The sequence below is a fragment of the Tachyglossus aculeatus genome, chromosome 14 (assembly GCF_015852505.1).
Source record: "Tachyglossus aculeatus isolate mTacAcu1 chromosome 14, mTacAcu1.pri, whole genome shotgun sequence".
Taxonomy (NCBI): Eukaryota; Metazoa; Chordata; class Mammalia; order Monotremata; family Tachyglossidae; genus Tachyglossus; species Tachyglossus aculeatus.
Genome location: NC_052079.1, coordinates 11,587,679 through 11,709,574, shown reverse-complemented (window position 1 = coordinate 11,709,574; position 121,896 = coordinate 11,587,679). Strand labels below are relative to the sequence as shown.

Here is a 121,896-nt window from a genome sequence, read left to right as displayed (position 1 = left end):
CATTTACACCCTGAAGCAGCGGGACAAGGTAACAAGGGCAAACGCCTAAGGAGTACGAAGGAAGTGGCTTGCTGAGGGAAAAAGAGCAAGCACCAATGCACTCACGCTAAAGATGTGTCTACGTCGGAAGTCTCTGTAAGTAGCCAGGATCAAAAAGCATGGGAAGACGAGATTCTTTTCAAACAGAGGAGGGAGTCTGTTTGTAACATTTGTCCAAGCCTCTGCTGTGCTTGATGCCAACATATGCTACATGTGTTTCACAAAAAAAAAAGAATCATTCTTTCCCCCAATTTTCAGCCAGAAATGGTGTCAGGGGCGGAGAAGAATCCCTCTCAATGTAGAGCTGCGTCCTCTTGTTAACCCAGAGGCTGAGATCTTTGTTTGAATCATTCATGTATTTTTACTTAGATCACTAAAGCTGTATTTCAGTTCAAGCATTACCTCTAGGAGTAGAAGATACACAAATCAAGATTAAACAAATTTCAAAGATTCACAGTGTGTTTTACAGCCAGAGAGCATTTAGAAATTCCATGTTCTCCAAATACACCAAATTCTTGTCTGAGTTCCCATAGGAAGACAGCTTATGGAGACAAAAATTTGTTTCATTATCTTTCAAACCTGCTTCCTGCCACAGCTAAGTTGGAGTGATTGTTCCATTGGGACACAGTGAATCAAGAAGGCCAGTATGTGTTTTTGGAAGGTAGACTGTGGAGGCAATAGGGCATTGGGCTTCACACCACACTGAAAAACTACAAAGCTGTCCAACCACCTCTAGGGCTAGGAGACTGGGCAGACATCATGTCCAACTTCTCGAGCAGTTCCAGCATCATCATTACCAAATGACTTATACGCAGCATTGAACGGCAAACCAGGATTCCCCAAAATGAGGCTGGAACCAAGGTCAACCCCATCTTTGGGGGACTCAAAAAGAGTGTGTTTTTGGCATTAGGTTCCATATCCAATTAAAGACCAACAAAGCTGTAGTGCTCTGCTACTCTTTTTTTACAGCTAAGGGAACTGGATTCTCCACAAATGCCACATCTCACTCATTCAATCGTATTCATTGAGTGCTTACTGTGTGCAGAGCACTGTACTAAGCGCTTGGGAAGTACAAGTTGGCAACATATAGAGACGGTCCCTACCCAACAATGGGCTCACACTCCTTCAGCAGTTCCACTGGTGTCATTTATGGGCTATAGTCAACATTAAATGGCACAGCAGGATCTCAGTCTCCCAACTTTGAAGCTATGCTTACCTCAACACAGCTGCTCTGGATGGGACTCGTGAGGAGAATGGATGACAGTAGGATACCCAAGTAGTTGCTGTAAGGTGAGCTGAAATTAGGAAACCAAAAGTAAGGAAGTCAAAAGAAATGTTTTAAGGATACTGTAAAACAAAGCCTCAGGCTAGGCTGCATCGTGTTTGGACATTGGGAGTCAGCTAGACCAGCACGGTGTACTGAAATTAAGAAAGGAGGACTCAAGAAATTGAGGCCAAAGCTTTGAAGAATTAGAAGACAAAGTGGACCAGCAAAAAAGAAATATGCCAGCACAAGAGAGTTTTAATGTGTGCACAGTGTGGTCAAGGCTCTGTGTTTACCTTTTTAGTTGCAAGCATGCCTGCAGATCAACTTTGCCTCTAGTAGAGTCTTCTTTTATGTAGGTCAACTGTATATATAGTAAGGTCCTCCACACAAAGGTGCTATAAATGTTAGGAGTAAATAATAAACATCATGGTAATGCAGACTGTGAGAGCTGTCATCAGCATCATTCCCCCATCTGTGTTCAAGTGTTCCAGCAGATACTTGGTTTGGAGGAAAAAAAAAAGGCAATGGTGGAGACCAACTGTGATCCAACTTTTCACTGAGGGTCTGCTGCAGCAGCAGCTGTTCTGAAGCCAGTGCTGGAGGTGAGGTTGCTGGGCAAGATTATTTGCCACCTGATGCTCACTCAGCTAAGTCTGTGTAATTAAGAATGACCACACGGCTGGATCCATCTTTTCTGCCCCAGTCTTAATCCCACCCAGGCCTCGGGTTCTGGACCTGAGGGCTGGATTCACAAAGGAAGACCAATAGACATTATATGAAACGACTCTGCCAGAGAACACAGACTCGGGCCTATAACTGACATGTTTTCCCACTTTCCCACTCTCCTGAATCCTCATGCCTCTGGTCAGGATAGAAGGGGGCAGCCAACATTCACAAATTAACACTGGAATGGGGCTGTAATGTAGCAAAGAAGAAACAGTGCCAACACAAACATTACAGAGTTGCCTGTGGGCGATTAGACGTTATACCAATTTAACCAATATATGAGTCAATTAGTAGAAAATTGGGGTGAATTCTGGTGTGCTTTCTCAGGACCTCAGATCCTTTTTTTTGGCAACACCTAGGGGGAATGGAAGGGGAAGGGAGAGTGGGGACAGGAAGTCCAGTACTTTGCTCCATGATTCAAACTCCTAGGAAAAGGAGATTCCTGCCCAAGGCCAATTCAATGATTGCAGCAAGAGATCCACAACCTGAAAGGGGCAGCTGTGAATCTGGGTCTTGACCAAAGCTTGCACAGCTACATTGGGGATAAAAAAAAATAATTTCATCCTTTTCAGAATTCTAGCAGTAGGCGGTTGGCAACAGCTTTGACAGTCATTGGACCATTTGTATAACTAAATCATATATGTTTAGACAGAGAGAACTGAGGTTTAGAGAACTTACAGTGGATTTAGGAGCAAATTAGTTCTGTAATACACAGTGGATTTAGTCCATCAGCTTTCCTTTCTCCCCTAAGTCTCCTCCTTGAAATTTTGTTGATTTAAGAGTCAGTTGTGAGTCCACTGGATGGTGGACTCCTTGAGGACAGGGATCTAAGTCTTGGTTCGGTTGTACTCTCTCAAGGGCTTAGTATATGCTGTCTTCAGGAGGAGCTCAGAACACCAATTAACTGATATCTGAAATGAATGGACAAGAAGATGAACAAGCTAGATTTATTTTCCTGGGGACTTCCCCAGGACTAAATTCCTGGGGAATTTTAGAGCCCTAATACTCTAAAATTTGGAGGAACATAAGAACTATTCCATTTCTTTTAAATAACCCCATGGTTTAGTGTGCACAAGGTTTAGTAGAGAGGCACTCATGTCTCAGTCCTGGGACTATTATCACAAGTAAATTTGAGGGTGCTATTTAAGAAACTTTCACTGAGGGAGACCCAACAGATGACTTAGTGTTTCTTAAATGCTTTCCACTGAAATTTGAAGAAAACCTTAAGGGCCTGATGGGCTTAGGTCTTGGTGACTTAGGGAATGGATCACAATTTACGCTAAATTAAAGTCTTTCCAATAAACATTCATCGGATTTAAAGGATAAATGATCCGGGACCCCCTGCCTACTCGAAATCCTAGAAACTTACTTGTGAATAAATGTAAAGGGTCCGGTTTCATTTCTGTATCTGCCGCCCTGATGTCCAGCCATGAGTTTTGAAGCACATGATGTAATGCTTTAAAGTTCCGGTTACCGAATGTACTATGAAGTGGAAAACAGACAAAGTGAATGGTTGGCTGGGAAAGGATTGGTTTGACACTAGGCCTCCTCCTTAGCAGTCATGATGGAACTAATGAAGGACATAGGGATGGAAGGGGGAAAAGGGCATGAAGGAAACTCTAAACTCAGCAGAGGAGATACAAAGGTCAAGGCAATCTTGGTCAATCCTAGGAAGAGAGGTGGGGGCACATGGAGGCTCTCAGACTGGGTGGCACCTGGTCAAACCCACTCACCTGCTGCTGGGATTGATGAATCCTATACTGTAAGGTAACTACATCTGAATATACACTTCAGTCATCATCACCAATACCAGTCATCACCACCAATACCACCACCACCACCTGTGTTTCCGTAGCACCTTTCTTCCAAAGTGCTTTCTTTTCAACTATACTTAAAATAGAGAATTAACTGCAGCCATTGAAGTTCATTTTTCTGAAATGTTTTATTTTTTTCTTGTATGCATTATATTAAGTACAGGAATTCCTTAAAAATTATCAAATTAATGGAACGGCATAAGTTTAAGGAATAGGACATGTTATAGGGAGAGAGTCATCTGGTTGTTCTGATTTTTTTTTTTTTTTTTTTTACATTTGTCCAAGTTCCAGGGGGATTCAGGAACTGAAGCTCTTTTGTGCTATTTTTGTCCAAGCTGAGATAGCTAAACGAAAAAGAAATACAAAAAGCAAATTAGACTTGTTCATACTTCTATCATGGATGCTGGGTTAATAACGAACGGTGTTCTTCCCACCTAGGACTACTTTAGCCGTTACATTTCCTGAACACTGCAATTTTTTTGTACTTACCTAGGAGAATTATAAATCACAGCTCAGACTCTTAAATATTTACTAGTGTTTATTTGTACTGCTACTGAAATGTTAAATTGCTGCACTGGGTAAAATGTTATAAGTGGCCATGGGAGCAATACAAATGAGCTAATTCAACTCAAGCAAATGATCCCCTACAACCCTCAGACATTAAATCAGAAGAACTCTTAGGAAGAAAATGTATAGGTATTTTTCAAACAGGAACAACTCTGATAGGGCTCCATTATTCTTGACAGTGATAGGAAGTGTTGATTTTATGGACTGTCATTAAAGTGAATTGAATGAATTTGCCCAGATGATGTAGAAAGAAGTGTAATTAAATGGGGCAGTGCAGAGAATACAAAGTGGGGAGTACTTTAGCAAAGGAACCAAAGCTAAAATATCTACTGGGTATACACTGCTGGTCAGGTAGATGGTGCCCAGTTAGGGTCTTAGGGAGTTCAGTCCCCAACACCAGCTGGAAAAGTAGATTGTTTGCCCAAGGCTCTGTAGGCTGGAGTCCTAACATGGAGTCCCGTCCCAGCTCCCTGGTCTCATTTCTCTCCCAGATCAAAGATGATGCTGGAGCAATGTGCATGACAACATTCCAAGGGACAGGAAACCTAGAGCCCAGAAAGCAAGGGGGTGTTGCATCTTGGAATAATTCAACCAGAAATGCAGAGTTAGAATACAAAATGCTGAAAATCTCCCTTTAAGAAGTGCTCCCAGTACGCAATGCTCAATTAAAATAACCCACACTAAGCCATAATATTTATCAAGGAGCTGATCATCTGTAATACGCTTACCTGTTTTACAAATTGTGCCGCATTAAAAAGTTCACTGCAGCCATATAAAACATGTTTGCCTTGTTTGCTCTGTGAAAATGAGAATAAGGGGGAGTAAGACGGGGTTCAGGCAATTCTGGGGAAGCCTTTTTTTTTCAACAGATAGAACAAAACGATAGAGAGGACTATCAAAGTAGGAGCTAAACTCTCTACGCAGGGAATTGGCCTCACTCCCTTGAGAAGGGAGTGAAAGGGAAATTCCTTTAATCATTTTAAAAAGATCCCCTGGTAAATTTATTTTATTTATTTAAAATAATTTATATATAGCTCACACCATTTCATTTGACTTGCATTACATTAGGGGCATTTTCCATGGCTTGTTTGGGAAGTTTGACTCTCACGACAACCTATGGCCATGCATCTAACATCTCTCCTGTAGCATTACAACACCTGAAATAATCATCACGAATGTAAATTGAGGGGTTGGTATCTCTTAGAGGAGAGGCAGGTTGACAAGTGATGGAATTTTTTGGTGGCAAGGGAGATTTTTTTCTTCCCCCACCCTTTCAGAAACTCTTCTATGATTTTACTCATCTTGTCAAACACTCCTCAGCACCACAAAACGCAAAAATTCACCACTTCCTAATCGTGAATTTTTCTTCTGTTATAACTTTGAAAACTGACTAGTTTACTTCCCTCAGTGGGTGAAAATGCCTTGAGTGGCTCATGGTCTTATTTGTATTTAACCAAGAAATAGACAGTGTGATGGCCTGGAGCATGGTGAAAGGGCATTCCTCTGATTCACTGAACTTTCAAACATGGTAACAATGCAGTGCTAAGCTAAATGAGCATAATGATATCCAGGAGCCCAGGCATATTACTCTTGGAGAAAAAAATTATGAATTTTAAGGCTCTGTTTGATTATTCTATATCAGACCATGAGAAATGCTAGGACAGGATCCGATCAGTGGTCCACCCCACCCAGAATTCTGTCTGTGACAGTGGCAACAGGATGCTTGGAGGCATTGGGTGATAGGTGCCCTGACCACAGATCCTTGCCAGTCGTTAGACTTGGACAAACTAACACCTCTCATAAATTCTTCAGAAATAGCCAGTCAAAGGAAAGGCTTTGGTTCTTAGGGGAGTCACAATACACAGAGTCAGGAGCTAGAATTTTTTTTACAACCAATTTGCACAGGGGCAAGCACATTTCGCCACACACAAAAAACACAAGCGATATGCACCCATAACAGAAGACAAAAAAGTAAACAATAGTGCTACTTACCTTCCAGAATAATGGTTACACCAATAAAGAAAAGGATCTATAATTCTTATAAAAGCCAACTGAGACTGGTAGTTATTCAACAATTAGCAGCCCAAGTCCCAATTCTCATTTAACAGCTACATGGAAAAATTTTAATTTGATTACTTGATGTAGCAATTATCATGCAGAAAATTTACAATCCCTATTAACCACTTCTAGAGTACCTATTGATTACAGAAAAAAGTAACTAAAGTGTACCTTTATGTAGTCAACAAGATTTTGGTATTCAATGTAGTTGCCTCCGCCCACCACAAACACAATAGCCTGAAATGCAACAATCACAAATAAGTATACAGACCGAAAGGGTGAAATGACAATTGTTTTCTAAGTAACATGAAGAAAAGCCCTCAAGCCACTTAGTTTTCATCAATGACTGTTCAAAGATTAAGCTCAGAAAACACTGAACAAAAATTGGAGCTTTCACATCTAATACAGAAGAAAATAACTACACTTTGCAAATAAGAGCAACTTTTGAGCTCCTTGCACTCAGCACTTTTCTTTAAGAAGATATTTTACATTCAAAAAAATCTTTCTTGGATTCAAAAAAGGAAATCTGGCATTTACACAATTTCATGTGTCATTTATTCTTCCTTAGATTAGGCTTTTTGTATTTAACTAAAACAGTGGCTTCGAATATCTCTGAAAATGTTTAAAAAAATTTTATAAATAAAATTTCAGAAAAAACTCTTTCCAAAGTAATATTTTTAGGCCATGACTTCTGTCTCCACTTCATTTCACCACAATAAAATAAAGCTCACAATTTACAACAAACATGTTCACCTTTTTGTGTAAGAAAATACAGGAAATGAACCTAAATGAACCTATGTGAAGTTTTCTCACATTGCCAGACACATCTAGCTAACCAGGAGTGAAATAAAGCTGAGGTTCCATAATGACCTGTCTTCTGGGTTTGGGATGGAGGAAATAGTTTCTACTTGACTTACCTCCTGGAATGGATTTTTGTTTCTTGGGACTGAACTGAAAAGAAAAGAAAACTGCATTGTGAAATTATAGATATGGGCACATTGGCATATTTTTAGTTCCAACAATACATAATTTTTGATCTCGAATAAATTGCTGGTCCTGGGAAACCCAGGAGTTTGAAAGTCTTTTCCTGGCATTTTAGCTCTGCCTTTCTTTCTGGCATTTCTTTAATCTGTTCTGAATACTTCTGGATTAGCGTGCTGAGGATTTCAAGTTTGTCTTGAAAATTAGTTTCCTCAGCCCAGACAGGAATACATGCTTTACTGCAAATGTTCTAAGTCTTTACCACTGGCATTTCATTTTCAAAACTTCAAGTTGTGATGCTATCTTATCTTTAGAATTTGTTTTCAGTGAACTTTTCTAATGGAAGGGCACAGGCTGGGGGAGCAGGAGAGGGATAACTGCCAATTAACCTGAATATTCTGGGGCTAGTTTTACATAAAGATTGAGAATGAATTTCAGTATCTTTTCTATTAGCAAACATAAAATTTCAAGATGCTGATTTTAAAATAACTTTCTCAAAATCTGAAAGAAGGGGAACAAAGAGAAAAGCAGCTTACCTGTCACTGCCCCGTAGCATTTTAGGATCAAAATACCGGTAGTCATCTGTCTCCTATTAAAAAGAAATTACAATTTGACTAAAGTTGTCTTTGTCTTAGGTTACCATTTGTCAATCTATATGCACTTCCATTTCATATTAAAAGTGATTCAGGAACACAGCCTGAGCAATGAGGCAATGAAGTTCTTGGTATTATAAATGTGTTTATGCCTATGTACTGATGCTGGAAGCACAGTTACAGGTTAAGTAACCATGAATTGAACACAAGCTAAAAGACCACGAAAGTGAATCATGTTGCTTTACTATCCAGAGTCCCTTATTAAGGGAACGATGTTGGAGTTTCACAAATTTTCTTCACTCTGCCTCATATAAAGTTCATTGCTATTAAGGTCTGAGGTTTTCACCTGGTTTTTAGTAATTATTTCAGATGACTAGAGAGCCGTTTAGTGCACAATGCAGACAGCAGTGAGTAACTAACCAGTTCCTTGGTGGTCTGAAGAGTTACTACTCTCCAAAAGGCCTATTTGAAAAATGAGACAAAAGGAGATAACACTGCAAGCGCCAATCTTGGTCTTTTCATATACTACTGAAATGCAACAGAGGGTTAATTTGAAATATGGAGCTATTCCCTGACTGACGCTGAAGACTTCCGAATTTTGATCTTAAAATGGAAAGGTGCTAACTGCAAAAGTCCACTGAGTGGAAGCTAGATCTTTAAGGTGGGCCAAATCAAGTATATATTTTCCAAGTAGCTTTTGAGTCAGCTTGGATATTATCCATGACCACAAAAGAAAAAAAAATGTGAAAGATTCTCAATTACTGTGTTTTTAAGACTGGTCTATTATTCTTTATGCTAAAAGAATGAGGAGTTTAAAGTTTCTCACTTAGTTTTTTCTCTTTTTGATGGGACCTTTACTTGCGAGTCTAACTTCCTTGCCCTAGTATTCAAACTGACACACTGTCAGCAGTAAGATCTGTAGTTCTTTTTCTTGGGAGTCAATACAATGTTTCCATCTTCTCCCTATGAACACTGCTTTCTTGGCCTTAGGGGACAAGTGACATGCCATTCCCAGAAATGATTTTAATACGTTATGACTGAACAAACCAAGAAATTATCACTTTAAAAAGGTGTACATTTTTCAAACCATTAGCTTCAGCTCATTCTATATATGACTTCCCCGCCCCCAATACTGAAATACTAGACAAAAGAACATGCTAAATTTCAGTTCCTTCAATAACATATGATTATTATTAATACTAATACTTGTTAAATCCTTACTTTTGCAAAGCTCTGAACTTAGCCTTAGCCCAAGGTAACTACAAGAGCAAATGAAGACTTAGTCCCTCTCCCACTGAGGGCTCACAATCTAAATGGGGGAGAAGAGACATATAGAACAACAGGAATACAAATCAATCTAAAATAAATTCAGCTTAAAATGCTACAGTTCAAAAGTACCAACAGTAAATATTACTTGAAGGGAGCAGTCTTCGAGTACCTCAAAGCTCAAGGCAAACAAATTAAAATACATACATTGTATCTGCTTTTACTGAGACACTGTCTGATAATGTCTCACAATATCACCAAAATATAGATAGTGGTCAGATAAACCCCACTCTCCCATGGTCACTTGTTCAGTAAGCTCAAAGCAAATCCTGGACTGAAAACTATTACAACTGTGGGGTCCTACCCTCTAGCTCACCCGGCTCCCAAGATGTTTACAAAACCTTGCAGATCGCTGCAAACTTTTTTCTTTACAAGTCGTTACTACACTTCCTAATGTTAACACTGTATCTAAAACCATTCAAAACCAGTATGCCATATTTTCAGCTTTGATAAAAAATTCCTTCTGGTTGCTTCAGTCATCACTGCCCTTTTAAAATACATTTCAATTATAGTTTTCTATTCGATGACACTACCTGGGTGTAAATAAACTACTCTCCAATTCCAGAGAAAGTTTTGATAACGTGAGGAGTAGGCATAGTATACATAATATATAGTACTGAATTCTTGAAAGATCTGTTCTGCATCAGCTCTCAGGAAACAATATTTAAATTTGGGATGAGTTACATTTGCTGAGATACTTGCAAACTTAAGCTAACAAGCTTGTCATAGGAATTTATCACATGTTCACAGAGTCCACAGCCCTATAACCACATCCTTGAAAGGTTTAAGGCACAGCTACCTGTTCTCGTCCTGTGGGGCAGTGCTTAATGTGGCTATTTTTTACTACACACCCTTAGCAGATTGAGTCTTCCTGCTATTTAGGCTTGTCCCTAAATCCTGAATTGGTATTATTCTTGACTCCTGTCTTTCAACTCTCACATTCAGGCTGTCATTAAATTTTGCTGTTTTCCTCTCCTTATTTCCAGTTCCCACACCTCTCTCTACATCCAAATGGCCACCAACCCGGTCCAAGCACTCATCATATCCCAGCTAGGGTACTGTATCAGTCTCCTTTCTCAAATCCATTCTTCGCACCATTTTTCTAAAATGTTTTCCTGTATGTTCCTGGACTCATCAAACATTATCAATGGTTACTCTTTCTTATGTGCATCAACTCCTGACCTATGGCCTTAATGGAACTCCTTCTCCCGCTGACCCGCAGTTTACGATCTTCATTTCTCCTAAGCAAATCACCTCACTGCACGTGATTCCCAACTCTCTTGTCTTTTGACCTTTTGCTCATATAGTAATAATAACGATAACAGAATTTGTTAAGAACTTACTATGTGTCAAGCACTGTTCTAAGTGCTGGGGTAGATACAAGCTGATCAGGTTGGACACAATCCCTGTTTCACAAGGGGCTCACAGTCTTAATCCTCATTTTACAGATGAGGTAACAGGCACAGAGAAGTGAAGTGACTTGCCCAAAGTCACACAACAGAAAAGTGGTGGAGCCAGCATTAGAACTCAGGTCCCTCTGACTCCCAGGGTCATGCTCTATCCATCAGGCCATGAAGCTTCTCCATCCTTCCTCTTGCTTGGAACACCACCCCTGCTTCAACTCTCCCTATCTTTAAAGTCCCCCTGAAAACCCACCTCCTCCAGGAGACTTTCCATGACTACACTCCTCCTTTCTAAATTGTGTCAATCCAACAACTGCCCTTAGAGTTTATATTTCTTCATCTTGGCAATTAGTCATACTTTTGGTCATTATTAACAAACTCTACTGTACTGTATTCTCCCAAAAGCTTAGTACCGTGCTCTACCTGGGAGTCAGAGGACCCGGGTTCTAATTCTGGCTCTCCCAATTGCTTGCTGTGTGACCTTGGGCAATTCACTTAACTTATCTGTGTCTCAGGTTTCCTCAACTGTAAAATGGGGATTCAATTCTACTTAGCGTATAAGCCCCATCTGGGACAGGGACTGTGTCCAACCTGATAAAACTTTTATCTACCTCTGTACTTCGAACAGTTCCTGGCACATGGTAAACGATTAACACCATGAAAAAATAAATACCATTCACAGTCTTCTGTCAGTCTTCTCCATTAGACTGTAAGCTCCTAGGGGGCAAGGATTGTTTCTTATTCAACTGTACTCTCATAAGTGCTTAGTACAGGGCTCTGCACATAGCAGATAGTCAATAAATACTACTATCATTTCTTCATGTGTCTAACCTTAGAAGCAGTTATCAAAGTTTTCAATGTTTCTTAACCCATTTTCAACCACTAAGGACACTTTTATGCCTTCAACCTGAACACCTCAAAAAATAATCAGAAATTTTACTTTGATGTTTAAAAACATTTAGAGTACAATGCGTTACTTGATTTGTTCACGGTAGAAAAGGACCATACTCACGGGATTTGACTTCATCTCCATGAGGTTGTCTAGGATACGAGTAACTGGTAGATTCTGTGAAAGAGAATTGCTTAGTTAGGCTTGCAGTGTTGTCATTAGAACAAAGAAAAAAAAACCCAAGTATTTAATGATGAATGAAACAATACTTTTACAGATATGACTTTTGTGCTCAAAAATTATATGCAATTATACTCAAGTCATACCAGTGACATGTCCGAGAAACAAAAAAAAATGTGAAATCATCATCATCATCAATCGTATTTATTGAGCGCTTACTATGTGCAGAGCACTGTACTAAGCGCTTGGGAAGTACAAACTGGCAACATATAGAGACAGTCCCTACCCAACAGTGGGCTCACAGTCTAAAAGTGGGAGACAGAGAACAAAACCAAATCAATCAATCAATCAATCGTATTTATTGAGCGCTTACTGTGTGCAGAGCACTGTACTAAGCGCTTGGGAAGTACAAGTTGGCAACATATAGAGACGGTCCCTACCCAACAGTGGGCTCACAGTCTAGAAGGGGGAGACAGAGAACAAAACCAAACATATTAACAAAATAAAATGAATAGAAATGGAGAGAGAGAAACAGAGAGGGGGCAGAGAAACAGAGAGACAGAAAAAGAGAGGAAGAAATAGAGAAATGGAGAGAGAGAGAGAGAAAAAGAGAGGAGGCAGAGAAACAGAGGCAGAGAAAGAGAGGAAGAAATAGAGAAATGGAGAGAGAGAGGGCAGAGAAGCAGACAGAGAGAGAGACAAACAGGCAGAGACAGAAAGAAACAGAGACAAACAGGGAAACAGAGACAGAGAAACAGAGAGAGAGAGGCAGAGAGAGAGAGAGTTAATACAAGTTAATCAGGTTGGACACAGTCCCATAATCCCCATTTTACAGATGAGGTAACCGGGTCACGGAGAAGTTAAGGGACTTGCCCAAGGTCACATAAGAGACAGGATCTGTTCAGGCTCAGATCCTTCTGATTTCCAGGCCCATGTTCTTTCCAGTAATTCAATCAATCGTATTTATTGAGCGCAGAGCACTGTACTAAGAGTTTAGTAATTCTAATTTATAGATCATCTGTAGATCGTCACTTGTCTCCCTCTTCCAGATTTACCCTCCCTCCGGCAGTTAGCACCTCTTCATCTGTTAAATTGCCCACAGATAGCTCCTTGGCCTCAGGGATCCAACAGCAGGGGAATATTATCCACTGCATAATGAGACTTTGGTGGCATCTTCGGGTTCAAATGGCAGCAAACCTTGTGACTCCCAGGCCCCTACCCTGTCCCCATGCAGCAGACAAATGGCAGCAAACCTTGTGACTCCCAGGCCCCTACCCTGTCATTATCAGTCGTATTTATTGAGCGCTTACTGTGTGCAGAGCACTGTACTAAGCGCTTGGGAAGGACAAGTTCGCAACATATAGAGACAGTCCCTACCCAACAGTGGGCTCACAGTCTAAAGCACTGTTCTAAGTGCTGGGGGAGATACGAGGTAATCAGGTTGTCCCACATGGGGCTCACAGTCTTAATCCCAGATGAGCGCTTGGGAAGTACAAATTGGCAACATATACAGACAGTCGCTACCCAACAGTGGGCTCCCAGTCTAAAAGGGGGAGACAGAGAACAAAACCAAATGGCAGCAAACCTTGTGGACTCCCAGGCCCCTATCCAGTCCCCATGCAGCAGATAAATGGCAGCAAACCTGGTGACTCCCAGGCCCGTACCCTGATATCATCAATCACATTTATTGAGCGCTTACTATGTGCAGAGCACTGTACTAAGCGCTTGGGAAGTGCAAGTTGGCAACATACAGAGACAGTCCCTACCCAACAGTGGGCTCACAGTCTAAAAGGGGGAGAAAGAGAACAAAACCAAATGGCAGCAAACCTTGTGACTCCCAGGCCCCTACCCTGTCCCCATGCAGCAGACAAACGGCAGCAATCCTTGTGACTCCCAGGCCCCTACCCTGTCATCATCAATCGTATTTATTGAGCGCTTACTATGTGCAGAGCACTGTACTAAGCGCTTGGGAAGTACAAATTGGCAACATATACAGACAGTCGCTACCCAACAGTGGGCTCCCGGTCTAAAAGGGGGAGACAGAGAACAAAACCAAATGGCAGCAAACCTTGTGGACTCCCAGGCCCCTATCCAGTCCCCATGCAGCAGATAAATGGCAGCAAACCTGGTGACTCCCAGGCCCGTACCCTGATATCATCAATCACATTTATTGAGCGCTTACTATGTGCAGAGCACTGTACTAAGCGCTTGGACAGTACAAATTGGCAACATATAGAGACAGTCCCTACTCAACAGAGGGCTCACAGTCTAAAAGGCGGAGACAGAGAACAAAACCAAATGGCAGCAAACCTTGTGACTCCCAGGCCCCTACGCTGTCCCCATGCAGCAGACAAATGGCAGCAAACCTCGTGATTCCCAGGCCCCTACCCTGTCATCATCAATCGTATTTATTGAGCGCTTACTATGTGCAGAGCACTGTACTAAGCGCTTGGGAAGTACAAATTGGCAACATATAGAGACAGTCCCTACCCAACAGTGGGCTCACAGTCTAAAAGGGAGAGACAGAGAACAAAATCAAATGGCAGCAAACCTTGTGACTCCCAGGCCCCTACCCTGTCCCTACGCAGCAGACAAATGGCAGCAAACCTTGTGACTCCCAGGCCCCTACCCTGTCATCATCAATCGTATTTATTGAGCGCTTAGTATGTGCAGAGCACTGTACTAAGCGCTTGGGAAGTACAAATTGGCAACATATAGAGACAGTCCCTACCCAACAGTGGGCTCACAGTCTAAAAGGGGGAGACAGAGAACAAAACCAAATGGCAGCAAACCTTGTGACTCCCAGGCCCCTACCCTGTCCCCATGCAGCAGACAAGCGGCAGCAAACCTTGTGACTCCCAGGCCCCTACCCTGTCCCCATGCAGCAGACAAATGGCAGCAAACCTTGTGACTCCCAGGCCCCTACCCTGTCATTATCAGTCGTATTTATTGAGCGCTTACTATGTGCAGAGCACTGTACCAAGCGTTTGGGAAGGACAAGTTCGCAACATATAGAGACAGTCCCTACCCAACAGTGGGCTCACAGTCTAAAGCACTGTTCTAAGTGCTGGGGGAGATACAAGGTAATCAGGTTGTCCCCCATTGGGCTCAAAGTCTTAATCCCCATTTTCCAGATGAGGCCACTGAGGCACAGAGAAGTTAAGTGGTTTGCCCAAAGTCACACAGCTGATCATCATCATCATCAATCGTATTTATTGAGCGCTTACTATGTGCAGAGCACTGTACTAAGCGCTTGGGAAGTGCAAGTTGGCAACATATAGAGACAGTCCCTACCCAACAGTGGGCTCACAGTCTAAAAGGGGGAGAAAGAGAACAAAACCAAATGGCAGCAAACCTTGTGACTCCCAGGCCCCTACCCTGTCCCCATGCAGCAGACAAACGGCAGCAATCCTTGTCACTCCCAGGCCCCGACCCTGTCATCATCAATCGTATTTATTGAGCGCTTACTATGCGCAGAGCACTGTACTAAGCGCTTGGGAAGTACAAATTGGCAACATATACATACAGTCGCTACCCAACAGTGGGCTCACAGTCTAAAAGGGGGAGACAGAGAACAAAACCAAATGGCAGCAAACCTTGTGGACTCCCAGGCCCCTATCCAGTCCCCATGCAGCAGATAAATGGCAGCAAACCTGGTGACTCCCAGGCCCGTACCCTGACATCATCAATCGCATTTATTGAGCGCTTACTATGTGCAGAGCACTGTACTAAGCGCTTGGAAAGTACAAATTGGCAACATATAGAGACAGTCCCTACTCAACAGAGGGCTCACAGTCTAAAAGGCGGAGACAGAGAACAAAACCAAATGGCAGCAAACCTTGTGACTCCCAGGCCCCTACCCTGTCCCCATGCAGCAGACAAATGGCAGCAAACCTCGTGATTCCCAGGCCCCTACCCTGTCATCAATCGTATTTATTGAGCGCTTACTATGTGCAGAGTGCTGTACTAAGCGCTTGGGAAGTACAAATTGGCAACATATAGAGACAGTCCCTACCCAACAGTGGGCTCGCAGTCTAAAAGGGAGAGACAGAGAACAAAATCAAATGGCAGCAAACCTTGTGACTCCCAGGCCCCTACCCTGTCCCTGCGCAGCAGACAAATGGCAGCAAACCTTGTGACTCCCAGGCCCCTACCCTGTCATCATCAATCGTATTTATTGAGCGCTTAGTATGTGCAGAGCACTGTACTAAGCGCTTGGGAAGTACAAATTGGCAACATATACAGACAGTCGCTACCCAACAGTGGGCTCACAGTCTAAAAGGGGGAGACAGAGAACAAAACCAAATGGCAGCAAACCTTGTGACTCCCAGGCCCCTACCCTGTCCCCATGCAGCAGACAAGCGGCAGCAAACCTTGTGACTCCCAGGCCCCTACCCTGTCCCCATGCAGCAGACAAATGGCAGCAAACCTTGTGACTCCCAGGCCCCTACCCTGTCATTATCAGTCGTATTTATTGAGCGCTTACTATGTGCAGAGCACTGTACTAAGCGCTTGGGAAAGACAAGTTCGCAACATATAGAGACAGTCCCTACCCAACAGTGGGCTCACAGTCTAAAGCACTGTTCTAAGTGCTGGGGGAGATACAAGGTAATCAGGTTGTCCCACACGGGGCTCACAGTCTTAATCCCCATTTTCCAGATGAGGCCACTGAGGCACAGAGAAGTTAAGTGGTTTGCCCAAAGTCACACAGCTGATCATCATCATCATCATCAATCGTATTTATTGAGCGCTTCCTATGTGCAGAGCACTGTACTAAGCGCTTGGGAAGTGCAAGTTGGCAACATATAGAGACAGTCCCTACCCAACAGTGGGCTCACAGTCTAAAAGGGGGAGAAAGAGAACAAAACCAAATGGCAGCAAACCTTTGGACTCCCAGGCCCCTACCCTGTCCCCATGCAGCAGACAAACGGCAGCAATCCTTGTGACTCCCAGGCCCCGACCCTGTCATCATCAATCGTATTTATTGAGCGCTTACTATGCGCAGAGCACTGTACTAAGCGCTTGGGAAGTACAAATTGGCAACATATACAGACAGTCGCTACCCAACAGTGGGCTCACAGTCTAAAAGGGGGAGACAGAGAACAAAACCAAATGGCAGCAAACCTTGTGGACTCCCAGGCCCCTATCCAGTCCCCATGCAGCAGATAAATGGCAGCAAACCTGGTGACTCCCAGGCCCGTACCCTGACATCATCAATCGCATTTATTGAGCGCTTACTATGTGCAGAGCACTGTACTAAGCGCTTGGAAAGTACAAATTGGCAACATATAGAGACAGTCCCTACTCAACAGAGGGCTCACAGTCTAAAAGGCGGAGACAGAGAACAAAACCAAATGGCAGCAAACCTTGTGACTCCCAGGCCCCTACCCTGTCCCCATGCAGCAGACAAATGGCAGCAAACCTCGTGATTCCCAGGCCCCTACCCTGTCATCATCAATCGTATTTATTGAGCGCTTACTATGTGCAGAGCGCTGTACTAAGCGCTTGGGAAGTACAAATTGGCAACATATAGAGACAGTCCCTACCCAACAGTGGGCTCGCAGTCTAAAAGGGAGAGACAGAGAACAAAATCAAATGGCAGCAAATCTTGTGACTCCCAGGCCCCTACCCTGTCCCTACGCAGCAGACAAATGGCAGCAAACCTTGTGACTCCCAGGCCCCTACCCTGTCATCATCAATCGTATTTATTGAGCGCTTAGTATGTGCAGAGCAGTGTACTAAGCGCTTGGGAAGTACAAATTGGCAACATATAGAGACAGTCGCTACCCAACAGTGGGCTCACAGTCTAAAAGGGGGAGACAGAGAACAAAACCAAATGGCAGCAAACCTTGTGACTCCCAGGCCCCTACCCTGTCCCCATGCAGCAGACAAGCGGCAGCAAACCTTGTGACTCCCAGGCCCCTACCCTGTCCCCATGCAGCAGACAAATGGCAGCAAACCTTGTGACTCCCAGGCCCCTACCCTGTCATTATCAGTCGTATTTATTGAGCGCTTACTATGTGCAGAGCACTGTACCAAGCGCTTGGGAAGGACCAGTTCGCAACATATAGAGATAGTCCCTACCCAACAGTGGGCTCACAGTCTAAAGCACTGTTCTAAGTGCTGGGGGAGATACAAGGCAATCAGGTTGTCCCACATGGGGCTCACAGTCTTAATCCCCATTTTCCAGATGAGGCCACTGAGGCACAGAGAAGTTAAGTGGTTTGCCCAAAGTCACACAGCTGATCATCATCATCATCAATCGTATTTATTGAGCGCTTACTATGTGCAGAGCACTGTACTAAGCGCTTGGGAAGTGCAAGTTGGCAACATATAGAGACAGTCCCTACCCAACAGTGGGCTCACAGTCTAAAAGGGGGAGAAAGAGAACAAAACCAAATGGCAGCAAACCTTGTGACTCCCAGGCCCCTACCCTGTCCCCATGCAGCAGACAAACGGCAGCAATCCTTGTCACTCCCAGGCCCCGACCCTGTCATCATCAATCGTATTTATTGAGCGCTTACTATGTGCAGAGCACTATACTAAGCGCTTGGGAAGTACAAATTGGCAATGTATACAGACAGTCGCTACCCAACAGTGGGCTCACAGTCTAAAAGGGGGAGACAGAGAACAAAACCAAATGGCAGCAAACCTTGTGGACTCCCAGGCCCCTATCCAGTCCCCATGCAGCAGATAAATGGCAGCAAACCTGGTGACTCCCAGGCCCGTACCCTGACATCATCAATCGCATTTATTGAGCGCTTACTATGTGCAGAGCACTGTACTAAGCGCTTGGAAAGTACAAATTGGCAACATATAGAGACAGTCCCTACTCAACAGAGGGCTCACAGTCTAAAAGGCGGAGACAGAGAACAAAACCAAATGGCAGCAAACCTTGTGACTCCCAGGCCCCTATCCTGTCCCCATGCAGCAGACAAATGGCAGCAAACCTCGTGATTCCCAGGCCCCTACCCTGTCATCATCAATCGTATATTTCATTTTAAAAGATTTATTTTTAAACCGAATCCACTCTGTTTTAGCATACTGGTATTTTCTAAAGAATTTAAAGAATTTCATACCATGCAGTTTTCATGAAAGAAACATTAAAAGTTCTAAGTCAAAGACCTCATTATTGTGTAATTGAATACGGATGAAAAGAAATTACATTTATTTTTCATCTGGGATTTGAAGCTTCAAAGTATTTTCAGTTTGTCCAATAAACTAACTCTTCTGCTTTATCATTTCGAATGACTATAGTAAAAGGACCAAAGATTTTATTGAATAACAGACGTTAAGAGTTCAAGCTCAATGAGATGATAATTCCGGCAGCTTTGAACTGGCACTTCCTTTGAGTAAACTGAACAGGACATTCTGGACAGAACGGTTTTCTGAGGTGACTTGGAGCCTTTGAAAAGCAAAGGCAACATTACTCATTTTCTCTGAATGGTGAGGTTTGATAATCCTTACTGCCATTTTACAAAAGGGTGAATAAGAGACTATTTGTCTTCTCAGGTCAAATATATTCACTAGGAATGAAAAGGAAACGGGAATTACATGCTGCTCTCTCCAGACAAGATAATGTTTTTATTTCTTCCCCCAGCTAAATTAAAAAAAAAACCCTCCGAGATCATCCTGGGTAAGATGAGGGAAAACTGCTGTTTACTGATATTTATGTTGGCCATAAGAAATAATTTTTCTAAGTAAATAAACTTGAATATCCAACCTTCAAACCGATTAAATCTGTCCTTCTGAATTCAGCTGGTTACACAAACAACTCAACAGCAACATGTATTTTAATGACTGAAAGGCTAATATCTCTAATTATTTTGCAAAGTTATTTTTCTGAGGAAAATTTCATTTGGTCCCTAAGACTGGAACTCATGAAAAGCATCTGTATTAAAATATGCCCAACTATGAGGGATGGATGAGGTGCTGAATTAAATGTTAAATGCTATTCAAATAAACACACATTTATCCACCCCATGTCCTCTGGGGATACTATATAATAAGGTTGATTAAGGTGAAGCATTATTAAAATCCTATGAGAAGCAAACAAGTCCAGTTTCAATATGCAATAATTCAAGCAAAATGATGCTAACTTTTTAACAGCAATTACATTTTAAGCTGAATCATTCAAAGGACATCACTTACCTGCCCCTGGCATTATCCCGTTACAGTGTATGCCCAGTGTAGTGTGTGTATGATGTCCCAATTTTCACCTGTCTTCAACTCAACAACTTCAAATAATGGCATTTGAAGCACTTCACTTAAAATCTTTAAATATATCCCTTGGCTTCAACTTTATGCTGAATTTTACATGGAGGACCCTGCACACAATTTTGGAGACTATAGATAAACACTAATAGAGGAAGTTACCCGTAAAAGAGTTCTCATGGTCACATAACTTTTCCTGGAACGTCACAAAAGGTCTCTTGTGTCACAGCCAAAAGATGGGAGAAGGCAAAAAATCAGAGAAAAGGATCTCAAAATTGAAAATGAAGGGGAAGGTGCTGTCCTAGGGAATTCACTAACTTTTCCCCTCTAGAGTTCTGGGAGCAATTTAGGTTTAGATTCCAAGTGAAAATGAGTTTGGTTATCTCAGATTAGTTCTGACATTTTTCTAAACATATGACTGGACACAAATTTGATGAGATGTCTCTGCCCCAGTTTAAAACAGGACCGGTATCATTTGGGAGGGCAAAGTAACACTGATAAAAGGTGCTTGACAATAGGGAAATATGATTGAATGAATTCAGCAGAAACTGAGTGTAGAAACATAATCTTCAGTATAATACAGTCCTATTTAAAGCCCTGTCACCTTGGTATAATAAACCCAAGATTCTGAAGGGTCCTCAGAGACCACAAAATCCTAACGGCCAATTTCCTAACACTGGTTGAATTGAATTCACTGATAGCTCTTTCACAGCAATATAAACTACTTTCAGAGTGATAATGGTCAGAAAGGCAGAAAAAACAGAAAATAAGGTTTTAGAGAGTGCTAACCTACACACTGGTAATGCTTTTGACAAGAACCATATGGGCAAAGAAATCTAGCAGCCTCTAGATTCGAATCTCTCATCCCTTACAGTCAAAATGATGCTTCTTTTCACTCGGATTCATCAATTTGACCTTGATCGGCACAAATAACTTTAAACGTAACATGGCATTGTGATTCCCAGGGTCAGTCATAATCTTCAAATCGACCCTGTCCTAGTTAAAGTTTTCCTTAAATAGTTCAGTCTTTCAGAAGAGTACTAAAAAGTACCAGGCCGTAATACTATTTTGCCAGTTCGTCTTCTCTCCAGACTACGCAGTCTGAGTTAAAGTAAAATCAGTTGGCTCTGTAACTGGTCTGCTCACACTATATGCTAAACTAGAATAAGTACTCATTTTTCACACAAATAGAAAATGCTTTAAAGAAGTGAGGTTGAAAGTTTTTGAAAATACTCTGATAAAGAGTTAGCTATGTAGCACTAGGATGTAAATCCAAGTCTCTGGTATCTGGGTAGGAGGGGAAAAAAAAGCCAAAGTGGCTTGCAGTAGCAAGCAAAAAACAGGTCTGGAGAAACATCTGAAGAGTATATTTTCCTTGATTAGCCTACAGTCCACTGCCTCAGGTGACTTTATAATGCAGAGCCAATTTACTTCAGCAAGATAACACAACTACAATGGAGATTTAATAGAACTGGAAAACATGAGTTTTAACATTAAATACCTTCACAATTACTTTTTCCCCCCTCTACTCACCAAGTTGGTAAAAAATGAATTTGTTCCCCAACTGCTTTCCAAAACACCCACTACCCTTTTTAATTTGAACAACTGTGCTCCAAATTATGGTGGAAAAGGTTCCAACATTTTTACCTATTACCTACTTCCACAAGAGAGACAATTCTTCAATAAGGGAAAGTTAAAGCTGAGTTCTGAACAGTGAAATTCAAATTCAGTAAAAAAAAAAAAAGTACTATTTCTCTTATAAAAGAGAAACAACTCTTTTGAACATAGGAATTGACAAAGTTTTCACAATAACAATCATCAGTTTGCTTATGCTGGGACTTCAAAAACGAATAAAGGTAACTGCTCTGATTACAGAGTTGGAGGAACATTTCCCCTCAGGAAATAAGCCAATGAAAAATGGCTCTTTTCTCTTGCATAGCAGGGGTTGGAAACCTTTGGTTTCCAGAACCCCACACCTGGCTCTTCTTGCAACCAAAAACGGCTCCTGAGCTTAGGCATTCTCTTCAGAATCAGCATTATGAAGGCGATGGCAATGGATTACCTTCCCTTGCACAAAATTAGTCAGGAAGTAGCTGGGCAGCCCTGCCCCTCTGAAGTGGGAAGGAGCTGAAGGGGAGCAAGGATGGCAGGTTGAGCTCAAGATGCTCTCTTCCCCTTCAGCACACTTGCTGCCGGCCTGCAACAGTGAAACTATGGCATATCAGCCAAGCCAGGCAGCAGGAAGGGAGACTGCTCACCCTCCACATTTGCAGGGGCCTAGAGTGGACCCTTTGCTAAATGCTGTGTTCACTAACAGCAGTGATAAATGGGGAGGCTAAATGCCAGTGCTCGGGGGTGAGTTAAGTCACCCATGCCGGGTTCTACTATTCACATGCTTCAGGAAGCAGCATGGCCTACTGGATAAAGCAGGGGCCTGGGAGTTAAGAGAACCTAGTAGCTATTCCTGGCTCTGCCATTCGCTTGCTGAGTGACCCTGGGCAAGTCACAACTTCTCTGTGCCTGTTTCTTCAACTGTAAAATGGGGATTCAACACCCTCCTACTTAGACTGAGCCCCACATGGGACAGGGACTGTTTTTGGCCTGATTAACTTTTATCTACCCCAGCACTTAGAACAGTGCTTTGACACACAGTAAGCGCTTAATACTGTAAAAAAAAAAAAGAAAAGAAAAGAAAAGAAAAGAAGAAAAGAGACAAAAGCCAGTTTTATCAAACCCCCTGCCCCCTCCTCACCCAGTTTACATTGTTGGTGCTAAAGCAGATGCTGAATCAGGCCCGAGGGCCAGGCAGCACCTGAAACAGGGTTGGGGCAGTGTTGGGGACTGGAACATTCCCTCCACCTTCCTCTTTTCTTCCTGGTTCAGCAGCTTTTCAGAGCTGGAGGGGTGGGGTAAAGGGGGAAATCAGGGGCTGCGGAAAGGAGCTGGAAGAGAAGTCTGGACAAGGGTGGGCCAAAAAACTGCTTGAGTGCGTGGGCACAACCAAGCCTCTGTGAAGATGGGGACGATTAGCCTGGGAAGTGACTCCCCTGTTATAATTCAAAGCGTGACATGATAACCTCTGGAGTCCTTTTGTGTCCCTACGTTATATGGCTCTTGTTAGATCAACTGGCTAATTTATTCACACTCAATTCAGGAAGACCCTCTTTTTGGAGACATGCATTTAAAAATCATCCACATACATATATATTCTACAGAGATAAATGATAGGATTTGATGTAAGAGATACCTGTTTTGCCCAAAACTTAATTAATGCACAAAGCAATATGAACAGCTCAAATTTCTCCCTATTGATTCTCCAAAATTAAATGCTGGTGATTCAAATGGAACCAAGTCAAATCAGCATGATTTTTTAGTTCAAGTAAACAATTTCAGGACACAAAATAGGATGAGTGCCATAGTTGAAGACTTCGCTACTGAGAACATTCTAACTTGCAAGTCCATGAGGCTGCCTTTTCCTTTATCTCATTATGGTTTACTACATTCCTAGAATGTCTCAAAACTTGAAAAATTAGCTTTCATACAATATTTCATTGGATGGACATACAATACTGTACTTACTTGCTGTTTCAGAACCAAGTTTTTCACTCCTTCCATCACAAACTGTGACCCCGTATTCATGACCCGTGATAAGAGGCTGAGAGGAAAAAGCCAAAAAATATCACATATTGTACAAATTACTCGGTCAAATAAGAAAAAAGAAGTACTGTACCCCACTCCAAAAACAACACACTGACTGTTCCCTGAATCATCTTTGGTGAATCTTGGCTCTCAGATTTGACACTGCTGCAGTTTTGTTTGCCATCAGAAATGTTACCAAATCCCATTTTTAGCTTATAATCAGTTACAAGATGTCTGCTGCGACAGAAGAGCCCTTCTCAGTCAAAAGAAGTGATAACTTCAAAAATGGAACTGCCACTGTTTGTTGCTTTTATATTTGAGGGGATTTCAGAGCCTCTCTTTTGTTTTTAATATCTAAAATCACATTGAAACTGACAATAAACACTGAGGTACACTTGTAACAGGTGATCTGATTCACTTTAGATTTGGAAAACACTACAGATCAGCCATGTGAGGGTGGAAGCTCATCTGCATCTAACAGTTCACAGACTCCTCTACATTCTATAAATCATCGGCCAAGAATTACATTGAATTATACTGAACTGTGAAACTTTTGAGCAGAAAAGATTCTACTAAAATCTATTTTAGAACTTTATATAGATGTCTTTAAAGTGCCAAATATTAAGGAAGGTAAAACTGTGTAACTAAATAGAGCCTTGCAGGCACTTTTGGGAAATCCACGTATTACCTCTATAGAACCTTCCCTATTAGCCTGACCCAGGATAATTCTCTTTCCTGAACAGAATTTGGGGGAATAGAGGGAGTAAAGAGGAAAGGAGGGAAGACAGGAGGACTTTGGATACCTACTGACAGCCCCACCAGGGCCTCTTTGGCTTCTTATACAACTGACATTACCTTACTTAAGGCTGGAATGAGGAAGCCCAGCCTGGGAAACCCCACTCACCCTTTCAGATACTGGCCTAGCAACTAATTTTAAAGCACCACTACAATTATTTAAAATGGACCCAATGCCACATTTTCGGCATTGTGCTTTGTCCGTTTAGAAAGAGTTACCCCATTGGTTTAGCAGCAGTGTTCCCGTAGCTGGTTGGAGCTGACGCCATCTTGGCAAAAGCCCTGTAAAAATGAGAAAGACATTTTATTTTCATTTTCTGATTTTCACAATTGGTTTTGGAAATGTTAGTGTGAGAATCTCTCCCTCTCTCTGCCGAGTCTGAATGCTTTGCTTCCACACGAGCCAATGCAGGCAGTTCTGTTGGGAGGGCAAATGGTCATACAGACCTAAAGGTGGGACTAGAACTTAGTTCTTTGGCCCCAAGAGAAGATGGACTGAATAACTGAACAGTGCCACGTGAGATCACACTCATACATGACAACAGTTTGTAAAAAATTGTTTTTACTGTTATGGAGGCTTCTTATATTTAGACATACCAATCCAGATTTAAAAACAGCAGCCACAAACATTTTCCCCCATCTTCATGGCCACTCACAGTTAAGAGATTGAGATCTTGGGACAGTCTAAAACTCACAGCATAGTGCTGTGCCCGGCGCTTCATATATGCACACAACCGTCTCTTTCCACATTGCATCGTGCTGTATCCAAAAACAGGATCGTTTTTGGAACTCGTTAAATTTGTAGCAGGTTTCTAGCCAAGATATCTACATGTTTTCACTACTGTGGCGGACTTGAACACCATGATTTTTTTTGAGCAGTTGGCCTCAATTTGCTTCCCTAAATAATAATGCTAGTATTTGTTAAGTGCTATGTGCCAAGCACTGTAAATTCATTCAGTAGTATTTATCATTGAGCGCTTACTGTGTGCAGAGCACTTTACTAAGCACTTGGGAAGTACAAGTTGGCAACATATAAATGACAAATGTTTGAGGGCAGAAATAAAAAAAGACTTACTTCCACTGCTTGATATACTGCAAAGGAGTGAGGTTGCATCCTGCATCAGTCAGAGCTTTTTTATATTGTTCTAAGTCAGCCTGAAATCAGAAAACTGTATCATTACAAATGGTTGAAATTCTGCTCTCCATCTTCTTCCACTGTTGGTGCCACTTTTGATTATTACACTTTGACAATGGTGCCAAGGAAATCAGTTAATGACCTGCGATTTTGCCTTCAACATGCTTTCTATTTTAAAATTGATGAGTTTGAAGCACCTGAAAACCATAAGGCTTTAAACAGGTACTTAAAAAATTAAACAATACTGTACTTTGAACTATAAGCAAGAAAAAAATTAAAATTAAGAAAAAATAAGTATTAACTCTTAGATAGATTACATTTATAAATTTACGGCCTATATTTTTACATGCTTCTGTCCAATTTCAGAAGTGAAAAAGTATGTGAAAAACACCTATACTGAAACACTTGAACTTCGGTATTAGATGCAATCAAAGGAAAATTCGTGGAGTACTGTGCAAATGCCACTTTTAAAGCTGGCAATAAAGTTCCTGCCTTTACAAACTATTGGTTTAGTTACAAAATAAATCATTGAGCACATAACCATAAATGCGACAAAATGCATGTGGCGTTTTCCCATGACTGTCCTTTTGAAACCATGCAAAATATGGAGAACTGGATAGGTTTATTTCTTATACTGCAAAAAATTGAATACTCCTACTTTGAATATTTTATGAACATATTCAGATATGTTTATCCACTAAACATATAATAATAATGATGGTATTTGTTAAGCACCTACTATGCACCAAGCACTGGGGGAGATACAAAGTAATCAGGTTGGACAGTCCATGTCCCACATGGGGCTCACAGTCTCAATTCCCACTTTACAGATGAGGTAACCAAGGCACAGAGAAGTGAAGTGACTTGCTCAAAGTCACACAGCAGACAAGTGGTAGAGTCAGGATTGGAACCCAGGACCTCTGATTCCCAAGCCCATGCACTTACCATTAGGCATACTGCTTCTCGTCCCACCCGCCTTCCTACTTTCTTTCATATATATCACTTATAAATACATTTTCAGCCCACAAACCATTATTAAAGATATACAAGTTGGTAAAAACTCAAGCTAAATCATTTTTATGATTGATTTGTCCTACCCATGATACATATTTTTCCAGGTTCAAAATTCCTATTATTTCAAAAACCAGGAAAACTTTCCATTATCAGCTCCACCTCCAGCTCAGGTAAACGAGAAAACTGAAAAGCACAGATAATTGAAATGCATGGCTGGGCTACTGGGAGATCAGAAAGGACTCATTCTCAGCAAAGAGTGTTTATAAGGTTTTTATGCCCGGCTGTTGAGGTTAAGGATGGAGGGTTCTCACGTTGGGCATTTCTCCGTATCTGCCCTTTGGGTGGTGGCAGTTTTAACTTTTGATTGGTCGTACAGTCACCGTTCGATAAGCAGCCAGACGTGGGAGTGAGGGCCCCTAAACGGAAAAACTTCCAACTTCCAACTGCAAGAGTCATGGCACTGAGGAGAACCTGGAATGTCCATCCAGCTCCCAGGCATGATTCTTGAAAAAGAACCTAAAATAGGTCAACCTGGGGGCACCAGCACACCCACTTCCCACAGATAGCAAGAATTCCTTCCTCTCCTGACTCACCACAGATTCATCATAGGCTGAGTCCCTTTAGACCCTTCAGCATCCCCTTTCCCACCCCTTGGTCCTCAGAACAGCAAGGTCTCTGCCCGCCGGTATAGTCAGGCAAATGACTGCAAGTGCCTCTGAATATTCCCTTATGACACAGCCAAGAAAATCTGTAGTAATTGAGAGTTTACGGATGATATTTATTTTCGTGTTCATAAAATTTTCCCTATTCTTTGCTTCTCAGGAGACATCTCCCCTTGTTCGCGTGCTACTTTAAAATACGTTCAATTGAGGGCTGCTTCTTTAAGGGCAATTTTCATTAGAAAGAAGCATTTCTTTTTAAAGGAATTATAAATGGGTTACTCAGAGAAATGGGCCTCAGAGTGGAATCTACTATGGGAACTGGTAATGAGGAGGGAAGATAAAATGGAAAAACCACAGTAAGATTTTATCACAAGCTGGGAACTGGCTATTTATCTAAACTGAAAAATTAAGTTCATGTTCTATTAATCTAGGAGGTCAGTCAGTTCTCCCAAGGACAATAACTACTGCTATAGAATTGAGTGGTAAATATACCCAGTACATAAACCAAACTGTTTTTCTTTCACAGCAAAGAAATAAAGATTATTTAACCAGATCGACTTTTACTCTCTCATGTTTTTATGGTATTTGTTAAGCACTTACTATGTGCCAGACATTGTACTAAGAGCTGGGGTAGATATAAACAAATCAGTTAAGACACAATCTATATCCCACATGGGATACACAGTCTTAATCCCCATTTTACAGATGAGGAAACTGAGGCTCAAAAAGGTGAAGTGACTTGCCCAAGGTCACGCAGCAGACAAATGGCAGAGCCGGGATTAAAACCCAGGTCCTCCTGATTCCCGGGCCCATGTTCTATCCACTAGGCCAATGCTGCTTCTACTATGAAATTCCCACTGGCAGCAATCACTCGGTAAATAGGATTATAAAAATAAAAATAATAATAATTTAAAAAAACATACCTCAGAGGGTGCCTGCTGTGCACTAATGTAATAGATAAGAAACAGTCTCATTTTATCTTCTGGAGTTCCTGCTACAAAGAGAAAAATTTATTTTTGTTTTAATAAAATAAACCATGGTATAATTACCAACACTATACAACTAGAGAGAAAAAGTCACAGAACAGGTAACAGAATAGACTGTGACTCCAGTTATAAGTGATTTAATTATATATTCTGCAGCCATTCAACTTGAAATTAAGGAATTGTTGACTAGCATTAGTGTTCCACCCAAAAGTTCCACTATTCAATGCCTGGCCAAATTTTCTGCACCCATTCCTGATATTCATTAAAGTGTGCACTCAGCAAGAATAAACTATGGGGTAAAGACTCATTTGTTTTTCCATAAAATGACGACTAAGGAACTACCTGATTAGAACATCAGATTCTAGCCACACTTTACTACCTTAAATTGAAAATAGTACAATAAACTAGAGGTAGGCAAAGACGGACAATTTAATCAGAAACAAAATGAACAATTAAATCCTAGACAATTCCTCTCTACTAACAAGACAAATATAAAATCATGTGGTCTTGTGTTTTAGGTGTACATTTCTAAGAGAAGCAGCATGGCTCAGTGGAAAGAGCACAGGCTTTGGAGTCAAGAGATCAGGGGCTCAAATCCTGGCTCTACCAATTGTCAGCTGTGTGACTTTGGACAAGTCACTTAACTCCTCTGTGCCTCAGTTACCTCACCTGTAAAATGGGGATTAAGACTGTGAGCCCCCCGCTGGACAACCTGATCACCTCGTAGCCTCCCCAGTGCATAGAACAGTGCTTTGCACGTAGTAAGCACTTAATAAATGCCATCCAAAAAAAAGACTGAAAGCATTTTCTGAGAACTCACCGATGATTCCCAAATCTACATCTCCAGCTCTGATCCTTGTCCTTCCCCGCAATCTTGTATTTCCTCCTACCTTCAAGACACATCCACTTGGATGTCTTGCCGACACATCAAAATTAAACATGTCCAAAACTGAACTCATCTTTCCACCCAAACCCTGTCCTCCCTGTCTTTCCCATCACTGTAGACAACATCACTAACCAACCTATCTCACAAGCCCATCAACCTGGCTCTCTCCTCATCTCTCTCACTCCACCCACATACTCAATCTGTCACCAAATCCTGTCAATTCTACCATTCGCAATTTTGCTAAAATCTGCCCTTTCTTCTCCATTCAAACTGCTACCATGCTGATCCAAGCCCTTATCCTATCCCACCTTGACTTCTGCATCTGCCTCCTTGCTGACCTCCTGGCTTCCTGTCTCTCCCCACTCCAATCCATATTTCACTCTGCTGCATGGATCATTTATCAACAAAAACATTCATGTCTCCCCACTCCTCAAGAACCTCCAAAGGCTGCCCATCCACCTCTGCATCAAAAAGAAACTCCTTACCATCGGTTTTAAAACACTCAATCAGCTCTCTCCAACCCACCTCACCTCACCGGTCTCCTATTACAGCCCAGACGACACATTCTTTTCCTCTAGCGCCAGGCTACTCACTGTGCCCCAATCTCATCTATCTTGCAGACGAACCCTTTCCCACACTCTCCCACTAGCCTGGAGCTCCCTCCCCCTCCATATACACCACACTCTCTCTACCTTTAAAGCATTATTAAGGTCACATCATCTCCAAGAGGCCTATCCCGACTAAGCCCTCTTTTCCCCGGCTCGCTGTTCCTTCTGCATCGTCTATGGACCTGGAACTGCGACCTTTGGGCATTTGATAATCACCCCGCCCCAACCCCACAGCACTTTTAAATTATATATTATAAATGACCAATTTATTCATATTAATGTCTGTCTTCCCCTCTAGACTGTAAGCTCATTATGGCAGGGAACTTTTTTGATAATTCTGTTGTACTGTACTCTCCCAAGCACTTAGTACAGTGCTCTACACATCGTAAGTGCTCAATAAATATCACTGATTCACTGACTGACACTCCTTTGAGCTGGTTGTGGAACTTAGTCTAATACTGTACTGCAGTAATATAATTATTTTTCAAGGCTCAGACTTCCACTTTGAACTTCATGACCTGTAGTAGCACTAATTTGCCCACTAAGACTCTCCCCAAAATGAATGCTGCATATTATTTACAAATTGTAAGTCTGTTGTGAGTAGGGAACTTGTTTGCCAACTCTGTTGTACTGTATTCTCCCAAGCACTTTTTACAGTGCTCTGCATATAGTAAGCACTCAGTAAATACCACTGATCGATACCCTCTCTATAAAAGAAAGTCAGTCTTTATAAAAGACCTCTTTAAAATGAATAAAGCACTGATTCTATGGCACAAAATTCAAGTTAAGCCAAGACTGTTTGAGGCAATATTTTTCACAAATTTTTAATGATGATCTATGAAACCAAATTAACCTGGAGGAAACTGAAGGAAAAGGGAAATGTACCCCTATCAACTACTTATTTTAGTAGATTAACTATAAGACAAAGCATAACTAAAGGCTTTTACTACTATGAATACTGAGAATCACAATCAACTTGAAAATAAGTCTGGACTGCCAAAACCTCTCCTATTGGATCTTATGAACATATCAAGAAGCAATGAGTATGTTTTGCAAAATTTCATCATCTATTTTACATCTATCTATTTTTCATATGGATTAGAAAATTGATGGTTTGATAAAGGAAAAGTGCAGAGAACACAGTTGTCTTTACAAGTATTATTTGGACATTCCAGGAGAAAAGTACTAAACTTAAAATGGCTTTCTTCCAGGATTTCATAATTAACTGCTCTTATTGCTTAAGTTCTTTCAACAAATTGCTGCAGAACCATTCCTAAAGAAGTCGGCACTTCTTGAAGCACCATCTATTACTACAACAAAAAGCTTTCTGTATCAATGTAGTAGTTTTTATTAGAAACTGAAAATGCTACACAGTAACCTAAAGATTTAAAGCAGTACATGATTTAACTACAAAGCCAAGTCCACTCAAAACAACCAGGAAATGAAGCAATTCCCTGGAAGATCCTGAAGGGAGGATTTTAGGGAAAAAAAGGAAAGAAAAGAAAAAAGAAAAGCTCGGCCCAGATCCCTACTCTGAAAATAGCCCAGGAACAATTTTCTTCCTGTTTTTTAAGGTCACCTTTCCGGGAACAATATTTTTTTCTCTATGCTTCCCAGGATTCAAGGTCAAAATAATCCCATTTCATCTTGACCACACTCTGATGAACAAGTTTCCAACACAACCTTAATGGCTTCCAAAGTCAAGCTGAGATGGAATGAAAAACAAAGCTTCTCTCAAAATGAGTCCCACCTTCCCCAACGCAAAACTGCCACAGGACATTCTGGGCCCTGCCTCCTACTGTTCCACTGGCAATTCCCCTGATATATCTGGTTAGAACATGCCAGGACTGTAGTTTCCAATTTCACCACGATTACAAAATAAGCATGTTCAACAGCAAGATCAAAAACCACTTGGACACCAAAGAAAAATTTGGCCTGACGATCTCAGCAGGTGACCGGAAAATAAAGTTATCTTAGGACCTCACAGTTTGAATGAAACCTAATAATCCAAGGCCTCATTGCTCATATTAATTCGGCTTCTTTGTAGTACAAAAATTAATAATTGGAAAAAACATTTGGGTAGCCTAATAGGACCTTTTGATATTTTTCATTCTATCCTGAGAGCAAAAGAATTCTTTATTTATGAGGGACCTATTATTTACACAATCAGGAACAAGGTGAACTTATTTTTGCTCCTTCATTCAGAATTTTTGGGTGACACGACTGAGGACAGCACATGGGTTAGGAAAAAGATCCTAAAAAGACTCTTTCCCTATTTTTTTTTAGAAGTTAGCAGTCTCACTACAAATGGCAGAAAAAGCAAACGTGGAAAGGTCCAAGCTGAGGTGACCAGCTAATGCCAAATGAAGTCTTAGGCTGGGTTTGCACAGGGCAGGTACCTAAAGTTTTGCTTTTAGCCAATACCTATAAGGGGCATATAGCAGGGAGGAAGCTAAGCAGCCATGACCAATAGCTGGAGTTAAACATGGTTGAAGGAAGATAGGAAGGAGTCAGGGGAATGAGAGGTTGAAGACATCAGTGATAGGAGGGAAAGGTGGATTTTAGAGGGAGCAAATTTGATGCAAAGGTGGAAGTGTTGGCCTTCTACACAGAGATACCAGGGAAGAAGGTCAGCGTCTAGGGAGGGGGATAAGATTGAGGAAGGGGAGGCCCTACTCTGGGGGCTTCTATTTAGAGCAAACATCCTCAATTAAGGATCTCCCCAAAGTAACTGAAACAGACATGGGCACTCAATTTTGGCTACTGGGGGTGACTTTTTGAGGAGACACTAGATATTCTGGGGAGACCGCTTTCCCCCAACATACATCTGGGAGTCTTTGGAAGTGACCTCAAGGACTGGGGAGAGAAGGGATGGACGGTGGGGGAAAGGATAGAAGGTGGGGAAGGGCTAGATGGTGGGAGAAAGGACATGACACACACTTAGTAGCCCAAGGGAGTCACATGCCCTAGAGGACCTCTCCAATATTTAAATCTCTCTATTCCGGACCCCTGTCAGAGGTCCCATTGCGAGGGTGCTCGTGGTCCTAGGGTGGGTGGTTGGGTGTGCTGAGGAAAAATGGAGGAGATACTAACCAGTGCCCTGCCTGCACAGGACCAAGCTTGTGGGGATGGTTTCAATTTCTCCAGTTGTTGCTGGAGAGCAACATTTTCATAATGATCAGGCCAAGTACCATATAAAAAAATGTTTGCCCTAGATAACTTTAAAGCCTGCTATACCACTTATGTATACAGTATAGTGTAAAGACTACAGGAAAATGTAAAATGTCAGAGGGCTCAGGACCAGAATTCTAGATTACTTTAGCTTGAGTAGTGACTCCTTGTTTTCGTACCCGGAATATCTGAATGTTTGAGAACTATGTCTGTCTCTCCCCCTCGCCCCCTCTCCATCCCCCCCATTTTACCTCCTTCCCTTCCCCACAGCACCTGTATATATGTATATATGTTTGTACATATTTATTACTCTATTTATTTATTTTACATGTACATATCTATTCTATTTATTTTATTTTGTTAGTATGTTTGGTTTTGTTCTCTGTCTCCCCCTTTTAGACTGTGAGCCCACTGTTGGGTAGGGACTGTCTCTATATGTTGCCAACTTGTTCTTCCCAAGTGCTTAGTACAGTGCTCTGCACACAGTAAGTGCTCAATAAATACGATTGATGATGATGATGATGATTTATTCCACTATTCCCTTCCATTTTAGAGAGTAAAAATAAAACAAAAGCAACATTTAATATCAGAATACAAAAATTTGCCTTAGGAATGGATAGACTTAAGATTTATATTCCATTTATAAAAAAACCTCACTCCCTTCAAAGTATCTGAATTAAATTCTAAATGATAATACTCTGCAACCTTTCACAGATGTGGCAAACAACTAACTAAAACCAGTAATAATTAAAAAGAAATTTGCAGTGTGGTCAAATTGCACTTGCATAGATGCTTTAGCTTAGAATTTGGTTTTAGAAAATTTAAATGGCAATCATTAATCTAAAGTGTTACCAAGAAATGTTTGATTAAAAAAATACAGGATGCACACTTTGATGCATCAAAAAATAACGCTGTTTCAGTAATTCAGCAGCATATGTCTTACCTAATTATATTAGCGATCAATATGCCTTATCTAATTATATCTGTATTCCCATGACAGTGCTCCAATTCAGGATCAAAAGTGGGAAAATGGTAGATTCATCCCATCTGATGTTTACTGCAACCTCAGATTAGTGGTACTTACCATCCGGGTCAGATATCATGTCCAGAAGAGATTTATCCAGAGTGGTTTTGCTCATTATTTTTTCTTCATACTCGAAATATACATCTAGTTTTCGTGTCTGTTTTAAAATAACCGTGAAAAAAATTATCAATTTATGTAGGAAAATACTGACCAGATTGTCCATCTAGCCTTAAATTCATTTATTTTCTAAAAGAAAACTACACAGCATAAAATTAGTAGTGACAGGGAAGATATAGCCTAAGTGACTGAATTCATTTTAACTGATGTAAGTTAGCAAAATTTTAATTAGAGACCAGGAAGCAGTGATGTGTGTCAAACCCACTGACTCAGACAGCTGAGATCAAACAAATATCGGAGTGAACTTAACTGTTGGCAATATAAGGAAAAAGAAATTCTTTGCCATATCCATGCTGAAATGGAAACTCTAATTAGAGATTTCACTCTGTATTTTCAAGCAACGAATGCTAAGGCATTTTTAAACAGCCCAGTAAGCCAAAAAGCTCTAAATCCAATATGTTTCAATGGAATCTTTCTCTACAAATTTCCCAGGTTATGATTTTGAATCTTTGCCTTGTCGGTGAATTCATCAATCCACACTTGCCCAAAATGTTACTGGTTTTCAAATCCCTTCAATTACCCAAAATAAGACTGCTAGGCATGAAACAAAAATTCCCGTAGTTACAGATAATTAGCCCTTCGCTCTACAATGCACTACTACCTGAAAGAGTCACTGTTGCCTGCATATATCCCACACGGATGCCCTTGCCATTTTCCAGTCCTGGGCCGTATAGTTGTGCGACGGACAACAGCGAACTACCATACAAATGAAATAAATACATATTGCTGCTCTTGGATTCTTATTTTTTAATTTTCCAAGGAAGTGGAAGAGTTTTCCCCAACACTTACTACACCTGCTGCTGCTGATGTCTCAGGAATATTCTGTTCTGTTACCAGTCTGTTGAACCACTATCACTGCCCAGCTATCTCACAATGTGTCCTGCTGGGAGAGGGGAGACTGGGCAAGAGAGTGTGGACGTCTCCTCACAGGTCACCACAACTACTATTAAAACAATTCAAGTGCACATCTTGGGCAGTAGAATACACTTCTCTCTTAACCACTAGTGCCTGAGAAATGCTCACCCAAATGGGAAGGGGCTAGATGAAGTACACTACTATACTTTCAAGGGCACAGTGGGCAAGTGAATCTCTCAATAATACTCACATCCATCATACAACTTTACCTTCAAATCTCCCAAGCGCTCAGTACAGTGCTCTGCATACAGTAAGCGCTCAAATAATACGACTGATTGTTTTAAATCCAAGGACAGAACTGAATGAAGTCTCTGGTCTCCAGAGGCCTAAGTGATCAACTGAAACCCGACAACTACCTCTAAAGTAAAATGTGCTTCGGTTCCATCATTAGTGCAAACGTGTCAATGATGAAGATCAATAAAAGAAAAAAAATTGTGAAATATCTGGATAGCGAGCCCAAAGTTTGGTGAATGCAAGGCATTTTTTTTTTTTTTTTAGTGTGAGGAGGCTTAAGTTGTGGAAGAGAACATTAAGGGAGGGGAGGATTATAGGAGCTAATCGAGGTAAGGGACGATAGGGGACAATGGCACAAGTAGAGGGGTTTGATTTTAAGAGTTCCACTTGAAAGACAGATGGGAAGGAGGAAGAAGGCTGTGGTGGGAACAGAAGAGTGTTCAAGTGGCTTCACAAAGAGAAGAAAGCTGACCTGCACGACTGAACTCAATACAGAGAAACCTGTTGGTTAAAAAAAAACTGAAGGACTTTTCAAAACCGAAAAGGAGACCACAAATAATTATTAAACTATTGGGTTATGGCTGACTGCCTAAGTCACTAACTTTTTAAAAACATCAACCCACAGTGTTAAATAAGGAGTCACTTATTCAAGCCCTAAGTGACAAATATTTACTATATTACTAGTACAGGTTGTGATAAATCTAAGCTTTCTTGCCAACATTCCACTGAAAGTTTCATTTAGCCAGAAAACTGCCAGGAACTTTGACTAATTAATTTCTGGTTTCCACTTGCTAGGCTTCAGAAATGATCCAAGGCAATGTGGAAAACAGTTGGAAACCAAACATCTAAAGTTAGGAAGACAGCCTAAAACCTTAATAAAATAAATTACTATATGCTATTTGAGATGCTTGCCTAAAAGCCACAATATCCTTGCTGATTAAAGTGACTGTTCTTGTTAGTAGCATTCTGAATAACTAATGCATGAAAACCTTAATATTTCCACTGCTGAAATCCAAACAAGCTTATAGCTATGGTCTCCCAACTTTTGGGTAAAGCATTTCTCTGCTCTAGCTGGATTACTCTTTCTCTCAATTTCCAGAAGATGGGTGGAACCACTGCTCCCACCATGGTCAGAGGTAGGCTCTGGGTTTGGTGTCTCTGATTTTGGGGCACCAAAAAAGAATTTTCAAGGATCTGGGAGCTATGACACTCCTTCAACCCATCTGGGATGTATGGCACTCCACTGGCTTGACTACACCAAAATAATTCTCAAGCAGTTATACATAGAGAATTTACCAAAACTTGGTTTCCACTTTCAAAGTCATCACTGTAATCAAAGCCAGAGAATCCCTAGAAGTCAATGGTAAAGCCTGCAGAGATTTTTTTTTTTTAAAGCACAGAAGAAGAGACTGCTTAGATCTGCAAATCTTTGGGCTCTAAGGGGCCTTAAGGAAATGCCACGGAATTTCAAAGCTATCACTGTCGATGCCTCATTCTTGCTTCTCCCACCTCCGAACACTCATGCTCTTCCTCCGGCCTGGAACTCTCTGCCCTTGAAATCTGCAAGATCACAGCTCTCCCTTTCTCCAAAACACTTCTGAAATCTCACCTCCTGGAAAGGGGCTTTCCCTGAATAATTTTTCTATTTTCTAGGTTACAATCTTCCCATTACTACCTCAGCACTTTGCCCCACCCCACTGTGGCTGCACTCACAAACACCTATAATACTTCTGTATATACTGATTTACCTATTCTACTGCTTGAGCACTTATTCTCCAGATATCCACCCTTCCATTCTCTTCTATTTTCTGTACACTAGAATGTAAAATTCTTGAGGGAACGAATCACATATTCTACTATTCTAGAGAGTATTATTCTACTATACTCTCTAGTGGATAGAGTACAGGTCTGGGAGTAAGAGGGACCTGGGTTCTGATCCCAGCTCTACCACTTGCCTGTGGTGTGACCTTGGGCAAGTCACACAACTTCTCTGTGCCTCAGTTACCTCATCTGTAAATTGGAGATTAAGACTTTAAGCCTCATATGGGACATGGATTGGGTCCAATCTGATTAGACCTAGCGCTTAGTACAGTGCCTGGGACATAGTAAGTGCTTAACAAACACTATTTAAAGCAAAAAAAAAACCACCCAGAATATTCTCCCAGATGTTTAAGATACTGCTCTGTAAACAGAAGGCCCTCAATGTTTGACTGATACCTTCAGAAAGGGAACAAAGTTGACTGTGGTATCCTATGCTTTCCCCTATTTGCAAGGTATTAGCAAACCTGATTTTTAATTGACTATTGTTCAACATCAGTAACCACAAACTATCAAGACTTCTCAACAGGTGATTTTACATTCTACTGTGGTCTTTCCCAGCATACCAGGTGGCACTTAACATATACTCTACAGAATAAGCTGTAAAGTGATTCTCTTCTTTATTACTGTTTACATTAAGTACTTACTCTAAGCTAACTCTATCTTACATAAAAGACAGATTGGACCAAATCCCTTCTCCACACAGAACTCACAATCTAAAAGGCAGAGAGAGCAGGTATCTCAGGTCCATTTTACAGATGAGGAAACTGAGGTCCAGCAAGGTTAAGTAACTTGCCCACAGTCCCACACCAAGCCAGTGGGAGAACTGAAACTGGAACCCGAAGTGTCCTTCCTGCTTCAAAGTCCTGTGCTCTTTCCAGCAGGTCATGCTGCCTCCCAGTTTTTGTTTTATTATGGGAATATGAGGGCAATCTTTTAAAATGTATTTTGCTTTAGCTTCATCAACAGCGTTTACTGATTATAATTCATTTGTTGTTATAGCATAACAATAGACTAGGTACTTGGGGAAATATATAAAAGAAGGTGAAGGCATAATCCTTGGCCTAAAGGGATTTACAATGTACTGCACCTAGATCATCACTGGGGTCTCGACTATCAGGGCTTACTATTTTCCTAGGAAAGTTTTAGTTCTCAATCAGGGAATGTTAATTTCCTTTCCTACATTGACCTTTCAGTTTTGAAGGATATAGTGAGTGCGCTTTTAAAAAATGGCATAACATAGGGGTTGCATCCTATTCTCAAAAGAAGTTCAATTTACCAGGGCCCAGATCGGGGTGGTCCACATCTTGCCTTAACGGGGACCCCGAGATTTGTGGACCACTCCCACTCTCTTCCCCCTCGAACTTTCTCAGGACCCTCCTCTGGGCTCAGACAGGCTAGCTATTTGGCTGAATGTAGGAAAGCTACACTGCACATGGTTTCCTTCTTTGGGGAAACATTGCTTCTCTAAACTGTAAGCTGCTTGTGGTCATGGAACGTGTCCACTAATTCCGTTGTACTCTCCCAAGTGCTTAGTACAGCGCTCTGCTTACAGTAAGAGCTCAATAAATGCCACTGACTGGCTGACACTCCGCTTTTACAATTGCACTGTAAATTTAGGCTTTGATGAAGTACTCCAGGAATGATAACTATAGCTTTTAGGTATAGTAAAAGTATAAAAACCCCCTCCACAATCACAATTTAAATTCGAATAGATTGGGTTGTTGAGCGATGTTTACGAACAGCCCTTGCAATAGAGTAGATGATCCATTACCCCATACATAACTGAATGAAGCAGGGAAAATCCTACTCAACTGATTTTATATTTCCAGGCTTCTCAGAATCCTTCCAGCTTATCAGGCTATCTATGTAAATCATCAAAAGTCAGTGAGAAAGTCACTCAAGAACTACTGTATGCCAATGACTGTTTCTGATGAGCACACACAAGCAGAACTGCAAAGGGTTTGTTTTTGATATGACCACCCAGAAGAGCCAGTGCTGAGAAAGGCTGATAATCACCATGAAGATGACAGAAATAATGTTCCAGTTGGCACCAGAGTAACTCAACTTGTACTCATACATCTTTACTGGTAAATTAGGTAAATGGAAAAAATCTCAGTGCCCTGGAGATTCTAGTTTCAGAGTGAGTTAATTTTTTTTACATGAATAGGCACTATATTTCCAAAAAGTACTCTTCTAATTCACTAAAGCAGCGGTTCCAATGTTACTGTCAGCTTCCAATATACAGATCTTAGAAAACTAGCTAAAATGGATCCATAAAACAGCTCCAGGTTCATTTTTCTCTGCACCACTTTATATATAGGAGAGTACCAGGCATAACCCAATTCCGTACTTTGCTACCAAGGCAACTCTTTATCAAAAATTGTAGTGATTGTGAAGCTTTGGGAAACTAGTGATTATACACAGCAAATCACAGACAGAACCATAGTCCACAAATCCACACTTTAAAAAAAATCCAGATCTTTAGTGTTACTATCCAGTCAAGATTATCGAACTCACAAAGTCAGTGCAACATCAATGAGAGAACAGGACTAGTGCTGACAAACCTTTCTCTTTAACTCTTATGCAGATTGTTCTGTGACCTCACAGTCTAATTATCTGTAACTATGAGAGTCGAAGGTTCCAATTATTTGAGCCTTAACATCACTCCACAAGAAGAACACAAAATTAACCTCATGTAATTCACATCTTTAAAGGGCTGAGAACATCTGAAGATAAAAGTTTCCATCATAATATCAACAGAGTGATACAGAACCACACATTTTTTTGCACTAAATTATACCTTTATATGCTCCAAAACCGCAGTTGCGACGTTGGTATGGAGATCGATGAGTCTTTTCTTTTCAAGAAGTTCTGGAAGAGAGCTGAAAAAAACAAGATAAAAATTATTCACTGTATTTCCTAGGGAAGTTGTGAATTAATAATAATGGTATTCGTTAAATGCTTACTATGTGCCAGGCACAGAACTGGGGTGGATACAAGCAAAGAGTCCCTGTCCCATATGAGGCTCACAGTCTCCATTCCCATTTTGCAGAGGAGGTAACTGAGGTACAGAGAACTGAACTGATTTGCCCAAGGTCACACTGCAGATACCTGAATTTTCCCCCTAAAATATCTAGAATGATGAAATAATTTCCCAAAGAGTTTTAATTTACTTAATAGTTGCTTTTAATCTCTAAATGAGAAAACTGTCAGCATGTACTCACTGACAAAATATACAATTTGGTTGCTAGAATCTCAATAGCTGTCCTTAAAGGTATGGAATTTCAAACAGAATTAGTTTCTGGAAATTGGGAGTTCTGAATGCTATTTCTTAGTGACCTCTCCCTCTAACCTCCTTTCACCTTCCTGCCAGCTACTTCTTACAGAAATTCTGAAGGAGCCTGTCCAGGAATCACATACACAAAATTCCTGCACCTTCCAAAGCATGCCAAAGCTTTGGAATAGTAATAAAAACAGTATAGGCATTCCCTGTTTTGCCTCTTTTTTTACTTGAATAATAATTATAAGTATGGTATTTATTACACACATGTCTTATGCACTGGGTAGAAACAAGGTAATCATGTTGGACAAAGTCCCTGTCCTACATGAGGCTCACAGTCTGAGTAGGATTTAATCCCCTTTTTACAGATGGGGACACCAAAGCCCAGAGAAGTTAAGTGACTTGGCCAAAGTCCTAGAAGAGGCAAATTGCAGAGCTGAGATTCACTAAAAGCCAGGTTCTCTGACTATCAGGCTCTTGCTCTTTCAACTAGGCCATGCTGCTTTCCTTGGTATGTCACTTGAAAATGAATCCTATCAGCAAAAATAATTTTGAAAAGTGTCATTATTGTTATCTATTTACCTAACAGCTGAAGTCAGTTTGGCCGTATTGTCAGACAGCATACTAATGGCACCTTCATCTTCTCCTTCTAAGCCCTGTAAAATAAGTAGGTAGGCCACATAGGAAACAATCTCAATCACATGCATAAATAACAACCTGTTCCCTTCAAAGCCCTACTGAGAGCTCACCTCCTCCAGGAGATCTTCCCAGATTGAGACCCCTCCTTCCTCTCCCCCTCCCCACTCCCCTGCCCTACCTCCTTCCATTCCCCACAGCACCTGTATAAATGTTTGTACAGACTTATTACTCTATTTTACTTGTACATATTTACTATTCTATTTATTTTATTTTGTTAATATGTTTTGTTTTGTTGTCTGTCTCCCCCTTCTAGACTGTGAGCCCGTTGTTGGGTAGGGACCATCTCTATATGTTGCCAACTTGTACTTCCCAAGAGCCTAGTACAGTGCTCTGTACACAGTAAGCGCTCAATAAATACGATTGAATGAATACCCAATAAGGTATATGTTCCAAGTTTAATAATGCTACTGTGATTGGCCCTAATCCTGGATAGTGATTATTGTTTCAATAGCAATCTGTAACTTCATATCCCAAAAGCCGGGAGGTGTCCCACCTTTATGTAAGCACTTTGCGAACAAGAGGGCACTGAGAACAAGGGGCTGGAAAGAGAAAAGCAAAAAATGAAGGAGAGCGGAGAGAGACGAAGAGTGTCACCTAGTGAAAAGGGTATGGATTTAGGAGTCAAGAGATGTGGGTTCTAATCCTGGCTCCACTACTTACCTGCTGTGTGACTTTGGACAAGTCACCTAACCTCTCTGTGCCTCAGTTCCCTCATCTGTAAAATGGGGACTAAATATCTGTTAGCTTGTATCTATCCCAGCATACTTAATACAGGGCTTGGCAACTAGTAAGTACTTAAGTTCCACTATTATTATTATAAGTACTACAAGGGTGGGCAAAATGAAAGACAGAAAAATGCCTGAGGAGAAATGGAATAGATAAGTGAGAAAAAGAAGAGAATGGAGGATACACAGGAAAAAGGGGAATCAGGAAAATCCCTGAAACATTTTCCAAGTCCTAGCTAGTTTAATCCCATTTCCTGTGAAAAATGTCCTAATTTACCATGCAAAGGTTGTTAATATCCTGAACATACACTAAAGGAGAAATTACCCACATTTATCTATTTCTTTGACAGTGCATTTTTCTCTGTCATTTATCACTGATAGATAGGAGGTGATCTTCCAGTTACAGTGTAGCAGCCTCAATTACCAGTAAAAAAATTTCTATCTCATAACTTAGCAATAACAGAAGTTGACAATACATACTTTTATCAATTTTCCTGAAATACTTTTTAGAACATTTAGCCAGGCTTAAAACACTATTTTTTTCTTTACTTTTCTTCAGAGAAATGATCCAGAAGACACTTATAGGTCTCTTCAAATCCTATGATTCTAGTTTAGATTCTCTCTCTTTGGGACAAGGATACATCCACCTGCCAGCCCCCATATCCTTCTAGCCACAAACTGATAATGAATATAAAACTGACAACAACCTGCCCATAACCTCCACTTGAATCCTGGCTTTATTTCTCCATATGAGTTGAAGGGGCAACTTTACAATCATTTTTAAAGTAAAGCCTTTATTCAAACTAGCACTATATCACACTTCTACTTCCCATCCGATCCAGGCCATCTCCCAAATATCCCCATATAAAGACCATCACTTTACCATAATGCTTTTAAGCCGTTTGACCTCATCCTCCTGAGCTCTGTAAGACTCCAGCTCTTGCTGAACAGACTCTGCTACTTCTGGGAAAGGACTAAAGCAGTATTATACAAGAGCAACTATTAGTAGCAAATACACATACATATTGCTCAAGGTCAATTTGAGATCTATATTTTTATCACTGGACGGAAATGGGGAATAGTTCCTTATTTCATGCTAAGTATACAATAAATGTGCATGTTGAATGAACAAAAGATAATGCTTGTGTTATCCTGAAATTACATACCTTTCCTGAATGCTCCCTATTCTACGCATGTGCAGACATAAGTGAATGGTATTTTTAGGAATTCCATATAAAATACGGATACTTCAGTTTAATAATTATTTCTGAATATCAACTTTTACCTCCTATTTCTATTAATTTAAACAACAGCATTTAAAGACTCAAGTACTATGAAGCAACAAGCAATTCCAGCATCAGTAAAAAATCAAAATGGCCGACAAGTATGTTTGCAAAATGATTATCCTAGCAGCACACAAACTGCAGTTGCTATGATTTTTGAAATCACTTAGGATTTTCACAAAAAAATACTAAAAAAAAGAATAAACAATTCCATGAACACAGCTGAAGGTCCTAAAAACAAAAAGTTAAAATAAGGTTTTTTTCCAATTCACTACATCTTAATATCCCCAGATGCTTTTGTAAAAGGAAATAATTTGTCCAGATGACTGACTTCTGTTGCCAACCTCTGCATATAGGAAGCTATTTTTCAGCTCTATTATTCATCTATGCTTGTGAGTCATTCTGGTACTAAAATGAGCCCACTTCTGAAATACTCAAGTCACCTAATGAAATATATACACATCTGAATATTTCAGACAACTTGGAACTAGAAACAGGGAATGGATCTAACAGATGAATACTATACCCCAACATTAATGTCATTGTAACTGCACAGGGAGGAACTGCTATAACACTTTTTGCCTTTTTTAAGTTGACAGATTCAAAGCAGCTATCATCTTATGTTCTTAATTAGAAACTAATCTTTATTTTTTCAAATACATTTTGATTTGGTTCTACTTACCTGCCTTTATGCTTCTGCCAAAATTTATCAGTTGCTGTTAAATCATATGACTTCTTATTTTTTCTCTTTGGCCTTGCACCAGCTGGAGAATTTTCCGTACCTGAAGATTCCTCCAAACTGACTCTGTTTAGATGAAAATCCTGGAAAATATTAACCTTGATTTAAGCACATCATCATCATCATCATCAATCGTATTTATTGAGCGCTTACTATGTGCAGAGCATGGAATCGATACTCTTAGGTAAAAGCAGTGTGGCCTCATGGAAAGAGCGAAGGCCTGCAAGTCGGAGGACCTGGGTCCTAATCCTTGCTCTAAGTGCGCTGACTGCTATGTAACCTTGGACAAGTCACTTAATTTCTCTGTGCCTCAATTTCCTCACATGTAAAGTGGAGATTAGTCTTCCTCCCTCCAGTTCAGACTGTGAGCTCCATGTTGGAGGGGTACTGTGCCCAACGTAATTACCTTGTATCTATGCCAGAACCTGTCACAAAGTAAGCACTTTAACAAGTATCATTTTAAAAAAAGCGGCTATTCTACTATCAAAGAAAGTAATACAGGATAGTATATTTCAGTCTACAATCTTTAGGGTAATGAAAACGGTGCCTTTATATTGATGAAAAAGTAGGATTCCAAAGATGAGACCTGAGCAAAGAGGACAAAAAAATCATCATTTTAAGTCAGGGCAGGCCACAAGCCAGGGCCCTGAGCTATGGTGTTATTGTTGCACTTGTACCCTCCGGGGCGGCTGTGACGATTAAATACAACAGAACTGGATTTATAGACAGCCCTGCTTTGCCCTCTTAGTGTCAGGAAATGGATCACACAAAGCACCCATAGTTCTGACACGCAGCCATGCTGCCATGGGGCAGCCCTAGAAAATCTTGAAGAACATTTCAGAATAGTGAAATTTACTAAGCAATTACCAGACCCCGATCTAATGGTGGCATTACATTATCTGAAGGCCCATGAGCACTGTATTAAGATCTCGGGAATATTTCCTGACTCTGATGCGATGAAGAGAATATATCCATCGTGCCACACTACTGTCTGAAACCACACTGCAATACCAGAAGCATGTGGTCAGTGATATCCTTCAGTAGCTGATCCAGAAAGTTAGAAGTTCAAGACCAATTTTACAGTGGTCCCCTCTGTTGCCACAAACAAAACTTTTGTTGTATCTAAACCCCGCTCTCCTCCCGGCCCCCGCAAAAAAACCCAGCCTTCCATTCCCTGAATTTCCAGCCCAGCTCCAATCACCACAATTTGAGATGCCAAATCAAATCTAAAGAGAATTCTCAAACAAAATAAGGCTGGAGCGTTGCCTAGAGGACAGGCACTTAGTACAGTGCCTGAAGTCAGAAGGACCTGGGTTTTTTGGAGTTTGTTTGGTATTTGTTAAGTGCTTACTATGTGTGAAGCACTGTTCTAAATGCTAGGGGGGATACAAGCTTTAATTCTGATTCTAGTGGTTTAAAAAAACAAAACAAAAAAAATTCCCAAACTAAACAAAAAAAAACTGTCAATATGAGCTCAAGTCAAAAAAAAACCCATAATTCTTCACGAACAAAAAACAGCAAGAAAGACATTAAAAAAATCACAAAATACAAAGCTACTTTTGTTAAACTCCTAAGTAAAAGTCACACCAAGTGACTTAGGAAGAACACATGTTGAAGGTAATCTTCAAACTCAAAAGCACGAAATCTGAGAAAACTTTGTTCCACATCCAAAAATCTTACAGAGCTGGAAACTTCACAAAGAAAAGCAGTGGAAATTATTTTAATAGGATGTAGTCTCTAAATAGTTTCACATTGGGTGACATTTCTTTCTAGTATGGAGTAAATTGAAGGCAAAATCATACCACGCCACCGGCACCACAGTTAAATATTAACCAATTAATCTGTTACAAACTAAATGAAAAAATGCTGAGTGAGAAGAAACTGAAGAAACTGCAGTATTAGTTTTCACAAATGTAGTCAAAGATGGCAAAAGGTGTGCGATATCAAATTAAAAAATCCAAATTCTGCTGCAATTTCAACCTATTTCCTGCTTATGATCTTCGTATAAAATGGGTAATAGCTGCTCTTCTATATTTGTACAATGTCCTCTTACACACTTAAAACTTACTGTTAAAACATTCAGCATCAGTAGCATTTACTGAATCTATACATACAGCTTAAGGACTAGGTGTTTAGGGAATACGAAATGGAAGAGACACCGCTTGTCCTTTAGTTTACAAATCTACTCATGATTCAAGTATCCCCATTCAACCATCATACTCCTGGATATCACTAGGCCTTAAGGATGCTCATTTTATATATTAATGTTGGAGAGATTTCACGTACGTGGGAAACACAAAGAGTGGAAGGTGATATGAGAAGACTATTAGATACATCAGAGGATGGATCAGAAGGGGGCTTAGCAGAGCAGGGCATGAAAAGGGATTCATTCATTCATTCAATCGGTTTTTTTGAGCGCTTACTGTGTGTAGAGCACTGTACTAACTGCTTGGGAGAGTACAATATAACAATAAACAGACATATTCACTGCCCACAATGAGCTTATAGTCTAGGGGTAGCCCTGGGGGTTGAGAAAAAGCAGAGAAGAGGGGCACTTGGGCCGACAAACCTCAAGTACAGTGGAGAGGGATGTTAGGTTCCCCACAGAATATGGGCTTCGGTAGTGGGTCCATTTTCCTGAGATGGGAGACTTACCCTTTTGTGTGGGCTGACAAAGCGTGGGGATGAAAGTGGGTTAAAATCATGGAAGCCCAATTACTTCCACCCATGGTTCCTTCAGCCTAGCTTCAATACAGCCACTGATACTTAGTAACTCACACCTGCCGCTGTTCTTGGAGCTGTGGCAGGCACCTGTATTAAATCTGCTTGGTCTGTAGTTCACCCACTTGTGTTTTACAAGATGGTACGTTCAAACAAAACTTTTTCCTTACAAACTAAGGAGGCCAAACACCAGAAAAAGATGATCTCACATCTCTTTAAAAAACACAAAAATATACACACATATAGATATACATAAAGATATATCTATATCTTAAACCCTCACCAAAGCCTGGATGAGCCCTTAATCAATAATAAGATTCCTCTTATGGCTACTATTCGTAACAATCGTATTGTTTTAACTATATAAATGTGGTACACCAATTTGCAGCTTGGCTGGCATTTTAATACTGCAATCTAGTTGTTTCCCTAGCTTCTGAAATTCAAAGCCCAATGAAAACTGATTTACATAATCATCACATAGGCAGCTTTTTACCTTCTGTAATTGAGGGCTTCTAAAATTTATATTTTAGCCAATTCTTCATAAAAATATGGGCACTCTGAAAGAATGGGTCAGGCTTTCACAGGCCCCTGGTTTTACAATCAAACTCCAACCACCTCCACTCCTCTTGAAGAGAAAACCACATACTTCCTAGTGATAGGTAAATGACGTGGGGGTGGAGGTTTGCTTGCAATTGTAATGCATTCATTTTTAGCTGTTCATTTTACAGTAAATGTTCAAAAGCAATTTATTTTTGTTGGTCAAATCTCCTCCAAGAGGCCTTTCTAACTAAGTCCTCATTTCTCCTATCCCCTCTCCCTCTGGATAAACGGTCAGATCAGCAGAGAGGTGGTTTGGATGGTGAGGTAAGGGCAGATTTTAGTAATAATAATAATAATAACCGTGGTATTTGTTGAGTTCTTACTATGTTGCAAGAACTGTACTAAGCACTGGGGTGGATTCAGCAAATGGGGTTGGACAGTCTCTTGTCCCACATGGGGCTCACAGTCTCAATTCCCATTTCACAGATGAGGTAACTGAGGCAGAGAGAAGTGAAGTGACTTGCCCAAGGGCATAGAGCAGACAAGCGGTGGAGCCATGATTAGAACCCTTGACCTCCTGACTCTGAGGCCCGTGCTCTATCCATTACACCGTGCTGCTTCTCACATCAATGTTGTGAAGGCAGAACCGACATGATTTGGTGAAGAAATTACTGTAATAAATTGCCATAAAAGTATATCATTATCAATAATTTTTAAAAAGCAAAAAAAAAAATCCTCTAATGATAGGGGCCACAGTAGGGGGAGTAGAGAATCAGTCAGTATAGGGACACCTGGGGAGGAGCAATGATGGGGCTAGGGGGAATTTCCCACACCACCCCATCTCCTTACTGAAACACCCACATGCTGGCTTTCCTTGGACATTTTGCTACTGGAGGTTAATGGAGCAACAATTTGAAACATTCACAGTATATTAATTTATAGGCTGGAAGGGCTAAAAATAAAGGATAGTCTTCAAAACTCTCAGAAGATAACCTTTTCGAACTTATTTTTTCCTTTCACATAATCCTTACTTATGAATTTAAAAGATTATAAACAAGGCAGAGCTAGTTACAGCTCGTTTTAAGAAACAAAATCCGTTGATAGAAAAGTTTTTCCAAGTGATACCTCCTCTACAGAGCACCTACCCCATCTTGTGGAGGTGAAGGATGTGATTGTAAAATTATAAAAATCCCAAAGATGACAAATCAGAAGTGTCAAGATTATAAATGAGATTCTAAATTTAAGTAATTTTACCCTCAGGGAAATGTATCATGAATAATATAATAATGTGGCACATATCTGGGAGGGGACATCAATAATGCGCTGCCAATGTTTAAATCAACAGGACCTGCATTAACTCCTCATTGTTGCTACCTACCAATGGAATACACTTTAGAGACATATTATAAATAATCCTTACACATTCATTCTTTCATTCATTCAATCGTATTTATCGAGCGCTTACTGTGTGCAGAGCACTGTACTAAGCACTTGGTAAGTACAAGTTGGCAACATATAGAGACGGTCCCGACCCAACAGCGGGCTCACAGTCTAGAATTCAAATGCAAAAGCAACCCACATCATAAAATAGCAAGGAACCAGTGCTTGGGTTCATAATCAGCTTTAACATTAACTGTTTAATTCTGGAACCTGAATGTTTTCTTTTTATAAAAAGTACTGGCCTTTGACAGGATGAAAATTATCCATAGCCCCTTCCAACTACCATTCCATTTTTCTTTTCCACTTCCTGGCATAACTCCTTGAACAAGATGCCAGTGAACTAACTCTATGTTCTCATGTTCCTTGACTTCATTACTTTTGACAAGGCCTGCCCTCTCCTCATATTTTTTAGCCCTGGCTTCAGCAACATCCCCCTCTTTAACTCTCCTCATACCTTTGTTTCTCTTCTTTCCCCAAGGCTTGGTTCTATCTTCCCTCTATTTTAACACAGTGGAAATTTTCTCCTTTCCCTCATATTCCTTTAGAGAGTACATCAATTTCTGTGGTTTTAACTGCTCTCTGTATCCTTATGAATTCACCCTAATTCTCGTTGTGATACTCATTCAGAAACAAATGACAACTACTGCATTTCAGCTATTAAATGCTATATTTAGTTTCTTACCAGTACATCATGAACCAAGGCTTGATAGGTCCAAGTATGGTGTAAAGGAGTTGCCAAATCGATGTTTCTGTCAACGAGGACTAATAGAGGCCTTTGGAAGCTGCAAACAAAAATGTTATAGTGTAACACTTCATAGATAGTAAGGCTAAACAAATTTTTTTTATTCACTAATTTAAAAAAAAAGCATCAGATGCTTAGCACCTCTGTCTTTATGAGGCAGCTTTGGCTTAATTGTTTACATGTGTTAGGTTGCTTAATATTTTCATTCAAAACCTTTCTGATTTTCTATTGGGTTACTAATTACACATAGTAATTCCCACTATTCAACAATTTTTTCCCAGTCTTTTGCAGCACCTATGTACTTGACTGTGTATTCCTTAAGCACTTCGATACACACCCCAGCCCCACAGTACTTATATACATAACCTTATATCTTATTTCCCCTATTTGTAATTCATTTTAATGTCTGTCTCTCCCCCTGTAGTTTGTTTGCTCTCCATGGCAGGAATGTCTACCAACTCTAGTGCACTGTACCTTCCCATGTGCTTAGTATTGTGCTCTGAACAAAGTGCTCAATAAATACCATTCATTGATTATTTCTGGAAACTAGGACACATAATTAATCATACGTTATTACAGAGGGCAGAAAATTATCTGGAAGAATTTGCTGAATCAGCTACTGCAATGTTTAACCTAGTTTCCTTAAATATGATTGATTGATTGATTAGCAAACTGGTTCCATGTTTCTATGCGCTTTTTAAAAAGAAAGCAAATATGCATTATAGTTTATAACTATCATTCTTGGAAAAAAGTAGGAATAGGGGAATCTATTTACTGAGATGATATTTCAAAATAGAAATATAACCAAATATAAACAAGTATGATTAGATAAGGTTCAACCTAGGGTTACAGTGCTTTACACATAGTGTTTCACAAATACCATAATTACTTACCCATCAAAGGAATATGGGATCATGTGCACTAGTTTAGAGTGGCATGTTGAAATAGTCTGCATTTAAAATTTTAAGATGTGGCAATGTGACAAACAAAACATTAAGTTATAAAATAAAATATCACATTAAATTGAGAAATTGAAGGCTACAGTGAAGTCTTCTTTATATGGATATCAATTTTTTTAAATATTAAACACTAAGGCAGAATTACTATTTCCAAATATATTTCCTCATTTCAAAATCATTTTCAGTAATACTTCTGTTATATCAGTTATGCTGTTCTCAGAGTAGCCACTGATTCAAAGGCAATTGGTTGTAATGCAGTTAGTTTGAATACACCACCATGTCTAACATTTTGATATAAACTCCTGTATTCCTGTATTATTATGCCCACCACCTACAATTCTCCTACAATTTCTAAAAGATTCTATATTTTTGTGGGCAGGGACTGTGTCTAACAACTCTATTGCATCGTACTCTCCCAAGCATTTGGTACTGTGCTCTCAACACAGTTAAATGCTTAATAAGTAACAGTGACTGATTATTTTATTGTATTAAACATTGGAAAGACGAAAATGTATAACGTATTGTTTGGTACAGTACAGAAAGGCTGAAGTAGAGGCTGAAAAGCATAACAGAGTCACATCTTGAGTGACACCACACAGATGCATCTCTATTTGTGCCAACCTGTACACCTTATTACACCCAGAACAGACTCATTTTATGGGAAAAATGGTCCCCAAAACTTTCACTGCATTATACCCAAACGACACAATGAAAACTTGTGTTATAATCTCAGCACTGACTATACAATACTTTAGGAAATAGTCCTAAAAAGGGCAGTATTTCTAACCTTGCACTAAATGGACCTGTTCTGAATAAGGATCTGAAATTTTCACTTAAGGTTAAAATGCATCAATTGAGATTTATGTTCAATCATGGAAACGCAGACCAGTTAGTTTCCAATGGAGACTTTAAAGAGCATAAGGGCTAATCCTACAGCCTTCTGAAACTTAAAAAGAGTAGGTATGGGTTGGAGGAGGAAGTAAACCATCACAGGGTTTGCCTTCAGAAAAAAAAAAAATCAGTGCCATAATCTTACAATTAAGGAGTCGACAAGTACAATGTATCTGCCTTCCAAATCCAAAATACGCTCACAAAATTTTTCAATCAATTGTAAAAAGTTTTCTGGGGCTGACATTTTCTGAACAGATCAGTTACTTTTCAATCACAAACTATTTTTTTTTCTTTGTTAGCTGCTTTTTGTATGCGATGGCATAAGTGCAATTGGCTAATAAGGTAAGAGATAGGGAAAAGAACTACAAGTTTTCCAGTTATCTTTTCCATCCTGGAGTTATAAATGCCACTGATTAAAAGGAAATGGCTTTCTAACCATGCTTCTACAAATAGGGTTTCTTTCTAAAGATATATGCAATTGAAATTTCTACCAAATGAAAGCTAAAGTTTGCTTTCAACCTGTCAGTTCAACATAAATTCAAAGTCCAAAATTGTTATCATCGTGTTTATAATTTTCTTTTTTGTAAAATAAGTAGCTTTTCCACAAGGCAGCAAATGTGGTGGTAATAAAGAAAATGTGCTATAAACACTGACGTGTCCTGTTTTTTCAGAGATACAATTAGCCATCCTTTAATTTTCCCAGAATTATATTTGTACTAAATCAGTGTTTACTCCTTAAATAGAACAGTTTTCCACTAAAGTCTCTGTTTTCACCTCTAAAAATGAATGAGATACATATGTCAAGGACAGGGATGCTCAAGATAGAGAGGCACCATTCCATCTCTCACTGCTTGTCATCTGTGTAATGAAATATTCATTGCATTACAATCAACACAAATTTGTGCTACGCCCAAGATAACAAATACGCTTGATTTGTTCAAACTTATCCGTACTTGTTGAAAGTTGTGTGCACTTAGTTTGAGTATGAAACATTTCTACAAAAGATCAAATGGCACCTCTCTCTACTCAGGAATGCCCTGTAGAAGAGGACCATACCCTTCCTTTCAATCTTGAAAAAGAAAAGAACTGTTTTATTTTCAAGTGCCCACAAGCATAACAGTAACCAACACTCTACCTGAACTGGCCAGCCCCAAGTGTGTCACCTGTGAAAAGACTGTTTCGTGCATCCCTTAGATTCTCTCGAAGTTTCTTATCCAGTTTCTGAAAAATGAAACACCAAATAAGCCCTAAAACATCACACAAAACTTGGAAGCAAAAAGGACACGAATCACTGAGTAAACACTAGGATTTGGGGGCTTGGTGGAGATTTGGCTTATTACTTAGGAAGGTGACTGTCTTGGGTAAGTGGTCAGGCTTTTTAGGTGGATTTCGCCTACCTAAACATTTGGGTTAAGAATTCCATATAATTTTCCAACTTTAACTTTTGTCCCTTTCTTTAAACTTCTAAATAATCTTAAATTATTTCAAAAACATCTAAAGAACATACTGAGTCATACCCAACTTGTTCAATTATTCAATTCCACTAGTTTTAACAAGAAATGATTCCCCAACTACTTAGCTAAAGTGATACACTCAAAAATGCCTTATGGGTTAATAATGGAGATCTCACTGAGTATTTTTGCTGAAGAACCACAGATTATACTCCCTACCAGGCTAGCTGTTTCACAGTGTTTTATTTTCCACAAAGGATGGTAAAAATATAAAATTTGATACCATAGGAAGTTGTGTGGGTTAAAATATCTGTACGTTTAAGAAAGGTTTAGATAAACTGATGGATAGCTGGTCCACAGGCATTCCCCTGCTCTCTCTGCATTGATTTTAGACAGACCTGGGTCCAGAAGTTGAAAATTCTGGAATCGTTTTCATAGGAAAAAAGCACTGGACAGCAATATATTAAAAAAAAATCACCATAAGACATTCTATCACGGTTGTGTTGTCAAGGCTGAATTTATCACTATAAGAATGAGAAAAGTAATTTGGGAAAATTAGCAGCATCAAATAGTTGGTTGGGCCACTTGGCTGAACCCCTGAATTAAGCCATGATTTTGATTTATTACTATTCAATCATATTTACTGGGCGCTTACTGTGTGCAGAGCACTGTATTAAGCGCTTGGAAAGTACAACTGGGCAACAGATAGAGACAATCCCTACCCAACAACGGGCTCACAGTCTAGAAGCGGGAGATCACTAAATCACCTACAATAGTTGAGAGCTGTAACACTAAAATTTCACATCATTTTTCACTGCCGACTGATTCACTTGGGGAAAACAGGATTACTTCCAAATTGATTACTTAATAAATGAACAAACTTACCACTGCCACCATCTCTGCTGCTGTTCCTCTTGAACATCTAATTATAGGGACAGCACCTATTAAACAAGTTAATGGTTATTGTAATCTTACCCTGCAGGGCATCAGTGTAGTTGTTGTACTAGTATTTACTGAGTGTCAATGGATTGCAAAGTCCTGCACTAGGCTCTGGGAAAGAATACGAGGATGAGAATTAGACATGGACTCACAATCTAAGAATAAAGTGGGGTGGGCGACTGGTGACAGACGGAGAGATGAAACAACAGACCTTCGAGACTGTGAGCCCGCTGTTGGGTAGGGACCGTCTCTATATGTTGCCAACTTGTACTTCCCAAGTGCTTAGTACAGTGCTCTGCACCCAGTAAGTGCTCAATGAATACAACTGAATGAATGAATGAATGAATACATAGTGCACCAAATCCCTAAAGGTCTCCCCGACACCCAGTGTTGCCCAGGCTTCCTGCCCTGTGGAGCAGGTGGAAGAGAAATAGCAGCACACCTCGCAAACACTAAGAGGCAAATGATTTAGGCAAGTTAATAATAATAAGGATGACAACATTTGTCCAGTGCTTACTATGTGTCAAGCATTTTACTAAGTGCTAGATAATCAAGTAAAGAAATAAGAAAGAGTTTACTCTGGACTGAAAGCTCCTCGTGGGCAGGGAACATGTCCACCAACTCTGTTATACTGTACTGCCTCAAGCGCTTAGTACAGTGCTCCACACACAGGAAGTGCTCAGTAGATATGACTGATTGATAAATTTCTCTGAAACCTCACAGAGGTGCTTGGACGGCTTTGGAATATTGGGCATTTCAGGAGGCTGGCACTTTGGGCAACTGCCTTTCCAAATATCACCCTCGAAAAGGGGATCTTCCTAGGCATTAAAGTACTGTTGCCAACATCATTGTAAAATTGCCCTGATAATCACCCAGCTCCTTAGCACTGTAATTTTAGATTCAGTATCTTGGTATAAAAGGCAAAACCTAATATAACTTTCAAAGCACATCTTTTTAGGACACTAAATAGGAGAGCGCATTAAAAAGCTAGGTTCAATGGGCAAATCAGCTGAAAATGGAAGAAAGAATTCTAATTTTGACAGGGCCTCTAATTTATTAAACGTTTTGCACTTCAGGTTTCTAATTTGCAAACTGGAGATAACAATATGCCTTCCTTTGTAGGTTTGCAGCAAAGTGGAGATTGGTTTGAAAATGCTAATTATGTACCACAGGTTAGAAACCTGACAAAAAACTTAAGTATGTACTTTTCATAGGAGAAAGGAACGTTAAAAAAAAATGGAAACTTACCAAGAGTAACGAAAAAACAGAAGAGACTGTCAACAATAGTGTCCATAATGGTCTCCATTTCAGTGTCTGTGATATCTGACCTGTTGATGGCTGAAATGAAATAGGGGGAGGAAAGGAAAGGCAGAGGTGAAGATAAAAAGTGCCTACTAATTTGTTAGAAATTATTGACAAATCCCCAAACAGTTCAGGGTCAAAGAGAATTTTGGTGCCCTATGCTCCAACCCTTGGAGATTTCAAGGAGTGGGAATAGAGGGGAAGATAATTATTTCCCAATGCAAGGATATGGAACAGTGACCTCTGAGTGGTTCTCCTGAATGGCACTTTGCTCCATGTTGGGACAATGACATGGCTGGCAGTGGTTCTGCTGTCTACGCAGGCCCAACCAAATTATATCTCTTAGCACTAGGACTGTGTGGAAGTGTCATTCTATTGAATTCCCACCTACTGTACAAAGGGCATGGAGTCTCAGAATCCCTGCCAGGTTTGAGGAACAGAGGATACACTGCAGGCTCGAGCAGCCTCAGGTGACCTGTCCGGGCAGAAAGATGTTTCAGGGAAACCCGGCCCTGTGGAGTGTGTTTCTCAGTTAGGGTGGTCACGTAGGGTGGGAGTGAAGCCGGGATTATCTCCACCATCTCTTAAGTCTACAAGCCTCCAGCTGATCCATGAGTTCGCCAAAACTCAGGAACTTCCTGAATGGTATCGGATCCTCCCAAGCACAACGCGGCCCCTCAGGCCTAGAAGCACTCCATGTCCCAGATCAGCACCACTGATATAGGACTGTGCTGATGGTGTAATGATTTTGGCAGGCTTCACAGCTTTTCTCAAGAAGCGGGCACAGAAAGACAGAGTTACCTTCCATCTCTCTAGTGGTTGGATTGCTATACTCACTGAAGAGAACGAGACTGAAATACCAAAAACTGGTTTTGAATTCTGCTTCCTTAAGTTTTGGAATACAAAATAAAATTTGGAACCAGTGTCCATGAGAAACTGGAGCACTGCTTAAAATCAAGAGGCAAAATGCAGTAAAAATAAAAATGTCCCACAATTTAAGATGTGGAAAATAAAATGATTAGGACAAAAATGAAACAGTTCCATTTTTTCAATAACTCACACCAAACTCAAAGTTATCATAGGAGAAAATCAGATAACATTCTCACAGCTATTTTAGGCCATTTCCTACTCATTGTGAGAAAGCTGTCAATCAATCCATAATTTGCAATAGAATGATGGAATTTAACTATTTATGTTTTTATTATTACTAGCAATTTGTATGCAAACAAAGAATTTTAGAGATTAGCCTAACTTTCCAACAAATTGACCCCAAATTTGGACTTAGATAAGAAATTCTATCATTTTTCTAAGGTTGAACATCTGCTACAATTTTTCTTTGTGATAGAACGAAAATGTTCTTGGAATGTTTGTTCTATCAGATGAATTTAGCAGTTAACATCTCTGAGGAAATTAGTTAAGGATTACAAAAATTTCATATAATTGAAAAATATATTTTGGATTAGACTGTTAAAGGTCATTTTTGATTCAAGAATGTCAGGAGGAAAGCAAGATCACAAATGCCACAGTCGACAGGAAGCACCAAACTACCTCTGATCAAGAGAAAAAGGGACAATAATTCTTTTCTGGGAAAATGAATGAAGGGCATCAGCGCTAAGAAAAAGAATTGGATGCATTATATAAAGAGCATTATTACGTGCAGAAAAATCTCAAGTGTTACTTTAAAATAAAAATTGTATTTGAAGCTCTAAAAAATCTACTGTAGCACCATAGCTATTTTCTTTAACCTAGGACACAGAACTAGAGCAAAGAGAAATAGAGCTGGGAAAACTTTCATGCTGCTTTTAAAATGTTAAACTTTTTCTGATCCACAAAGTTAGAGGCTGGACTTTGAGACATCCATTGTGTTGTATTTGGAACACCCATATCTAATTACCAGTTATAGTTAAAATGATGGTGATGTAAAAGCAATTAACTTCAGAACGAGAATCGAAGACAATGTGTCTAGTCTGTTGAACATTTTTTCTTATACTATGTGATGTTTAAATAAAAGCAAATTCCATTATTTCTGAAACAAATAGAATACCTACCACGATATGAGATGAGCTCCTTATTCTGATTACATAGTACAAACATATCATCTTCCAAAGTAATAAAATTCAGATACTGATCAAAAACCTAGAAAGCAGGATACAAATTATTATGAATTAATTACAAAATTCCAGTGTTACTCAAAATCTGGTTTATTTGTGCTAAAGATAGGAGTACCTGCACTACTTCAAAGAAATAAAAAAATGTTCCAGACATTACGATACTGAAGTAAAGAATAATGTAACTGGTCTGAAGAAAACATGGAGAACCTATGGAAACTATATGTATCGACCAGATATAAAAATGAAAAAAATAATGAGTATGAAATACTAAAATTCATTGTTATATACTTTCTCCAACACTTTTTAGAAGAAAAAATGACCTAGACAAATTAAAACAGAAGAAAAGTATTTGAAAAACACAAGAAATTATAAAATGAAATAATGCAGAATAATTACTAGTGCCACTAAACAGAATTAATTACAACTGGGGTCTCATTGCCCTAGTTTATTATATGTAAAGTAAAAACACGGAGAAATTATTGGTGGGATTCTGACTATTCTTTAACAGTATTATGAACAATAGTGCAACCTTTTGGGAAGGGAGGGTAACCCAATCCTGGAAATGCTAGCAACCCATTTCTTGCAAATTAGGCAGAGACCGGGAGTGGGCAATTATTTGGACTGGGAAACTACTTAACAAGATTTAGTAAACTGCGAAGCACTGCACACAAAATGTTTTGTGAATCACAGTACTTCGTAATAAAATTGTTTTGGCACATATTGATACTGAAATTATTGATCATGAAACTAACAAAACTTACACACACTAATAAATTTGGTCTAAGTATTCTCATGTGCAATGATGGCATGTATTTTTTATTTCTACTGGGCACAGAGTTGGGTCAGTTCAAATCAACTGGCAGAACAAATGTGGTCTCTGGCTGTAATTTGCCCATTCAGGCATAAGAACCAGATGGAACGAAAGGAAATGAATTCTAACTTTCACCTGTAAAAGCAGGTAAGTAAAACATGCTTACCTTCGCCACTTGTGTTACTGCACTTGCTCCTAAAGCAGCATTTGCAATGTCTTCCAGTTTACTTCTTGAGATAGCAGAAATAAAATTTAAATAGTAAGATTCGTAAAGTTGGTTTCGAAGATCCTGTAAATGAAATGAATACTATGACGCCAAAAAATATACCGACAATACTGAAGTGCCCCTGAGAAGGCAGCAGGATTTCCTGAAACACTGTATAAAAGATGAAAAAAGGATAACAACCCATCAGGCTGAGAAATCACTGCCAAGAATGCCCTGGTTATATAGCGTATAGGTTGTGTGGCTATATTCCTGTGCCTTTTTCTAGACTACAAGCTCCTTGTGGGCAGGAAATATGTCTACCACCTCTGTTGCATTGTACTCTCCCAAGTGTTTAGTACAGAACTCTGCACATAGTACTCTCAATAAGTACCACTGATTGATTTTTAAGTCAATTAACTTGAATAAAATTACAGCTCACTAGTTCCCACCTAAGGTAGGCTTTGAAACTCACCCTGAGTGGAAGAAATCTTATTTAATCTTGGTTTTTGTTTAGTTCTACTTTGTGAATAGTAGAATGAACACCCTCCCCAACAACCCTGGTTGTTCCTTCCTTGGGCTTCTGGTTAAATCTCACAAGTATTAATTTGTAACTCACAAATGCCATTCAACAATTATCTTGGGCCCTAAAGAATCCAAAGCCTGACAAATTACTGCCAGAGGTTCTGAGGATTAAGTGGATTTATGCATTAAAATTGAAAATGTATTTTATAGTCAATATTATCCAGATTTGAATGCCCCACCTTAAAAAAATTAATAGCAAAATCAGAAAGAGCAATAACAAATATTTCAATGTAACAACATAAATAAAACTCCATTTCAAGGCAAAATATGAGGAAGCTAGCAAAATAATTGGAAAGATAAAATCATGAAGGTCCAAACTTTCCTACAGTTGCCACATCCCAGAAATGGCTCACAAGGAAGGCTATGAAATCTCCCTCCAACAAAATCTTTAATATGCAGAAATCCATATGATCGGGGCAGATAAATACAGAGCCTCTGGGTATCCCTTCCTGGGCTAGGATGCTATGATTTCAGCAAATTAAATTAATTATGCAAGCTATTGTATTTGAAGGGCGGATGGGTACGGAGAATGCAAATGGTTTAATATCTTCTGGAATTATCTCTCTTCTTTAACATGTACTCTTAAGTACCTGGGTCAATGTTATGTGGCCATGCCATAAATTATTAATGGACTCTAGGAACAGAACTACAATGAAATGTCCACTCAGAAAAAAATAGTTATCAGGACAATCATCAGAAAAAGATGCATATCATTAAAATAGTCCCAGCCATAAAGAAGCATCATGAATCTTAACTGATGATTTTAAAATCAAATTTCTTCACTAGCCTTTTATATTCGCTAGTCTTTATTGATGAGTAAAGGTATCATCGGCAAAAAGAAATTGGGCTCCCACTATTTCAAAACTTTGGAAAAATAGACACAAAAGTCAGAGCTGGATACGTGCAATGCCTCTCTTTGCCATCACCGGGGTTTCCATTAACAAAATGCTTCGTTTCTCTAACTCTTCTCAGCCTTACTAAAAGCAAGACAGTAAATTCTATTACCTGGCACATTCTGTCTATATTTTCTTCTGTTGGCATAACAAAGTACACTGCAGGAACATCTGGAATAGGATCTCGATCGGAATGCAAAAGCCTGACCAAAAAAAAGATATGTTACCAATTACCCATAAAAAAAATCACTTTTCTCCCATTTATTCATACTTGCAAAAATTATTCTGAAACTCAAATTAACCTGCTTTTGCTTCATTCAAAATACTGTTGAGCATTTTATCCATCACTTTCAACGTTAAACATCCTCATTCTGCACCACAGATATATTTACAATATATCTTTGGAAACACATTTGAGTTTTTAAGAATCTGGGCTTCTGGGTTAGGTGAAAAATCAGTGCTAACCAATTTTACTCCCACACACCTAAAGCTTGTGGTGGGCAGGAATGTGTCTGTTTATTGTTGCTCTCCCAAATGTATAGTACAGTACTCTGCACATAATACGCACTCAACAAATACACACTGAATGAATCGTAAATGCTTAAGTTCATGTAAATTTACTGCCAATTTCCTACTAAATTCAGATTTATCTTCTATCATGAAAAGTACAAGGTAACACACTTGATGCAAAACGTAAATTTTAACAGACTCTTGAAGAAGTCTCCATATGGGCACGGATTGGTTGATTGCTTCAGGGTCTACACTGCCATAACTTCACTTACCAAATGTTCACCCGGGGCAGAAATGATAATTTTTGGTTGTTTAACACTGCTTCCTGAGTATAGGCTAGTACATAACCTTGGTTTTAGGCTTGTCAGTACATAGATTCTGCCAATTTCTGAGATGCAACTGATCATCATCTGTCTTCTGGTTATGTCCTTCAACAGATCAGTCATCAGCTTATAGTAGCTCCAGGATGCCTCTCTCAAATATTTTTAATGGTATCACTGCCTGTTTGGATGGAAGAATCTCCTTGTGGATTGAAAGTGAATTCTGTCTCCTACTTGCAGATCCCTTATGCATCTTCTAACATGCCAGTGTTGAACAGGTCAAACCCACCCACCTCTGCTCTACTCTGACAGTGATGGGCAAACAGTGAGATGCGGGCACTTTCCATTTAGAGACAATCAATAATTGTGATGGGCAGTAGCCTAGGCAAAACCAGTTTCACAGAGCAGGACATTAGAGTAGAACAGACTACAGCAGGGCACACAAACAACTACCAAATGGTAAACTGAAAGGCGGCACACTCAAGCAGAAAGGCATAGTGAAGGAAAATCTTGAACTGTAGCAATGCGATGATAGGAGAGAACAATAATACTAATAACAATGGTATTTAAGTGCTTACAATATGTCAAACACTCTGCTAAGCGCTACAATGGAGAACCAGCAGAATGGGCAGCAGCAGAAAGAGGGTTACTCTTCTGGAGTGGAGGCTTTGCACGGGCTGTGTTTAAAAAGCCAGTTTCTAAATCAGAGACAGACCTCATTTACAGTAAATGTTTCAGCGCAGCAAGGAACTGTGCGCTTCTGTGCACGCACGCACACAATAGGGAATAAATTGTGGACCATGTATCAGTCTTTTAGCCACTCCAGCAGGCACAGCTAGGACTTGACCATCAAATGTGTCATTTTTAGAAGTGAAAGACAGCGAGATCTATACATCTAGCCTATTCAAGGCCGCCTCTTGGGATGGGACTGGGATGAGGAAAGGCAGGCTTGATTCTTGTCTGGAATATTTGACCAACTGGCACTTCCCACTCCTCCAAACAGCTGGACAACAAAGCTTTTTTTTAACTGTGGTATCTTTCAAATCTCATTTTAAAGGGCATCTAAGTAATGAAAAGAACTCAGTTCAAACAAATTAGCCTGTCTGTGGGACCGGAAGGGAGGGAACAAAACATTTAGAGAATAAAGGGAGAGAATGAAATGCTTAGGTAAAACTTCTCTGCATCAGAATCTCCACAAATCTACTTGGGTTAAACTTCTCATTCAAACACTGGGACGGAAGAGCCTGGGGGGTTACATCAGCCTGGATGCCGGAATAATCCTGACTTTGAGCCCCAGGAGGAAAAAAAATAAATAAAAAAAGCCTCTTGGAGTCCCACAGAGTACCAGGCTAAGAATTGTTCTTTATCCTCAAGCCAGAGACAGAAGTGAGTACAGAAGATTCTGCAACAAGCGGCCACTGAACTGGCCTCTTCCAACCACCCACCTTCAATGAAAGATCAAGAGATCATCTTCGTCCCCTTCTGATAATTATTCAAGAACTAAGCAATTAATAAATATCGGTTAACACTCACAGGTGCAAAGTGATTCCCATGTCTCTAAGCTCCTTCACAGATAGCAGAGGAGAAATGATATCTTGTCCAAATCTGTCGTAAATGAGTACCTACCCCAAAACAAACAAATAATTACACTTAAGCAGTTTCACTATGGATTAACTAATATGAACGCACTCAATTTAAGACAACCACATTTTCAGTATTACCACAAATCTGTTATTTAAAACAATAATAATGAGAAAAAGCTGAACCAGTAGAAAATCCTTAATGGCCAGGCTAAAAAGTGTTTGCACACTGGATCTTTACTTGCATTTTTGAAAAGAGCAGGACAAAAAGCCAAACCCTGTAGGGCTCTACAGAAAGAAGCCCAAAGACTGAATATTAATCTGATATTACTATCCAAAGATTAATAAAGTCAAGTTACTCCCATATATAAGCCAATAATTCTTATGGAATCAAATGTGTTAGCAAAATGCAGCTTCTAAAAAGTAAACAACTTTTACACCGATTGCTGACCTGAGTTTTTGCTCCAAACCAATCTAAAACCACCTTTAAGGAAGCTAAAAAGCTAGCAAGACCATTTCCCCATAACTACTCAATAATAATAATGATAAGTGGCATTTATTAAGTATTTATTCTGTGCCAAGCATTAGGGCAGATTCAAGATAATCATATCGGATAGAGTCCCAGCTCTATATAGGGCTCAAAGTCTAAAGGAAAGGCAGAAAGTATTTAATTCCCATTTTACAGATGTCCCATGGGGCTCACAAGTCTAAATAAGAGGGAGTAGGATTTAATCCCCTTTTTCAAGATGACGAACTGAAGCCCATAGAAGTTAACTGATTTGCCTAAAGTCACAAAGCAGGCAAGTGGCAGCACTGGAATTAGAGCCCAAATCCTGACCCGCAGTCAAAATTTTTTTCCATTACATACTGAAATTTGGGCAGACGGAGTTGTTCTTTTCATCTTTTTTGAGTCTTACAACTTGCTATTACATTATGCTTACTTCCTATTTCAGCTATTAAGTCTTGTACTGATATCAAGAATTCTAGATGTAAACTATGACTCAAAAGGGGGTTGGAAAAAAAAATCCATCGTAACAATAGTAATAACTGCACTATTTATTTGTAAAGCACTTACTATGTGTTAAGCACTGTACTAAGTACTGGGGTAGATACAATACAAGCAGATCTGACAGTCTCATTCTCACTTGAGGCTCACAGTCTAAGAGGGAAGGAGAATAGGTATTTCACTCCCATTTTACAGATGAGGATAGAGGCAAAGAGAAGTTAAGTGACTTGTCCAAGGTGACACAGCAGGCAAGTGGCAGAGCCAGGATTAGGGGCTAGGTCCTCTGAATCCCAATGCCACTAGGCTACAGTGCTCTTTAATCCCACCGAAGGTGCCATAAAATATGCTGATATTACAGCTAAACTGACTTCAGCTCTTAGGTAAATAGATAATGATAATGACACTTTTATAAATTCTTTTTACTGATTGGATTCATTTTCCAATGAAGCAGCGTGGCTCAGTGGAAACAGCATGAGCTTGGGAGCCAGAGGTCAAGGGTTCTAATCCCGGCTCCGCCACTTGTCAGCTGTGTGACCTTAGGCAAGTCACTTAACTTCTCTGGGCCTCAGTTCCCTCATCTGTAAAACGGGGATGAAGACTGCGAACCCCACGTGGAACAACCTGATTACCTTGTATCCCCCCCAGTGATTAGAACAGTGCTTGGCACATAGTAAATGCTTAACAAATACCGACATTACTATTATTATTTTCAAGTGGCATACCATGGAAAACAGCATGGCCTAGTTGAAAGAGCAAGAGCCTGGTTATCAGAGAACCTGGGTTTTAATCCCAGCTCTGCGACTTGCCTGCTATATGACTTTGGCCATGTCACTTAACTTTCCTGGGCTTCAGTTTCCTCATCCTCACAAAAGGGGATTAAATCCTACTCTCTCCTTTTTATACTTGTGAGGGACTGTGCCCAACCTGATTACCGTGTTTCTTCCCAGTGCGTAGTACAGTGCTTGGCACATAAATATGTAATAAATACTATATTTTTAAGATCCCTGGACAGGCTCCTTCAGAATTTCTTCAAAAAAGAAACACCTGGCAGGGAGGTGAAAGGAGGCTGGAGGGAGAGGGCACTAAGAAATAGCATGCAGAACTCCCTATTTCCAGAAACTTATTTTGTTAGAAATCTCATAGCTTTAAGGATAGGTACTGAGATTCTAGTAACCAGATCATACAAGACTAAAAATATTTTTCTCAGTGAGATACATGCTGACCGTTTTCTCATTCAGAAATTTAAAGCAGCTATTATGAAGTAAGTTAAAACTCTTTGGGCAGGTATTTCATCATTCTAGGTTATTTTCGGGGGAAAATTCAGATGTTGTCTGTGTGACCTTGAGTAAATCACTTCACTTCTCTGTGCCTCAGTTACTTCATCTGCAAAATGGGGATTGAGAATGTGAGCCCCACGTGGGACAGGGCCTGTTTCCAACCCAATCTGCTTGTATCCACCCTAGCACTTAGTATAGTGCCTGGCACATAGTAAGCACTTAAAAATACCATTATTATTACTAATTTAACTAACGATCATTACATTCCTTCTACAAAGACAAGATACATTGTTGCTTATCAAGAATGTTAAGAATGTTGAACAAACTGAAATGCACCGATGCTACATCCCAAACTTTTATTTCAATGTATTTAAGTATTTCTCAAATTCAGGAATGAAATATAAATCTATGAGGTATTTAAGTGTCTCTTACCTTCCATACTGGTTCTCCAGTGCTGTTTTTAACATGAGGCACATTAAAATTCAGCATTCGCCTCAAAGCCACTGAAAAATAGGGCACAAGAATGATTACTACCATTTACAAGACTTAACGACCTTCCTTTCAAATTCTTAATTACTGTGGTGGCCAAAAATGTAAACACAATGCCTCCGTGCTTCTGGTGTCCAAGATATTGTCAATGGGGAAACAGACTCATTTACCTTCTCTATGCATCGGTTACCTCATCCGTAAATTGGGGATTAAGACTGTGAGCCCCACGGTGGACATGAACTGTGGAAAATCTGAATAGCATATCCTGCTGAAGTAGAATGGCTCGCAGTAATCTACGCTTTGGAAGCCCTAGATTTAATATCAATAACAAACAACCGAGTAAACCACTGGGTAACCACTTGACAGAGACCAAGGAAAACTTTTCCTACATTAACCAGTTGATTAATTTCACCAAGCAGTGATTTTCACTTAATGAAAACATAAGGAACAAGTAGGGTGGACTGAATCTTAATTAGATACTAGGTACTGACTTGATAAAAGACTGTTCTAATGCAGCCCATCCTGTTCTTAGTAGATGTACATACCTGGTACCTTGTTATAAAAGTCTGTTTTAAAGACTCCACTAGCCTGACATTCTACACTATATCTACTTTAGAACAGAACAATGCTGTTCTGAATAAAGCTCAGAACAAGTATCTTAAAGTTGAACAGGACAGAACACTGTAAAATGGTACATATATATTACTTTTATGCAAAAAAACAGAACTAGTTAAAAGCAAGAGAAACTTATGCACTCCCTTCCAGTGCTTATTACAGTGCTCTGCACCCAGTAACCACTTAGATGGTTTGAATTATTTTCCCACTAAGTAATGATGATGATCATGATCACATCAGCAAGTAAACTCGTCTTCCCCAACTTTTCATCTGAAAATAGAATAGGGGCGGGGGTGCCTAAAGGAGTGCTGTCATATTAAAATCTAATATATGCATTTAAAGATGAACAAACATCCAATTAGCTGAATCAACTTTCATTTAAGTAGATTCTGTATGTTTGATTTCCCCTGGAAATTATTTCGTTCTTCATTGTAAGAAGCCAGCTTCTTTAGCTTGAATTATTATGAAAACCTCTAGTTGGCCCAGGTAACCAGCCTTTAAAGCGCTTAGTACAGTGCTCGGCACACAGTAAGTGCTCAATAAATACAATTGATTGATTTAAAGGGGAGTATAGGAGGCTGCAGGGTGGGAGATGTCTGCCCTTGGTATGTAATAATAATAATAATAAGAGGAGTGTGGCGAAAATAGCAGCACGGCTTAGGGGAAAGAGCACAGGCTTGGGATTCAGAGGATGTGGATGCTAAACCTGGCTCTGCCACTTGTCTGCTGTGTGACTTTGGGCAAGTCACTTAACTTCTCTGTGCTCAGTTCCCTCACCTGTAAAACGGGGATTAAGACCGTGAGCCCCACGTGGGACAACCTGATCACCTTGTATCTACTCTAGCGCTTAGAACAGTGCATGGCACATAGTAAGCACTTAAAAAACACCATCGTTATTGTTACCGCACTGTACTCTCTCAGGCGTTTGGTCCAATGGTCTGCGCACAGCGAGGGATCAATAAATACCATCAGTTGACTTCAGGTGCAGGGTTCCCCATGAACCTCGAGGGAGAGTGACCTGTTGGGAACGTCGCAGGCCCAGTCATGCTAGGGGTCATTCATTCTTTCAACCACATTGACTGAGCACCTACTCTGTGCAGAGCACTGTACTAAGTGGGGGGGGTCCTCTGGGCAGGGCAGCCCCCCGGAGGGTGGGGGTCTTAGGGAAGCAGCGTGGCTCAGTGGAAAGAGCATGGGCTTTGGAGTCGGAGGCCATGGGTTCTAATCCCGGCTCCGCCACTTGTCAGCTGTGTGACCTTGGGCAAGTCACTTAACTTCTCTGGGCCTCAGTTCCCTCATCTGGAAAATGAGGATGACGACTGTGAGCCCCACGTGGGACAACCTGATTATCTTGTATCTACCCCAGTGCTTAGAACAGTGCTTTGCACATAGTAAGTGCTTAACAAATACCAACATTATTATTAGTAGTAGTAGCAGGGCAACCCCTCGCGGGGGTGCCTGGGAAAGGCAGCCCCCCAAGAAGGGGTCTCTGGGTAGGGCAGCCCCCCAAGAGGGGGGTCTCCAGGTCGGGCAGTCCCCCAAGAGGGGGTGCCTGGGAAAGGCAGCCCCCCAAGAGGGGGTCTCTGGGTAGGGCAGCCCCCCAAGAGGGGGGGTCTCTGGGTAGGGCAGCCCCTCAAGAGGGGGTGTATGGGAAGGGCAGCCCCCCAAGAGGGGTGTATGGGAAAGGCAGCCCCCCAAGAGGGGGTGTATGGGAAGGGCAGCCCCCCAAGAGGGGGTCTCTGGGTAAGGCAGCCCCCCAAGAGGGGGTCTCTGGGAAGGGCAGCCCCCCAAGAGGGGGTCTCTGGGAAGGGCAGCCCCCCAAGAGAGGGTTTCTGGGTAGGGCAGGCCCTCGCGGGGGTCTCTGGGCAGGGCAGCCCCCCGGGGGGCGGGGGGCCTCTGGGAAAGGCAGCCCCCCAAGAGGGGGTCTCTGGGTAGGGCAGCCCCCCAAGAGGGGGTGTATGGGAAGGGCAGCCCCCCTAAGAGAGGGGGTCTCCAGGTAGGGCAGCCCCTCGGGGGGCAGGGGTCCTCTGGGCAGGGCAGCCCCCCAGGAGGGGGTCTCTGGGAAACGCAGCCCCCCAGAAGGGGGTTCTGGGTAGGGCAGCCCCCTGGGGGGGGGGGGAGGGTCTGAGTAGGGCAAGCTCCTCGCGGGGGTGTCTGGGAAAGACAGCCCCCCAGGAGGGGGTTTCTGGGTAGGGCAGCCCCCTTAAGAGGGGGTCTCTGGGTAGGGCAGCCCCCTTAGAGGGGGTCTCTGGACAGGGCAGCCCCTCGGGGGGCGGGGGGCCTCTGGGCAGGGCAGCCCCCCCGCGGGGGTCTCTGGGAAAGGCAGCCCCCCAGGAGGGGGTGTCTGGGTAGGGCAGCCCCCCAGGAGGGGGTGTCTGGGCAGGGCAGCCCCCCAAGAGGGGGTGTATGGGTAGGGCAGCCCCCTGGGGGTCAATCCCTGGGCAGAGCAGCCCCTGAAGCGGAAGGAGCGGGAGAGGCCAGGCCAAGCCGGACCGGGCCGGGCCGGACCGGATCGCCCCGCCGCCCTGCCGGCCCCGGGGAGGAAGCAGGGCTCGGGGGCGAGGAGTGAGGCGCGGGGCGGGGGGGTGTGTGTGTGTGTGTACCTGTCTGCCGCTCTCTAATACTGGACAACGCCGACGACGACACCGCCGACGCCGCCGCAGCCATGACGGGAGACGCCGCCGCCACCATCCGCCGCCCGGCGGGGCCCGGGGCAACGGGGGGCGCGCGCGCCGAGGAGCCGGATGACGTGTCCGCCCGCGCCACCCCGGAACCACGGCCGATGGGGGGCGGGAGCGCGCACGCGCGCGCGCGCCGAGGAGCAGGGTGACGTGTCCGCCCGCGCGTGCGCGCCACCGGAAGGCGAGGCCATGGCGGGAGGGGGGCGGGAGGGGGAAATCACGGCCGGCGTCAGGACGTCGGGCCCCGACCCTTGACACGTGACCGGGGTCCGGCCCCGCCTCACGGGGGGGAAGGGGGGGCGGCGTGTTCGTTCGTTCGTTCATTCATTCATTCATTCATTCATTCATTCAATCGTATTTATTGAGCGCTTCCTGCGTGCGGAGCACTGGACTGAGCGCTCGGGAGGGACACGTGACCGGGGCCCGGCCCCGCCTCACGGGGGGGGAAGGGGGGGCAGCGTGTTCGTTCATTCATTCATTCATTCATTCATTCAATCGTATTAATTGAGCGCTTCCTGTGTGCGGAGCACTGGGACACGTGACCGGGGCCCGCCTCACGGGGAGGCGTGCTCGTTCATTCATTCATTCAATCCTATTTATTCATTCATTCAATCGTATTTATGGAGCGCTTCCTGCGGGCGGAGCACTGGGCTGAGCGCTCGGGAGGTGCACGTCATATCATCATCATCATCATCAATCGTATTTATTGAGCGCTTACTATGTGCAGAGCACTGTACTGAGCGCTTGGGAAGTACAAATTGGCAACATAGAGAGGCAGTCCCTACCCAACAGCGGGCTCACAGTCTAAAAGGGGGAGACGGAGGACAAAACCAAACATACTAAAAATAAAATAGATATGTACAAGCAAAATAAATTAATAGAGTAATAAATATGTACAAACATATCTACATATATAGGTGCTGTGGGGAAGGGAAGGAGGTAAGATGGGGGGATGGAGAGGGGGGCGAGGGGGAGAGGAAGGAAGGGGCTCAGTCCGGGAAATTCTCATTTTTTTTCCCAGCCTTTAGTACAGTGTCTTGCACAAGCTGGTTATAAAAATAATTGTAGTATTTGTTTAGTGCCTAGTGTCCAGCATGGTCTTAGTGCTGGGGTAAAGACAGTTACTGAATAAACAGCACTATTATTACTACCACCATCACTCTCGTTCGATACTGGATATTCAAAAATCAAGAGCCAAGTAACGTTTTCCAATTGAATCCTTAGACTTTATTGCACTTAACGGTGATACACATGACAGTTCATCTCCCACGATTAATACATCCAATACATGGAGTCCAACACTGGCGTTGTATTAGCTATAAAAACGGTGTACGGTAATCGAATTCTGAAGCGGCACCAGGTGGTACGATCGAAATTCGGGCACCGGACCCCGAAATTTTTCCTCAACTTGAATTGTTCAATTATTTACAAAAATGAAAATTGTGAATTCAAAGGTATTTTAGACGTTAAAAGTTATGAAAATGCACCTAGATCTTTTTCCACAAGAAAATATTTCCCTACACTCACTACTCTAATTTAGTAAAACCAAGGCTTCTAAGATTCTCGAAGAAAAAAAAATCGGTCTCTATTTCTTAATTGCCCTAATCTTTTGACATAATGACAGAAAATACGCCAGAAGGCTGACATTCATCAAAGAGACATTTATCTCTGTTGCCCATAAATACTTACTTGCATGTATATTAAGAAATTTGAAACAGCTATTGCTTCTAGTATTTCTTGAGCATCTTCAACCACCTTCACCAAACATTTCCTCATCGCTGAACAAAGGAAGAAATAGGATTGGTAATATTTATGAAACTTCACCCTATAAATTATGGACTTAGTGAATATAATTTTGTTTCTCTTGTCCTCACCCAAGCACTTACTTGACTTCCCTACCTTCCATCTATGTTTGTCTTGCCTTGCTATTCATGCCTTAGTCCTTGGGATGTCCTGCTCCTTTTTATTTTCCATTTCCTTGCTCTTTGCATTCATCATTCACCCTCCCCTATCTTCACTTTCCGAAAGCTGCGCGATCATGTAATGACCGTAGAGCACTGAGACCAAGTGCTAACTGTGGTGCCTTGCGAAAAAAAAAGGTAATAATGGGGTTCGGAGCAGGTATTCCACAAAGGGCAATATTCCTCAAATGCGGCCACTGTGGCACCACCAGATTTTTGTGGAGTCTTAAAGAGACAGTGGGACAGAGAAAAGATGGAGCCTGAGGCACAGTCAGATAAAAAATGAGAGCTAGCAAATATATTTTAAAATACTACAGATGCTTAATGGCTTCCTGCACCTTTTTTTAGTTTGAGCCTGTAATTAAATAAAAATATAGACGTCAAAATTAAAAAAAATTGGCAACTGAGGGATCGGTAAATTCTGTAAAAGACAGAAGTAGCGTAGGCCAAACAATTAAAGCATTATCTGCTTATGTATAAACAATTGTCAGTAAATTTAAAATCTGCTTTGGGGTTGGGTTACAAACCAGGAACAAATGACTCTTAGGTGCCACTAGAAGGACTTTTATTTAAACATTTTCTCGAAGACATTTACTTTCACTGGATTAGCAAGTAATTCATAGTATTGCCTGTTCTCTTTCAACCTGGCTCATTATGTATCAGGCTTTATTAAAGAGGCATATACTTCCCCAGATAAATCACATTTGTTAAAACTTATATAATAGCTGCATACCTGACCACTAGAAGGCAAAGTTTGCTTGTTCCAAAAGTTTTTGATCCCAAAACTTAGTCTGTGAATATTCTCAGGCTTTTACGAATCACACTTTACTGGCCGTCCCCTTAGAGCTGAAAACTGGAAAGTAAAGAACCTGAATCTCAAATATTCTCTCCAATTTAGAACCTAGATATTCAATACTCAAGTCACTATACACTACAACTAAAAACAACAACAAAAACAACAACTTTCTTTACATTTGTGGGGTAATGTATTACAGCCAGGAGTAATACATAGCTTATTGTAAAAGAAACAAAGCATTGCTATAGGAAAAGAAATGTATTTTCAAAAATGCAAGATGAATCAAAGTGTTTTGGTAGTTTACTTGCACTTGCCAAAGTTAGGGCAAAAATGAGGTACCTGACAAACTCATTTTACTTCTTAATTCAGAATTCCAAGGTTAGCTATACTAAATAATTTGAAAAAAAAAAAAAAACCCAAAGGAAATCAAGGTAGTATAAGCATTAGAGGTTTTTTGGGGGGGCTGCTACTGTAGCTGGAATATAAAAGAACAGAGAATAAATTTGCTCTGTACTTCAGCCAAACACAATTATAACTGTAATAGTCACAAATGTAACGTAAAAAAATATAGTATGGTGGGAAGACCAAGAGAAAAATGTTAACTAGTCCCCAAGGTGCCAGTTTTATAAGGGGGAATCCTAGTTTCACTCCAAGTCTCTGATACGACCTGAATTCCCAATCAAGACTGAAAAGGTCCAATATCTGGCCCTTCTGACCTGTTGTTAGCTCTCCATTCCCCCCTAAATCCCTGACCACTTTTGTCTTCCCACTCAAAATGAAAGCTGACACAGATACCTTGCTCCTATTTAGACATTCTGAAAAGGGAAAAATTGAATTTTTAACAGGGCCTAGACAAACAAGTAATACCAATGTTTTAAATACCTCTTAAGAAAAGCAAATATTTGCTCCTTATGAATAAGGTAGTGTTGGTAAGACTCTTTTAAAAAAATAAAAAAATTCCCAGAAAACTACAATGTAACCTTTGGTCATGGACGTTTTGTAGGACAAATTCACTCCTTAAGTATTCAGAGAAACAAAAGAAATATATATTGTTCAAAGTTGAACAATATGACATGCTTAAATCCTTAATGAAGGAATTCTAATCCTGATATGATAAGCACACAGTTAAAAATCACAAACCACTAAAATGGCTCAGAGCTACTAAATATGTCCTAAACTCTTTTGTAGACTCTGTCTCTACATTCTTGGTCTAGCACCTCATAAACGGACGTTTTTCTTTCCAGAAAAGCACATCCTCCTGCTATAATGGGAACTTCTCAGTTGGGTTCGTCTGGGTCCGTATTTAGCCACACCATGCTGGCATACCACTTTCTGGCACGCTTACGGTCCTTTGCTGCTGTTTCCAGTTGCTCCTTCCCCACCACTCACCTCTGGTCACCTCAAATGCCACGGTGGAGGGAAGGATATGGACCCCAGCGAAGGACGGAGCAGGGGGTGGAATGGCACTGGAAGCATTAGAAATAAAGCAAAAAGTCCAGAGCTGCAGCTGGGTCAGAAGCTGACAGCCTGCAGTTGGCATGTACTTCCCTCCACGGGAATGGCATGGAATAAAATATGGCCTTGACTGAACCCTTGATAATGGAGTCACTAATTGAACCCCACATGCCATTATTTATATATTATTGAAATAATATTATTGTTCATCAACTTTAAAAGGTATTATGACATTTCTTGGAGCTAACCCTACATATTTTACTTGATTTATAAGGTGTAAGGAAGCGTTCATAGGTTGCTCAGAACTTGAGGTATATAGCAGACAACCAAGTTAAAGTCCCTTGTCAATCTCCCTCCTCACCCTCAACACAAAATATCTTACATAAATTTAACTGCTTTAAGCTAATGCCCACAGTTCAGTTTTGAAGATAGCTCAGCATGAGAGGTTAGCTTTCAAAAGACACTTTTGAAGGGTATCATAATATAACATCAGATCAGATCATTCTCCTGTTTTCTCAATCAATTTGCACATGCGTTTGTCATGCTAAAGAATGAGGATGTCACTTTCCCAACGAGCTACTGAAATTGACAGCTTTGGATGAAGAGTGAAGAAATCAATCAGTGGTATTTATCGAGCGCCTATTAATGTGCACAGCACTGTCCTAAGCGCTTGGGAGAGTACAGTACAAGAGAAATTAGCAGACATATTCCCTGCCCATAATGAGTTTACAGTCTAGAGGGATACCTGCATGACAATACTGAGAGCAACTTCTGGAGTGGGAATTTTTATTTTCAAGCTGTATTTTTTCATTTCAAATTCTTTGCCCACTGGTATACCATAATTATCCCGAGGTACAAAAACCGTAAAAATTCACTTGGACTGTGAGTCTATGATGAATGACAAACTTTAGCTGATAAGAGGGAAATTATTATTATTTTTAATGTTGAGCAAACCTAATAATAGCAGCTTGAAAACAGGTATGTCTGAATAAAAAATATTTTACCATCCAGTGTGATAACAATTCTTTTCTCTTTCTACTCTTAAAGTGTTTCTGATTGCAAAGTCCATGTTTTCTTGAAATTCTTTATATGTGTTAGTTATCGGAAGAACTAAGCAATTATTACATCGGTTTCCAAGTGGATAGTCCATATGCATGATTTCGATCGAAGGAGCCATCGCAAATCCAACAGGTGGAATGGAACTGGTTCCAGTTGCAAAAAACAGAATGTCCTCCATAGTTACTTCAGATTCACCACCTGAAAAGTTTATCCCAGAATTACAAATCGCCATCATTCACATAAAAGTTTGCCTAAAAATGTGCATGACTTTAAAGTGTACGCTAGGAAGCAAAAAAGGGGAAAAGATCACTATGTATCCTCACAATTGAAAATAATTTAAAGGTCAAAGACCGACCAAAAACTACACCTGGATTATTGGAAATGAGTTTGTGGGGACGTAAGAATATTTCATTTATTCAATCTATTTATTGAGCGCTTACTGTGCGCACAGCACTGTACTAAGCGCTTGGGAAGTACAAGTCGGCAATATATAGAGACGGTCCCTACCCAACAACGGGCTGTGTTCGTTGCTGGTACCTTTTTTTTTTGGACAACAAATGTTAACTGATTTGATGTAAAACTATTCTGACACAGATAAGAGCAGTAGCCACCAAAACTTTGGGGTCCTTAGGAGAAAATGGAAATCCAAACGTTTCGCCTGATAGACCAATAGGTCTGGAGCTGGAGTGGGCCTCTCCCCATTGAAACTTGGGCTCTATTGTATCAAAATGAAGGGCTATTGCTTCTACGTTAATTCCTTTCTAACCTAGAATGCTAAAACAAGTTTTCAATGGTCAAAGATGCAAGAAGATTTCTTTTCACCCATTCCATCTGAGTGGTGTCAAAATTCAACATAATAATTTTGAATTGAGTTGGGAATTGTGGCAGAAGTAGGACCAAAGCAGGTGGGTGGACTACTCGACACAAAACCTCAATGGGATCAAAAAATCAGGTTCCTTAACCAGGCCCACGGAATAGGACAACTACTAGCGGCTCTACCAGAACTCCTCTTTTGAATGCTGAGACACCCTCCTGCCCCTTGCATCACGATTTGCTAGTAGATGCCAGGGAGCAGAAACGGCAGGTGGAGACTGGGACTCTGCAACCCAGAGAAGAGGAATCTGCTTCATGTGCAAAAATATCAGGAAAATTTAATTATTAATATGAAAAGACACAACAGAGTTGTAAAAAAATCTAAAATACATGAAATCGAATGAGTTCTAAAAAGTAAAATTGATGACTCACCTTCTACATCTTGTAAGTAGCCCATCCAATAGCCCACGACTCTGGCCTTCTTTACATCAGAAAACATATGGATGGTAAAGAGATCGCTAAGGGATTTTGCGGTAATCCTCTCAGGTTTGTGACACATGATGCTACAGAATTCCTTTGGATATAACTGCATTTTTTCCAGTACACCAAGGGCTTTCAAACCTTGCCTAAAACTAAAGAAATAAACATTAGTTTATCCATATGCAAATGAATATTTTTCAAGTAATGGAAAATTAGCAGCAATGGTTCATTTTTCATGAATATTGGAAAACAGTATCTGAATAACGGTTTACCAAAAACTACATCTGGTTAGCAAGCCATATGAAATATTATAAAAATAACCTGAGATTAAACAAGCACCTTATAAAATGCTGTACTAACGATACAATCAGAGCACCTAGATTTACAAAGTCCAGTCGAACCTCAATGATACGAACCACCTACAACTTGGTAGAATTCAGATAAGCAACAATCCTGAGACATATTTAAGCGGATTCTATTACTGTACATTCCGTATTAAACCTACCAGCCCAGAATCTGCGAATTACAGGCGTGATGGAGGTTTACAAAATGTGGCACCGATTTCCTCAGCAGCCAAACCGAAACCAAAGAGAAATCTGTGGTGCTTGTTAAGACTGGGACCTTTGAAAGGAGACAGGTGTGTTGATGCTTTTTAAAAATATATCTGGGATCCAGTGCAACTGGAGATTCAGATTTGTGGGTCCACAGAATTACAGTGACTTCGTAGTTTGAAATGAAAGCTAAGAACTGTTTTTGGTTTGAATTACTTGTAGAACAAACACTATATAAGCCTAAGCTAACAGTGATACTATTGAGATGAAAGAACTAGCCACCAACAGTTTGTAATTGTTTAACAACCAGGTGTATGGAGCTAAATTATTTCATTTATATTGAAAAATTCTTTGATGAAATGTTCTGAAAAAAGCAATCGCTACACCACCCCCCACCCCCCAACGCCACGGTTGCATGTTAATTTAATAAAATAGTAGTGTAGTGTAGGAAATGATTACTACACTGCAACATGAGGTTCTTAAAAACAACCCAACCCAACCGTTATAGATCTAAACTCAAAAAAAGGGTGCTGATTTCAGAGAAATATGAGTTCTAGAAGAGTGGTTCTCAGTCACTGTGCCTTTGGAGCCCCAGATGGCGTGAGAATTTCTGGGTGCCACATCTTTGATTTTACTGCACGCGTGTGAAGAAATCAACAGGGAAGGGACTCTCCAAATGAGAACCTCAAAACTGGAAAGGATTGATGATCACTAAGTTGTTCCCACTCACTCCAGACTTCTGTTGGTGGGGGAGAATACTCTTGCACACAGTAGGAGCTCATTAAATAGTATTAAGTGGGTGGCAGCAGTGGTGTGATCATAGACCACTCATCCTGTTTTGGGAGTGTCTGCAACCAGAAAATTTCGGAAATGCTATCCCTTAGAAAGTTAATGTACGAGGAGGCAGAGAAGAAATCTTATTGCAAAACATGTAATGCATACTAGACATATCCCCAAGTATACCTTAAAGATACAGATGAGAAAATTGATCATTTCAAACGTAATTTTAGTCCACCACATGCAAACAAACCTTTCGAAAGGTTCCTGGACTCTCTTAATTACATGGTAGTTGAGCAAATCCTTTACCAATGCATCCTTATCACTTAACATTGTTACAAGTCTTAAACATCCAGCAGGATTAAGGTGGTCAAAGCAATCGTGTATTGCCGTCTTTAAGCTGGCAAGAGTTGTTGCTGATTTAATCTACAAAAAAACCCCCCAAAAACAAAACACACACATTTAACAGAGATAAATCCATTTTAAACATGTCCCTATGCTATTGGCTTCACATTTTTACCCATACTACCTAGATGAGACATGGTGTGGTGTAATAGTTGAGGAAGAATTGCTGCAAATCAATGGTGATTAAAAATACAAGTTCAACTCTCTCACCCGGAGCCACTAAGGACTCATTGCTATACCATTGGGAGTTGCAGTGGAGAAAGCCACTTTCTTCCTCCTTTCTTATCTTTCACCTGAAAGAAGCAATCACCCACTTTAGCAGACCCTCTCACCCTCTTGGTACTTTTCTAGGGCACCTCTTTAAAGTTCACATAAAGGAATAGGAGTAGCAGAGCTGATGGTTTGCAAGCCCATTGGTCCCAAACAGGCCTTCTGTTCTGTGACCCAGGCAAGGATGTTATGTAAAGTTCTTGTACTGAACAGAGAGTAAGGATACGATTTTATTCTTCCTCTCCCCACAACTTCCCCAGTGTAATTCCCATGCAGAAGGGCCAGAAGGCAGAATTAGGCTCAATATAATCCACAGAGCATTTTTCATTAAGCGATTGATCAATGATTACAAGGGAACATCATAATCTACCTCTTGCTAATACAAAAATTTAAGCGTCCAAGTTTACCAATCAAAGCATAACAACTTGGGTACATTTTAATATAAATCGCCAATTTTTTTTACCCTCATAATTGTTTGTGCCACGTCAATGTCTGCAACATCTTCCACAGTTGGTTGTACGTTCTCAGGTCCATGAACAAGGCAGTTAAACAATGTTTTAGAAAAAAAACCAGGTGACGGCCCGCCATGTACCAAAGAAATTGCAATCATTCTGCCAGCTTCATAGTAGTAATTCTCTTTCAGAGCTGTGAATGCAGTTGAAAAAATACACTGTAATAAGTGCTTTCCTATTGTGTCGCTATTCCTATCATTTTTAAACAGGTATATAGTAAAGCACAATATTTAAAATTTTAAAAATGGGGTAACACTCCATCCCAAATTCCAGGGTGAGAACAAATGGGTGCTGGAAAGGAACTGCCAAAAGGACAATGAAGAGTATTAAAGATGCTGAGGCATGCTTAAAACATGAGATGCCACATCAGTTGTAAAGAGCAATGTAAATAATACTGACCAAAAAAATTAAAGAAAATCTGTCACTTGTTGACTGGCCAGAAGGCAGTGTTTTCAAAATGATTTCTCTGAGAAATATGTCAACCATTTCACATATTCATTTTCAATGATATGAACCGATGTCAACTATTATAATCAAATAAAATAAAATAAATGCCCGTCCTATTTGACTGCCTCTTTTGAAACGAAGCAGCGAATTAGGTATAAAAAAAAAAGTCACACAAAAACTACAAATTGCATTTCACATTAAAGAGTCGAATGCACAGAGAAAAGAAATCCTAATGACAACGGAAAGGAAACCGCCCAAAACATCTTTTTCCTTCGACTTCTTTGAAAGACTCTTATTCTTCATTAAACAAGTTAATGATATTTTAACATTTTCATCTTTTGACGACTTAACTAGTGTCCATTTTATTAGCTGTAGTCTATATATGCTCCATTATAACAAATGTTTACCTTCAGAATCAAGAGATAGATTCTTTGAGGAGGACCCTTCAAACAGTGGTGAGTTCTCAAGATGATACATCAGTAGGCTTAAGAATTCTTGCTTCGATCCAAGAACATCACCTCTTCCGAACATCTCCTTTTCGTTTGAGAACCTTATTTCAATTGTTTCAGTCGGGTCGAAGTTTCGCTTCTTTAATTCCCTTAAGGCACTTCTCCACACAGTGTCTTTGTTGATATACAGTCTTCTGGATTTCGTTTTAATTTGGAAGCCTAACTCTCTCAATATATTGGAAGCTTCTCTTCTCAGGATGCTGACTTGCCTAGAAAATACCAATTTAAAATATAGATAGTAGTACTTACAAGGCAACCTCCTAGGCCTGCTGTTTGTCTAGTGAGAAGGACATAGCTCTGGGAATCAGGAGATCCAGTCCTTGCCCTCGTTCTGCAAGTAGGGGTATGCCTGCTTGGGTTATGCCTTCAGTGGGGATGGGACACTTTACAAGCCCAGCAGGAATCCTGAAAAAAAAAATTGCTGGCTACCGTGGACAGCAAAGATTGCAGTGGCTACCGAAGCATCCGACCTTGGCTCTAACAGACCATCAGCTACATACAGAAATTTTGCGTGCATGTTGCAATGTGCTGTATGCCCGGCTGCCTGCCAACCTGCTTGTTGCCCTCGCTGCCCCTGTGGGAATATAACTGGTAGAGATGGAAGAGTGGGCATAGCATTGCATAAACTGTTAGCAGTATAAGCCATTATTCCATGTAAGCTCTCAGACGTGAAGTGTCAGGACTGAAGCCTGCCCATCATCCCCTTCAGGAGGCTCCACCATCACAAGGTAATAGCAGGTAATAGTGTTATTATCATTATTAGTAATAATAATAATAGTGGCACTTATTAAGCACCTACTATGTGCAAAGCACTGTTCTAAGCGCTGGGGAGGATACAAGGCGATCAGGTTGTCCCACAGGGGGCTCACAGTCTTAACCCCCATTTTACAAATGAGGGAACTGAGGGCCAGAGAAGTGAAGTGACTTGCCCAAAGTCACACAGCTGACAAGTGGCGGAGCCGGGATCTGAACCCATGACCTCTGACTCCAAAGCCCGCGCTCTTTCCACTGAGCCACTAATCATACAGGCAGCAGAAGTAGAGGGAAGATCTCAAGATCTTAACATTTATCTGTAAGCCTCTAAAGCACCGTGCATAACAATGCTAAATGAAATAAACATCTTCTTCATTCCTTAATCAAAGCAACAACTTCTGATGCTGCTGCTGCTGCTGCTGCTGATGGAATCTCCCACTGTAAACCACAGAAAAGTCTTGCTCTGGTCACAAAGAATTCAGGACTGGGAATTTGCAGAGAGGAACTGATTCTATGCTGTTGGATTTACGCAGTGCCACTTACGCTCTCAACTTCACCAGTTCTGTTCCAGCTGGGGCATGGAGGACGGTGAGCGGATAAGGAGGCAGGGGTCTGACACACTGAGAAGTGGATGCATGAAGTCTGTATACAAAACCCGCTGGTTAAAACCCAGTGACCAAAGCCCAGGGCCAACGATGTGTGTGCTAAAGGGCTGCAGGCAGGTGGGCAGTTGCTTGGATAGCTGAAATCTTGGCAACACTTGCAAGCTACTTGACCAAACTCAAAAGAATTATCCATTAGATTACAAATCTGAAGACGATCAAAGAATACTGTTTCGCATAAAAGGCCGTTCTTGAAACTGTTTGAGAAATTTAAATCTATTTAGATCCTAATATTCACCAAACATTTCAAATAGCTCTAAATCTTACACAAAAATTTAGAAATATTGGGAAGTATTAGGATTATATTTCAAAGACAGAGTAAAGGATGTAATCTCTGAGTCTGGCAATGATTAATCCCAATTAAAGACTTTTATTACTACTCTGGCAGGATTTGACACACTAACAATTTCAAGATTGTCACAGTGACAGAAAATCCTGAATATCCCAAGGAGAAATGGACATTTTCTGTGTGTCATCATTCCGTGTACTCTAACTTCCAGTTTCAGGTGAACCTGGATGCTTGGAAACAGGGCCAAAAAAAGATCCCTGAATTCCCAATACATATTTACATAGGTACTGACCAGAGACCCTGAAATCCAAATTATTCAGATCAATGCTATATGAGTGACAATGCTTTGTAAATGAGACATTTTAGGACATTTAAATACCTTCGTGTCTTCAGAGAGTTTTTACATTATATTTATCTTGGATTATATTTATCTTGGATACTATAGGAAAATGAGGGCAAAGATCACAATATCATAGCCTAGTTTACATCCAGAGATTGGGAGTTGAAAGACCAGTTTCTAACCTTGGCTCTCACACTTACTGATAACTCACTTAACCAGTCTATGACCTGTTTTCTCAATTGCAAAATGGGCTTAATTTCTGCACCGACTTACTCCCCAAAATGTTTTTTGAGGATAAAATATGAAAAATGGCAGAATACTAGAAGTAAATGTCCTGTATAATGTCACTACTTACCCTTTTCTAACAGGTTGATTTTTTGCTGCAGCACTAAGAGGGGATATTGATGCCAAACAGGAGCGAGGACTCAAGCTCCCCTGATGTAATATCTTTGGTGATCTAAAGGGAAAGGAGAAAGCAAAATTCATTCATTTAACTATTTATTGAGTGCTTACTGTGTGTAAAGCACTGTACTAAGCACTTGGGGGAATACAATATAACAATAAACAGACATTTCCTGCCCACAACGAGCTTATAGTCTAAAGGAGGAGACAGGCATACATATATATATATATATTACAGATAATACATTTACATAAACACAAAAATTCTTGATTTTGAAACAAATGTGGTGTATAGTTCTAATTTAATCATGGTAATGTGTTCTAGAACAACATTTTCTGTAGAAGACTGATTTGGATTCCCAATTGCACCCACAGTAACGAGCCAGTTGCCACACACATTAACAGGGTGAAATCCATCCCTGATGAAAAAATTCTAGGGTGTGTTGACTTTTTATGATTACATTTAATACTAGTAGTAGATGACATTTATCATTTGTCTTATAGGCCATCATCAATCACTGAACATTCCAAGAACACTTACTGTTTTCTCTTTTCATACCATAATTTGTTCTGAAAAGATTATTCCTTCCTCTTTAAGTTACACACCTGATCAGATCCTTGTGCTGAGATCCTGGGGACTGTCTGGGGAATTTAGGAGAAGGCTCTTCCAACAACCTATCAGTAACTCCAATACTTTCTGAGTTCGTTAGAGAGTGCTTATTCTGCCCTTGGAAATTTCCTGCAGAATCAATTACAAGTGATTATTCTCACAAGAATACAACTTTTAAGAGAGAGAGAGAAAGAGAGAGTCTGGGTGTAAACATTTTTACCCAAGTAAGTTCATTTAACAATCACTAGCAATTACCTGAATTGTAGATGATACTTTTGCATTCTAAACATTCCCAGTTTTGGTCCCATGTTTGTAGTGAGGAACAGGCCAAATGTGTTCCACTGGAGCCACAACACTGACAGCGCTTTATTTCCCATTTACTAAAAAACACCCAAAACAACAAAAAACTTCAGATAAATGATTGCATTTAGCTGTCTATATTGGCACTCAATCAACCAAGCCTAATCCCCCTACTGATCTATTGTCTTAATATGACTAACAATCTTCATTAATTTCTCTCTCTCTCTCTCGCCTGTCCCGCCATCGACCCCCGGCCCACGTCATCCCCCGGGCCTGGAATGCCCTCCCTCTGCCCATCCGCCAAGCTAGCTCTCTTCCTCCCTTCAAGGCCCTGCTGAGAGCTCACCTCCTCCAGGAGGCCTTCCCAGACTGAGCCCCTTCTTTCCTCTCCCCCTCGTCCCCCTCTCCATCCCCCCGTCTTACCTCCTTCCCTTCCCCACAGCACCTGTATATATGTATATATGGTTGTACATATTTATTACTCTATTTATTTATTTATTTATTTATTTTACTTGTACATTTCTATCCTACTTATTTTATTTTGTTGGTATGTTTGGTTCTGTTCTCTGTCTCCCCCTTTTAGACTGTGAGCCCACTGTTGGGTAGGGACTGTCTCTATGTGATGCCAATTTGTACTTCCCAAGCGCTTAGTACAGTGCTCTGCACATAGTAAGCGCTCAATAAATACGATTGATTGATTGATTGATTGATTGATTTATAATAAAATAATCTGAGATTGATAGCTTTCGGAGAGGTTTAGTATTTGAGGAACTCCCACAAATGATCAGCATCAACATCTTCCATTTAATAAAAATCTAAACATATCTTGACCCTAATTATGAAGCATATTAGATATTACATAACTATGATGTACTGATAAGGTATCATGTATTGCATCATATATTGATAAAGCTTTTCACTCTTCCCTTCCTTTTATTTCAAAAAAGTATAGAGAAAGGGTAAAAATCCTGTTGGCCTAGTCTTTATTGGATCTTAAACTTTGCTTATGTTATTGGATCTTAAACTTTGCTTATGATGCATATGAACAGAAAATTTGATAGAGAAGTGGTATGGCATAATGGATAGAGCACAGGACTGGGAATCAGAAGGTCATGGGTTCTAATCCTGCCTCTGCCACTTGTCTGCTGTGTGACCTTAGGCCAGTCACTTCACTTCTCTGGGCCTCAGTTACCTCATCTGAAAAATGGGGATTGGGACTGTGAGCTCTACGTGGGACAGGGACTGTGTCCAACCCAATTTGCTTGTATCCACCCCAGCGCTTAGTATAGTGCCTGGCACATAGTAAGTGCTTAACAAATACCATAATTATTATTATTATGATGGGTAAAAATAAAATATAAACAGGAACTCAATTTCACTGAGGTTCAAGTACATTATCCTCAATATTCTTTCCTGCATTCTTCAGAGGTAAGTGAAACAGTGGAGAGATGAAGTTTCTATGATTCTCCTGACAAATCAAGAGTCTTGACCAGTCAATCAATCAATTGCATTTATTGAGCATTTACTGCATGCAGAGCACTGCACTATGCTCTTGGAAAAGTAGACTATAACAATAACAGAGTTGGTAGAAAACATTCCTTGCCCACAACAAGCTTATAGTCTAGAGGTATAACTTACTATGTCCCAAACACTGTGCTATCAGGTCTCATATGGGGCTCGCAGTCTAAGGGAGAGCAGATACTGAATCCCCATTTTACACATGAAGGAACTGAGGCTCAGACAAGTTAGCAACTTGCCCAAGTTCATACAGCAGGAACATGGTAGGCCAGAGAGAACAGAGCCTGGGAAGGCTTCTGCACAAAAAGAAAACAAAGTGCATCAACTTCTGGATAGGTGTGCCCGTTCCCCACTCCTGGGGTATAAAAGTCATATGATGGCTGGGGAGGAAAATCTCCCCTGCTTCACTCATTTCCCCTTTTTGGAGTTATGAAAATCCCTCTGCACAAACCAGAGAAAGGGCAGAAGTGAGTCTTTCATACCTCAGAAAGGGTTCTTTCGGATATGAAGAGGGAAGGTGTTCTAGGCCAGAGGCAGGAGGTGGGCAAGAGGTCGGTGGTGAGAGAGACAAAAATCGAGGTATGGTGAGTAGGTTGGCTTTAGAGGAGCGAAGTGCGTGGGCTGGTTGTAGTAGAAGAGTGGTGAGATGAGGGAGGAGGGGAAAAGGTGATGAAGTGTCTTAATGCCGAGGGTAAGTACTTTCTGGTTGATGAGGAGGTGGATGGGTAACCACTGGAGGTTCTTGAACAGTGGAGAGCCATGGACTAAATGTTTTTGTAGAAAAATGATCTGGGCAGCAGAGTAAAGTATGGACTGGAGTGGGGAGAGACAGGAACCAGATACAACAATCAAGAAGGACCTTATGATAGTCCACCCCTCACAGAAAATGAGTTCAATGGCCTACTTTAAAAACCACATATTCCATTTTTACAAATGCTTTTTTGTTCATATTTTGTGGGGGGGGGGGCGGCGGTGAACTGACTCCAATACTACACACTTCTGTTATGTTCTGGAAAACTGTATTTTTCCCAAATACCTATCAGGTTCATTATATTCTCTTCCTTTTTTGCAGCGACATCTTCTGACATCACAACGTTGGTGGTACTGCAGAAGTTCTTCATATGCATTTTCTTCAAGTTCCCAAGACGCATCTCTGAAAGAGAAGCATATATATTAAAAACCGGGTTTGCATTATAATCACACATGATTCTAAAACACAATTTCAAAAACCATAAAAACTACATCTCCAAAGTACACTCACTCAATCTATCTGAAATATAGTTAAGTACAGTTTTGAAACACCATTTGCTCTAGGGTTGAGAGCTTAAGTGCTGCTTCATAAAAAAAAGTACGTGTGCACAACTGGGATCAGTATTTACTCATTCAGAAGAGATATCGACACCAATGAACACCATGATTTTACCTCTAGTTGTGTATAAACCAGCTGAAGTAGGCCTTCCAGAGCAGTGGAAGTTGTGAGAAATACTGAAGATGTGCATTGATTTTTTCACTGATTTGGTTAAATTACAGAGCAAATATTAAGTGCCAGCCTTTTCTCAACTGTAGCAAGTTACAGAAGGCTTTAAAAGCTGGTCTTTAAAACTAACCCCATCCCCATAACTCTGACCAAGTCTGTGTTTTTATAATCAATTAACATCTCTGTTGTGTTAACATACTAAATTTATTCCCATTACATTTGTACTTCCTCTCAATTTGATTATATTCATAAATGAGTTTTAAAAATTAGGTGGAAAATAACATTAAAAGTGCTTGAGATAAATCTTTAGAACTCCACCTGTAATCACAAGAAATCGCAATCCAGAAGAAACATTCATTTCCTTTCTAGAAAAGCCCCCATTTTAAATATTAAATATTTACCAAAGGACTGAAGGCTTACTCACTTTTCTGGAATGTGGATACCCATTCTCAACATCTCATTCTGAAAATTATCTTTATTATTGCATACTGTACATCTAAAGAAAAACACTCCAGCATTCAGAGCTTGAATCTATATTGGAGAGTGAAAAAATTGTTAATCTCCATTCATTTAGGGTGCATGGTATATAACAAAACTAGTGTTACGTATTCATTGTCATGCATGAAAATTTCACTTACATGCCAAATAAACCAATATGTATATAATTGAAATTGCAGTATACCAATTTTTCCTAAGTGCATAGGTTTTATGGAAACTGGGTACGATTATGTCAGCTGTTATTTGCCAGTGAGGAAAAATCCTTCGAAAGCATGCCGGTTTCTCATGTAATGTGATTTTCTTCTTTAGTAAGGACTTGACTGAAGTGATGCTTATCACCTGCACTGTCTGAGACCCATCTGCACTGGTCTTACATGCATTAATTGCATTTCCTCACTTATTCATATATCACGTTCAATCTGGTCACTTCCAGTTGAACCAATTTCAAGTCAGAAAAAGTTAAAAAGCAATGAGTCAGTAGGAAAATGAATGATAGTACACCCAATGCTTATAGCTTTGAATACAATTTAACTGCAATTTAACAGATAATATACACTTGCAGTATTTGCCATAAGTAAAACAATCAAGTACCAGCTAAGTATTAAAATGCATAAATTCTGCCAAAATGCATATTTTCATCATTTTGGCCAGAAGAACATCATTAGGGAATTGGAGAATGTTTCGGTGAGTCTCTTCTCATTCATTCATTCAATCATACTTATTGAGTGCTTACTGTGTGCACTGTACTAATCGCTTTGGCTACAGTGTGCTGCTGCGAGACGCAATCTGTTTGCATGAAACTGAACACAGTGAGTACTACGAAGGGGGCAGTTTTCCTTAATGTGCAGTATTGCAAAAACATAACGCTAATGGTCCCAGGGAACTAGATGTGGTATAAAGATAACAGCTTTTCTATAAATATGCTCACTTCAACCAGAGTAAACGCATGTTAGATTAACTCGGAATCAAATCTACGCTGGGTAATTTCAATTACTTTATATAACTGAGAGACAGGCCTCATTTTTGATCCAGAGGTGCACCTCACTCTTGGGTGAATTAGCAAGAACAGAGTGACCCCTCAACCTCCGAACCCAGATTCCGGGGGTGGAGGGGCAAGAACAGAGTGACCCCTCATCCTCTGAACCCAGATGCTGGCGGGGGGGGGGAAGAGGGAATTTTTACCTCACTTTTCACCAGAGTCTAGAGCTGAAGGGGAATGAGGGAAGATCTAGGTTTCAATTCTGAACCAAGAGAGGCTAAAACAGATCCTGCAGCCCACGCTTCAGAGAAAGACTGGCTAAAAATAAGCAGTGCCCAACTCAGAGTCTGGAGCTGCGTGACAGAAATGGCAGATACTGAACGTTTAGATAATTGATAGCTAGGTAACTACTCAAGAGTTTGCACTGAGTTTGTACAGGGATATCTATATCCTTTCCAAGAACTATAACTTGGAAGTATTGTAACCCATACTGACTCAATCGCATTAAATTTTAACTGTGCCCTTCATGGAATCAGAGGAAACTACTCATTTTTCACATTTGTGCCCCTTCCTTCTAGATCAAATATGCAAATCTTTTGATGAAATGAAAATCCTCACATAATTTTCCCAAACTGTGTTCATATAATACTAATACAAACTTTTTCACTTAGACTAAAGTAGAAAAAAATAAAGTTTTGAGTGAACTTTGTCTTACCTGTAAACAGTCTCTATGAAACCAAGCATTCTTACAGCAAGGACTTCTTAGTATATTATACCTCGGAAGATGCTCAACAAATTCCAAACAAATAGTACACGGTGAAGAACCTCTGCAATTGCTAGACGGAATTTTTTGAACAGGTCGATGCTCCCAACAATAGGACCTTCAAAATTAATAGTTTACACTAGAGTTATCAGTCTAAACCTCCCCCTCCTGCATACAACAGGCTGGGGGCTTACATATCAGCAGGAAGGCATACAAGACTGTAAAAGTACTTAAATACATTAATATATGGGGTGATAGATAAAGCAGAGTTAATGGTGGATGGTCTTATGTGTTTATTATCAAGATCTGAAGGAGGTTTTGAAATAAAAATCAAAACAAGTCAGTAAACTGATAAGCCAAAACCTGTACACAAGATTTAAAAAAAAGAGCACTTCGACAAGTGGCCATTTTGTTTGACCAGTGAACCAGGCCAAAATTTGATGAGCTCTTTATGCTAAACTGCATTTAATTACTTTACCTGCAAAGGACTCTGTAATCTAGATGCCCACAGTACTGCTCAAGAACATCACCCTTCTCTCCTCAAAAGCACAGAAGACTAAAAGTGCTCCTTGATAATTTACTGAATTGAGTGTCTCGTATAACTCATATTTGCCCTTCTGAAATGAAATTAACTTATAAATAATAGAGCCCATTAAAAGAGAAAAATAAGAGGAAGCATATTTATGATTGCAAAATGTTAAAGTTCTTAGCAGAAGATGCCAAACAATGAATCATCAGTGAGCTCTTTACACAACTGAGTGCTTACTGTGTGCAGAGCATGGCAGTCGCTTGGGAAAAGTTCAATGAAGTGCTTAAATGTTGGAAAATCTCTGGCCCTGAATCTTTTCTTTCCAGTCTAAGTTTTCTGAGCAGCAGTATGTCAAATGACAGATTGCAACCACAGAGTTTTATTGGCAACTAAGTAATGACTGGCAATCAATGATATTCATTGAGTGCTAACTTTATGCCAAACACTACACTAAGAACTTGGAAGACTCCAGTGGAGTTGGGCATGTTCCTACTAGGAAACACACACATTTAAAATAAATTACAAAGTTGTTGTCATTAGCTAATGCTAAATTGACATGGGATTTGATCACTATTAGTCTGTCAAAACATTTCAAAAGGAGTCAATGCGCTTAAGGCAAAATAAACTTTGCAAAACAATCAAGGGGAAAGGGTTGTAAATTCAACTGTTCTATTGTGAAAGAGTACTAAAGAAGGAATTTCACAATGAAGGTTGCCCATGTAATGCTGTTTTGTCTTCCATAACCTTCTTGAATTTTATCTGATATATTACTATTTTGATTATTTTTAAACCATCTTCCCCCTAACTCCATAATTCCCACTGAAACCAAATATGAGTTTTGAAGAGCATGAAAGTTAGCAGGAACACAACTATTATGTTGCAGGAGGAATGCTTTATTACTCAACTGTAAATAAAAAATAAAACTTACCCAAAGTTTCCAGTAAACTGAAAAATGCACTCTTTTTGAATCCCACAAGGATAATGATAACTTCGCTTACATTTGCGTGCTACACACCCAATTGAAGCACCATTTTTCTTACAAACACTACATTTCTAGGAGAAAAGATTGGGAAAATTGGGGTTATCTGTAACTATTAAATCGCAGGCTGATTTCTGGTTCCAGATTGCCTGAATTCTGATGGTTCTGTCCTGGTCAGTGTTCAGATGCTGAAGTTCACTGTGCAAACAGCTCAGTGCTGCAACTTCACTACAAACAGGAGGGAGAGGGAAGGGACTGAAATGTCCTTAAGTGCCTCCATCTACATCACAACAGCACTGACAGCGCAGGCTATACTGAGCGCACTGCACTTGGGAATGCACACACACACACTCATTCTCCCTCTCTCTCTCTCAAACTGAAAAGAAAGAGGGAGAAACAAGTGAAAATCCATGACAATTAAAGAGGCATTCCCTCGGGTTGGCAAAATGTGGCCCAAGGTGGGATTTCACTGCATCTGTAAAGGCTCCTAAGAAGCTCCAGAGCCTGCCATGGCTTAAGTCCATAATTCCCATATGCCAAAGTTGCCTCCATGGCAGGCTTGGAGCTACTTAGAATCTGCCATCAGTGGAGATTCAGCTACCTTTGCCATTCTCAATTCCACTCCCCACTCCCACTGAGGCAGCTGCCCAGCGAAGTTTCTCAAATCTCCTATAAATGCTCATCATGGCCCAGGGGGCAACCCAATCAAAAGTGGGGGGCCAGAATAGCTGAACATATATATTCGCCATAGGATCTCAATAAAACTTTCTTCAGGGAGGCAGGGTACCTAATGGAAAGAGGAATGGGAGTCAGGAGACCCAAGTTCTAATATTAGCTCTGCCACTGGTCTGCTGTGTGATCATGGGGGAAATCATGTAAACTCGCTGAGCCTGCTAAGCGAGGAGTAGATACAAGATAATCATCAGACACAGTCCCTTTCAGATATGAGGCTCTGAGTATAGGAGAACAGTGCGTGGCAAATAATAAGCATTTAAATACCATTTAAAAGAAAAAAAGAGGAGCAGCATGGCTAATAGAGCAAGGGTCTGGGAATCAGGACCCGGATCCTAATCCTGGCTCTGCCACTTGCCTGCTCTGAGACCTTGGGAAGTCACTAAACTTCTCTGTGCTTCCGTTCAGTAATCTGTAAAATGGAGATTAAGACTCTGAGCCCTTTGTGATGATGATGATGATAGCATTTATTAAGCACTTACTATGTGCAAAGCACTGTTCTAAGCGCTGGGGAGATACAAGGTGATCAGGTTGTCCCACGGGGGGCTCACAGTCAACCCCCATTTTACAGATGAGGTAACTGAGGCCTAGAGAAGTTAAGTGACTTGCCCAAGGTCACACAGCTGACAATTGGCAGAGCCAGGATTTGAACCCACGACCACTGACTCCAAAGCCTGGGCTCTTTCCACTGAGCCACGCTGCTTCTTAACATTATTTTTATTTGTGGGACAGGGACTGTGTCAAACCCGATTACCTTGATCTACCCCAGAGCTCAGTAGAGTGCCTAACACACAGTAAGTGCTTAACAAATACCACAAATATTATTATTATGTGGGACAGGGACTGTGTCCAACCTGGTTAGCTTGTACCTACCCCAGAGTTTGGTACCGTACCTGGTACACAGTAACTGCTTAAATACCATTTAAAAAAAAAAAAAGGGGAAGGAGAACAGATATTTCATCTCCATTTTATAGATGAGGAGTCAGAGGCACAGAGAAGTGAATTGGCCAAGGTCACAAAGCAGGCAAGTAGAGGAGGCAGGAAAAGAACGTGGGTATCAACTCCTGTTCCATGCTCTTTCGGCTAGGGCATGCTGCCTCAAGAGGAGTGACTTTCTGGAGAGATAGGAAATTGAGATATCTCTTGTCATAGGAAACAGGAAGGGAATTTCTGGAGGGGTCTGAGTGGACCAATTTAATTAAACATTCATTGATTTTGCTTTAGGTTGATTTGTTTAAGTTGTTGGTGCCTCCTCAAAACCAGAGTGGAGGAATATGAGGGGATTGAGGACCACCACAAGTGAAACATTTACATTTCAGGTATTTGTAATAATGCTTAAAAGCTATATTCTTACCAGTTTGGAAGCTCTGTTTACTTCCTTTCTGATATCCTCTATCAGAAAACCATAAAAGCCTTCTTCTTCTTTACCTCTCTGCCAAATTCCACTTGACATCAACTAGAAATCCATAAAAAAAATTAGAAAGCAATAACAAAAGCCATATTTTTGCATCTTGAAGGTCCAAAATTTCAAAGGCTTATACCTCTGTGTTAGTTCAGCAACCTTGAGGCCCAAGGCTTTGATACAACTCCTATCATAGTTACCTTTCAATGCCACAGAAGGGAGAAAATATTAATTCATTTCATGTGCCAAGTCAAGATTGCCTCTGAGAATCAGATTGGGTCTAAAACCAGCAGCTGAGAATGTAATGCTAAAATGAGAAATAAGCTTTCATATGTTTCAAAAAAAATAATGTCATTTTAATCCTGAAAAATTATAGGTCATTTACTGAAAAACAGAAGGAATCTGAAGTGGGTAAACCTGATTGACAGGTGATATGGATTTCAGAAAACCAGTTCATACTATGGAAATTTGAACCTTATTTTGTTAAAACTTTGATAGGCTCTTTTACACAGGGACTCACGATGGTTAGCTCTGGAGTTATTTTTAGTCATACTACAAATAATTAATATAATGTAAAATAAGAGATTTAATAATATGGAAAGTTAGGAGATAGCCAGTGGAAAGAGCATGGGCCTGGGAATCTCGTTCTAATCCCAGCTCCACCACATGTCTGCTATGTGACCTTGGGCAGGACACTTGAACTTCTCAGAGTTTCAGTTATCTCATCTGTAAAATGGGGATTAAGACTGTGAGCCTCATGGGACATGGACCGTGTCTTACATTCTGATTATCTTGTAAACCCCAGCACTTAGTAGAATGCCCGACACAGCAAGCGCTTAATAGAGTAAAAACACCAACAAAACAGTTTTGAATAATTCTTAAAGGAATTAGAAACTTCTAAAATTTTTATCTAGCATGAAATCACACTTACCAAACAGTAATAATGTAAGGTGAGATTATGTTCCTGGTAGGTTTTCTTTTCTCCATATTTTTCAGGACAATCATCAGTTTGTCGGCAGAGAACGCAGGCTAATATCGTAAAAGGTTTTAAAAACAATAAACATCTTAGCAGAATATTTAATCAGAAGAGTATTAGAAAATGTAAACCTAAAATTGTATGTGCTCTTCCAGTCAGTATATCCCTTTCTTTGGGGGCAAAATATTTATCTTTCTATCTTGTCAAAACTTCAATGACACTCAAATGATTATGGTACTTGGAACTGTTTCAAGGGATCTCTTCGGCCTTCCTACTTTTTGTTGCCAAAGAAAGGCTGCACCATCACCCTGCACTGTACTAAGTGCTTGGGAGAATGTAACAGAATTAGCAGACAAGTTTCCTGCCCATAACAACCTTACAGTCTAGGACGGTATGTAGTTTAACATTGTTACTATGTTATTTTAAAACTAATCTCACTTGCTTTTAAGTTTCAACATCTACCAGCTACATTATGACTGTTAGAATGCCTGTCATTAAAAAATAGTACTTACCTTGACTCTGAAGGTGGCAACGGCTACTTTCATTCATGTTAGTGATATCCTTCTTCTAATCAATGACTAAAGAAAATTAAAACAAGTTGTAAAATATGCCTCTTTACTAACAGACATTAAATCAACATCAAATATATTACATCTGTTTTACAATTCAATGGGAACCTAGTCCAACTGAAATTTAACAGGTACTCCAATAGAAACTTTTCAAGTGTGCTTGTAAACTTAGTACAGACATTCCAACAGGTTGGGTTCCAAAAAATAAAAATAAAAATAAAAAATCAGAGCAAATAATGTTTTCTACCTCAGCCCAGTTTAGGGAATATAGAAGTTGGGTAGTAGTTTTGAGATTAACAGAGTATTAATTTATACTTTATACTTATATACTTTAATGGGAAAGGTGGGGAGGTACAGGATACTGGGCGGGGGAAGAAGGAAAATTTATATAACTGAAAACCAAAATGAATACATTAATTAGTAATTGCAATCAACTAATATACACTGCAGTGCAATGGGTCAGAGACAGAAGAACCAAGTGTAGGAAAAGCTAGGTTAGCTTGAGAGGAATGAGGGCAAGCTATGGCGCTCAGGGGAATATTATGTGACCTTTGGACATCTGATATTTGCCCCAACTCCAAAGCAGTTATGTACATTTCTTTAAATTATACATTCTAATTTACTTATTTACTCATATTAACATCAGTCTCCCCCTCACTGTAAGCTCATTATGGGCTGGAAAAGTGTCTGCTATTTCTGTTGTACTGTACTCTCCCAAGTGCTTAGTACAGTGCTGTGCACATCATAAGTGCTCAATACATACCATTGTTTGATTGATTTATAAAATGTGTTGAAGATGGGCATAAATAAGTATATGAGTGCGAGAGACGGCTGATGGGTTTATACAATTTAAGGTGGCAGGAATTAATCAGGGAAGGCTTACTGGAGGAGGAGGGAATGTAGGAAGGCTTTGAATATGGGGAAAGCACTGCAAGTTTGGTGGAGGGCCTTCCAAGCTAGGATAACATTGACTGAGGAGATAGTTGAGGGCAAGGCACAGTTAGCCTGGAAGGAATGAATCAAGTGACTCTGACAACAGCAGGGGAAGAGGACAGATAGGTCCATTGGGGGTGAATTGGTGGGCAGCCTATAAACAGGGAGAGGCTGAAGGCAGGGAGACCAGCAAGAAGGCCAATTGCAATAGTCTAGCCACTATGTGACCGTAGCTTGAACCAGGGTGGTGGTTGTTTGGGTGGAGAGGGAGGGGAGGAATTGGGAGATTGGTTGTGTAGGAAGAACCACCAGGACTTGGCAGTAGAAGTTCAAAGACAGTGAGGAGTCAAGGAAGACACTGAGGTTGCAGGGCTTCTGGATCCCGGAAAACGGTGTTAGCATCTGAAATGGGAAAGTGAAGAGAAGTGGATTTAGAGGAAAAAAATGAGTAGTTCTGCTTTAGATATATTGAGTTGGATGCATACAATTGGAGAAGTCCTGGAGGCAAGAGCAGATGAGGGACAGCGCTTAGTACAGCGCTAAGCGCTTAGTAGAGTGCTCTGCACACAGGAAGCGCTCAATGAATACGATTGAATGAATGATTACAAGTAAGACGTCAGGGCCAGAGAGAGATTTGGAAGTCATCTGCACAGGGATAGCAGCAGAAGCCATGTGTCTGAGGAGCTCCCCAAGAGAATGAGCCGGCAAACCAAACTGAGGAGTGCTCAGAGAGGCAGGAGGAGAACCCGGTTAATACTTTGTCAGCAAAACCAAATCCTGATAGTGTTTCAAGAAGGAAGGAGTGGGCCACGGTGGCAAAAAGCACCTGAGAAGTGGAGGGGGGTCAGGACAAAATATTAGCCCTATGGACTTGGCTAAAAAAGAGGTCAACGGTGATGTTAGAGAATGCAGGCTCGATGGAGTGAAGGGGTCCAAAGCCTGACTGTAGTGGTGGAGAAAAGCAGCATGGCACAGTGGATAGAGCCCAGGCCTAGGACTCAGAGGTCATGAGTTCTAACCCCGGCTCTGCCTCTTGTATGCTGTGTAACCTTGGGCAAGTCACTTCACTTCTCTGGGCCTCAGTTCCCTCATCTGTAAAATGGGGATTGCGACTGTGAGCCCCATATGGGACAGGGACTGTGTCCAACCCGATTTGCTTGCATCCGCCCCAGCGCTAAGTACAGTGCCTGACACATAATAAGCACTTCATTCATTCATTCAATAGTATTAATTGAGCGCTTACTGTGTGCAGAGCACTGTACTAAGCGCTTGGGAAGCCCAAGTTGGCAACATATAGAGACGGTCCCTACCCAACAGCGGGCTCACAGTCTAGAAGGGGGAGACAGACAACAAAACATATTAACAAAATAAAATAAATAGAATAAATATGTACAAGAAAAATAGAGTAATAAATATGTACAAACATATATACATATATTTACTTAATAGATGCCATTATTATTACTATTATTAAAAGAGTTGGTGAAGAGGAGCATTTGGAGAGGAATGGGAGCCGGGAGATGGGACAACAGCTCGAGGAAGCAGTGGGGGCCCAGGTGGCTTCTTTAGAATGGGGGTGGTTTTGAGGGGAAGGGGTCACTATCTTCAAAAGGTTGAAGATAGTAGTGAGGGAGGGGTGGGGAGTAGGACCAAGTCATGACTTTAGTGATGAGAGGGGAAAGAGTCAGGGATAGAGTCACCCCCTCAGGTACAGGGGGTGAATTTAGAGAGTAAGCCGAAATAGAGTGTCAAGGAAATGATGGGGAAACTTTGGGAGGGTCAATTTATCAGTATTTTTTCAGCCCTTCCTATACGCAAATCAAAGGATTGTGCTACGGACTCAGGCAAGTTTGAGATAAAATTCTAGTTTTCTATATGTAACTTATGCTTTTAAATTCTGTACAAGAAAAATGTGTTTCTGGCTGGCCCAGAAAAGATAACTTATGTAAATGTAGTCTATAGCTCCCTATTATTTATGAATCCATCTGTTAAGCTTCTCCGCCTTCGAAGATATCTCTAGAAAAGGAGAACCCTCATTCCCTGCTGCTCTCATATATGTTCTACCTTGCACTTACTCTCATCACTGGACAATACTGATTGAAACGTAAGTGATGTTCGTAATAATAAGAATTATAATGATGGCATTTATTAAGCGCTTACTCTGTGCAAAGCACTGTTCTAAGCGCTGGGGAGGTTACAAGGTGATCAGGTTGTCCCACGGGGGGCTCACAGTCTTCATCCCCATTTTACAGATGAGGGAACTGAGGCCCAGAGAAGTCAAGTGACTTGCCCAAAGTCACACAGCTGACAATTGGCGGAGCTGGGATTTGAACCCATGACCTCTGACTCCAAAATCTGGGCTCTTTCCACTGAGCCACACTGCTTCTCGTCGTGCTGGAAAAGTATACAAATGATTTTTTTTTTGCACAGGGCAATTGCATAATCATTTCCAAGAGTACTGATTCACCCATTTTATTCCATTATTAATATCTTTACTGATAACAAATTACATATTTTTTCTTTTTAAAAGGATAGGCATTCAATCCAGCTGTAAAGACAATCAATTGATCAATGGTATTTGAGCACTTACTCTGTGCAGAGCATTGAATTAAGCACTTAAATGAGTGTTTGATACAACAGAATTGGCAGACACGTTCCCTGCCCACAATGAGCTTACACTCTGGAGGAGGGACAGACATTAATATAAATACATTACAGATATGTACATAGGTGCTGTGGAGCTCAGTGTTATCTCTAGCTGAAGACAACAGCTTTAAAACTAGGATCTATGTATTACCTTGCCAAAGTGATTTAATGCAATTTTTAAACCAAATTTTACTTTCATTCAAAGTAAATTAAGCAATTATCAATAAAAACTTCAAATTTCAACTCAAAAAATAGTCAAGTTGTCATTCATATTGCACCATTACTCTCCAGTTAATAGTAGTGAAATGAAATTATACCACTTCCCCAATTCAAAAAACAATCAGCATATACACAATTTACATTTTCATGTGACACTTTCAATCCACTGTCACAGTTTACATCATGTATATATTTATATAGCTGACATTTTTTAACAACCCATTTTATACATGGCTGATAAAAAAAAACGAGAAGAGTAGGAAAGGGAGACAACAAACATCAGAATGTTCTGAGATGGCTGATCCCGACTTGGCGGGGAAAATGCAGCAGAATTGTAGGTTTTCCCATATTTATTCCCATAAATGCTGCATTGTTTTTGCATAATTTCCACAACCCCAAAACAGGAGGGGCTGTTCCACAGGTAAGCGAAAAGGGGAGCGATAAGGGGAGGGGCTGTTACACAGCGATAAGGGGAGCACAAGAAAGAATAGGAAAAGAAAAGGAGGGGGAAAAAAAGAGCATGTGATTTCCACTGCACTCTTCCAAATGTAGCATTCAATAGGTACTCAATGAATACAAGGTAACCTCCCTTCCTGTTTCTCCTTTCTACCCTAGAGTCCCCCATTAAAAAAACCCAAAAACTCCTTTTCATTCATTCAATCATATTTATCGAGCGCTGTGTGCAAAGCACTGAACTAAGCGCTTGGGAGAGTACAAATGTGATGTAGGAGGCACTGGGGAATGTAATCAATCAATTGTATTTTATTATTATTATTATTATTATTATCATCATCATTATGGTATTTAAGCGCTTACTACGTGCCAGGCACTATACTAAGCGTTGGGGTGGATACAAGCAACTCAGGTTGAACACAGTCCCTGTCCCATATGGGGCTCACAGTCTCAATGCCCATTTTACAGATGAGGTAACTTAGGCCTAGAGAAGTGAAGTGTCTTGCTCAAGGTCACACAGCAGACAAGTGGCAGAGCCGGGATTAGAACTCATGACCTTCTGTCTCCCAGGCCCGGGCTCTATCCTCTCTGCCATACTGCTTCTCTGTTGAGCGCTTACTATGTGCAAAACACTGTACTAAGTGTTTGGGAGTGTACAGGATAACAGAGTAGGTAGACACATTACTTGCCCATAATCTAGAGAGGGAGATAGACATTAATTAATTTGCAGGACGAGGACGAGATTGGCTTAGTGGATAGAGCATGGGTCTAAGAGTCAGAATTTGTACTTCCCAAGCGCTTAGTACAGTGCTCTGCACACAGTAAGCGCTCAATAAATACGATTGATGATGATGACCTGGGTTCTAATCCCCACTCGCCCACATGTCTACTGTGTGACTTTGGGCAAGTCACAACTTCTTTGGGCCTCAGTTACCTCATCTGCAAAATTAAGACTGTGAGCCCCATATGGGACAGAGACTGTATCCTACCTGATTAATTTGTATCTACCTCAGTGCTTAGAACGGTGCTTGGCACCTAATAAGCACTTAACAAGTATAATAATAAGGTTGGCGTGAGAGAGATGAAATTGAAGTACAACTAGGTTGGTAATTAGAGGAGCGAAATGTGCGGGCTAGGTTGTAGTAGGAGTGAGTTAGGAGGGGGCAATATGAATTAGTTTTTTTAAAGCCGATGGTAAGGAGTTTCTGTTTGATGCGGAGGTGGATGGGCAACCACTGGAGGTTCTTGAGGAGATTCATTAACTGAACGTTTTTGTAGAAAAATGAACTGGGCAGCAGGATGAAGTGTGGACCGGAGGGAGAGGAGGCAGGGAGGTCAGCAAGAAAGCTGATAAGGTAATCAAGGAGGGATAGGGTAAGTGCTTGGATTAGCGCGTAGCAGTTTGGATGGAGAGGAAATGGCAGATTTTAGCGATCTCTTCTGGAGATACTACTGGGAAAGATGGGAGAGTTGAAGAAGGGGCAGGAGGAGGGAAGGACTGGAGAGCAGCAGGAGGATTTTTAAGGCGATCAAACCTGGTAGTTTCAATTTTCTCTAAGAAGATCTAGGCCAGGACACGAGGGGCGAGAGATGGGGTATGGCGGGGGGCAGGAGGTTTGAAGAGGAAGTTTAATGCAGGAACAGTTGCAATGGGTATGTGTGATAATAAGCATGGAGAAACAGTTTTGCCGGGCAGAGGAGAGGACAGAGTTAAAGCAAGCAAGGGTAAACTTGAAGTGGACAAGGTCTAGATTTCCCCCAGCAGCACTAGTGAAGGAAAAGGATTGTGGAGGTGATCCAGGGCTGTGGGTTAGTGGTATGGGAACGACGAAGGGACAGAGGAGCGAGTGAGCTGAGTTCAGTAGAGAGGGTGGTGTTGAGGGGGTCAATTTGGTCATCAAGAGACGGTAGTTTGGCTAAATGGGGCATGTAAAAGATGTAAAAGGCAAAAGACACAGCCCCTGCTCTCAAGGAATCTATTCGGGGGAGACAAGAGGGCCCGCATTTCCAACTAACAGGCAAGAGTAATAGCTACAAATAATAGAGAAAATAATGAAATATAAATATACACTTGACGTATGCTAAAGTTTGATGAGGTAGCATGACCAAGAAGATTGAAGATTATCCAAATACTGTGACTATTACTGAAGATAACGATTTGCGATTCTACCCCGCTTACACCTAAATAAGAGGAAGTGTGCTTAAATTGCAGCAGGAGGGATTATCTCAAAACAAGCATGGCATGATTATTCAGGACACTGTTTACTGTCAGACCAGTTAGACACAGTCATTCAAGATGTTCAATATGGCTCTGGTGACGGTGTTGATTGTTTTAAACAAACTGTAGCAAACTGGTCAGATTAAATTAGTCTCTTCCCCAGATAACAGTGCTGTTGGCACAAATGAAAACTTTCTGATTTTGCCTATTACGATATGGGGGCAAGGGAGATGATGGCATCTCTTTCTGGAAATCTTAAGAATAAAGTGAGCATAAGTGTGGTCCTCGAGACGTCTTCATTTTTCCTAATTGTCGCCTTATACGTAATGTCACTGGGAATTACAATCCAATTTAGGAGATTACAGAAATCAATTTATACCTTCTCTCTAGTACATAATTGTAGGTTGTCACAACACCACACAAAAGCGGTATTATACGAATCACCCAATAATCAAAAAACACGGCCCATGTCCATACATTTTATACTATACCAGTAACAACAGTCAAAATGTCACATTGCTGTGTGGGGAAAAAGCAGCTTTCAAAATCTACTGCATTCAATCAAAACTGAGCCCAGGTTGGCAGTGAGCGAATCTTTACCATCTGTTGGTAGCATATGTGAAACGAATGGTGGGCTCTACCCAATACTCAGTGGATGGGTATAGCTGGCATTATTGCTGCCAGCTTTAGGAAAGAGGCCAAGAATCGACAGAGCACGAAAACTGAACGAAAACTGAATGAATATTATCCTGATCGGTTTCTCCTGGCCTGTGCTATAGTTCTTCGGCTACGAATGAGAAGAGAACCGATTTAAGTTTTACTTCGTGGTTATATTTATTCTGGATAAATATAATTTAAACACCCAGTTATAATTCCTGCTGCGTGGCATTTAAGGATCGTCTGTACATAGTACAGGTTATTGTCTTTGGCACCTTGACCATTTTTACAACTGCAGCATTTGGAAACCATTTACAGTTCCAATTATTCGAAAGGCCACCGCTGTGGAAGCAAAGTTGTACACTAAGCCTGGAGAAAAATCTGCTTTTGGTCATTCATTCACTCCTTCAATCCTATTTATTGAGCGCTTACTGTGTGCACAGCACTGTACTAAGCGCTTGGGAAGTACAAGGTGGTAAGAGATAGAGGCGGTCCCTACCTAAGAAAGGGCTCGCAGTCTAGAAGGGGGAGACAGACAACAAAACAAGGAGACAGGTGTCAAAACCGTCAGAATAAATAGAATTATAGTACTACGCACATCATTAATAAAATATAGTAAATATGTACAAGTAAAATAATCAATTCTAATTGTTCTGACGATTTTGCCACCTGTCTCCATGCTTCGTTTTGTTGTCTGTCTCCTCCCCCTACTAGACTGTGAGCCTGTTGTTGGGTTGGGACCGTCTCTATATGTTGCCGACTTGTACTTCCCAAGCGCTTAGTCCAGAGCTCTGCACACAGTAAGCGCTCAATAAATACGACTGAATGAATATACAAGTACATCTTGGGAGCAAAATTCTCCTTCAAAGCCTAAGGATCCCAGGCCATGGAATGAACAAGGGGAAGGAGGCAGGGCTGCGGTTTTAAGAATGTTTTCCCTACCATTATCTCAACAACAAAAGGCGTTTGCTACATGGGGCTTTCACAGCTGTTATTTCATCCTGCACAACATGCCCTGAATTCAACCAGAAAAGGGTCTCGGGTTTAAGCGGAACCTGAAAAACGTCAACAGGGGAACTAAACCACTTTCCCCCAAACGGCTCGGATTTCGCTTTAAATCCCCACGAGGAACTGGAAAGAATGTCAGTCCCTCGACACAATTCTCCGGCGGAGAAGCAGCGCGGCTCAGTGGAAAAGAGCGGGGGCTTTGGAGTCGGTGGTCATGGGTTCAAATCTTAGCCCGCCAATTGTCTAGACTGTGAGCCTGTTGGTGGGTAGGGACCGTCTCTATTTGTGGCCGACATGTACTTCCCAAGTGCTTAGTACAGTGCTCTGCACACAGGAAGCACTCAGTAATGTGTATATAGCTTTAATTCTATTTAGTCTGATTGTATTGACACCTACTTGTTTTGTTTTATTGTCTGCCTCCCCCTTCTAGATTGTGTGCCCGTTGTTGGGTAGGGACCGTCTCTGTTGCCGACTTGTACTTCCCAAGCGCTTAGTCCACTGCTCTGCATTCATTCATTCATTCAGTCGCATTTATTGAGCGCTTACTGTGTGCAGAGCACTGGACTAAGTGCTTGAAGTGCTCAACAAATACGATTGAATGAATGAATGAATGGTCAGCTGAGTGACTGTGGACAAGTCACTTCACTTCTCTGGGCCTCAGTTCCCCCGTCTGGAAAATGGGGATGAAGACTGAGCCCCAAAGTGGGACAACCCGCTCACCTTGTAGCCTCCCCAGCGCTTTGCACAGAGTAAGCGCTTAATCAATGCCATCATTATTATTATTCTATTCGGTCCCGCTGCGTGCACTTGGAGAAGCAGTGCAGTGGAAAGAGCCCGGGCTTTGGAGTCAGAGGTCCTGGGTTCAAATCCCTACTCCGCCACTTGTCTGCTGTGTGACTTTGGGCAAGTCACTTCACTTCTCTGGGCCTCAGTCACCTCATCTGTCAAATGGGGATGAGCCCCACATGGGACAACCTGATCACCTTGTAACCTCCCCAGCGCTTAGAACAGTGCTTTGCACCTAGTAAGCGCTTAATAAATGCCATCATTATTATTATTATTATATATACAGGTGCAGTGGGGACGGGAAGGAGGTAGGGCGGGGGGATGGGGAGGAGGTTCAGTGTGGGAAGGCCTCCTGGAGGAGGTGAGCTCTCAGTAGGGCTTTGAAGGGAGGAAGAGAGCGAGCTTGGCGGTTTCAATTGTATTTATTGAGCGCTTACTGTGTGCAGAGCACTGTACTAAGCGCTTGGGAAGTCCAAGTTAGCAGCATATGGAGACGGTCCCTCCCCAAAAGTGGGGTCACAGTCTAGAAGGATGTGCGGAGGGAGGGCATTCCGGGCCAGGGGGAGGACGTGGGCGGGGGTCGACGGCGGGACGGGCGAGAACGAGGCCCAGTGAGGAGGTGAGCCGCGGAGAGAAGCAGCGTGGCTCAGTGGAAAGAGCCCGGGCTTTGGAGTCAGAGGTCATGGGTTCAAATCCCGGCTCCGCCACTTGTCAGCTGGGTGACTTTGGGCAAATCATTTAACTTCTCTGGGCCTCAGTTCCCTCATCTGTAAAATGGGGATGAAGACTGTGAGCCCCCCGTGGGACAACCTCATCACCTAGTAACCTCCCCAGCACTTAGAACAGTGCTTTGCACATAGTAAGCGCTTAGTAAATACTATCATTATCACCTCCCTTCTAGACTGTGAGCCCGCTGTTGGGTAGGGACCGTCTCTGTAGGTTGCCAAGTTGGACTTCCCAAGCGCTTAGTCCAGTGCTCTGCACACAGGAAGCGCTCAATACATATGATTGAATGAATGAATGACTTTCCAAGCGCTTAAGTCCCGTGCTCTGCACGCAGGAAGCGCTCACTACATACGATAGAATGAATGAATGAACTTGGCCTTCCCAAGCGCTTAGTCCAGTGCTCTGCAGACAGGAAGCGCTCAATAAATACGGTTGAATGAATGAATGAACTTGGCCTTCCCAAGTGCTCAGTCCAGTGCTCTGCACACAGGAAGCGCTCAATACATATGACTGAATGAATGAATGAATGACTTTCCAAGTGCTTAGTCCCGTGCTCTGCACGCAGGAAGCGCTCAATACATACGATAGAATGAATGAATGAACTTGGCCTTCCCAAGCGCTTAGTCCAGTGCTCTGCACACAGGAAGTGCTCAATACATACGATTGAATGAAGTTGGATTTTCCAAGCACTTAGTCCAGTGCTCTGCCCACAGGAAGCGCTCAATACATACGATTCAATGAATGAATGAACTTGGCCTTCCCAAGCGCTTAGTCCAGTGCTCTGCACACAGGAAGCGCTCAATACATACGATTGAATGAATGAATGAACTTAGCCTTCCCAAGCACTTAATCCAGTGCTCTGCACATAGGAAGCGCTCAATACATACGATTGAATGAACTTGGCCTTCCCAAGCGCTGAGTCCAGTGCTCTGCACACAGGAAGCGCTCAATACATACGACTGAATGAATGAATGACTTCCCAAGCGCTTAGTCCCATGCTCTGCACGCAGGAAGTGCTCAATACATACGATAGAATGAATGAATGAAGTTGGCCTTCCCAAGCGCTTAGTCCAGTGCTCTGCACACAGGAAGTGCTCAATACATACGATTGAATGAATGAATGACTTCCCAAGCGCTTAGTCCCGTGCCCTGCACACAGGAAGCGCTCAATACGTACGATTGAATGAATGAATGAACTTGTCCTTCCCAAGCGCTTAGTCCAGTGCTCTGCACCCAGAAAGCGCTCAATACATACGATTGAATGAATGAATGAACTTGGCCTTCCCAAGCGCTTAGTCCAGCGCTCTGCACACAGGAAGCGCTCAATACATACGATTGAATTTATGAAGTTGGCCTTCCCAAGCGCTTACTCCAGTGCTCTGCACGCAGGAAGCGCTCAATACGTACGATTGAATGAATGAATGACTTCCCGAGCGCTTAATCCCGTGTTCGGCACACAGGAAGCGCTCAATACGTACGATTGAATGAATGAATGACTTCCCAAGCGCCTAGTCCCGTGCTCTGCACACAGGAAGCGCTCAATAGATACGATTGAATGAATGAACTTGGCCTTCCCAAGCGCTTAGTCCAGTGCTCTGCACACAGTAAGCGCTCAATAAATACGACTGAATGAATGAACTTGTCCTTCCCAAGAGCTTAGTCCAGTGCTCTGCACGCAGGAAGCGCTCAATACGTACGATTGAATGAGTGAACTTGGCCTTCCCAAGCGCTTAGTCCAGTGCCCTGCACACAGTAAGCGCTCAATAAATACGACTGAATGAATGAACTTGTCCTTCCCAAGAGCTTAGTCCAGTGCTCTGCACGCAGGAAGCGCTCAATACGTACGATTGAATGAATGAACTTGTCCTTCCCAAGCGCTCAGTCCAGTGCTCTGCACGCAGGAAGCGCTCAATACATACGATTGAATGAATGAATGAACTTGTCCTTCCCAAGCGCTTACTCCAGTGCTCTGCACGCCGGAAGCGCTCAAGCCGTACGATTGAATGAATGAATGAATGACTTCCCAAGCGCTTAATCCCATGCTGTGCACGCAGGGAGCGCTCAATAAATACAACTGAATGAATGACTGTTCATTCAACTGAACGAATGAATATCACCATCATCATCAATCGTATTTATTGAGCGCTCACTATGTGCAGAGCACTGGACTAAGCGCTTGGGAAGCACAAATTGGCAACATATAGAGACAGCCCCTACCCAACAGTGGGCTCACAGTCTAAAAATACAGTGCCAAGCGCTTAGTACAGTGCTCTGCACATAGTAAGCGCTCACTAAATACGATTGATGATGACTGAATGAATGAAAGAACTTGTCCCTCCCAAGCGCTTAGTCCCGTGCTCTGCACGCAGGAAGCGCTCAATACGTACGACTGAATGAATGAATGACTTCCCAAGCGCCTAGTCCCGTGCCCTGCATGCAGGGAGCGCTCAATAAATACAACTGAATGAATGACTGTTCATTCAACTGAACGAATGAATATCACCATCATCATCAATCGTACTTATTGAGCGCTCACTATGTGCAGAGCACTGGACTACGCGCTTGGGAAGTACAAATTGGCAACATACAGAGGCAGTCCCTACCCAAGTGGGCTCACAGTCTAAAAATACAGTGCCAAGCGCTTAGCACAGTGCCCAAGCGCTTAGTCCAGTGCTCTGCACATAGTAAGCGCTCAATAAATACGATTGACGATGACAATGAATGACTGACCTTGTCCCTCCCAAGCGCTTAGTCCCGTGCTCTGCACGCTGGAAGCGCTCAATCCGTACGATTGAATGAATGAATGACTTCCCAAGCGCTTAATCCCGCGCTGTGCACGCAGGGAGCGCTCAATAAATACAACTGAATGAATGACTGTTCATTCAACTGAACGAATGAATGCAGTGCCAAGCGCTTAGTACAGTGCCCAAGCGCTTAGCACAGTGCTCTGCACACAGTAAGCGCTCAATAAATACGATTGGCGATGACTGAATGAATGACTGAACTTGTCCCTCCCAAGCGCTTAGTCCCGTGCTCTGCACGCAGGAAGCGCTCAAGACGTACGACTGAATGAATGAATGAATGACTTCCCAAGCGCTTAATCCCGTGCTGTGCACGCAGGGAGCGCTCAATAAATACAACTGAATGAATGACTGTTCATTCAACTGAACGAATGAATACAGTGCCAAGCGCTTAGTACAGTGCTCTGCACATAGTAAGCGCTCAATAAATACGATTGGCGATGACTGAATGAATGACTGAACTTGTCCCTCCCAAGCGCTTAGTCCCGTGCTCTGCAAGCAGGAAGCGCTCAAGACGTACGACTGAATGAATGAATGACTTCCCAAGCGCTTAGTCCCGCGCTGTGCACGCAGGGAGCGCTCAATAAATACAACTGAATGAATGACTGTTCATTCAACTGAACGAATGAATGCAGTGCCAAGCGCTTAGCACAGTGCTCTGCACATAGTAAGCGCTCAATAAATACGATTGACGATGACAATGAATGACTGACCTTGTCCCTCCCAAGCGCTTAGTCCCGTGCTCTGCACGCTGGAAGTGCTCAATCCGTACGATTGAATGAATGAATGACTTCCCAAGCGCTTAATCCCGTGCTGTGCACGCAGGGAGCGCTCAATAAATACAACTGAATGAATGACTGTTCATTCAACTGAACGAATGAATACAGTGCCAAGCGCTTAGTACAGTGCCCAAGCGCTTAGCACAGTGCTCCGCACATAGTAAGCGCTCAATAAATACGATTGGTGATGAATGAATGAATGACTGAACTTGTCCCTCCCAAGCGCTTAGTCCCGTGCTCTGCACGCAGGAAGCGCTCAATAAATACAACTGAATGAATGACTGTTCATTCAACTGAACGAATGAATATCACCATCATCATCAATCGTACTTATTGAGCGCTCACTATGTGCAGAGCACTGGACTAAGCGCTTGGGAAGTACAAATTGGCAACATACAGAGACAGTCCCTACCCAACAGTGGGCTCACAGTCTAAAAATACAGTGCCAAGCGCTTAGCACAGTGCCCAAGCACTTAGTCCAGTGCTCTGCACATAGTAAGCGCTCAATAAATACGATTGACGATGACAATGAATGACTGACCTTGTCCCTCCCAAGCGCTTAGTCCCGTGCTCTGCACGCAGGAAGCGCTCAAGACGTACGACTGAATGAATGAATGAATGACTTCCCAAGCGCTTAATCCCGTGCTGTGCACGCAGGGAGCGCTCAATAAATACAACTGAATGAATGACTGTTCATTCAACTGAACGAATGAATACAGTGCCAAGCGCTTAGTACAGTGCTCTGCACATAGTAAGCGCTCAATAAATACGATTGGCGATGACTGAATGAATGACTGAACTTGTCCCTCCCAAGCGCTTAGTCCCGTGCTCTGCAAGCAGGAAGCGCTCAAGACGTACGACTGAATGAATGAATGACTTCCCAAGCGCTTAGTCCCGCGCTGTGCACGCAGGGAGCGCTCAATAAATACAACTGAATGAATGACTGTTCATTCAACTGAACGAATGAATGCAGTGCCAAGCGCTTAGCACAGTGCTCTGCACATAGTAAGCGCTCAATAAATACGATTGACGATGACAATGAATGACTGACCTTGTCCCTCCCAAGCGCTTAGTCCCGTGCTCTGCACGCTGGAAGTGCTCAATCCGTACGATTGAATGAATGAATGACTTCCCAAGCGCTTAATCCCGTGCTGTGCACGCAGGGAGCGCTCAATAAATACAACTGAATGAATGACTGTTCATTCAACTGAACGAATGAATACAGTGCCAAGCGCTTAGTACAGTGCCCAAGCGCTTAGCACAGTGCTCCGCACATAGTAAGCGCTCAATAAATACGATTGGTGATGAATGAATGAATGACTGAACTTGTCCCTCCCAAGCGCTTAGTCCCGTGCTCTGCACGCAGGAAGCGCTCAAGACGTACGACTGAATGAATGAATGACTTCCCAAGCGCTTAGTCCCGTGCTCTGCACACAGGAAGCGCTCAATAAATACAACTGAATGAATGACTGTTCATTCAACTGAACGAATGAATATCACCATCATCATCAATCGTACTTATTGAGCGCTCACTATGTGCAGAGCACTGGACTAAGCGCTTGGGAAGTACAAATTGGCAACATACAGAGACAGTCCCTACCCAACAGTGGGCTCACAGTCTAAAAATACAGTGCCAAGCGCTTAGCACAGTGCCCAAGCACTTAGTCCAGTGCTCTGCACATAGTAAGCGCTCAATAAATACGATTGACGATGACAATGAATGACTGACCTTGTCCCTCCCAAGCGCTTAGTCCCGTGCTCTGCACGCAGGAAGCGCTCAAGACGTACGATTGAATGAATGAATGACTTCCCAAGCGCTTAGTCCCGTGCTGTGCACGCAGGGAGCGCTCAATAAATACAACTGAATGAATGACTGTTCATTCAACTGAACGAATGAATGCAGTGCCAAGCGCTTAGTACAGTGCCCAAGCGCTTAGCACAGTGCTCTGCACACAGTAAGCGCTCAATAAATACGATTGGCGATGACTGAATGAATGACTGAACTTGTCCCTCCCAAGCGCTTAGTCCCGTGCTCTGCACGCAGGAAGCGCTCAAGCCGTACGATTGAATGAATGAATGAATGACTTCCCAAGCGCTTAATCCCGCGCTGTGCACGCAGGGAGCGCTCAATAAATACAACTGAATGAATGACTGTTCATTCAACTGAACGAATGAATACAGTGCCAAGCGCTTAGTACAGTGCTCTGTACATAGTAAGCGCTCAATAAATACGATCGATGATGACTGAATGAATGAACTTGTCCCTCCCAAGCGCTTAGTCCCGTGCTCTGCACGCAGGAAGCGCTCAAGACGTACGACTGAATGAATGAATGACTTCCCAAGCGCTTAGTCCCGTGCTGTGCACGCAGGGAGCGCTCAATAAATACAACTGAATGAATGACTGTTCATTCAACTGAACGAATGAATGCAGTGCCAAGCGCTTAGTACAGTGCTCTGCACATAGTAAGCGCTCAATAAATACGATTGATGATGACTGAATGAATGAACTTGTCCCTCCCAAGCGCTTAGTCCCGTGCTCTGCACGCAGGAAGCGCTCAAGCCGTACGATTGAATGAATGAATGAATGACTTCCCAAGCGCTTAATCCCGTGCTGTGCACGCAGGGAGCGCTCAATAAATACAACTGAATGAATGACTGTTCATTCAACTGAACGAATGAATACAGTGCCAAGCGCTTAGTACAGTGCTCTGCACATAGTAAGCGCTCAATAAATACGATTGGCGATGACTGAATGAATGACTGAACTTGTCCCTCCCAAGCGCTTAGTCCCGTGCTCTGCACGCAGGAAGCGCTCAAGACGTACGACTGAATGAATGAATGACTTCCCAAGCGCTTAGTCCCGCGCTGTGCACGCAGGGAGCGCTCAATAAATACAACTGAATGAATGACTGTTCATTCAACTGAACGAATGAATGCAGTGCCAAGCGCTTAGCACAGTGCTCTGCACATAGTAACCGCTCAATAAATACGATTGATGATGACTGAATGAATGAACTTGTCCCTCCCAAGCGCTTAGTCCCGTGCTCTGCACGCAGGAAGCGCTCAATCCGTACGATTGAATGAATGAATGACTTCCCAAGCGCTTAATCCCGTGCTGTGCACGCAGGGAGCGCTCAATAAATACAACTGAATGAATGACTGTTCATTCAACTGAACGAATGAATACAGTGCCAAGCGCTTAGTACAGTGCCCAAGCGCTTAGCACAGTGCTCTGCACATAGTAGGCGCTCAATAAATACGATTGATGATGACTGAATGAATGAACTTGTCCCTCCCAAGCGCTTAGTCCCGTGCTCTGCACGCAGGAAGCGCTCAAGACGTACGACTGAATGAATGACTTCCCAAGCGCTTAGTCCCGTGCTCTGCACGCAGGGAGCGCTCAATAAATACAACTGAATGAATGACTGTTCATTCAACTGAACGAATGAATGCAGTGCCAAGCGCTTAGCACAGTGCTCTGCACATAGTAAGCGCTCAATAAAAACGATCGGTGACGAATGAATGAATGAGGAGCGGGTTCGGCGGAGGGTTTTCGTCAGGGGAGACAAAGCCCCGCGCGCGCCCCCCCCCGCTACTCACCGGCGCGGCTGAGGGACCGACTGACGAGGGACGGACTGACGGACTGACCGCCTGACGGACGGACTGACTGACTGACTGACTGACTGACTGACTGACTGACGGACCGCCTGACTGAGGGGGGCCGCCGCCGCCGCCGCCGCCGCCGCCGCCGCCGTCCTCCTCCCTCAGCGCGAGCCGGGCGACGTGGGGGGGCGGGGGGGGCGGAGTGGGGGGGGGAACCCCGCCAACGGCCGCGCAGATTCAAATTCCTTCCACTTCCGGCCGCGACCCGGAAGTGGCGCGAGCCCCCGCCACGCCCATCGTGACGGCGGGGGGGGGCGGGGGGGGGCGTGAGGGGCGGTGGGGGGCGTGAGGGGCGGGGAGGGGCGTGAGGGGCGGGGGTGTGAGGGGGGGCGTGAGGGGGCGGGGGGGGGCGTGAGGGGGGCGCGTGAGGGGAGGGGGGCGCGTGAGGGGTGGGGGGGAGGGGGTTGCCCTCAGTCAGTCAGTCAGTCAGTCAGTCAATCAGTCAGTCAGTCATTCAGTCAGTCATTCAGTCAGTCATTCATTCAATCGTATTTATTGAGCGCTTAACGGTGTGCAGAGCACTGTACTAAGCGCTTGGGAAGGACAAGTCGGCAACACATAGAGACAGTCCCTCCCCAACAGCGGGCTCCCAGTCTAGAAGGATTCATTCATTCATTCAATCGTATTTATTGAGCGCTTCCCGCGTACAGAGCACTGTGCTAAGCGCTCGGGAAGGACAAGTCGGCAACCTAGAGAGACGGTCCCTCCCCAACAGCGGGCTCCCAGTCTAGAAGGATTCATTCATTCATTCAATCGTATTTATTGAGCGCTTCCCGCGTACAGAGCACTGTGCTAAGCGCTCGGGAAGGACAAGTCGGCAACCTAGAGAGACGGTCCCTCCCCAACAGCGGGCTCCCAGTCTAGAAGGATTCATTCATTCATTCAATCGTATTTATTGAACGCTTCCCGCGTACAGAGCACTGTGCTAAGCGCTCGGGAAGGACAAGTCGGCAACCTAGAGAGACGGTCCCTCCCCAACAGCGGGCTCACAGTCTAGAAGGATTCATTCATTCATTCAATCGTATTTATTGAGCGCTTCCTGTGTGCAGAGCACTGTGCTAAGCGCTTGGGAAGGACAAGTTGGCAACATCTAGAGACGGTCCCTACCCAACATTCATTCAATCGTATTTATTGAGCGCTTCCTGTGTGCAGAGCACTGGACTAAGCGCTCGGGAAGTCCCAGTTGGCAACCTAGAGAGACAGTCCCTACCCAACAGCGGGCTCACAGTCTAGAAGGATTCATTCATTCATTCATTCATTCATTCATTCATTCATTCAATTATTCATTCAATCGTATTGATTGAGCGCTTACTGTGTGCAGAGCACTGGACTAAGCGCTCGGGAATTCCCAGTTGGCAACATCTAGAGATGGTCCCTACCCAACAGCAGGCTCACAGTCTAGAAGGGGGATAATAATGATAGTGTTTATTAAGCGCTTACTATGTGCAAAGCATTCATTCATTCATTCAATCGTATTTATTGAGCACTTACTGTGTGCAGAGCACTGGACTAAGCGCTTGGGAAGTCCCAGTTGGCAACATCTAGAGACGGTCCCTACCCAAGAGCGGGCTCACAGTCTAGCAGGGGGGTAATAATGATAGTATTTATTAAGCACTTACTATGTGCAAAGCATTCGTACATTCATTCAATCGTATTTATTGAGCACTTACTGTGTCAATCGTATTTATTGAGCGCTTACTATGTGCAGAGCACTGGACTAAGCGCTTGGGAAGTCCAAGTTCATTCATTCATTCATTCATTCAATCATATTTATTGAGAGCTTACTATGTGCAGAGCACTGGACTAAGCGCTTGGGAAGTCCAAGTTCATTCATTCATTCATTCATTCAATCATATTTACTGAGCGCTTCCTGTGTGCAGAGCACTGGACTAAGCGCTTGGGAAGTCCAGTTGGCAACCTATAGAGATGGTCCCTACCCAACAGCAGGCTCACAATCTAGAAGGGGGGTAATAATGATAGTATTTATTAAGCGCTTACTATGTGCAAAGCATTCATTCATTCAATCGTATTTATTGAGCCCTTACTGTGAGCAGAGCACTGGACTAAGCACTTGGGAAGCCCAAGTTGGCAACATATAGAAACGGTCCCTACCCAACAGTGGGCTCACAATCTAGAAGGGGGAGACAGACAACGAAACAAAACATATTAACCAAATTAAATAAATAGAATAAATTTGTACAAATAAAATAAATAAATAAATAGAGTAATAAATACGTAGAAACATATATACAGGGGCTGTGGGGAGGGGAAGGAGGTAAGGCGGGGGGATGGGGAGGGGAAGGAGGGGGCTCAGTCACTCATTCATCCACCCATAATAATAATAATGATAATAATGATGAAGGCATAGAGAAGCAGCGTGGCTCAGTGGAAAGAGCCCGGGCTTTGGAGTCGGAGGTCATGGGTTCGAATTCCGGCTCCGCCACTTGTCAGCTGGGTGGCTTTGGGCCAGTCCCTTCTCTTCTCTGGGCCTCAGTTCCCTCATCTGGAAAAATGAGGATTAAGAGTGTGAGCCCCCCGTGGGACAACCTGATCACCTTGTAACCTCCCCACATCTTAGAACAGTGCTTGGCACATAGTAAGCGCTTAATAAATGCCATTATTATTATTATCATTATTTATTAAGCACTTACTATGTGCCAAGCACTGTTCTAAGCGCTGGGGAGGTCACAAAGTGATCAGGTTGTCCCACGGGGGGCTCACAGTCATCATCCCCATTTGACAGATGAGTTGAATGCATACTTGTGTGCCGAGCACCGAATTAAGCACTTGGCAAATACAAATCGGCAACAGATCGAGACGGTCCCTACCCAACAATGGGCTCACAGTCTAGAAGGGGGAGACAGGCAACAAAACAAGTGGACAGGTGTTGTTAATACCATCAAAATAGAGAAATAGAATTATAGATATATACATATATGTATATATATATACATATACAAATATATGTATATACACATATATATATAATAAAATAAATAGAGTAATAAATATGTTCAAATACAAGTACTGTGGGGAGGGGAAGAGGGTAAAGCAGAGGAAGGGAGTAGGGGCAATGGGGAGGGGAAGAGGAAGGAGCAGAGCAAAAGGGGAGGCTCAGGCTGGGAAGGCCTCCTGGAGGAGGTGAGCGCTCAGTAGGGCTTTGAAGAGGAGAAGAGAGCTAACATTCATTCATTCATTCAATCGTATTTATTGAGCGCTTAGTATGTGCACAGCACAGTACTGAGTGCTTGGAGAATACAATGTGGCAACAAACAGAGACAATCCCTACCCAACAATGGGGTCACAGTCTAGAAGTCTATATATAGCTAGACGTCTAAATCAATCAATCAATCAATCAATCATATTTATTGAGCGCTTACTGTGTGCAAAGCACTGTACTAAGCGCTTGGGAAGTACAAGCTGGCAACATATAGAGACAGTCCGTACCCAACAGTGGGCTCACAGTCTAGAAGGGGGGGACAGAGAACAAAACCAAACATACTAACAAATAAAATAAATAGAATAGATAGGTACAAGTAGAATAAATAAATAAATAAATAAATAGAGTAATGAATATGTACAAACATATATACATATATACAGGTGCTGTGGGGAAGGGAAGGAGGTAAGATGGGGAGATGGAGAGGGGGATGAGGGGGAGATATATATCTATAATTCTATTTATTCATTCATTCAATCGTATTTATTGAGCGCTTACTGTGTACCGAGCGCTGGACTAAGCGCTTGGAAAGTACAATTGGGAAACAGATAGAGACAATCCCTACCCAACAACGGGCTCACAGTCTAGAAGCGGGAGATCACTAAATCACCTACAATAATTGAGAGCTGTAACACTAAAATTTCACATCATTTTTCACTGCCAACTGATTCAATTGGGGAAAACAACAATTACTTTCAAATTGATTACTTAATAAATGAACAAACTTACCACAGTCACCACCTCTGCTGCTATTCCTCCTGAACATCCAATTATAGGGACATCACCTATTAAACTATTTTGACGCTCTTGATGCCTGTCTACTTGTTTTGTTTCCCCTCTTCTAGAGTGCGAGCCCATCTTGGGGAGGGATTATCTCTATCTGTTGCCGGATTTTACTTTCCAAGTGCTTAGTACAGTACTCTGCACACAGTAAGCGCTCAATAAATACGATCGAATGAATGAATAGAAGGGGGTAGACAGATGACAAAACAAAATAAGTAGACCCGTGGGAGAAAAAGGCCCAGAGATGGAAGAGCAAAGCTTTTTCCGAAACCTGGAAGCCTGAGGAAAGAAAGAGCTGCATGCATTCCTTCAAACCCCCTCTTTCACATCCACATACTTTCCTGCCTCAGAAAACACTTTCCTCTTTGTTAGTCCTTTTTCTTGGCAAGAGAAGAAAAGTAGGGGGGGAGAGACATTTTTTTTAAAGATATTTATTTAGCGCTTACTAGGTGCCAGTACTATACTAAGCGCTGTAGTCGAGACAAACAAATCAAGTTAGTCATAGTCCATGTCCCACATGGGGCTCACTGGCCTCAGCCCCATTTTACAAATTCATTCATTCATTCAATCGTATTTATTGAGCGCTTACTGTGTGCAGAGCACTGTACTAAGCGCTTGGGAAGTACAAGTTGGCAGCAAATCAGCATAGCTTAGTGGAAAGAGCCCGGGCTTGGGAATCAGAGGTTGTGGGTTCTAGTCCCCGCTCCGCCATTGATCACCTTGGGCAAGTCACTTCTCTTCTCTGTGCCTCAGATACCTCATCTGTAAAATGGGGATTAAGACCGTGAGACCCACGTGGGACAAGCTGATTACCTTGTAACGACCCCAGTGCTTAGAACAGTGCTTGGCACATAGCAAGTGCTTAACAAATATTGTCATTAATATTATTATTATTATTACATGCCTGCTGCCAGCAGGCTACTTTGGGGCCAGCTAATCAGAAGCCACTGTGCGGGGCGGGCATTGAGAAGGGGCTATGACTTCGGCTTTGCTGGCCAAAGAGGTGGGAGTGGGAGTGCTTACTACAGTGCTCTGCACATAGTAAGCGCTCAGTAAGTGCGATTGATGATGATGAGTGGTGGAAGATGATGCAGATGCCACTTTTCCGATTCTCGCCAGGGCTGGGTATGGGAAGGAAGTTCCCCCTTTTCCTGCTCTAGGGCCTCACAGAGCGGTGCCATAATAATAATAATAATAATAATAATAATAATAATAATAATAATAATAATAATAATAATAATAGCATTTGTTAAGCACTTACTATGTGCAAAGCACTGTAAACTTGGAGGTCCAGCACCGTGGATAAGGAACCACTTCTGGAACACTAGACCACTTCCACAGCAGCCTCTACAAATGCCAACATAAATGGCAAACAGGCATTTGTCAGTGATAACTGTCTAGCAGCTCACTATGAAGATCCTGGGCACCGTTAGTCTATTCCACCAAGTCTGGTTCAAGAAAAAAGACTCAGAAATGAAAGGAAAATAAACAAAAACATCATTAATCCCTTGCAGCTCTACATTATTCTAACAAAAGAGAGGCTTATAGAAACTATGCCGTGGCATGCTCACCGAGATGAGCGGTTACATGGCAAATGGTGGGAGGCCAAAGATGAGATCTGAGGTTAGTGAGCCCGTTGTTGGGTAGGGACCGCCTCTCTGTGTTGCCGATTTGTACTTCCCAAACGCTTAGCACAGTGCTCTGCACACAGTGAGTGCTCAATAAATACGATTGAATGAAAGAATGAATGAATGAATGAATGGAAGATGCAGTGAAATTCTGATCAAGGTTATGGAGATCATTAAAAACCATACTACTGTGCAAATATGCAAGCAGAGAGAATCATGAAAATGTTCTTTAATAGAACAGCTGAATAGAAGATTTACCAAAGCAATCAAGGCTGTAATTGGGAAGCACAAGGTCTGGACTTGGGGCAAGCTTCGGCATCAAGAAATTCACAATGAATGCAAGATGTTTCATGAAAATAGTGCGGGAGCCAGAAGACATGCCTGTTTTCTTGACACCTGGAAAATGCTTTCTTTTGCCAAATATAGCAGTGTTTCAAATTCAGCAAAGCACAGGCTGATAACCTCTTTGTCTACTACCTACCACCTAATGACATCTATTACGGTAAAGAAAATTTCTTCACATGGCGAGAGAAAAAGATCTGAGGGAAAAGAACTGAAAAGATGTTGCAAATTATTACAGGCACTTAGCATCATTGTCCAGCTTTCCCCAGGGTTAGAAAGTAGATGGAGGCAATTACAGCAACACACAGACACGCTCACCCATCTACACTGAGTTTTACACACACACACAAACACACAAACACAAAGACATCAACAGCAGATGAAGAGATGGGGAGGAGGGAGGTGAAAAGACAGCGGGCTTTTGTTTTGCAGAGCAGGGGGACTGGGGGAGCCGCCTTTGTTCAGATGTGGGAGGGATGAGGATGAATGAGGTTGGAAAGACTTTTGCCTCCATGGGAGCTTGGGCCTCTTTAAAGTGGGATTAAAGAAGAGAAGGAGGATGGTGCAGAGGCAGGCAGTGGAGGGAAAAAGCAGAAAGAGCATGGGCCTGGGAATAAAAAAATCTGAGTTCTAATTCTGCCTTAGCCACTATCCTGCTGTATGACCTTGGTCTAGTCACTTAACTTCTCTGTGCCTCAGTTTCCTCATCTGTAAAACGGGGATTGAGACTGGGAGCTCTATGTGGGACATGGAGTGTGTCCAACCCGATTATCTTTGTATTTAACCCAGCACTTAGTTCAGTGTAAGCCCTTCAAAAATACTATTATTATTATTATCAGCAATTTATGCACTGTGGGTGATATCAAGTTCTACGGGGACAGGAAAACCCGACTCTATAAAGGAACCGAAAACTCAAAATAACTTTAGAAATGTCATCTGGTGGAGTTTCTCATGGAAAAATGCTGCCATTTTAAATCGGGAAAGGACAATTTCCTGAAAGTGTCCATATAGATCGGATTATGAAGGCTGGGAGCAAGAATATGTCTACCACGCCCTGGGTTTGCTACAAAGAGGAGAAACAAAGTCAGCTCCAGATGCTGCAAGAATCTGCTGCAAGAATCCATATCCATCAATTGACCAGTGGCGTTGACGCCCCAAAACAGTATTTATGTCTGTGCCAGGCTGAAGGGATTTTTTGGGTGTTGGTACCCTCAAACTTGCTGATGTGATCATTGTAGTATATTGTTTTAACATGAAGGACAACTACATACTGCACACACACCTAACTAAATACAATTAAATGCTTGGCTAAAGAGCCCCTCTCCAAGAGGCTATTGAGAGTAAATCTTTGGCTATAGTAAAGCAATTAAGGGGTCTTTCCCCTTTGAATGACCTATCAGTCAATCAGCGGTCATTATTGAGCATTTACTGTAGTAAGCGCTTGGGAGAGTACAGCATAGTGGATAGATCACGGGCCTGGGATTCAGAAAGTCACGGGTTCCAATCCCAGCTCCACCATTTACCTGCTGTGTGACCTTGGGCAAGTCACTTCACTTCTCTGGGCCTCACTTCCCTCGTCTGTAAAATGGGGATTAAGAGTGTCCCTGTGGGACAGGGACTGTGTCTAACCTGATTAACTTCTATTCTATTTATTTTATTTTGCTCTATTCTACTTATTTTATTTTATCTATTCTATTTATTTTATTTTGTTAGTATGTTTGGTTTTGTTCTCTGTTTCCCCCTTTTAGACTGTGAACCCACTGTTGGGTAGGGACTGTCTCTATATGTCACCAACTTGTACTTCCCAAGCGCTTAGTACAGTGCTCTGCACACAGTAAGTGCTCAATAAATACGATTGATTTATTGATTGATTGATTGATTCTATCTACCCCAGGGCTTAGAACAGTGCCTGGCACATAATAAGCCCTTAACAAGTACAATTATTATTATTATTATAGAATTGTAGGGGGAATCTAGAATAGGGAAAGAGGTCATTTCAGAGCATTACTCTTTTAAAATTAAATTTACCTACAATATTTATTTAGAGCTTGTACATATCTATTCTATTTATTTTATTTTGTTAGTATGTTTGGTTTTGTCCTCTGTCTCCCCCTTTTAGACTGTGAGCCCACTGTTGGGTAGGGACTGTCTCTATATGTCACCAACTTGTACTTCCCAAGCGCTTAGTACAGTGCTCTGCACACAGTAAGTGCTCAATAAATACAATTGATTGATTGATTGATTCTATCTACCCCAGGGCTTAGAACAGTGCTTGGCACATAATAAGCCCTTAACAAGTACAATTATTATTATTATTATTATTATTATAGAATTGTAGGGGGAATCTAGAATAGGGAAAGAGGTCATTTCAGAGCCTTACTCTTTTTAAATTAAATTTACCTAAAATATTTGTTTAGAGCTTTTCATCATATTACTTAATGTGTTGTAGAAATAAAGTGCTCTAATTCAATTTGTGCTAACACTTCTAGGTGCTATAATATTATACTATTGAAAATGGGATGGAGTTGAGGAAGAAAAATAAGGAAACATGAAAGACAGGACACTTATGGTAGAGCAAAGAATCACAACTTTTTTATGCTATTTGTTAGTGCTTCCTATGTGCCAGGCACTATACTAAGCGCTGGGGTAGATACAAGGAAATCAACTGGACACAGTCCATGTCCCACATGGGGCTCAAAACCTCAGTCCCCATTTTACTAATGAGGTAAGTGAGGCACAGAGAAGTACCTTGCCCAGGGTCACACAGTAGATTAGAGAATTAGTAGTAGATTAGGATTCAATTAGTGGATTAGAACGCAGGTCCTTCTGAATCATCATCATCAATCGTATTTATTGAGCGCTTACTGTGTGCAGAGCACTGGACTAAGCGCTTACGAAGTACAAGTTGGCAACATATAGAGACAGTCCCTACCCAATAGTGGGCTCACAGTCTAAAAGGGGGAGACAGAGAACAAAACCAAACGTACTAACAAAATAAAATAAATAGAATAGATATGTACAAGTAAAATAAATAAATAAATAAAGAGTAATAAATATGTACAAACATATATACATATATACAGGTGCTGTGGGGAAGGGAAGGAGGTAAGATGGGGGGATGGAGAGGGGGACAATCCCAGGCCTGTGCTCTATCCCCTAGGCCATGCTTCTTCTCAGATGCAACTGGACAATCGGAACTATACAATTCTTCCTAAAATGCCAGAAAGCTGTTGAAAATGCTCCAGGTATAGTGGGCATTTCTGGCCAGAGCCATGCTGCCTTTCTCAGCCCCACCTTATCTACTTTGCTTTACGCACCCCTCTGCCCCCTCTTCTACCCACCTCTCCAAAAGCCTGTTTGGTGAAGAAACAGTCACATTTGTTCTTCTGGTGGAAAGGCGGTTATTATCATCAACTTTACTGCAAGCACGACTCTTGACTGTAAGCTTGTCTCTAGACTATAAGCTCGTTACAGGTAGGGAATGTCTGCTCTGCACACAGTAAGTGCTCAATAAATACGATTGATTGATTGATTGATTGATTGATTGTCTCCCCCTTCTAGACTGTGAGCCCACTGTTGGGTAGGGACTGTCTCTATATGTTGCCAATTTGTACTTCCCAAGCGCTTAGTACAGTGCTCTGCACATAGTAAGCGCTCAATAAATACGATTGATGATGATGATGATTATACTGTATTGTTCCAAGCCTTTATTACAGTGCTCTGCATACCGTAAGTGCTCAGTAAAAATGAATGAATACATGAATGAATGAATGAACTCATGAGCTCATGTCCTGCCATTGGTAAGATTTATCAGTTCCTTAGTCTCCCAACTTTAAACAAAATTCCTATGACACGTAGACTGCTCCATCCTGCTGAGTTGCTGATGGGGGAGACCTCAGACAGAGCGGTTTTCTGTGGTAATCTTACCCTTATTCTGTAAAATGAGCTATACAGAGACATCCAGCTGCCTAGTTTCTGGGGGATTAAGATGAAAATGCACTGATTTATTTCTTCACGACCCTCCAAATTTTGGGTGTTATATGAAGTGGCCATTTATACTACACTGCGGAGTTGGCGGTGCCAAGGCAGATGGGTTGGCGCACACACTCAGATGATGGATTGGGGTAGGGTAAAGATTGAGTTCAATGACTCAATTTGCCAATACGTTGCAACTGTATGGAAGCTTACAGTCTGTCAGTAGATTCATTCATTCATTCAATCGTATTTATTGAGCGCTTACTGTGTGCAGAGCACTGTACTAAGCGCTTGGGAAGTACAAGTTGGCAACATCTAGAGACGGTCCCTACCCAACAGTGGGCTCACAGTCTAGAAGGGGGAGACAATCAATCAATCAATCAATCGTATTTATTGAGCACTTACTGTGTGCAGAGCACTGTACTAAGCACTTGGGAAGTACAAGTCTAGAAGAGGGAGACAATCAATCAATCAATCGTATTTATTGAGCACTTACTGTGTGCAGAGCACTGTACTAAGCACTTGGGAAGTACAACATCTAGAGACGGTCCCCACCCAACAGTGGGCTCACGGTCTAGAAGGGGGAGACAGAGAACAAAACAAAACATATTAACAAAATAAAATAAATAGAATAAATATGTACAAATAAAATAGAGTAATAAATACGTACAAACATATATACATATATACAGGTGCTGTGGGGAGGGGAAGGAGGTAAGGTGGGGGGATGGGGAGGGGGAGAAGGGGGAAGGAGGAAGGAGGGGAAAGGAGGAGATGAAATATTTCAGGGAAATCCGTAGGTGCATTTCCCTGAACAGACTGTTTTTTCACTCCCCTTACTGCCACTCAAACACAACATGGAGAAAATTGAACGATCTTTATGTGCACTATGGCAGAGGAGGTACGGTTAACATCTCATATTGTTCCCTCCCAAGCACTTAGTACAGTGCTCTGCACACAGTAAGCGCTCAATAAATATGATTGAATGAATCTCCCGCCTGCACCTGGTGTTCTCGCACCAGGGAGAACGGAGGAGTCCAGAACAGTCCGGGCACAGGCCTGTCTGGGCACAGACCAGGGAACAGGCTAACTGGTTTATTACTCTATTTATTTATTTATTAACTCTATTTATTTATTTATTTTACTTGTACATATTTATTCTATTTATTTTATTTTGTTAATATATTTAGTTTTGTTCTCTGTCTCCCCCTTCTAGACTATGAGCCCACTGTTGGGTAGGGACCGTCTCTATATGTTGCCAACTTGTACTTCCCAAGCGCTTAGTACAGTGCTCTGCACACAGTAAATGCTCAATAAATACGATTGATTGATTGATTGGTTTGCCCTGGTAACTTGTACTTTCCAAGCGCTTAGTAAAGTGCTCTGCACACAGTAAGCACTCAATAAATACGATTGAATGAATGAATGAACGGTAGTCATTCTGCAGCCAGGGTGGGTAGCAATATCAGAGCTCCTCACTGACCCCCAATCCGGCACCAAATAAAATCCCTCTGGAAGGGAACGGAGCAGATTGAGAGTTCATGATCTTATCTCCCGCCTACTAGTCTCCGCTTCAAGCAGGTTTCAGCTTGCTAAGAGCAGAAAACCATGGAGGGAGTTGGGGAAACTTGCCTTCCTTTCTCTAGTTCCCCAGGATTTGCTGGAGGTTGGGATTAATATTATTAAGAAATCATAGTAACCAGAAATTTGAAGGGGAAGATCTTTAGGCAAATGAAATTATCTATATTTCAGGGCTAACTTCATTGAAAAAGGTTGATGATCATCATCTATGTGCTATTCCTATTAATATACAGTCTGAGGAAACAAAACATAAATATTTATATTGCACATTAGACCTCTTTGAGTCCTGTCCACCCGTGCTCTTTTTTGTTGGATTAGTCCACCCTGCTAGTCTGTTCATTGACATTTGCAGTTTTCAATTTGAATCAAAACACATTTTAGTAAGAGTAGGCTATTATTTACCACAAAACATAATGTTTTCTTTCCAACTGTCTCATATCTTCACTTGAATGTTTTGATCTAAATTCTTCTCTAACAGTGCTGGGTGTCTTTGAAATTCAAACACACCACCTCTTGGCAGCGGGAATTTCCACCCAAAACAGCAATTTCAGGTCTCTTGTTACAGGGCTGCTTGATAATAAGTAGGTAGAAGAACAGCAGTACTTGGGAATGATATTACTCCTGCTGTGCGACCATGTGGTTTCTCCAAGGAAGGCTCAAATGTTGCACGTAGCCATTTTGGATTCCTAAATTCTAATTCTAATTCTAATAATCCTATCCTAATGGGGGTCAAGGATATGCTATGTGTTTATGAGAATGCACCATTCTTTGGATTTGGAGATAGGCTTCCCGCTAATTGCTTCTCATCTGACTTACTTGACTCCAGAAATCATTACCATTTAGGGTAAGTCTGAGCACGGCTACAATAAATAGCAATTGAAGCGACAAGAACTAATCAAATAGTGAGCAAAATGTTTGCAAGGAAATTCTTGGATACAATTGCTGGCAATCAGATATGTTTTCTTTTCACTTGTCGTGCTTTGATTCTTCATCCCTCCTAGAATATTTTCTAAAACCCAGCAACTTGCATAATGAGTGTATAGCTATTCAGCTGTGTAATGTTATTTATTCATCTGGAAGAAATGTATTTCTTATTTCTTGTAAGATATTATAGGCATAGCAAAGAAATCAGTTATATTTGTTGACTATCCAGTGGGTTTTGGGAATAGGATGTGATCTCTGCATAACTTACAAGACATAGAAAATAGTTTACAATCTAGTTTTCAGAACTGTTAAAGAATATGGTCCCCTTGATATAGAAAACCAGAAATCACAGCAGGGCCTGAAACAAGGGGTGAGAGAGGTCAGTGGAATTTGGGTTAGGCTGGAAAGAGAATGGGGATCCATTTTGTTGCAATCTAAGAATAGTGGAATGAGAGAGAGAAAGAAAGAGAAAGGGGAGGGAGAGAGGGAGAGAGAGGCAGAGACAGAAAGAGAGAGAGAGAGAGATGGAGAATGTGAATTTATAGTACTGGAGTGGGTGGAAGCAGGCTCTGTGGAGAAGCTGTGCCAGCTGCTTCTCCATATAATACATATAATATATACATATTATATACATATAATATAATAATAATCAAATACGATTGATGATGCTTCTCCATTGTGGTTCTTGGTGCTCTCGGAAATCTGCTGTCAGCCTTCCCTAAGCACTTTGGGCTACCCATAGTTATTTAAACCCCAGCTGATCACATCCAGACCATCCCACAAGACAGCCAGATGACTCCTCTGGTACTCACCTGCCATCCCCCAG

General features: G+C 41.5%; 2 protein-coding genes across 3 annotated transcripts; both read right to left on the bottom strand.

The window, feature by feature from the left end:
* Positions 1-3,955: 3,955 nt before the first annotated feature.
* Positions 3,956-67,938, bottom strand: SCFD1 (sec1 family domain containing 1). The gene is made up of 25 exons (XM_038756388.1): positions 67,838-67,938; positions 64,563-64,633; positions 61,801-61,889; positions 59,550-59,640; positions 57,924-58,046; positions 56,884-56,971; positions 54,782-54,871; positions 53,480-53,535; positions 52,279-52,364; positions 49,234-49,333; positions 43,794-43,933; positions 42,712-42,802; positions 40,987-41,060; positions 39,925-40,006; positions 34,038-34,134; positions 28,226-28,296; positions 25,567-25,646; positions 24,711-24,773; positions 23,637-23,712; positions 11,787-11,840; positions 7,989-8,041; positions 7,389-7,422; positions 6,643-6,708; positions 5,142-5,210; positions 3,956-4,190 (listed from the first exon to the last, which is right to left on the bottom strand). Exons 1-25 carry the CDS (start codon positions 67,923-67,925, stop codon positions 4,167-4,169), a joined length of 1,956 nt encoding a protein of 651 aa, XP_038612316.1. The 5' UTR covers positions 67,926-67,938; the 3' UTR covers positions 3,956-4,166.
* Positions 67,939-72,805: 4,867 nt separating this feature from the next.
* G2E3 (G2/M-phase specific E3 ubiquitin protein ligase) lies at positions 72,806-108,612 on the bottom strand. Of its 2 annotated transcripts, XM_038756547.1 has the most exons (17): positions 108,555-108,606; positions 92,492-93,063; positions 91,672-91,737; positions 91,115-91,212; positions 90,136-90,237; positions 87,999-88,123; positions 86,494-86,659; positions 84,726-84,832; positions 83,861-83,977; positions 81,262-81,386; positions 81,003-81,135; positions 80,350-80,451; positions 77,849-78,159; positions 76,946-77,127; positions 76,061-76,233; positions 74,432-74,631; positions 72,806-73,384 (listed from the first exon to the last, which is right to left on the bottom strand). In XM_038756547.1, the coding sequence occupies exons 3-17, from the start codon at positions 91,706-91,708 to the stop codon at positions 73,128-73,130; spliced, it is 2,235 nt and encodes a 744-aa protein (XP_038612475.1). In that variant the 5' UTR covers positions 91,709-91,737; positions 92,492-93,063; positions 108,555-108,606; the 3' UTR covers positions 72,806-73,127. The 2 variants fall into 2 exon arrangements, with proteins under 2 accessions (XP_038612475.1, XP_038612476.1); XM_038756548.1 differs by lacking the exon at positions 92,492-93,063 and having other exon boundaries at positions 108,555-108,612.
* Between the last annotated feature and the right edge of the window lie 13,284 nt (positions 108,613-121,896).

Coding starts and splice junctions, on each gene's coding strand:
- SCFD1 (XM_038756388.1), bottom strand. CDS start 67,925: ATGGTGGCGGCGGCGTCTCCCGTCATGGCTGCGGCGGCGTCGGCGGTG. Junction 40,007..40,986: donor AAACTGACTTCAGCTGTTAG/GTAAATAGATAA, acceptor TGTTTTTTTCAG/CTCTCTTCCAGAACTTCTTG. Junction 24,774..25,566: donor CAGTATATCAAGCAGTGGAA/GTAAGTCTTTTT, acceptor TCATTTTTACAG/GGCTTTTGCCAAGATGGCGT.
- G2E3 (XM_038756548.1), bottom strand. CDS start 91,708: ATGAATGAAAGTAGCCGTTGCCACCTTCAGAGTCAAG. Junction 84,833..86,493: donor TTCATAGAGACTGTTTACAG/GTAAGACAAAGT, acceptor TCTCCAATATAG/ATTCAAGCTCTGAATGCTGG. Junction 80,452..81,002: donor CAGCACAAGGATCTGATCAG/GTGTGTAACTTA, acceptor CTTTCCCTTTAG/ATCACCAAAGATATTACATC.